This window comes from Syngnathus floridae, unplaced genomic scaffold (assembly GCF_059516105.1).
Source record: "Syngnathus floridae isolate MCC-2025c unplaced genomic scaffold, RoL_Sflo_1.0 HiC_scaffold_67, whole genome shotgun sequence".
Lineage (NCBI taxonomy): Eukaryota > Metazoa > Chordata > Actinopteri > Syngnathiformes > Syngnathidae > Syngnathus > Syngnathus floridae.
The window spans coordinates 85,252-210,815 of record NW_028284096.1 but is presented as its reverse complement, the minus strand read 5'-3'; the positions used below and the strand labels follow the sequence as shown (position 1 = coordinate 210,815).

Sequence of the window (125,564 nt, the reverse complement as noted above, 5' to 3'; positions counted from 1 at the left end):
ACTCTGTAACAGATTAGGCAGTATAATCACATATGTTAACTTGAGAGTGCCCACACTCAATCTACTTATCGTGATGTGTTAAATCAATTACTGTTAGACATTATTTGTCTGATAATCTACCAAATCTTTGAATTGAAGAATTTGTGATTTAATTAATAGCTTGTTCAGGGTAATCAGACTTGTATATAATTCTAATGGCCTTCTTTTGAAAACTATTCTGAATTACAACTTTGGATCTTATATTACTTTGCAACAATCTACTCGGTGACAGATTAGGCAGTATAATCACATATGTTAACTTCAGTGCCCACACTGTATTTATTTATGGTTATTTGTTAAATCAAGTACTGTTAGACATGAAATAGGAAGTGTTTAACATAAATGTTATGGCTACTCACCATTGTAGCTCGCTCCTGGTCAATGATATGAGCCTCTTCTTGCAGTGGAAAACTTGCAGCCAACAAACACCGTGGAACCTAAAGGAATGAAATTAAACATTAACATTTCGCCCGGACCAACATTCACACGTACAACGCAACGCGGCTACACTTCTGCTATTACAAACGTAAATCTCCTTAAACACAACGAGTGTTACTTACCGTGTACGCTCTAGGCAAAATTGGATGTGATGCAATTCCAAATCTATCTGAAACGGCAGTTAAAAGTAGAGTTACATCAAGTTTTCTTTTTTAATCAACACAATCATTTACAACCGTTGACCAGAAAGAATCGTCGAAATTCGACGTCCCCCACAAACGCCACGCTCACTCGCTTTTCAGGGCAACAAAAGTACTTCTTTTTAAAAACGATGAGTTGTACTTACCGTGTACGCTCTGGACGGTCCAGTTGCAAGCAGAAAATAAAAATATTTCTCTTGTTAGTCGTATGTTACCATCCGCCGTGTCTTTGTCAACATCGCCGCCATTTTCCTACTTCCTGCTGCGAGCCACGCCCACGGATTTAAATTTGGGCGGAAGCTCTTTCCATTGGCGTCGTTTTCGCGTATAGCAAATCCGATTGGTTGGGAAGGGTGCACGGTTATGCAGCCGAGGGGTCCTGTGATCGGTGGGATGTAAAGTAGGCGTCGACGTCACGTCCGCGTCACGTGACCACGACGTGGCAGACGTCATATAGCAACCGCTGTTTTGTTTAGTAGACTTACAGTTGTTATGCATTGACATAATGGCGCACACACCAAATAGATTTAAATAAATTAAATAATTCTTCTGCCCACTCTCTTTTAAACAAGTTAACTCTCCCCGCGGATTTGAATTCCGGCGAAAGTTACGCCCATCGACGTCACGTATGTCACGTGACCACGACGTGGCAGATGTCATATAGCAACCGCTGTTTTGTTTAGTAGATTTACAGTTGTTATGCATTGGCATAATGGTGTGCACTCAAAATAGATTTAAATAAATTAAATATTTCTTCTGCCTACTCCCTTTTAAACAAGTTAACTCTGCCCACGTCCATTGACGTCTTGTCTGCGTCACGTGACCACGACGTAGCGACGTCATATAGTAACCGCTGTTTTGACCAGTAGACTTAGTTATTATGCGTTGACATAATGGCGCACTGGTTAGCATGGCCACCTCTTAAGCATGATGATGCGGGTTCGACGCCTGATCAATGTTAGCATGGAGTGAGCTGAAGTGCATGGCGCTGAAGATTTGAATCTTTGAAATGCGCTGAGGTCTGACATATCAGGCAGAATGGTTTGCCATCACGTTCAACAAAAAATAGAAACTTTCCCACTCTGATTAAAACGTCCTGTGTTCATCTACGTATTTTCGTTTTGCTGTGCATCTTTTCCCTGCCATTTCGAGAGCCCAATTGACACTCATAGTTTAAAGAAATGTGTTTGCCCATCCTACTTTGTGGAATTTCACCACATGCGCTTTTGACCAAAATACCAAATTGAACTCAAGTGAAGCCAACACGCACAACCCCCCCCCCACACACACACACACACACACAAATGTTGATATGAACATAAAAGAGCCGCATGCGGTTCGGGAGTTGCGGCTTGGCCAAACCTGTACTATACAACTTTATTTGTATAAAATTTTCACAACAGCTGTCACACAAACAAAGCGGGAAAAACCGAAGACGTGCGTGTTCCGCCCACGCTGGATTTATTTGCACCTTTGAAAAGACACCGTATTGCCGCAGATGTGGCAAAGAGTACTTTTGGGCATCTGAGACGGAAGGATGTCCAAAGCATCACGTCACCTGCTCTGGTAGGCATGGTGGTGGGACGTTGAGGTCAACCGCTTTGGGGTTGGCTGAATCTTTGATCGCAGGATGCCACACACTTGAAGACAGAAGCAGAAAATCAGAGCTAAATGCAAAATGTACTCACCGGTGACTCCAAATTTTTTCCCCCCTGAAGAAACAGCTGGACGGGTGGCCCCGGCTGGCCAGTGGGACTCTTGTTATTCTGACCCTTTTTAGTGCGCGTTTGGGGCAACAACCGTTTTTTGTGGCGCTCTCTTCTGGTTCAAAAGTGCCCTGCATGTGAATTTGCTTTTCCTGCCTTCTGATTGGATGAGCGCCGGTGTGACGCGGTGCCTCTGTCACCGTGGCGGGGGGTATACGTTGGCATCGGAGCGTCTGCCAACGTCTGAGACCGGCTGGCAGTGTATCGGAGGTGTCGAGTGCGGTGCCGCTGGAGCTCACTCACCAGCTGGTGTTAGGGCCACAGAATGAAGGCCAAGGAGAAGAATAGAAAGAGAAACAGAAACTTCTCCTCCAATTGTTTGATTTGTCTCTTCTGAGCTTCGATGAATTCTTTCAGCTCTTTGTTCCTCTAGGACGGACAAATGGAAAGTGGCATTCAAAAGCCAGTAAGCGTGCAAGTAAGTGCCGGGCTGGCTTTGGGCCCTTACCTGTTGCGCGCTGTGCAGCAGATCCATTCTCTCTTGGAGGATGCAAGCGTCGCGCTCCCTCAACTCGCACATCAGGGCTCGCTTCCATTGGTCCACGGCGCTCCTAAGCTCTTCTCTCTGATCCGCCGTCAGCACGTCATTCACGCCAGCGTGGCTGGCTTTTTCGCCGTCCGTGGCGGGGCAGTCCCGCTGCGGTAGCGCCTCGTACAACATGGCCTCCAGCTCCAGGATCCTCTGGGCCGCAATCCTCGTCCATCAGTGGTCCGGCGGGAGATTTGAGGGCGGCTTACCTTATGAGCCTGGTCCATGGAACACTTCCTGAAGTCCAACTCTTCATCCAGGTAGCCCTTCTGCTTGCAGAACATATCCTAGCACAGCTCAAGGTCAGAATTGTTGGGGCACATTGCCGGAGTTCCCCTTGGCTGATGTCGCGTGTCTGTCTACCTTCTCACTTTCAATGTCCAACATCTTCTGTTGAAGTGCTGACTTGGTCACTTTGATGTATTCTAACCACTGAGGAAAGGCTGCTGTCACATAAGCAGAATGCGAGAGCGTGCGTGGACGTGCGCGTTACCTTCTCGGCTAGGGTGAGAAGGGTCCTGGCGTGAATCACGACCATCTGCTCCTCGTTGGTGAGATTCTGCAAGAGCCCAAAGGCACAGCGTCAACAAGCTTCTTTCAGCGCAAAGCCTTCCAAAAGTCACATTTGAGCCGCCGAGTCTCGTGGAGTGCGAACATAAGGAGTTCGACATACACTTACGGCGTTATAGCCCAGGATGTCCAGCTTCTTCATCAGATCACTGATGACGATGTCCGGGGGAAAGGCGCAAGGAGCAATGTAAGGTGTTCTGGGACCTCGGGTTAAGGTTAGGGTTGCGAGGGACGGCTTACGTACGCTCACGCCCTCGGCCTCGCAGTAGATCTGCAAAGGGCTGAGGCCGTCTGGGAAACGGACTTGCAGACACTTCAAGACGGGGGAGCGCCACTCCCTCTCCTGAAAGGCAGAGGCATGCATCCGTCCGTCCGTCCGTCCGTCCGTCACATCTCTGGCCTCAACACGCTTGTGCGAGTCTTCCCACCTCCAGCTCCAGGATGCGGAACTCAAGCAGTTCGTTTTGGTCTCGGATATCCTGGATGTGCTCTTTCAGACGCGCTTCTTCCGCCTCCATCCGCCTGACCTGAAAAGACAGTCAGACCTCATCTGCGGGGCTTCCCGACAGGTGTGACGCCAAGCGACTCCGCCCAGCGCCTTTCTTTCCGTCACCTTTTCCGCCAACTGCTGATTGCTCTGACGCAGCAGCTGCTTCTCCTCCACCCACTTGACATTCTAGAAGAGACAAACGCGTGGACAGCTTTGGAATGTTGTGTCATTTTCATCCACAAATTCTTTGGTTGACTGGAAAATGACATTTGCTTTTCTCCGCATTTTCCCAGCCACGTTCGGGGGGGGGTGGGGGGGGGGGGTTGGTCCAGTAATGCCAGACGGATGAGTGACTGAAGAATGTAGCTATTTTGTCTGAGAAAAAGGTGTGCTCATTGATGAGCTTACCTGTCCTTGTTGCTTCAGCGCTGACTCCAGATCTGCTACTCTGCTTTGATAGTGACCCATTTCTACCATCAGCTTTTCTCTGGTCTGAAAGGAGGAGGAGGGAGGCTCCTCCTCCTCCTTTCAGACCAGAGAACACCCGAGGCTGGGTGAGAACGGGGAGGCTGCGACCCGGCCGGGGGTTGCGGGAAGGGGCGCCACCTTGATCTCCTTCTCGGCGTCGTAGTCCCCTTCGCTGGTCTGGGCTAGCAGAGCGTAGGCTCGTTGCAGCGCTTGATATTCTTGCGTCAGCTGGCGGTAGCGAAGCTCCGCCTCTTCATGCACACACCAATGCAACACAGCACTAGTACCAGAATCAGTCAGACCGGCGACAAAGCACCCGCGACGCAAAGACGAGTCCGATTCCAGGCTGAAGAGGAATGTTTGGTGCCAATACGCTGGCAGAAATGGCGGGCTACCTCTTCGGGTTCCGTGTCGGGGGTTCTGTCGGTGTGAAAAGACAAGGACGATCCGTCCGAGTCCACCAACACGTCTTCGTCGTAGCCGTAAAATGTTTCGATGACCTGCGGGCGCGGAAGCAAACATCTCTCTGAACAAACTGAAGCGACACCTCACGATGAATCGACGAGAGGAACGATAGCGAGAAAAAGGCCATTTCATCTTGCGCAACACCAAGCAGCCGCAAACAAACAGACTCACCTTGCAGGACCTCACGCTTTGTTCCTCCTCAGAGATTCTCGACGTCGGTATCGTAGCAGCAAATCTCTCTCCTGTCGACACAAATAATCCGCCTTTGAGATTCTTTGGATGCAAAGGGAACGAACGGCTCCGGCGCAGAAACAAACGCGACTCACAATGACATTTCTGACATGAGCTCCTGTCTCCAGAGCCTGAAAAACACATCACCGGCGATGATTGGAGGGACGCTCGTCTTTTCCAAAAGTGACAACTACAGGGTGTGTCAGGGTTTTCCAGATTATCTTTATCGTATCATTGTGTTGCTTTGACTTTGACTGCGACCTGTAATAAATAATATTATTTATCCCCTATTTATCCCTATCGCTTATCCCTTCCTACACAAAGTTGTAAAACACCCCTTGCTATGTTTTGACTAGAGGTCAAGGGCTTCCTCTATTCAATCCACTCTTACACCCACCCTGTTTCTCTTAATTAAAATGCTCGTGCAGGAGCCGAGAGTCAGACTTCATTCGTACAACGGATGGACTCTCCACCTGCAGGTGTCCAAAAGAACTTACTTGTCTCCCGTGTGGTTCTTGCAAAATAAGTTGGAGCGAGCGCAACTCTAACAGGGTGCATTTTGCCACTAGCTGCCTACGGACAATGACGTCGCGCTCGCGGCTCATGGTTGACGGGCTGAGCAGCCGGGCAAGTCCGTCGTTTTCAGCGCACAGCGAGTGGCAAAGGCGCTGACAAAACGGGAGCTTTGAGCTGCTGAAAACGGCAAAACAAGTCTAAAGCGTGTTCAAACGCGTGCGCACAATGCTCCTGCTTGAAAGGTCGGAATTTAAGGGGCCAATTTTTTGGATGGCGGCCGCCGGCCAAGCTTTGGACGGAAAAGGTTTCCTGGCGACAGCGAGCGAGCGCGGCGCTGCCGTACGTGCACCGAGTCGCCTGCCTGAAGACCTTGGACAAGTCGTCGATGATGTGCCGCTGCTCCACAACTTGAAGGAACTCCATTTCACCGTCCTGCTGGCCGCAACCGCGGTCCAGGTCATTGAGCGAACTAGGCCTTCTCTGTGGAACACAAATGCAGTGGACTCTGTTGGCACGCCGCCGTTGTCCGCGTCGACTTACCAAGCTTGCCATCTCCTCGTTCTCCTGGGTGACAAAGCGCACTTTGTTTTCAAGGCGACACAGCACCAGCGAGAGTTCTTCATTCTTCCTGCTCAGGCGTTTGTTTTTGTACAGGAGTGGCAGAAACTGGCTTTCTGTTTCTCTCAGTCGCTTTAGCTGCAAGCATGAAGTGCGGGATGTGAAAGACGCACAACACGCGGGCCAGAACGTATCCATTCCTTTTGCATCGGTTTGAACGGAATCGTGGCTTTGGCTCCCAATAAAAGACATCTACCAGGCAACCGACTCGCCGCGCCGCTCAACTAATAAGCAAGCGCAATGGGTGCCTCGCTGGATGGCGCGCATCAAACGTAGCGCAAACCTTCAAGCGTGCCGTCAATAAATTACCAGTTCATTGCGCTCTTCAGAAAGCAGGGCGTTTCGATCCTCCAGTTTCCTGATGACTGCGCTGAGCTCAGCGATTTTCAGATGAAACCGTCGCGTGTCCCGATCCTCCTGAGACTGAAAACGCCCCGCAACACACACACACAAGCACTCGTTCAAAGTTCAAAACTGTTTTTGTGCTACCTTCCTCCAGCAACGAACTAAGTCATGCGTACTGCAAGTGTGTGATGAGGTGGCTTACGCAATAAAGAGGATTGCTAGTAGCGGCGTTGACCCCACTTCCAGGGTAGTTTAGGCCCGCCCTTTGGGAATCCCTCAGGGCAGCGATCTGCTGCTCGGCAGCCTGAGTCTGCAGCTGAAGGCGGTGGACGTGGCCGGCCCCAGGGCTTCATCCAAAACACTAACCGCTCTGTCTTTCAGCTTGATCTCATCCGTCTGGATGTACAAACGGGGAGCGCTCAGGCAGGCGGGCAAACTCATTTGCCAGAATTGTGACAAAAACAAAGAGAGCAACCGGCCAATTTTTTTCTTGAATCGACTAGAACACCTTTGCTGTGACAAAAGCGAAGCGAGCAACCGGACATTTTCTTCTTGTGAAATAGAATAGAATAGAATGCCTTAGGTGTCATTGCACTGCAGGTATACAACGAAATTGGGAACATAGCCACGCACCGCGCATCTGATCAGTCCTACCAGTCGGCGGATCTCCCTCTCGCAGTCTCTCTTGGTTCGGCTCAGCTCCTCCCGATGCTGGTGATGAGCCGATCGGAGCTCGGCCGCTCGGGACTGCCAGGCCTGCTGGGCCGCTGCCAGGGCTTCTTCCGCGCTCCTGGTGGAGGCGACACCGCTCGGTCTCCCGACACCGCCGCGTCTCCTCCACCTCCGCCAGCAAAGCGCCCCCCCTCCTCACCTGAGCAGACATTGCGCCACACCGGGCCGTTGAGACCGCAACGGAGCGCCGCGACGCTTACTGGGGACAAGCTACACAATACGGTAGCGGCCGCATCGAAGCCCGACGTGGCGTGCGGATAGTCAGACACGGATAGAGCGGATCACCTTGTCCATGGAGCCGTCCCTCAGGCTGAGGACCAAGGCATTCAGTCGCTGGATCTCTCCATCTTTGATTTTGATCACTCTCATCAGCTCCATTTCATGCTGCCGCAGTAATGTCTCCCTGGTAATGGCTAACTCTTTCTGCTTCTCCTCATGGAGTTTGCTTTTGAGTTCCGTCATGGCGGCGGTGGCACGGTGGTGCTCCGCCCGCAGGTCCTGACTTCTCTCTCTCTCCAGACAGCTGACCTGACATGACTTAGACTTAGACTTAGACAAACTTTATTGTCATCTTGTCTGCACATGGTGCATACAAAACGAAATTCCGTTGCATACGTCTTACAACAAAGTAGTGATATTGCAGTTGAATAGAAGTAACATATCCTATGAATATATATATATATACATATATACTATATATATATATATATATATATATTAAAAATAAGTGCAGCAGTGATAATTATGCAATAGTGCAAGTAGGCAAAACAGTATTCAAGAGTGTGCAGAGGAATGCTAAACCATGTATTAAACTTCTATTTAAAGGGTTTATACAAGTTCAGTAAAGTTGGTAGTGCGAGATAGTGCAAGATAGAGGTCCGTAGTGTCATAAAGTACAGTTCTGTGAATGTGTGATGCAGAGTTCAGTTTAGAGCTCAACAGTTCTAGTGTTCAACAGTCTGATGACAGCAGGGAAAAAGCTGTTGCAGAACCTGGTGGACCTGCAGCGGATGCTGCAAACCTCTTCCCAGAGGGCAGCAGGGAGAACAGTCCATGGTGGGGGTGTGATGGGTCATTGATGATGTTACGGGCACGGGACATGCAGCGCTGAGATGAAATGTCCTGAATGGAGGGAAGAGGAGCCCCTATGATCCTCTCTGCTGTCCTCACCACTCTCCTCACGTTCTTCCAATCGGAGGCGGTGCAGCCTCCACACCACACAGAGAGACAGCTTGTCAGAATGCTCTCTATGGTGCTCCTGTAGAACGTCCTCATGATGGGTGGGGGCAGGTGGGCTCTCCTCATCCTCCGCAGGAAGTACAAGCGCTTCTGTGCCCTCTTGACCAGTGCCGTAGTGTTCATAGTCCAGGTGAGGTCTTCTGTGATGTGGACCCCCAGGAATTTGGTGGTGCTGACCACCTCCACAGCTGAGCTGTTGATGATCAGTGGAGCGTGGTGAGGCTGTTTCTTCCTGAAGTCGACGATGATCTCCTTCATCTTCTCCTCATTCAGGATCAGGCTGTTTTCTCTGCACCAGCCCACCAGCTGCTCCACCTCCTCTCTGTAGTCCAGGTCGTTGTTGTCTCTGATGAGCCCCACCACCGTTGTGTCGTCTGCTGACTTCACGATGTGATTGGTGGTGAACCTGAGGACGCAGTCGTGTGTCATCAGGGTGCACAGCAGGGGGCTCAGGACGCAGCCCTGAAGGGAGCCTGTGCTGAGGGTGATGACATCAGAGGTGTTCTGTCCGACCCGGACTGACTGAGGTCTGTTGGTGAGGAAGTCTAGCAGCCAGTTGCGAAGGGGGGTGTTGAAGCCCAGGTGTTCCAATTTTCCTACCAGATGCTGTGGGATGATGGTGTTAAACGCTGAGCTGAAGTCCAGGAACAGCCTCCGCACATGGGTGTTCTTCTCCTCCAGGTGAGCCAGGCTCAGGTGAAGAACGGAGGAGATGGCGTCCTGAGTGGAGCGGTTTTGCCGGTCGGCAAACTGGAACGGGTCAAATAATAGGGGGAGTCTGGAAACGATGTGACCTTTAAGCAGCCTTTCGAAGCACTTCATCATAACCGGAGTCAGTGCAACAGGCCGGTAATCATTAAATGAGGTGATTTGAGGTTTCTTCGGCACCGGAATGATGGAGGCAGTCTTAAAGCACGCCGGCACTGTGGCTTGGCCCAGCGAGGTGTTAAAAATGTCTGTGATGACCCCAGCCAGATGACTTGCACATTCCCTGAACACACGCCCAGGAATGTTGTCGGGGCCAGGGGCCTTACAGGGGTTGACTCTCCTCAGGGTCTTCAACACATCGGCGGAGTCAAGGCAGAGTACCTCCTCTTCCTGATGGGGGACAGTTTTAACTGCTGGAGTGCCGTTTAGTGCCTCGAACCTCCCAAAGAAGTTATTTAGACCATTTAGAAAGTCAACATCAACTACACCCACCGGGGGGGGGGGGAGGGTGAGTTGTAGTCTGTAATCGCCCGTATGCCTTGCCACATACTCCTGATGTTTTTGACGTCGTGGAAACGATCCTGAAATTTTCGACTGCGGTCTCGCTTCGCTATCCTGATGGCACGGTTCAAGTTGGCTCTCGCTGTCCTCAGTGTCTCCTTGTCGCCAGACTTGAAGGCAGAGTTCCGCGCTCGTAGCGTTTGACGTACCTCCTCAGTCATCCAGGGTCGTTGGTTGCCCCGGGTGATGATATTCTTAGTGGTGCTGACGTCCTCGGTGCATTTGTTGATGTAGGCTGACACAGTCATGGCACACGCATGTCTAATCTACATCGGGAAAACTGGGAGGGAGGGAGGCAGGCAGGGAGGCAGGCAGGGAGGCAGGCAGGGAGGCAGGCAGTGTCTGTCTGTTGAGGTTTTCACCTTGTTCTTCTCCTGCTGAAGTTCTAACTGGACGTCCATCAGTTTGGTTCTCAGCTCGTCATTGGCGGCCTGAAGGGCGTCCGTTCGCTCCGCCTTGGCCCGCCCTGCCGGAGCTCGTTTGGACATCTCTTACTCGAGTCTCGCCCGGTCGTCAGTCAGAGATCACAACATTTGTACCTGGAGAGCACAAACGCAGCGCTGTTTTCCACTGGCTTCGAACTCAACTTCAATCGGTACCGTAACTTACAACATCATAAACATAGAACTAGCTTGACTTATTCATTGAATAAATGCATTTGGTTCTTCAAAACTGCATCACGCAACATAGCGTGACCGAGACGGCCGTTATCCACCTGCGTGAAGTTATTTGGTGAAATGAGATGTTTAAGACACCATCGTTCTGTCTCTATGTAGATGAAGGGAAATAATCGATTGCTGAAGGTCCAAAGGTGTTGTGATAAACAAATAAACATATTAGTGATTAGTGACATATTTGTGATAAACATATTAGGCAGGATAATCACATATGTTAACGTGACTGTCCACACTGTATTTATTTATGGTTATTTGTTAAATCGAGTACTGTTAGACATGAAATAGGAAGTGTTTAACATAAATGGAAGACGAAAGGGGTACTCACCATTGTAGCTCCTGCTGGTCAATGATACGAGCCTCTTCTTGCAGTGGAAAACATACAGCCAACAAACACCGTGGAACCTAAAGGAATGAAATTAAACATTAACATTTAGCCTCAACCAACATTCACAGATACAACGCAACGCAAACTACACAAACGTAAATCTTTTTAAACACAATGAGTTGTACTTACCGTGTACGCTCTAGACGGTCCACTTGCAAGCAGAAAATAAAGATATTTCTGTTGATAATCGTCGTGTTTGTATCCGGTGTCTCGCTCAAGGCCATTGCGCCCACAGATTTGAATTTTGGCGAGAGTTCAGCCTATTGACGTCATTTCCGCGGTGTAATACCCGCATATCTGAAACGGCAAAGTTAAGAGTAGCGTTAAATAAAGTTTTTAGTCAACGCAATAATTTACAACCGTTGACCAGTCGAAATAATCGTCGAAATTTGGCGTCTGTGGCTGGAAGCAGACGCCGAGTTCGACATTCCTCCCAAACGCCACACTCCCTCGCTTTTCAGGGCTAAAAAAAAAACAGTTGTAATTACCTTGTACGCTCTAGACGGTCAAGTTGCAAGCTGAAAACAAAAATATTTGCCTTGTTAGTCATCGTGTTACTAACCGCTGTGTCTTGTTTGCCATAATTGCCGCTTTCCTACTTCCTGTTGCAAGCCACGCCCACGGATTATAATTTTGCCGTGAGTTCCGCCTATTGACGTCATGTCCGCGTCACATGACTGCGACGTAATATTATCTAAAACTGTTTGTGCGGTATTGTGTTGTTCTGTGCGGTATTGTGTTATTCTGTGCGGCGTCGTGTTGTTCTGTGCGGCGTCGTGTTGTTCAGTGCGACGTCGTGTTGTTCAGTGCGGCATGGTGTTGTTCAGTACGGCATGGTGTTGTTCAGTGCGGCATGGTGTTGTTCAGTGCGGCATAATGTTGTTCAGTGCGGCATAATGTTGTTCAGTGCGGCATGGTGTTGTTCAGTGCGGCATGGTGTTGTTCAGTGCGGCATGGTGTTGTTCAGTGCGGCATAATGTTGTTCAGTGCGCCATAATGTTGTTCAGTGCGGCATGGTGTTGTTCAGTGCGGGATGGTGTTGTTCAGTGCAGGATGGTGTTGTTCAGTGCGGCATGGTGTTGTTCAATGCGGCATGGTGTTGTTCAGTGCGGGATGGTGTTGTTCAGTGCGGCATGGTGTTGTTCAGTGCGGCATAATGTTGTTCAGTGCGGCATGGTGTTGTTCAGTGCGGCATGGTGTTGTTCAGTGCGGCATGGTGTTGTTCAGTGCGGCATGGTGTTGTCCAGTGCGGAATGGTGTTCTTCAGTGCGGCATGGTGTTGTTCAGTCCGGGATGGTGTTGTTCAATGCGGGATCGTGTTGTTCAGTGCGGGGTGGTGTTGTTCAGTGCGGGATGGTGTTGTTCAGTGCGGCATGGTGTTGTTCAATGCGGCATGGTGTTGTTCAGTGCGGGATGGTGTTGTTCATTGCGGCATGGTGTTGTTCAGTGCGACATAATGTTGTTCAGTGCGGCATGGTGTTGTTCAGTGCGGCATAATGTTGTTCAGTGCGGCATGGTGTTGTTCAGTGCGGCATGGTGTTGTTCAGTGCGGCATGGTGTTGTTCAGTGCGGCATGGTGTTGTTCAGTGCAGGATGGTGTTGTTCAGTGCGGCATGGTGTTGTTCAATGCGGCATGGTGTTGTTCAGTGCGGGATGGTGTTGTTCAGTGCGGCATGGTGTTGTTCAGTGCGGCATAATGTTGTTCAGTGCGGCATGGTGTTGTTCAGTGCGGCATGGTGTTGTTCAGTGCGGCATGGTGTTGTTCAGTGCGGCATGGTGTTGTTCAGTGCGGCATGGTGTTGTTCAGTGCGGAATGGTGTTGTTCAGTGCGGCATGGTGTTGTTCAGTGCGGGATGGTGTTGTTCAATGCGGGATCGTGTTGTTCAGTGCGGGGTGGTGTTGTTCAGTGCGGGATGGTGTTGTTCAGTGCAGGATGGTGTTGTTCAGTCCGGCATGGTGTTGTTCAATGCAGGATCGTGTTGTTCAGTGCAGCATAATGTTGTTCAGTGCAGCATGGTGTTGTTCAGTGCGGCATGGTGTTGTTCAATGCGGCATGGTGTTGTTCAGTGCGGGATGGTGTTGTTCAGTGCGGCATGGTGTTGTTCAGTGCGGCATAATGTTGTTCAGTGCGGCATGGTGTTGTTCAGTGCGGCATGGTGTTGTTCAGTGCGGCATGGTGTTGTTCAGTGCGGCATGGTGTTGTTCAGTGCGGAATGGTGTTGTTCAGTGCGGCATGGTGTTGTTCAGTCCGGGATGGTGTTGTTCAATGCGGGATCGTGTTGTTCAGTGCGGGGTGGTGTTGTTCAGTGCGGGATGGTGTTGTTCAGTGCGGCATGGTGTTGTTCAATGCGGCATGGTGTTGTTCAGTGCGGGATGGTGTTGTTCATTGCGGCATGGTGTTGTTCAGTGCGGCATGGTGTTGTTCAGTGCGGCATGGTGTTGTTCAGTGCGGCATGGTGTTGTTCAGTGCGGCATGGTGTTGTTCAGTGCGGCATAATGTTGTTCAGTGCGGCATGGTGTTGTTCAGTGTGGAAAGGTGTTGTTCAGTGCAGGATGGTGTTGTTCAGTGCGGCATGGTGTTGTTCAATGCAGGATCGTGTTGTTCAGTGCAGCATAATGTTGTTCAGTGCAGCATGGTGTTGTTCAGTGCGGCATGGTGTTGTTCAATGCGGCATGGTGTTGTTCACTGCGGGATGGTGTTGTTCAATGCGGGATCGTGTTTTTCAGTGCGGCATAATGTTGTTCAGTGCAGCATGGTGTTGTTCAGTGCGGCATGGTGTTGTTCAGTGCGACATAATGTTGTTTAGTGCGGCATAATGTTGTTCAGTGCGGCATAATGTTGTTCAGTGCGGCATGGTGTTGTTCAGTGCGGCATGGTGTTGTTCAGTGCGGCATGGTGTTGTTCAGTGCAGGATGGTGTTGTTCAGTGCGGCATGGTGTTGTTCAATGCGGCATGGTGTTCAGTGCGGGATGGTGTTGTTCAGTGCAGGATGGTGTTGTTCAGTGCGGCATGGTGTTGTTCAGTGCGGAATGGTGTTGTTCAGTGCGGCATGGTGTTGTTCAGTGCGGCATGGTGTTGTTCAGTGCAGGATGGTGTTGTTCAATGCGGGATCGTGTTGTTCAGTGCAGCATGGTGTTGTTCAGTGCGGCATGGTGTTGTTCAGTGCAGGATGGTGTTGTTCAGTGCGGCATGGTGTTGTTCAATGCGGCATGGTGTTGTTCAGTGCGGGATGGTGTTGTTCAGTGCGGCATGGTGTTGTTCAGTGCGGCATAATGTTGTTCAGTGCGGCATGGTGTTGTTCAGTGCGGCATGGTGTTGTTCAGTGCGGCATGGTGTTGTTCAGTGCGGCATGGTGTTGTTCAGTGCGGAATGGTGTTGTTCAGTGCGGCATGGTGTTGTTCAGTGCGGGATGGTGTTGTTAGATGCGGGATCGTGTTGTTCAGTGCGGGGTGGTGTTGTTCAGTGCAGGATGGTGTTGTTCAGTGCAGGATGGTGTTGTTCAGTGCGGCATGGTGTTGTTCAATGCAGGATCGTGTTGTTCAGTACAGCATAATGTTGTTCAGTGCAGCATGGTGTTGTTCAGTGCGGCATGGTGTTGTTCAATGCGGCATGGTGTTGTTCAGTGCGGGATGGTGTTGTTCAGTGCGGCATGGTGTTTTTCAGTGCGGCATAATGTTGTTCAGTGCGGCATGGTGTTGTTCAGTGCGGCATGGTGTTGTTCAGTGCGACATAATGTTGTTCAGTGCGGCATAATGTTGTTCAGTGCGGCATGGTGTTGTTCAGTGCGGCATGGTGTTGTTCAGTGCGGCATGGTGTTGTTCAGTGCGGCATGGTGTTGTTCAGTGCAGGATGGTGTTGTTCAGTGCAGGATGGTGTTGTTCAATGCGGCATGGTGTTGTTCAGTGCGGGATGGTGTTGTTCAGTGCAGGATGGTGTTGTTCAGTGCGGCATAGTGTTGTTCAGTGCGGCATGGTGTTGTTCAGTGCGGCATGGTGTTGTTCATTGCGGCATGGTGTTGTTCAGTGCAGGATGGTGTTGTTCAATGCGGGATGGTGTTGTTCAGTGCGGGATGGTGTTGTTCAGTGCAGGATGGTGTTGTTCAGTGCGGCATGGTGTTGTTCAATGCAGGATCGTGTTGTTCAGTGCAGCATAATGTTGTTCAGTGCAGCATGGTGTTGTTCAGTGCGGCATGGTGTTGTTCAGTGCGGCATGGTGTTGTTCAGTGCAGGATGGTGTTGTTCAGTGCGGCATGGTGTTGTTCAATGCAGGATCGTGTTGTTCAGTGCAGCATAATGTTGTTCAGTGCAGCATGGTGTTGTTCAGTGCAGGATGGTGTTGTTCAATGCGGGATGGTGTTGTTCAGTGCGGGATGGTGTTGTTCAGTGCAGGATGGTGTTGTTCAGTGCGGCATGGTGTTGTTCAATGCAGGATCGTGTTGTTCAGTGCAGCATAATGTTGTTCAGTGCAGCATGGTGTTGTTCAGTGCGGCATGGTGTTGTTCAATGTGGCATGGTGTTGTTCAGTGCGGGATGGTGTTGTTCAGTGCGGCATGGTGTTTTTCAGTGCGGCATAATGTTGTTCAGTGCGGCATGGTGTTGTTCAGTGCGGCATGGTGTTGTTCAGTGCGACATAATGTTGTTCAGTGCGGCATAATGTTGTTCAGTGCGGCATGGTGTTGTTCAGTGCGGCATGGTGTTGTTCAGTGCGGCATGGTGTTGTTCAGTGCGGCATGGTGTTGTTCAGTGCAGGATGGTGTTGTTCAGTGCAGGATGGTGTTGTTCAATGCGGCATGGTGTTGTTCAGTGCGGGATGGTGTTGTTCAGTGCAGGATGGTGTTGTTCAGTGCGGCATGGTGTTGTTCAGTGCGGAATGGTGTTGTTCAGTGCGGCATGGTGTTGTTCAGTGCGGCATGGTGTTGTTCAGTGCAGGATGGTGTTGTTCAGTGCGGGATGGTGTTGTTCAGTGCAGGATGGTGTTGTTCAGTGCGGCATGGTGTTGTTCAATGCGGCATGGTGTTGTTCAGTTCGGGATGGTGTTGTTCAGTGCGGCATGGTGTTGTTCAGTGCGGCATGGTGTTGTTCAGTGCGGCATGGTGTTGTTCAGTGCGGCATGGTGTTGTTCAGTGCAGCATAATGTTGTTCAGTGCGGCATGGTGTTGTTCAGTGCGGCATGGTGTTGTTCAGTGCGGCATGGTGTTGTTCAGTGCGGCATGGTGTTGTTCAGTGCGGGATGGTGTTCAATGCGGGATCGTGTTGTTCAGTGCGGCATGGTGTTGTTCAGTGCGGCATGGTGTTGTTCAGTGCGGCATGGTGTTGTTCATTTCGGCATAATGTTGTTCAGTGCGGCATAATGTTGTTTAGTGCGGCATGGTGTTGTTCAGTGCGGGATGGTGTTGTTCAGTGCGTTATAATGTTCAGTGCGGCATGGTGTTGTTCAGTGCGGCATGGTGTTGTTCAGTGCGGCATGGTGTTGTTCAGTGCGGCATAATGTTGTTCAGTGCGGCATAATGTTGTTCAGTGCGGCATGGTGTTGTTCAGTGCGGGATGGTGTTGTTCAGTGCGGGATGGTGTTGTTCAGTGCGGCATGGTGTTCAATGCGGAATGGTGTTGTTCAGTGCAGGATGGTGTTGTTCAGTGCGGCATGGTGTTGTTCAGTGCGGCATAATGTTGTTCAGTGCGGCATGGTGTTGTTCAGTGCGGCATGGTGTTGTTCAGTGCGGCATGGTGTTGTTCAGTGCGGCATGGTGTTGTTCAGTGCGGCATAATGTTGTTCAGTGCGGCATGGTGTTGTTCAGTGCGGCATGGTGTTGTTCAGTGCGGCATAATGTTCAGTGCGGCATAATGTTGTTCAGTGCGGCATGGTGTTGTTCAGTGCGGGATGGTGTTGTTCAGTGCAGGATGGTGTTGTTCAGTGCGGCATGGTGTTCAGTGCGGGATGGTGTCTTTCAGTGCGGCATGGTGTCGTTCAGTGCGGCATGGTGTCTTTCAGTGCGGCATGGTGTCGTTCAGTGAGGCATGGTGTTGTTCAGTGCGGCATGGATTGTTTAGTGCGGCATGGTGTTGTTCAGTGCGGGATGGTGTTGTTCAGTGTGGCATGGTGTTCAGTGCGGCATGGTGTTGTTCAGTGCGGTATCGTGTTGTTCAGTGCGGTATCGTGTTTCTCAGTGCGGTATCGTGTTGTTCAGTGCAGTATCGTTGTGTTGTTCGTATTGTGTTTAACACTTAGCCTCTAACACTTAGCCTCTAACACTTAGCCTCTAGCATCTAGAAGGTAAATAAATAGGAAGGAAGGACTCACCGGTGACGCCTTCGCCCACGTCCAAGCGTTGTACTTTGTATTTTCATCCTTCTGACAGTGGAAAACATAGCCAACAAACACCGTGGAACCTAAACGAATAAAAGAAAACCTCATCATTTGGCCACAACCAACATTCACAGATACAACACAATGTGACGTGCGGGGTTGAGGTTAAAGGTTGAGTGAAGGGCCCTCGTTTTAAACTACTTTTTTGAAAAGGATTGGGAACAAGTAAGACGTATTTAATTTATTTAATGGGAAGTAGTAAGAGCTATATAATTTAATCTATGTATTATATTCTATTGTATTGTATTCTGTTGTATTCTTTTGGATTGTATTCACACTAACCCCACTAAAACTTCAGCCCACAAAAACTCGCCTCTGGCGCCTAGCCTCTGGCACTTAGCCTCTAACACTTAGCCTTTAACACTTAGCCTTTAACACTTAGCCTTTAACACTTAGCCTTTAACACTTAGCCTTTAACACTTAGCCTAGAAGGTGAATAAATAGGGTTAAAGGTTGAGTGAAGGGACCTTGTTTTAAACTACTTTTTTGAAAAGGAGTGGGAACAAGTAAGACGTATTTAATTTATTTAATGGGAAGTAGTAAGACTTATTAAATTTATTTAATCTACTTTTCTTCCCAGGCAAAATTTGATGTGCTGCAATTCCAAATTTCCAAAGTGAATGAAGGAATGAAGTCCTTTAAATTATGATTTTGTATAAATACTAGGCATTAACACAAAATCGACGGCACAAAATGGGCAGACTTTACTTGTTTGAAAAGGACTGGTTACAAGACAGACTTTTCTGATTTATTTAATGGGAAGAAGACTTATTTAGTTTATTTAATCTATTTTTGTTCCCTGGCAAAATTGGATTTGCTGAAATTGTATTTTGCCAAATCTTGCCTTGAGACCTGATAGGAAGTATTAAACGCTTAGTTAAATCAATACAAGTTGGTAATAAGAGCGAGTAATGTTGGTTGAACCGATGAATGAAGGTTGAAAGCAATTTAAATTATGACTTTGTATAAATACTAGATATTAACAGAACATCTACTGCGCGAAATGGGCAGAGTTTACTTGTTTGAGAAGGAGTGGCTTATTCAAAACTAAGATTTATTTAATCTGTTTGTTCCCAGGCAAAATTGGATGTGATGCAATTCCAAATTTCACCACATGATGGTGCCCAATTTTGACTTCATAGGACATATTAAACACTTAGCTTGTTATTATGTTCAAGGTAATCAGATTTGTTTATTATTCTAATGGCCTCTTCAAAACTATTCTGGATTACTACTTTGGATCTATTCTACATTACTTGGCAACAACATACTCTGTAACAGATTAGGCAGTATAATCATATCTGTTAACTTGAGAGTGCCCACACTCAATCTACTTATCGTGATGTGTTAAATCAATTACTGTTAGACATTATTTGTCTGATAATCTACCAAATCTTTGAATTGAAGAATTTGTGATTTAATTAATAGCTTGTTGTTATGTTAAGGGTAATCAGACTTGTATATAATTCTAATGGCCTTCTTTTGAAAACTATTCTGAATTACAACTTTGGATCTTATATTACTTTGCAACAATCTACTCCGTGACAGATTAGGCAGTATAATCACATATGTTAACTTCAGTGCCCACACTGTATTTATTTATGGTTATTTGTTAAATCAAGTACTGTTAGACATGAAATAGGAAGTGTTTAACATAAATGTTATGGCTACTCACCATTGTAGCTCGCTCCTGGTCAATGATACGAGCCTCTTCTTGCAGTGGAAAACTTGCAGCCAACAAACACCGTGGAACCTAAAGGAATGAAATTAAACATTAACATTTCGCCTCGACCAATTTTCACACGTACAACGCAACGCGGCTACACTTCTGCTATTACAAACGTAAATCTCCTTAAACACAATGAGTGTTACTTACCGTGTACGCTCTAGACGGTCCAGTTGCAAGCAGAAAATAAAGATATTTCTGTTGATAATCGTCGCTGCTCAGTGGCTCACGGCCATCGCGCCAACAGATTTGAATCGGAGGTTCGGGCAATTACGTCATATCCGCGGCACATGACTGCGACGTAATACCCGCTTATCTGAAACGGCAGTTAAAAGTAGAGTTACATCAAGTTTTCTTGGAACCTAAACGAATGAAAGAAAACTATCATTTGGCCACAACCAACATTCACAGATACAACACAACGTGCGGGGTTGAGGTTAAAGATTGAGTGAAGGGCCCTCGTTTTAAAGTACTGTTTTGAAAAGGAGTGGGAACAAGTAAGACGTATTTAATTTATTTAATGGGAAGTAGTAAGACTTATTAAATTTATTTAATCTACTTTTCTTCCCATGCAAAATTTGATGTGCTGCAATTCCAAATTTCCAAAGTGAATGAAGGAATGAAGTCCTTTAAATTATGATTTTGTATAAATACTAGGCATTAACACAAAATCGACGGCACAAAATGGGCAGACTTTACTTGTTTGAAAAGGACTGGTTACAAGACAGACTTTTTTAATTTATTTAATGGGAAGAAGACTTATTTAGTTTAATTGATCTATTTTTGTTCCCTGCCAAAATTCGATTTGCTGCAATTCCAAATTTCCAAAGTGAATGAAGGAAAGAAGTCGTTTAAATTATGATTTTGTTTAAATACTAGGCATAGACACAAAATCTACGGCACAAAATGGGCAGACTTTACTTGTTTGAAGAGGACTGGTTACAAGACAGACTTTTCTGATTTATTTAATGGGAAGAAGACTTATTTAGTTTATTTAATCTATTTTTGTTCCCTGGCAAAATTGGATTTGCTGAAATTGTATTTTGCCAAATCTTGCCTTGAGACCTGATAGGAAGTATTAAACGCTTAGTTAAATCAATACAAGTTGGTAATAAGAGCGAGTAATGTTGGTTGAACCGATGAATGAAGGTTGAAAGCAATTTAAATTATGACTTTGTATAAATACTAGATATTAACAGAACATCTACTGCGCGAAATGGGCAGAGTTTACTTGTTTGAGAAGGAGTGGCTTATTCAAAACTAAGATTTATTTAATCTGTTTGTTCCCAGGCAAAATTGGATGTGATGCAATTCCAAATTTCACCACATGATGGTGCCCAATTTTGACTTCATAGGACATATTAAACACTTAGCTTGTTATTATGTTCAAGGTAATCAGATTTGTTTATCATTCTAATGGCCTCTTCAAAACTATTCTGGATTACTACTTTGGATCTATTCTACATTACTTGGCAACAACATACTCTGTAACAGATTAGGCAGTATAATCACATATGTTAACTTGAGAGTGCCCACACTCAATCTACTTATCGTGATGTGTTAAATCAATTACTGTTAGACATTATTTGTCTGATAATCTACCAAATCTTTGAATTGAAGAATTTGTGATTCTAATGGCCTTCTTTTGAAAGCTATTCTGAATTACAACTTTGGATCTTATATTACTTTGCAACAATCTACTCCGTGACAGATTAGGCAGTATAATCACATATGTTAACTTCAGTGCCCACACTGTATTTATTTATGGTTATTTGTTAAATCAAGTACTGTTAGACATGAAATAGGAAGTGTTTAACATAAATGTTATGGCTACTCACCATTGTAGCTCGCTCCTGGTCAATGATATGAGCCTCTTCTTGCAGTGGAAAACTTGCAGCCAACAAACACCGTGGAACCTAAAGGAATGAAATTAAACATTAACATTTCGCCTCGACCAATTTTCACACGTACAACGCAACGCGGCTACACTTCTGCTATTACAAACGTAAATCTCCTTAAACACAATGAGTGTTACTTACCGTGTACGCTCTAGACGGTCCAGTTGCAAGCAGAAAATAAAGATATTTCTGTTGATAATCGTCGCTGCTCAGTGGCTCACGGCCATCGCGCCAACAGATTTGAATCGGAGGTTCGGGCAATTACGTCATATCCGCGGCACATGACTGCGACGTAATACCCGCTTATCTGAAACGGCAGTTAAAAGTAGAGTTACATCAAGTTTTCTTGGAACCTAAACGAATGAAAGAAAACTATCATTTGGCCACAACCAACATTCACAGATACAACACAACGTGCGGGGTTGAGGTTAAAGATTGAGTGAAGGGCCCTCGTTTTAAACTACTGTTTTGAAAAGGAGTGGGAACAAGTAAGACGTATTTAATTTATTTAATGGGAAGTAGTAAGACTTATTAAATTTATTTAATCTACTTTTCTTCCCAGGCAAAATTTGATGTGCTGCAATTCCAAATTTCCAAAGTGAATGAAGGAATGAAGTCCTTTAAATTATGATTTTGTATAAATACTAGGCATTAACACAAAATCGACGGCACAAAATGGGCAGACTTTACTTGTTTGAAAAGGACTGGTTACAAGACAGACTTTTTTAATTTATTTAATGGGAAGAAGACTTATTTAGTTTAATTGATCTATTTTTGTTCCCTGCCAAAATTCGATTTGCTGCAATTCCAAATTTCCAAAGTGAATGAAGGAAAGAAGTCGTTTAAATTATGATTTTGTTTAAATACTAGGCATAGACACAAAATCTACGGCACAAAATGGGCAGACTTTACTTGTTTGAAGAGGACTGGTTACAAGACAGACTTTTCTGATTTATTTAATGGGAAGAAGACTTATTTAGTTTATTTAATCTATTTTTGTTCCCTGGCAAAATTGGATTTGCTGAAATTGTATTTTGCCAAATCTTGCCTTGAGACCTGATAGGAAGTATTAAACGCTTAGTTAAATCAATACAAGTTGGTAATAAGAGCGAGTAATGTTGGTTGAACCGATGAATGAAGGTTGAAAGCAATTTAAATTATGACTTTGTATAAATACTAGATATTAACAGAACATCTACTGCGCGAAATGGGCAGAGTTTACTTGTTTGAGAAGGAGTGGCTTATTCAAAACTAAGATTTATTTAATCTGTTTGTTCCCAGGCAAAATTGGATGTGATGCAATTCCAAATTTCACCACATGATGGTGCCCAATTTTGACTTCATAGGACATATTAAACACTTAGCTTGTTATCATGTTCAAGGTAATCAGATTTGTTTATCATTCTAATGGCCTCTTCAAAACTATTCTGGATTACTACTTTGGATCTATTCTACATTACTTGGCAACAACATACTCTGTAACAGATTAGGCAGTATAATCATATCTGTTAACTTGAGAGTGCCCACACTCAATCTACTTATCGTGATGTGTTAAATCAATTACTGTTAGACATTATTTGTCTGATAATCTACCAAATCTTTGAATTGAAGAATTTGTGATTTAATTAATAGCTTGTTCAGGGTAATCAGACTTGTATATAATTCTAATGGCCTTCTTTTGAAAACTATTCTGAATTACAACTTTGGATCTTATATTACTTTGCAACAATCTACTCGGTGACAGATTAGGCAGTATAATCACATATGTTAACTTCAGTGCCCACACTGTATTTATTTATGGTTATTTGTTAAATCAAGTACTGTTAGACATGAAATAGGAAGTGTTTAACATAAATGTTATGGCTACTCACCATTGTAGCTCGCTCCTGGTCAATGATATGAGCCTCTTCTTGCAGTGGAAAACTTGCAGCCAACAAACACCGTGGAACCTAAAGGAATGAAATTAAACATTAACATTTCGCCCGGACCAACATTCACACGTACAACGCAACGCGGCTACACTTCTGCTATTACAAACGTAAATCTCCTTAAACACAACGAGTGTTACTTACCGTGTACGCTCTAGGCAAAATTGGATGTGATGCAATTCCAAATCTATCTGAAACGGCAGTTAAAAGTAGAGTTACATCAAGTTTTCTTTTTTAATCAACACAATCATTTACAACCGTTGACCAGAAAGAATCGTCGAAATTCGACGTCCCCCACAAACGCCACGCTCACTCGCTTTTCAGGGCAACAAAAGTACTTCTTTTTAAAAACGATGAGTTGTACTTACCGTGTACGCTCTGGACGGTCCAGTTGCAAGCAGAAAATAAAAATATTTCTCTTGTTAGTCGTATGTTACCATCCGCCGTGTCTTTGTCAACATCGCCGCCATTTTCCTACTTCCTGCTGCGAGCCACGCCCACGGATTTAAATTTGGGCGGAAGCTCTTTCCATTGGCGTCGTTTTCGCGTATAGCAAATCCGATTGGTTGGGAAGGGTGCACGGTTATGCAGCCGAGGGGTCCTGTGATCGGTGGGATGTAAAGTAGGCGTCGACGTCACGTCCGCGTCACGTGACCACGACGTGGCAGACGTCATATAGCAACCGCTGTTTTGTTTAGTAGACTTACAGTTGTTATGCATTGACATAATGGCGCACACACCAAATAGATTTAAATAAATTAAATAATTCTTCTGCCCACTCTCTTTTAAACAAGTTAACTCTCCCCGCGGATTTGAATTCCGGCGAAAGTTACGCCCATCGACGTCACGTATGTCACGTGACCACGACGTGGCAGATGTCATATAGCAACCGCTGTTTTGTTTAGTAGATTTACAGTTGTTATGCATTGGCATAATGGTGTGCACTCAAAATAGATTTAAATAAATTAAATATTTCTTCTGCCTACTCCCTTTTAAACAAGTTAACTCTGCCCACGTCCATTGACGTCTTGTCTGCGTCACGTGACCACGACGTAGCGACGTCATATAGTAACCGCTGTTTTGACCAGTAGACTTAGTTATTATGCGTTGACATAATGGCGCACTGGTTAGCATGGCCACCTCTTAAGCATGATGATGCGGGTTCGACGCCTGATCAATGTTAGCATGGAGTGAGCTGAAGTGCATGGCGCTGAAGATTTGAATCTTTGAAATGCGCTGAGGTCTGACATATCAGGCAGAATGGTTTGCCATCACGTTCAACAAAAAATAGAAACTTTCCCACTCTGATTAAAACGTCCTGTGTTCATCTACGTATTTTCGTTTTGCTGTGCATCTTTTCCCTGCCATTTCGAGAGCCCAATTGACACTCATAGTTTAAAGAAATGTGTTTGCCCATCCTACTTTGTGGAATTTCACCACATGCGCTTTTGACCAAAATACCAAATTGAACTCAAGTGAAGCCAACACGCACAACCCCCCCCCCACACACACACACACACACACAAATGTTGATATGAACATAAAAGAGCCGCATGCGGTTCGGGAGTTGCGGCTTGGCCAAACCTGTACTATACAACTTTATTTGTATAAAATTTTCACAACAGCTGTCACACAAACAAAGCGGGAAAAACCGAAGACGTGCGTGTTCCGCCCACGCTGGATTTATTTGCACCTTTGAAAAGACACCGTATTGCCGCAGATGTGGCAAAGAGTACTTTTGGGCATCTGAGACGGAAGGATGTCCAAAGCATCACGTCACCTGCTCTGGTAGGCATGGTGGTGGGACGTTGAGGTCAACCGCTTTGGGGTTGGCTGAATCTTTGATCGCAGGATGCCACACACTTGAAGACAGAAGCAGAAAATCAGAGCTAAATGCAAAATGTACTCACCGGTGACTCCAAATTTTTTCCCCCCTGAAGAAACAGCTGGACGGGTGGCCCCGGCTGGCCAGTGGGACTCTTGTTATTCTGACCCTTTTTAGTGCGCGTTTGGGGCAACAACCGTTTTTTGTGGCGCTCTCTTCTGGTTCAAAAGTGCCCTGCATGTGAATTTGCTTTTCCTGCCTTCTGATTGGATGAGCGCCGGTGTGACGCGGTGCCTCTGTCACCGTGGCGGGGGGTATACGTTGGCATCGGAGCGTCTGCCAACGTCTGAGACCGGCTGGCAGTGTATCGGAGGTGTCGAGTGCGGTGCCGCTGGAGCTCACTCACCAGCTGGTGTTAGGGCCACAGAATGAAGGCCAAGGAGAAGAATAGAAAGAGAAACAGAAACTTCTCCTCCAATTGTTTGATTTGTCTCTTCTGAGCTTCGATGAATTCTTTCAGCTCTTTGTTCCTCTAGGACGGACAAATGGAAAGTGGCATTCAAAAGCCAGTAAGCGTGCAAGTAAGTGCCGGGCTGGCTTTGGGCCCTTACCTGTTGCGCGCTGTGCAGCAGATCCATTCTCTCTTGGAGGATGCAAGCGTCGCGCTCCCTCAACTCGCACATCAGGGCTCGCTTCCATTGGTCCACGGCGCTCCTAAGCTCTTCTCTCTGATCCGCCGTCAGCACGTCATTCACGCCAGCGTGGCTGGCTTTTTCGCCGTCCGTGGCGGGGCAGTCCCGCTGCGGTAGCGCCTCGTACAACATGGCCTCCAGCTCCAGGATCCTCTGGGCCGCAATCCTCGTCCATCAGTGGTCCGGCGGGAGATTTGAGGGCGGCTTACCTTATGAGCCTGGTCCATGGAACACTTCCTGAAGTCCAACTCTTCATCCAGGTAGCCCTTCTGCTTGCAGAACATATCCTAGCACAGCTCAAGGTCAGAATTGTTGGGGCACATTGCCGGAGTTCCCCTTGGCTGATGTCGCGTGTCTGTCTACCTTCTCACTTTCAATGTCCAACATCTTCTGTTGAAGTGCTGACTTGGTCACTTTGATGTATTCTAACCACTGAGGAAAGGCTGCTGTCACATAAGCAGAATGCGAGAGCGTGCGTGGACGTGCGCGTTACCTTCTCGGCTAGGGTGAGAAGGGTCCTGGCGTGAATCACGACCATCTGCTCCTCGTTGGTGAGATTCTGCAAGAGCCCAAAGGCACAGCGTCAACAAGCTTCTTTCAGCGCAAAGCCTTCCAAAAGTCACATTTGAGCCGCCGAGTCTCGTGGAGTGCGAACATAAGGAGTTCGACATACACTTACGGCGTTATAGCCCAGGATGTCCAGCTTCTTCATCAGATCACTGATGACGATGTCCGGGGGAAAGGCGCAAGGAGCAATGTAAGGTGTTCTGGGACCTCGGGTTAAGGTTAGGGTTGCGAGGGACGGCTTACGTACGCTCACGCCCTCGGCCTCGCAGTAGATCTGCAAAGGGCTGAGGCCGTCTGGGAAACGGACTTGCAGACACTTCAAGACGGGGGAGCGCCACTCCCTCTCCTGAAAGGCAGAGGCATGCATCCGTCCGTCCGTCCGTCCGTCCGTCACATCTCTGGCCTCAACACGCTTGTGCGAGTCTTCCCACCTCCAGCTCCAGGATGCGGAACTCAAGCAGTTCGTTTTGGTCTCGGATATCCTGGATGTGCTCTTTCAGACGCGCTTCTTCCGCCTCCATCCGCCTGACCTGAAAAGACAGTCAGACCTCATCTGCGGGGCTTCCCGACAGGTGTGACGCCAAGCGACTCCGCCCAGCGCCTTTCTTTCCGTCACCTTTTCCGCCAACTGCTGATTGCTCTGACGCAGCAGCTGCTTCTCCTCCACCCACTTGACATTCTAGAAGAGACAAACGCGTGGACAGCTTTGGAATGTTGTGTCATTTTCATCCACAAATTCTTTGGTTGACTGGAAAATGACATTTGCTTTTCTCCGCATTTTCCCAGCCACGTTCGGGGGGGGGTGGGGGGGGGGGGGTTGGTCCAGTAATGCCAGACGGATGAGTGACTGAAGAATGTAGCTATTTTGTCTGAGAAAAAGGTGTGCTCATTGATGAGCTTACCTGTCCTTGTTGCTTCAGCGCTGACTCCAGATCTGCTACTCTGCTTTGATAGTGACCCATTTCTACCATCAGCTTTTCTCTGGTCTGAAAGGAGGAGGAGGGAGGCTCCTCCTCCTCCTTTCAGACCAGAGAACACCCGAGGCTGGGTGAGAACGGGGAGGCTGCGACCCGGCCGGGGGTTGCGGGAAGGGGCGCCACCTTGATCTCCTTCTCGGCGTCGTAGTCCCCTTCGCTGGTCTGGGCTAGCAGAGCGTAGGCTCGTTGCAGCGCTTGATATTCTTGCGTCAGCTGGCGGTAGCGAAGCTCCGCCTCTTCATGCACACACCAATGCAACACAGCACTAGTACCAGAATCAGTCAGACCGGCGACAAAGCACCCGCGACGCAAAGACGAGTCCGATTCCAGGCTGAAGAGGAATGTTTGGTGCCAATACGCTGGCAGAAATGGCGGGCTACCTCTTCGGGTTCCGTGTCGGGGGTTCTGTCGGTGTGAAAAGACAAGGACGATCCGTCCGAGTCCACCAACACGTCTTCGTCGTAGCCGTAAAATGTTTCGATGACCTGCGGGCGCGGAAGCAAACATCTCTCTGAACAAACTGAAGCGACACCTCACGATGAATCGACGAGAGGAACGATAGCGAGAAAAAGGCCATTTCATCTTGCGCAACACCAAGCAGCCGCAAACAAACAGACTCACCTTGCAGGACCTCACGCTTTGTTCCTCCTCAGAGATTCTCGACGTCGGTATCGTAGCAGCAAATCTCTCTCCTGTCGACACAAATAATCCGCCTTTGAGATTCTTTGGATGCAAAGGGAACGAACGGCTCCGGCGCAGAAACAAACGCGACTCACAATGACATTTCTGACATGAGCTCCTGTCTCCAGAGCCTGAAAAACACATCACCGGCGATGATTGGAGGGACGCTCGTCTTTTCCAAAAGTGACAACTACAGGGTGTGTCAGGGTTTTCCAGATTATCTTTATCGTATCATTGTGTTGCTTTGACTTTGACTGCGACCTGTAATAAATAATATTATTTATCCCCTATTTATCCCTATCGCTTATCCCTTCCTACACAAAGTTGTAAAACACCCCTTGCTATGTTTTGACTAGAGGTCAAGGGCTTCCTCCATTCAATCCACTCTTACACCCACCCTGTTTCTCTTAATTAAAATGCTCGTGCAGGAGCCGAGAGTCAGACTTCATTCGTACAACGGATGGACTCTCCACCTGCAGGTGTCCAAAAGAACTTACTTGTCTCCCGTGTGGTTCTTGCAAAATAAGTTGGAGCGAGCGCAACTCTAACAGGGTGCATTTTGCCACTAGCTGCCTACGGACAATGACGTCGCGCTCGCGGCTCATGGTTGACGGGCTGAGCAGCCGGGCAAGTCCGTCGTTTTCAGCGCACAGCGAGTGGCAAAGGCGCTGACAAAACGGGAGCTTTGAGCTGCTGAAAACGGCAAAACAAGTCTAAAGCGTGTTCAAACGCGTGCGCACAATGCTCCTGCTTGAAAGGTCGGAATTTAAGGGGCCAATTTTTTGGATGGCGGCCGCCGGCCAAGCTTTGGACGGAAAAGGTTTCCTGGCGACAGCGAGCGAGCGCGGCGCTGCCGTACGTGCACCGAGTCGCCTGCCTGAAGACCTTGGACAAGTCGTCGATGATGTGCCGCTGCTCCACAACTTGAAGGAACTCCATTTCACCGTCCTGCTGGCCGCAACCGCGGTCCAGGTCATTGAGCGAACTAGGCCTTCTCTGTGGAACACAAATGCAGTGGACTCTGTTGGCACGCCGCCGTTGTCCGCGTCGACTTACCAAGCTTGCCATCTCCTCGTTCTCCTGGGTGACAAAGCGCACTTTGTTTTCAAGGCGACACAGCACCAGCGAGAGTTCTTCATTCTTCCTGCTCAGGCGTTTGTTTTTGTACAGGAGTGGCAGAAACTGGCTTTCTGTTTCTCTCAGTCGCTTTAGCTGCAAGCATGAAGTGCGGGATGTGAAAGACGCACAACACGCGGGCCAGAACGTATCCATTCCTTTTGCATCGGTTTGAACGGAATCGTGGCTTTGGCTCCCAATAAAAGACATCTACCAGGCAACCGACTCGCCGCGCCGCTCAACTAATAAGCAAGCGCAATGGGTGCCTCGCTGGATGGCGCGCATCAAACGTAGCGCAAACCTTCAAGCGTGCCGTCAATAAATTACCAGTTCATTGCGCTCTTCAGAAAGCAGGGCGTTTCGATCCTCCAGTTTCCTGATGACTGCGCTGAGCTCAGCGATTTTCAGATGAAACCGTCGCGTGTCCCGATCCTCCTGAGACTGAAAACGCCCCGCAACACACACACACAAGCACTCGTTCAAAGTTCAAAACTGTTTTTGTGCTACCTTCCTCCAGCAACGAACTAAGTCATGCGTACTGCAAGTGTGTGATGAGGTGGCTTACGCAATAAAGAGGATTGCTAGTAGCGGCGTTGACCCCACTTCCAGGGTAGTTTAGGCCCGCCCTTTGGGAATCCCTCAGGGCAGCGATCTGCTGCTCGGCAGCCTGAGTCTGCAGCTGAAGGCGGTGGACGTGGCCGGCCCCAGGGCTTCATCCAAAACACTAACCGCTCTGTCTTTCAGCTTGATCTCATCCGTCTGGATGTACAAACGGGGAGCGCTCAGGCAGGCGGGCAAACTCATTTGCCAGAATTGTGACAAAAACAAAGAGAGCAACCGGCCAATTTTTTTCTTGAATCGACTAGAACACCTTTGCTGTGACAAAAGCGAAGCGAGCAACCGGACATTTTCTTCTTGTGAAATAGAATAGAATAGAATGCCTTAGGTGTCATTGCACTGCAGGTATACAACGAAATTGGGAACATAGCCACGCACCGCGCATCTGATCAGTCCTACCAGTCGGCGGATCTCCCTCTCGCAGTCTCTCTTGGTTCGGCTCAGCTCCTCCCGATGCTGGTGATGAGCCGATCGGAGCTCGGCCGCTCGGGACTGCCAGGCCTGCTGGGCCGCTGCCAGGGCTTCTTCCGCGCTCCTGGTGGAGGCGACACCGCTCGGTCTCCCGACACCGCCGCGTCTCCTCCACCTCCGCCAGCAAAGCGCCCCCCCTCCTCACCTGAGCAGACATTGCGCCACACCGGGCCGTTGAGACCGCAACGGAGCGCCGCGACGCTTACTGGGGACAAGCTACACAATACGGTAGCGGCCGCATCGAAGCCCGACGTGGCGTGCGGATAGTCAGACACGGATAGAGCGGATCACCTTGTCCATGGAGCCGTCCCTCAGGCTGAGGACCAAGGCATTCAGTCGCTGGATCTCTCCATCTTTGATTTTGATCACTCTCATCAGCTCCATTTCATGCTGCCGCAGTAATGTCTCCCTGGTAATGGCTAACTCTTTCTGCTTCTCCTCATGGAGTTTGCTTTTGAGTTCCGTCATGGCGGCGGTGGCACGGTGGTGCTCCGCCCGCAGGTCCTGACTTCTCTCTCTCTCCAGACAGCTGACCTGACATGACTTAGACTTAGACTTAGACAAACTTTATTGTCATCTTGTCTGCACATGGTGCATACAAAACGAAATTCCGTTGCATACGTCTTACAACAAAGTAGTGATATTGCAGTTGAATAGAAGTAACATATCCTATGAATATATATATATATACATATATACTATATATATATATATATATATATATTAAAAATAAGTGCAGCAGTGATAATTATGCAATAGTGCAAGTAGGCAAAACAGTATTCAAGAGTGTGCAGAGGAATGCTAAACCATGTATTAAACTTCTATTTAAAGGGTTTATACAAGTTCAGTAAAGTTGGTAGTGCGAGATAGTGCAAGATAGAGGTCCGTAGTGTCATAAAGTACAGTTCTGTGAATGTGTGATGCAGAGTTCAGTTTAGAGCTCAACAGTTCTAGTGTTCAACAGTCTGATGACAGCAGGGAAAAAGCTGTTGCAGAACCTGGTGGACCTGCAGCGGATGCTGCAAACCTCTTCCCAGAGGGCAGCAGGGAGAACAGTCCATGGTGGGGGTGTGATGGGTCATTGATGATGTTACGGGCACGGGACATGCAGCGCTGAGATGAAATGTCCTGAATGGAGGGAAGAGGAGCCCCTATGATCCTCTCTGCTGTCCTCACCACTCTCCTCACGTTCTTCCAATCGGAGGCGGTGCAGCCTCCACACCACACAGAGAGACAGCTTGTCAGAATGCTCTCTATGGTGCTCCTGTAGAACGTCCTCATGATGGGTGGGGGCAGGTGGGCTCTCCTCATCCTCCGCAGGAAGTACAAGCGCTTCTGTGCCCTCTTGACCAGTGCCGTAGTGTTCATAGTCCAGGTGAGGTCTTCTGTGATGTGGACCCCCAGGAATTTGGTGGTGCTGACCACCTCCACAGCTGAGCTGTTGATGATCAGTGGAGCGTGGTGAGGCTGTTTCTTCCTGAAGTCGACGATGATCTCCTTCATCTTCTCCTCATTCAGGATCAGGCTGTTTTCTCTGCACCAGCCCACCAGCTGCTCCACCTCCTCTCTGTAGTCCAGGTCGTTGTTGTCTCTGATGAGCCCCACCACCGTTGTGTCGTCTGCTGACTTCACGATGTGATTGGTGGTGAACCTGAGGACGCAGTCGTGTGTCATCAGGGTGCACAGCAGGGGGCTCAGGACGCAGCCCTGAAGGGAGCCTGTGCTGAGGGTGATGACATCAGAGGTGTTCTGTCCGACCCGGACTGACTGAGGTCTGTTGGTGAGGAAGTCTAGCAGCCAGTTGCGAAGGGGGGTGTTGAAGCCCAGGTGTTCCAATTTTCCTACCAGATGCTGTGGGATGATGGTGTTAAACGCTGAGCTGAAGTCCAGGAACAGCCTCCGCACATGGGTGTTCTTCTCCTCCAGGTGAGCCAGGCTCAGGTGAAGAACGGAGGAGATGGCGTCCTGAGTGGAGCGGTTTTGCCGGTCGGCAAACTGGAACGGGTCAAATAATAGGGGGAGTCTGGAAACGATGTGACCTTTAAGCAGCCTTTCGAAGCACTTCATCATAACCGGAGTCAGTGCAACAGGCCGGTAATCATTAAATGAGGTGATTTGAGGTTTCTTCGGCACCGGAATGATGGAGGCAGTCTTAAAGCACGCCGGCACTGTGGCTTGGCCCAGCGAGGTGTTAAAAATGTCTGTGATGACCCCAGCCAGATGACTTGCACATTCCCTGAACACACGCCCAGGAATGTTGTCGGGGCCAGGGGCCTTACAGGGGTTGACTCTCCTCAGGGTCTTCAACACATCGGCGGAGTCAAGGCAGAGTACCTCCTCTTCCTGATGGGGGACAGTTTTAACTGCTGGAGTGCCGTTTAGTGCCTCGAACCTCCCAAAGAAGTTATTTAGACCATTTAGAAAGTCAACATCAACTACACCCACCGGGGGGGGGGGGAGGGTGAGTTGTAGTCTGTAATCGCCCGTATGCCTTGCCACATACTCCTGATGTTTTTGACGTCGTGGAAACGATCCTGAAATTTTCGACTGCGGTCTCGCTTCGCTATCCTGATGGCACGGTTCAAGTTGGCTCTCGCTGTCCTCAGTGTCTCCTTGTCGCCAGACTTGAAGGCAGAGTTCCGCGCTCGTAGCGTTTGACGTACCTCCTCAGTCATCCAGGGTCGTTGGTTGCCCCGGGTGATGATATTCTTAGTGGTGCTGACGTCCTCGGTGCATTTGTTGATGTAGGCTGACACAGTCATGGCACACGCATGTCTAATCTACATCGGGAAAACTGGGAGGGAGGGAGGCAGGCAGGGAGGCAGGCAGGGAGGCAGGCAGGGAGGCAGGCAGTGTCTGTCTGTTGAGGTTTTCACCTTGTTCTTCTCCTGCTGAAGTTCTAACTGGACGTCCATCAGTTTGGTTCTCAGCTCGTCATTGGCGGCCTGAAGGGCGTCCGTTCGCTCCGCCTTGGCCCGCCCTGCCGGAGCTCGTTTGGACATCTCTTACTCGAGTCTCGCCCGGTCGTCAGTCAGAGATCACAACATTTGTACCTGGAGAGCACAAACGCAGCGCTGTTTTCCACTGGCTTCGAACTCAACTTCAATCGGTACCGTAACTTACAACATCATAAACATAGAACTAGCTTGACTTATTCATTGAATAAATGCATTTGGTTCTTCAAAACTGCATCACGCAACATAGCGTGACCGAGACGGCCGTTATCCACCTGCGTGAAGTTATTTGGTGAAATGAGATGTTTAAGACACCATCGTTCTGTCTCTATGTAGATGAAGGGAAATAATCGATTGCTGAAGGTCCAAAGGTGTTGTGATAAACAAATAAACATATTAGTGATTAGTGACATATTTGTGATAAACATATTAGGCAGGATAATCACATATGTTAACGTGACTGTCCACACTGTATTTATTTATGGTTATTTGTTAAATCGAGTACTGTTAGACATGAAATAGGAAGTGTTTAACATAAATGGAAGACGAAAGGGGTACTCACCATTGTAGCTCCTGCTGGTCAATGATACGAGCCTCTTCTTGCAGTGGAAAACATACAGCCAACAAACACCGTGGAACCTAAAGGAATGAAATTAAACATTAACATTTAGCCTCAACCAACATTCACAGATACAACGCAACGCAAACTACACAAACGTAAATCTTTTTAAACACAATGAGTTGTACTTACCGTGTACGCTCTAGACGGTCCACTTGCAAGCAGAAAATAAAGATATTTCTGTTGATAATCGTCGTGTTTGTATCCGGTGTCTCGCTCAAGGCCATTGCGCCCACAGATTTGAATTTTGGCGAGAGTTCAGCCTATTGACGTCATTTCCGCGGTGTAATACCCGCATATCTGAAACGGCAAAGTTAAGAGTAGCGTTAAATAAAGTTTTTAGTCAACGCAATAATTTACAACCGTTGACCAGTCGAAATAATCGTCGAAATTTGGCGTCTGTGGCTGGAAGCAGACGCCGAGTTCGACATTCCTCCCAAACGCCACACTCCCTCGCTTTTCAGGGCTAAAAAAAAAACAGTTGTAATTACCTTGTACGCTCTAGACGGTCAAGTTGCAAGCTGAAAACAAAAATATTTGCCTTGTTAGTCATCGTGTTACTAACCGCTGTGTCTTGTTTGCCATAATTGCCGCTTTCCTACTTCCTGTTGCAAGCCACGCCCACGGATTATAATTTTGCCGTGAGTTCCGCCTATTGACGTCATGTCCGCGTCACATGACTGCGACGTAATATTATCTAAAACTGTTTGTGCGGTATTGTGTTGTTCTGTGCGGTATTGTGTTATTCTGTGCGGCGTCGTGTTGTTCTGTGCGGCGTCGTGTTGTTCAGTGCGACGTCGTGTTGTTCAGTGCGGCATGGTGTTGTTCAGTACGGCATGGTGTTGTTCAGTGCGGCATGGTGTTGTTCAGTGCGGCATAATGTTGTTCAGTGCGGCATAATGTTGTTCAGTGCGGCATGGTGTTGTTCAGTGCGGCATGGTGTTGTTCAGTGCGGCATGGTGTTGTTCAGTGCGGCATAATGTTGTTCAGTGCGCCATAATGTTGTTCAGTGCGGCATGGTGTTGTTCAGTGCAGGATGGTGTTGTTCAGTGCGGCATGGTGTTGTTCAATGCGGCATGGTGTTGTTCAGTGCGGGATGGTGTTGTTCAGTGCGGCATGGTGTTGTTCAGTGCGGCATAATGTTGTTCAGTGCGGCATGGTGTTGTTCAGTGCGGCATGGTGTTGTTCAGTGCGGCATGGTGTTGTTCAGTGCGGCATGGTGTTGTCCAGTGCGGAATGGTGTTCTTCAGTGCGGCATGGTGTTGTTCAGTCCGGGATGGTGTTGTTCAATGCGGGATCGTGTTGTTCAGTGCGGGGTGGTGTTGTTCAGTGCGGGATGGTGTTGTTCAGTGCGGCATGGTGTTGTTCAATGCGGCATGGTGTTGTTCAGTGCGGGATGGTGTTGTTCATTGCGGCATGGTGTTGTTCAGTGCGACATAATGTTGTTCAGTGCGGCATGGTGTTGTTCAGTGCGGCATAATGTTGTTCAGTGCGGCATGGTGTTGTTCAGTGCGGCATGGTGTTGTTCAGTGCGGCATGGTGTTGTTCAGTGCGGCATGGTGTTGTTCAGTGCAGGATGGTGTTGTTCAGTGCGGCATGGTGTTGTTCAATGCGGCATGGTGTTGTTCAGTGCGGGATGGTGTTGTTCAGTGCGGCATGGTGTTGTTCAGTGCGGCATAATGTTGTTCAGTGCGGCATGGTGTTGTTCAGTGCGGCATGGTGTTGTTCAGTGCGGCATGGTGTTGTTCAGTGCGGCATGGTGTTGTTCAGTGCGGCATGGTGTTGTTCAGTGCGGAATGGTGTTGTTCAGTGCGGCATGGTGTTGTTCAGTGCGGGATGGTGTTGTTCAATGCGGGATCGTGTTGTTCAGTGCGGGGTGGTGTTGTTCAGTGCGGGATGGTGTTGTTCAGTGCAGGATGGTGTTGTTCAGTCCGGCATGGTGTTGTTCAATGCAGGATCGTGTTGTTCAGTGCAGCATAATGTTGTTCAGTGCAGCATGGTGTTGTTCAGTGCGGCATGGTGTTGTTCAATGCGGCATGGTGTTGTTCAGTGCGGGATGGTGTTGTTCAGTGCGGCATGGTGTTTTTCAGTGCGGCATAATGTTGTTCAGTGCGGCATGGTGTTGTTCAGTGCGGCATGGTGTTGTTCAGTGCGACATAATGTTGTTCAGTGCGGCATAATGTTGTTCAGTGCGGCATGGTGTTGTTCAGTGCGGCATGGTGTTGTTCAGTGCGGCATGGTGTTGTTCAGTGCGGCATGGTGTTGTTCAGTGCAGGATGGTGTTGTTCAGTGCAGGATGGTGTTGTTCAATGCGGCATGGTGTTGTTCAGTGCGGGATGGTGTTGTTCAGTGCAGGATGGTGTTGTTCAGTGCGGCATGGTGTTGTTCAGTGCAGGATGGTGTTGTTCAATGCGGGATGGTGTTGTTCAGTGCGGGATGGTGTTGTTCAGTGCAGGATGGTGTTGTTCAGTGCGGCATGGTGTTGTTCAATGCAGGATCGTGTTGTTCAGTGCAGCATAATGTTGTTCAGTGCAGCATGGTGTTGTTCAGTGCAGGATGGTGTTGTTCAATGCGGGATGGTGTTGTTCAGTGCGGGATGGTGTTGTTCAGTGCAGGATGGTGTTGTTCAGTGCGGCATGGTGTTGTTCAATGCAGGATCGTGTTGTTCAGTGCAGCATAATGTTGTTCAGTGCAGCATGGTGTTGTTCAGTGCGGCATGGTGTTGTTCAATGCGGCATGGTGTTGTTCAGTGCGGGATGGTGTTGTTCAGTGCGGCATGGTATTTTTCAGTGCGGCATAATGTTGTTCAGTGCGGCATGGTGTTGTTCAGTGCGGCATGGTGTTGTTCAGTGCGACATAATGTTGTTCAGTGCGGCATAATGTTGTTCAGTGCGGCATGGTGTTGTTCAGTGCGGCATGGTGTTGTTCAGTGCGGCATGGTGTTGTTCAGTGCGGCATGGTGTTGTTCAGTGCAGGATGGTGTTGTTCAGTGCAGGATGGTGTTGTTCAATGCGGCATGGTGTTGTTCAGTGCGGGATGGTGTTGTTCAGTGCAGGATGGTGTTGTTCAGTGCAGCATAATGTTGTTCAGTGCGGCATGGTGTTGTTCAGTGCGGAATGGTGTTGTTCAGTGCGGCATGGTGTTGTTCAGTGCGGCATGGTGTTGTTCAGTGCGGCATGGTGTTGTTCAGTGCGGCATGGTGTTGTTCAGTGCGGCATGGTGTTGTTCAATGCGGCATGGTGTTGTTCAGTGCGGCATGGTGTTGTTCAGTGCGGCATGGTGTTGTTCAGTGCGGCATGGTGTTGTTCATTTCGGCATAATGTTGTTCAGTGCGGCATAATGTTGTTTAGTGCGGCATGGTGTTGTTCAGTGCGGGATGGTGTTGTTCAGTGCGTTATAATGTTGTTCAGTGCGGCATGGTGTTGTTCAGTGCGGCATGGTGTTGTTCAGTGCGGCATGGTGTTGTTCAGTGCGGCATAATGTTGTTCAGTGCGGCATAATGTTGTTCAGTGCGGCATGGTGTTGTTCAGTGCGGGATGGTGTTGTTCAGTGCGGGATGGTGTTGTTCAGTGCGGCATGGTGTTCAATGCGGAATGGTGTTGTTCAGTGCAGGATGGTGTTGTTCAGTGCGGCATGGTGTTGTTCAGTGCGGCATAATGTTGTTCAGTGCGGCATGGTGTTGTTCAGTGCGGCATGGTGTTGTTCAGTGCGGCATGGTGTTGTTCAGTGCGGCATGGTGTTGTTCAGTGCGGCATAATGTTGTTCAGTGCGGCATGGTGTTGTTCAGTGCGGCATGGTGTTGTTCAGTGCGGCATAATGTTCAGTGCGGCATAATGTTGTTCAGTGCGGCATGGTGTTGTTCAGTGCGGGATGGTGTTGTTCAGTGCAGGATGGTGTTGTTCAGTGCGGCATGGTGTTCAGTGCGGGATGGTGTCTTTCAGTGCGGCATGGTGTCGTTCAGTGCGGCATGGTGTCTTTCAGTGCGGCATGGTGTCGTTCAGTGAGGCATGGTGTTGTTCAGTGCGGCATGGTGTTGTTTAGTGCGGCATGGTGTTGTTCAGTGCGGGATGGTGTTGTTCAGTGTGGCATGGTGTTCAGTGCGGCATGGTGTTGTTCAGTGCGGTATCGTGTTGTTCAGTGCGGTATCGTGTTTCTCAGTGCGGTATCGTGTTGTTCAGTGCAGTATCGTTGTGTTGTTCGTATTGTGTTTAACACTTAGCCTCTAACACTTAGCCTCTAACACTTAGCCTCTAGCATCTAGAAGGTAAATAAATAGGAAGGAAGGACTCACCGGTGACGCCTTCGCCCACGTCCAAGCGTTGTACTTTGTATTTTCATCCTTCTGACAGTGGAAAACATAGCCAACAAACACCGTGGAACCTAAACGAATAAAAGAAAACTATCATTTGGCCACAACCAACATTCACAGATACAACACAATGTGACGTGCGGGGTTGAGGTTAAAGGTTGAGTGAAGGGCCCTCGTTTTAAACTACTTTTTTGAAAAGGATTGGGAACAAGTAAGACGTATTTAATTTATTTAATGGGAAGTAGTAAGAGCTATATAATTTAATCTATGTATTATATTCTATTGTATTGTATTCTGTTGTATTCTTTTGGATTGTATTCACACTAACCCCACTAAAACTTCAGCCCACAAAAACTCGCCTCTGGCGCCTAGCCTCTGGCACTTAGCCTCTAACACTTAGCCTTTAACACTTAGCCTTTAACACTTAGCCTTTAACACTTAGCCTTTAACACTTAGCCTTTAACACTTAGCCTAGAAGGTGAATAAATAGGGTTAAAGGTTGAGTGAAGGGACCTCGTTTTAAACTACTTTTTTGAAAAGGAGTGGGAACAAGTAAGACGTATTTAATTTATTTAATGGGAAGTAGTAAGACTTATTAAATTTATTTAATCTACTTTTCTTCCCAGGCAAAATTTGATGTGCTGCAATTCCAAATTTCCAAAGTGAATGAAGGAATGAAGTCCTTTAAATTATGATTTTGTATAAATACTAGGCATTAACACAAAATCGACGGCACAAAATGGGCAGACTTTACTTGTTTGAAAAGGACTGGTTACAAGACAGACTTTTTTAATTTATTTAATGGGAAGAAGACTTATTTAGTTTAATTGATCTATTTTTGTTCCCTGGCAAAATTCGATTTGCTGCAATTCCAAATTTCCAAAGTGAATGAAGGAAAGAAGTCGTTTAAATTATGATTTTGTTTAAATACTAGGCATAGACACAAAATCTACGGCACAAAATGGGCAGACTTTACTTGTTTGAAGAGGACTGGTTACAAGACAGACTTTTCTGATTTATTTAATGGGAAGAAGACTTATTTAGTTTATTTAATCTATTTTTGTTCCCTGGCAAAATTGGATTTGCTGAAATTGTATTTTGCCAAATCTTGCCTTGAGACCTGATAGGAAGTATTAAACGCTTAGTTAAATCAATACAAGTTGGTAATAAGAGCGAGTAATGTTGGTTGAACCGATGAATGAAGGTTGAAAGCAATTTAAATTATGACTTTGTATAAATACTAGATATTAACAGAACATCTACTGCGCGAAATGGGCAGAGTTTACTTGTTTGAGAAGGAGTGGTTTATTCAAAACTAAGATTTATTTAATCTGTTTGTTCCCAGGCAAAATTGGATGTGATGCAATTCCAAACTTCACCACATGATGGTGCCCAATTTTGACTTCATAGGACATATTAAACACTTAGCTTGTTATTATGTTCAAGGTAATCAGATTTGTTTATTATTCTAATGGCCTCTTCAAAACTATTCTGGATTACTACTTTGGATCTATTCTACATTACTTGGCAACAACATACTCTGTAACAGATTAGGCAGTATAATCATATCTGTTAACTTGAGAGTGCCCACACTCAATCTACTTATCGTGATGTGTTAAATCAATTACTGTTAGACATTATTTGTCTGATAATCTACCAAATCTTTGAATTGAAGAATTTGTGATTTAATTAATAGCTTGTTGTTATGTTAAGGGCAATCAGACTTGTATATAATTCTAATGGCCTTCTTTTGAAAACTATTCTGAATTACAACTTTGGATCTTATATTACTTTGCAACAATCTACTCCGTGACAGATTAGGCAGTATAATCACATATGTTAACTTGAGAGTGCCCACACTCAATCTACTTATCGTGATGTGTTAAATCAATTACTGTTAGACATTATTTGTCTGATAATCTACCAAATCTTTGAATTGAAGAATTTGTGATTCTAATGGCCTTCTTTTGAAAGCTATTCTGAATTACAACTTTGGATCTTATATTACTTTGCAACAATCTACTCCGTGACAGATTAGGCAGTATAATCACATATGTTAACTTCAGTGCCCACACTGTATTTATTTATGGTTATTTGTTAAATCAAGTACTGTTAGACATGAAATAGGAAGTGTTTAACATAAATGTTATGGCTACTCACCATTGTAGCTCGCTCCTGGTCAATGATACGAGCCTCTTCTTGCAGTGGAAAACTTGCAGCCAACAAACACCGTGGAACCTAAAGGAATGAAATTAAACATTAACATTTCGCCTCGACCAATTTTCACACGTACAACGCAACGCGGCTACACTTCTGCTATTACAAACGTAAATCTCCTTAAACACAATGAGTGTTACTTACCGTGTACGCTCTAGACGGTCCAGTTGCAAGCAGAAAATAAAGATATTTCTGTTGATAATCGTCGCTGCTCAGTGGCTCACGGCCATCGCGCCAACAGATTTGAATCGGAGGTTCGGGCAATTACGTCATATCCGCGGCACATGACTGCGACGTAATACCCGCTTATCTGAAACGGCAGTTAAAAGTAGAGTTACATCAAGTTTTCTTGGAACCTAAACGAATGAAAGAAAACTATCATTTGGCCACAACCAACATTCACAGATACAACACAACGTGCGGGGTTGAGGTTAAAGATTGAGTGAAGGGCCCTCGTTTTAAACTACTGTTTTGAAAAGTAGTGGGAACAAGTAAGACGTATTTAATTTATTTAATGGGAAGTAGTAAGACTTATTAAATTTATTTAATCTACTTTTCTTCCCAGGCAAAATTTGATGTGCTGCAATTCCAAATTTCCAAAGTGAATGAAGGAATGAAGTCCTTTAAATTATGATTTTGTATAAATACTAGGCATTAACACAAAATCGACGGCACAAAATGGGCAGACTTTACTTGTTTGAAAAGGACTGGTTACAAGACAGACTTTTTTAATTTATTTAATGGGAAGAAGACTTATTTAGTTTAATTGATCTATTTTTGTTCCCTGCCAAAATTCGATTTGCTGCAATTCCAAATTTCCAAAGTGAATGAAGGAAAGAAGTCGTTTAAATTATGATTTTGTTTAAATACTAGGCATAGACACAAAATCTACGGCACAAAATGGGCAGACTTTACTTGTTTGAAGAGGACTGGTTACAAGACAGACTTTTCTGATTTATTTAATGGGAAGAAGACTTATTTAGTTTATTTAATCTATTTTTGTTCCCTGGCAAAATTGGATTTGCTGAAATTGTATTTTGCCAAATCTTGCCTTGAGACCTGATAGGAAGTATTAAACGCTTAGTTAAATCAATACAAGTTGGTAATAAGAGCGAGTAATGTTAGTTGAACCGATGAATAAAGGTTGAAAGCAATTTAAATTATGACTTTGTATAAATACTAGATATTAACAGAACATCTACTGCGCGAAATGGGCAGAGTTTACTTGTTTGAGAAGGAGTGGCTTATTCAAAACTAAGATTTATTTAATCTGTTTGTTCCCAGGCAAAATTGGATGTGATGCAATTCCAAATTTCACCACATGATGGTGCCCAATTTTGACTTCATAGGACATATTAAACACTTAGCTTGTTATTATGTTCAAGGTAATCAGATTTGTTTATCATTCTAATGGCCTCTTCAAAACTATTCTGGATTACTACTTTGGATCTATTCTACATTACTTGGCAACAACATACTCTGTAACAGATTAGGCAGTATAATCACATATGTTAACTTGAGAGTGCCCACACTCAATCTACTTATCGTGATGTGTTAAATCAATTACTGTTAGACATTATTTGTCTGATAATCTACCAAATCTTTGAATTGAAGAATTTGTGATTTAATTAATAGCTTGTTCAGGGTAATCAGACTTGTATATAATTCTAATGGCCTTCTTTTGAAAACTATTCTGAATTACAACTTTGGATCTTATATTACTTTGCAACAATCTACTCGGTGACAGATTAGGCAGTATAATCACATATGTTAACTTCAGTGCCCACACTGTATTTATTTATGGTTATTTGTTAAATCAAGTACTGTTAGACATGAAATAGGAAGTGTTTAACATAAATGTTATGGCTACTCACCATTGTAGCTCGCTCCTGGTCAATGATATGAGCCTCTTCTTGCAGTGGAAAACTTGCAGCCAACAAACACCGTGGAACCTAAAGGAATGAAATTAAACATTAACATTTCGCCCGGACCAACATTCACACGTACAACGCAACGCGGCTACACTTCTGCTATTACAAACGTAAATCTCCTTAAACACAACGAGTGTTACTTACCGTGTACGCTCTAGGCAAAATTGGATGTGATGCAATTCCAAATCTATCTGAAACGGCAGTTAAAAGTAGAGTTACATCAAGTTTTCTTTTTTAATCAACACAATCATTTACAACCGTTGACCAGAAAGAATCGTCGAAATTCGACGTCCCCCACAAACGCCACGCTCACTCGCTTTTCAGGGCAACAAAAGTACTTCTTTTTAAAAACGATGAGTTGTACTTACCGTGTACGCTCTGGACGGTCCAGTTGCAAGCAGAAAATAAAAATATTTCTCTTGTTAGTCGTATGTTACCATCCGCCGTGTCTTTGTCAACATCGCCGCCATTTTCCTACTTCCTGCTGCGAGCCACGCCCACGGATTTAAATTTGGGCGGAAGCTCTTTCCATTGGCGTCGTTTTCGCGTATAGCAAATCCGATTGGTTGGGAAGGGTGCACGGTTATGCAGCCGAGGGGTCCTGTGATCGGTGGGATGTAAAGTAGGCGTCGACGTCACGTCCGCGTCACGTGACCACGACGTGGCAGACGTCATATAGCAACCGCTGTTTCGTTTAGTAGACTTACAGTTGTTATGCATTGACATAATGGCGCACACACCAAATAGATTTAAATAAATTAAATAATTCTTCTGCCCACTCTCTTTTAAACAAGTTAACTCTCCCCGCGGATTTGAATTCCGGCGAAAGTTACGCCCATCGACGTCACGTATGTCACGTGACCACGACGTGGCAGATGTCATATAGCAACCGCTGTTTTGTTTAGTAGATTTACAGTTGTTATGCATTGGCATAATGGTGTGCACTCAAAATAGATTTAAATAAATTAAATATTTCTTCTGCCTACTCCCTTTTAAACAAGTTAACTCTGCCCACGTCCATTGACGTCTTGTCTGCGTCACGTGACCACGACGTAGCGACGTCATATAGTAACCGCTGTTTTGACCAGTAGACTTAGTTATTATGCGTTGACATAATGGCGCACTGGTTAGCATGGCCACCTCTTAAGCATGATGATGCGGGTTCGACGCCTGATCAATGTTAGCATGGAGTGAGCTGAAGTGCATGGCGCTGAAGATTTGAATCTTTGAAATGCGCTGAGGTCTGACATATCAGGCAGAATGGTTTGCCATCACGTTCAACAAAAAATAGAAACTTTCCCACTCTGATTAAAACGTCCTGTGTTCATCTACGTATTTTCGTTTTGCTGTGCATCTTTTCCCTGCCATTTCGAGAGCCCAATTGACACTCATAGTTTAAAGAAATGTGTTTGCCCATCCTACTTTGTGGAATTTCACCACATGCGCTTTTGACCAAAATACCAAATTGAACTCAAGTGAAGCCAACACGCACAACCCCCCCCCCCCACACACACACACACACACAAATGTTGATATGAACATAAAAGAGCCGCATGCGGTTCGGGAGTTGCGGCTTGGCCAAACCTGTACTATACAACTTTATTTGTATAAAATTTTCACAACAGCTGTCACACAAACAAAGCGGGAAAAACCGAAGACGTGCGTGTTCCGCCCACGCTGGATTTATTTGCACCTTTGAAAAGACACCGTATTGCCGCAGATGTGGCAAAGAGTACTTTTGGGCATCTGAGACGGAAGGATGTCCAAAGCATCACGTCACCTGCTCTGGTAGGCATGGTGGTGGGACGTTGAGGTCAACCGCTTTGGGGTTGGCTGAATCTTTGATCGCAGGATGCCACACACTTGAAGACAGAAGCAGAAAATCAGAGCTAAATGCAAAATGTACTCACCGGTGACTCCAAATTTTTTCCCCCCTGAAGAAACAGCTGGACGGGTGGCCCCGGCTGGCCAGTGGGACTCTTGTTATTCTGACCCTTTTTAGTGCGCGTTTGGGGCAACAACCGTTTTTTGTGGCGCTCTCTTCTGGTTCAAAAGTGCCCTGCATGTGAATTTGCTTTTCCTGCCTTCTGATTGGATGAGCGCCGGTGTGACGCGGTGCCTCTGTCACCGTGGCGGGGGGTATACGTTGGCATCGGAGCGTCTGCCAACGTCTGAGACCGGCTGGCAGTGTATCGGAGGTGTCGAGTGCGGTGCCGCTGGAGCTCACTCACCAGCTGGTGTTAGGGCCACAGAATGAAGGCCAAGGAGAAGAATAGAAAGAGAAACAGAAACTTCTCCTCCAATTGTTTGATTTGTCTCTTCTGAGCTTCGATGAATTCTTTCAGCTCTTTGTTCCTCTAGGACGGACAAATGGAAAGTGGCATTCAAAAGCCAGTAAGCGTGCAAGTAAGTGCCGGGCTGGCTTTGGGCCCTTACCTGTTGCGCGCTGTGCAGCAGATCCATTCTCTCTTGGAGGATGCAAGCGTCGCGCTCCCTCAACTCGCACATCAGGGCTCGCTTCCATTGGTCCACGGCGCTCCTAAGCTCTTCTCTCTGATCCGCCGTCAGCACGTCATTCACGCCAGCGTGGCTGGCTTTTTCGCCGTCCGTGGCGGGGCAGTCCCGCTGCGGTAGCGCCTCGTACAACATGGCCTCCAGCTCCAGGATCCTCTGGGCCGCAATCCTCGTCCATCAGTGGTCCGGCGGGAGATTTGAGGGCGGCTTACCTTATGAGCCTGGTCCATGGAACACTTCCTGAAGTCCAACTCTTCATCCAGGTAGCCCTTCTGCTTGCAGAACATATCCTAGCACAGCTCAAGGTCAGAATTGTTGGGGCACATTGCCGGAGTTCCCCTTGGCTGATGTCGCGTGTCTGTCTACCTTCTCACTTTCAATGTCCAACATCTTCTGTTGAAGTGCTGACTTGGTCACTTTGATGTATTCTAACCACTGAGGAAAGGCTGCTGTCACATAAGCAGAATGCGAGAGCGTGCGTGGACGTGCGCGTTACCTTCTCGGCTAGGGTGAGAAGGGTCCTGGCGTGAATCACGACCATCTGCTCCTCGTTGGTGAGATTCTGCAAGAGCCCAAAGGCACAGCGTCAACAAGCTTCTTTCAGCGCAAAGCCTTCCAAAAGTCACATTTGAGCCGCCGAGTCTCGTGGAGTGCGAACATAAGGAGTTCGACATACACTTACGGCGTTATAGCCCAGGATGTCCAGCTTCTTCATCAGATCACTGATGACGATGTCCGGGGGAAAGGCGCAAGGAGCAATGTAAGGTGTTCTGGGACCTCGGGTTAAGGTTAGGGTTGCGAGGGACGGCTTACGTACGCTCACGCCCTCGGCCTCGCAGTAGATCTGCAAAGGGCTGAGGCCGTCTGGGAAACGGACTTGCAGACACTTCAAGACGGGGGAGCGCCACTCCCTCTCCTGAAAGGCAGAGGCATGCATCCGTCCGTCCGTCCGTCCGTCCGTCACATCTCTGGCCTCAACACGCTTGTGCGAGTCTTCCCACCTCCAGCTCCAGGATGCGGAACTCAAGCAGTTCGTTTTGGTCTCGGATATCCTGGATGTGCTCTTTCAGACGCGCTTCTTCCGCCTCCATCCGCCTGACCTGAAAAGACAGTCAGACCTCATCTGCGGGGCTTCCCGACAGGTGTGACGCCAAGCGACTCCGCCCAGCGCCTTTCTTTCCGTCACCTTTTCCGCCAACTGCTGATTGCTCTGACGCAGCAGCTGCTTCTCCTCCACCCACTTGACATTCTAGAAGAGACAAACGCGTGGACAGCTTTGGAATGTTGTGTCATTTTCATCCACAAATTCTTTGGTTGACTGGAAAATGACATTTGCTTTTCTCCGCATTTTCCCAGCCACGTTCGGGGGGGGGTGGGGGGGGGGGGTTGGTCCAGTAATGCCAGACGGATGAGTGACTGAAGAATGTAGCTATTTTGTCTGAGAAAAAGGTGTGCTCATTGATGAGCTTACCTGTCCTTGTTGCTTCAGCGCTGACTCCAGATCTGCTACTCTGCTTTGATAGTGACCCATTTCTACCATCAGCTTTTCTCTGGTCTGAAAGGAGGAGGAGGGAGGCTCCTCCTCCTCCTTTCAGACCAGAGAACACCCGAGGCTGGGTGAGAACGGGGAGGCTGCGACCCGGCCGGGGGTTGCGGGAAGGGGCGCCACCTTGATCTCCTTCTCGGCGTCGTAGTCCCCTTCGCTGGTCTGGGCTAGCAGAGCGTAGGCTCGTTGCAGCGCTTGATATTCTTGCGTCAGCTGGCGGTAGCGAAGCTCCGCCTCTTCATGCACACACCAATGCAACACAGCACTAGTACCAGAATCAGTCAGACCGGCGACAAAGCACCCGCGACGCAAAGACGAGTCCGATTCCAGGCTGAAGAGGAATGTTTGGTGCCAATACGCTGGCAGAAATGGCGGGCTACCTCTTCGGGTTCCGTGTCGGGGGTTCTGTCGGTGTGAAAAGACAAGGACGATCCGTCCGAGTCCACCAACACGTCTTCGTCGTAGCCGTAAAATGTTTCGATGACCTGCGGGCGCGGAAGCAAACATCTCTCTGAACAAACTGAAGCGACACCTCACGATGAATCGACGAGAGGAACGATAGCGAGAAAAAGGCCATTTCATCTTGCGCAACACCAAGCAGCCGCAAACAAACAGACTCACCTTGCAGGACCTCACGCTTTGTTCCTCCTCAGAGATTCTCGACGTCGGTATCGTAGCAGCAAATCTCTCTCCTGTCGACACAAATAATCCGCCTTTGAGATTCTTTGGATGCAAAGGGAACGAACGGCTCCGGCGCAGAAACAAACGCGACTCACAATGACATTTCTGACATGAGCTCCTGTCTCCAGAGCCTGAAAAACACATCACCGGCGATGATTGGAGGGACGCTCGTCTTTTCCAAAAGTGACAACTACAGGGTGTGTCAGGGTTTTCCAGATTATCTTTATCGTATCATTGTGTTGCTTTGACTTTGACTGCGACCTGTAATAAATAATATTATTTATCCCCTATTTATCCCTATCGCTTATCCCTTCCTACACAAAGTTGTAAAACACCCCTTGCTATGTTTTGACTAGAGGTCAAGGGCTTCCTCTATTCAATCCACTCTTACACCCACCCTGTTTCTCTTAATTAAAATGCTCGTGCAGGAGCCGAGAGTCAGACTTCATTCGTACAACGGATGGACTCTCCACCTGCAGGTGTCCAAAAGAACTTACTTGTCTCCCGTGTGGTTCTTGCAAAATAAGTTGGAGCGAGCGCAACTCTAACAGGGTGCATTTTGCCACTAGCTGCCTACGGACAATGACGTCGCGCTCGCGGCTCATGGTTGACGGGCTGAGCAGCCGGGCAAGTCCGTCGTTTTCAGCGCACAGCGAGTGGCAAAGGCGCTGACAAAACGGGAGCTTTGAGCTGCTGAAAACGGCAAAACAAGTCTAAAGCGTGTTCAAACGCGTGCGCACAATGCTCCTGCTTGAAAGGTCGGAATTTAAGGGGCCAATTTTTTGGATGGCGGCCGCCGGCCAAGCTTTGGACGGAAAAGGTTTCCTGGCGACAGCGAGCGAGCGCGGCGCTGCCGTACGTGCACCGAGTCGCCTGCCTGAAGACCTTGGACAAGTCGTCGATGATGTGCCGCTGCTCCACAACTTGAAGGAACTCCATTTCACCGTCCTGCTGGCCGCAACCGCGGTCCAGGTCATTGAGCGAACTAGGCCTTCTCTGTGGAACACAAATGCAGTGGACTCTGTTGGCACGCCGCCGTTGTCCGCGTCGACTTACCAAGCTTGCCATCTCCTCGTTCTCCTGGGTGACAAAGCGCACTTTGTTTTCAAGGCGACACAGCACCAGCGAGAGTTCTTCATTCTTCCTGCTCAGGCGTTTGTTTTTGTACAGGAGTGGCAGAAACTGGCTTTCTGTTTCTCTCAGTCGCTTTAGCTGCAAGCATGAAGTGCGGGATGTGAAAGACGCACAACACGCGGGCCAGAACGTATCCATTCCTTTTGCATCGGTTTGAACGGAATCGTGGCTTTGGCTCCCAATAAAAGACATCTACCAGGCAACCGACTCGCCGCGCCGCTCAACTAATAAGCAAGCGCAATGGGTGCCTCGCTGGATGGCGCGCATCAAACGTAGCGCAAACCTTCAAGCGTGCCGTCAATAAATTACCAGTTCATTGCGCTCTTCAGAAAGCAGGGCGTTTCGATCCTCCAGTTTCCTGATGACTGCGCTGAGCTCAGCGATTTTCAGATGAAACCGTCGCGTGTCCCGATCCTCCTGAGACTGAAAACGCCCCGCAACACACACACACAAGCACTCGTTCAAAGTTCAAAACTGTTTTTGTGCTACCTTCCTCCAGCAACGAACTAAGTCATGCGTACTGCAAGTGTGTGATGAGGTGGCTTACGCAATAAAGAGGATTGCTAGTAGCGGCGTTGACCCCACTTCCAGGGTAGTTTAGGCCCGCCCTTTGGGAATCCCTCAGGGCAGCGATCTGCTGCTCGGCAGCCTGAGTCTGCAGCTGAAGGCGGTGGACGTGGCCGGCCCCAGGGCTTCATCCAAAACACTAACCGCTCTGTCTTTCAGCTTGATCTCATCCGTCTGGATGTACAAACGGGGAGCGCTCAGGCAGGCGGGCAAACTCATTTGCCAGAATTGTGACAAAAACAAAGAGAGCAACCGGCCAATTTTTTTCTTGAATCGACTAGAACACCTTTGCTGTGACAAAAGCGAAGCGAGCAACCGGACATTTTCTTCTTGTGAAATAGAATAGAATAGAATGCCTTAGGTGTCATTGCACTGCAGGTATACAACGAAATTGGGAACATAGCCACGCACCGCGCATCTGATCAGTCCTACCAGTCGGCGGATCTCCCTCTCGCAGTCTCTCTTGGTTCGGCTCAGCTCCTCCCGATGCTGGTGATGAGCCGATCGGAGCTCGGCCGCTCGGGACTGCCAGGCCTGCTGGGCCGCTGCCAGGGCTTCTTCCGCGCTCCTGGTGGAGGCGACACCGCTCGGTCTCCCGACACCGCCGCGTCTCCTCCACCTCCGCCAGCAAAGCGCCCCCCCTCCTCACCTGAGCAGACATTGCGCCACACCGGGCCGTTGAGACCGCAACGGAGCGCCGCGACGCTTACTGGGGACAAGCTACACAATACGGTAGCGGCCGCATCGAAGCCCGACGTGGCGTGCGGATAGTCAGACACGGATAGAGCGGATCACCTTGTCCATGGAGCCGTCCCTCAGGCTGAGGACCAAGGCATTCAGTCGCTGGATCTCTCCATCTTTGATTTTGATCACTCTCATCAGCTCCATTTCATGCTGCCGCAGTAATGTCTCCCTGGTAATGGCTAACTCTTTCTGCTTCTCCTCATGGAGTTTGCTTTTGAGTTCCGTCATGGCGGCGGTGGCACGGTGGTGCTCCGCCCGCAGGTCCTGACTTCTCTCTCTCTCCAGACAGCTGACCTGACATGACTTAGACTTAGACTTAGACAAACTTTATTGTCATCTTGTCTGCACATGGTGCATACAAAACGAAATTCCGTTGCATACGTCTTACAACAAAGTAGTGATATTGCAGTTGAATAGAAGTAACATATCCTATGAATATATATATATATACATATATACTATATATATATATATATATATATATTAAAAATAAGTGCAGCAGTGATAATTATGCAATAGTGCAAGTAGGCAAAACAGTATTCAAGAGTGTGCAGAGGAATGCTAAACCATGTATTAAACTTCTATTTAAAGGGTTTATACAAGTTCAGTAAAGTTGGTAGTGCGAGATAGTGCAAGATAGAGGTCCGTAGTGTCATAAAGTACAGTTCTGTGAATGTGTGATGCAGAGTTCAGTTTAGAGCTCAACAGTTCTAGTGTTCAACAGTCTGATGACAGCAGGGAAAAAGCTGTTGCAGAACCTGGTGGACCTGCAGCGGATGCTGCAAACCTCTTCCCAGAGGGCAGCAGGGAGAACAGTCCATGGTGGGGGTGTGATGGGTCATTGATGATGTTACGGGCACGGGACATGCAGCGCTGAGATGAAATGTCCTGAATGGAGGGAAGAGGAGCCCCTATGATCCTCTCTGCTGTCCTCACCACTCTCCTCACGTTCTTCCAATCGGAGGCGGTGCAGCCTCCACACCACACAGAGAGACAGCTTGTCAGAATGCTCTCTATGGTGCTCCTGTAGAACGTCCTCATGATGGGTGGGGGCAGGTGGGCTCTCCTCATCCTCCGCAGGAAGTACAAGCGCTTCTGTGCCCTCTTGACCAGTGCCGTAGTGTTCATAGTCCAGGTGAGGTCTTCTGTGATGTGGACCCCCAGGAATTTGGTGGTGCTGACCACCTCCACAGCTGAGCTGTTGATGATCAGTGGAGCGTGGTGAGGCTGTTTTTTCCTGAAGTCGACGATGATCTCCTTCATCTTCTCCTCATTCAGGATCAGGCTGTTTTCTCTGCACCAGCCCACCAGCTGCTCCACCTCCTCTCTGTAGTCCAGGTCGTTGTTGTCTCTGATGAGCCCCACCACCGTTGTGTCGTCTGCTGACTTCACGATGTGATTGGTGGTGAACCTGAGGACGCAGTCGTGTGTCATCAGGGTGCACAGCAGGGGGCTCAGGACGCAGCCCTGAAGGGAGCCTGTGCTGAGGGTGATGACATCAGAGGTGTTCTGTCCGACCCGGACTGACTGAGGTCTGTTGGTGAGGAAGTCTAGCAGCCAGTTGCGAAGGGGGGTGTTGAAGCCCAGGTGTTCCAATTTTCCTACCAGATGCTGTGGGATGATGGTGTTAAACGCTGAGCTGAAGTCCAGGAACAGCCTCCGCACATGGGTGTTCTTCTCCTCCAGGTGAGCCAGGCTCAGGTGAAGAACGGAGGAGATGGCGTCCTGAGTGGAGCGGTTTTGCCGGTCGGCAAACTGGAACGGGTCAAATAATAGGGGGAGTCTGGAAACGATGTGACCTTTAAGCAGCCTTTCGAAGCACTTCATCATAACCGGAGTCAGTGCAACAGGCCGGTAATCATTAAATGAGGTGATTTGAGGTTTCTTCGGCACCGGAATGATGGAGGCAGTCTTAAAGCACGCCGGCACTGTGGCTTGGCCCAGCGAGGTGTTAAAAATGTCTGTGATGACCCCAGCCAGATGACTTGCACATTCCCTGAACACACGCCCAGGAATGTTGTCGGGGCCAGGGGCCTTACAGGGGTTGACTCTCCTCAGGGTCTTCAACACATCGGCGGAGTCAAGGCAGAGTACCTCCTCTTCCTGATGGGGGACAGTTTTAACTGCTGGAGTGCCGTTTAGTGCCTCGAACCTCCCAAAGAAGTTATTTAGACCATTTAGAAAGTCAACATCAACTACACCCACCGGGGGGGGGGGAGGGTGAGTTGTAGTCTGTAATCGCCCGTATGCCTTGCCACATACTCCTGATGTTTTTGACGTCGTGGAAACGATCCTGAAATTTTCGACTGCGGTCTCGCTTCGCTATCCTGATGGCACGGTTCAAGTTGGCTCTCGCTGTCCTCAGTGTCTCCTTGTCGCCAGACTTGAAGGCAGAGTTCCGCGCTCGTAGCGTTTGACGTACCTCCTCAGTCATCCAGGGTCGTTGGTTGCCCCGGGTGATGATATTCTTAGTGGTGCTGACGTCCTCGGTGCATTTGTTGATGTAGGCTGACACAGTCATGGCACACGCATGTCTAATCTACATCGGGAAAACTGGGAGGGAGGGAGGCAGGCAGGGAGGCAGGCAGGGAGGCAGGCAGGGAGGCAGGCAGTGTCTGTCTGTTGAGGTTTTCACCTTGTTCTTCTCCTGCTGAAGTTCTAACTGGACGTCCATCAGTTTGGTTCTCAGCTCGTCATTGGCGGCCTGAAGGGCGTCCGTTCGCTCCGCCTTGGCCCGCCCTGCCGGAGCTCGTTTGGACATCTCTTACTCGAGTCTCGCCCGGTCGTCAGTCAGAGATCACAACATTTGTACCTGGAGAGCACAAACGCAGCGCTGTTTTCCACTGGCTTCGAACTCAACTTCAATCGGTACCGTAACTTACAACATCATAAACCTAGAACTAGCTTGACTTATTCATTGAATAAATGCATTTGGTTCTTCAAAACTGCATCACGCAACATAGCGTGACCGAGACGGCCGTTATCCACCTGCGTGAAGTTATTTGGTGAAATGAATGAGATGTTTAAGACACCATCGTTCTGTCTCTATGTAGATGAAGGGAAATAATCGATTGCTGAAGGTCCAAAGGTGTTGTGATAAACAAATAAACATATTAGTGATTAGTGACATATTTGTGATAAACATATTAGGCAGGATAATCACATATGTTAACGTGACTGCCCACACTGTATTTATTTATGGTTATTTGTTAAATCGAGTACTGTTAGACATGAAATAGGAAGTGTTTAACATAAATGGAAGACGAAAGGGGTACTCACCATTGTAGCTCCTGCTGGTCAATGATACGAGCCTCTTCTTGCAGTGGAAAACATACAGCCAACAAACACCGTGGAACCTAAAGGAATGAAATTAAACATTAACATTTAGCCTCAACCAACATTCACAGATACAACGCAACGCAAACTACACAAACGTAAATCTTTTTAAACACAATGAGTTGTACTTACCGTGTACGCTCTAGACGGTCCACTTGCAAGCAGAAAATAAAGATATTTCTGTTGATAATCGTCGTGTTTGTATCCGGTGTCTCGCTCAAGGCCATTGCGCCCACAGATTTGAATTTTGGCGAGAGTTCAGCCTATTGACGTCATTTCCGCGGTGTAATACCCGCATATCTGAAACGGCAAAGTTAAGAGTAGAGTTAAATAAAGTTTTTAGTCAACGCAATAATTTACAACCGTTGACCAGTCGAAATAATCGTCGAAATTTGGCGTCTGTGGCTGGAAGCAGACGCCGAGTTCGACATTCCTCCCAAACGCCACACTCCCTCGCTTTTCAGGGCTAAAAAAAAAACAGTTGTAATTACCTTGTACGCTCTAGACGGTCAAGTTGCAAGCTGAAAACAAAAATATTTGCCTTGTTAGTCATCGTGTTACTAACCGCTGTGTCTTGTTTGCCATAATTGCCGCTTTCCTACTTCCTGTTGCAAGCCACGCCCACGGATTATAATTTTGCCGTGAGTTCCGCCTATTGACGTCATGTCCGCGTCACATGACTGCGACGTAATATTATCTAAAACTGTTTGTGCGGTATTGTGTTGTTCTGTGCGGTATTGTGTTATTCTGTGCGGCGTCGTGTTGTTCTGTGCGGCGTCGTGTTGTTCAGTGCGACGTCGTGTTGTTCAGTGCGGCATGGTGTTGTTCAGTGCGGCATGGTGTTGTTCAGTGCGGCATGGTGTTGTTCAGTGCGGCATGGTGTTGTTCAGTGCGGCATAATGTTGTTCAGTGCGCCATAATGTTGTTCAGTGCGGCATGGTGTTGTTCAGTGCGGGATGGTGTTGTTCAGTGCAGGATGGTGTTGTTCAGTGCGGCATGGTGTTGTTCAATGCGGCATGGTGTTGTTCAGTGCGGGATGGTGTTGTTCAGTGCAGGATGGTGTTGTTCAGTGCGGCATGGTGTTGTTCAATGCGGCATGGTGTTGTTCAGTGCGGGATGGTGTTGTTCAGTGCGGCATGGTGTTGTTCAGTGCGGCATAATGTTGTTCAGTGCGGCATGGTGTTGTTCAGTGCGGCATGGTGTTGTTCAGTGCGGCATGGTGTTGTTCAGTGCGGCATGGTGTTGTCCAGTGCGGAATGGTGTTGTTCAGTGCGGCATGGTGTTGTTCAGTCCGGGATGGTGTTGTTCAATGCGGGATCGTGTTGTTCAGTGCGGGGTGGTGTTGTTCAGTGCGGGATGGTGTTGTTCAGTGCGGCATGGTGTTGTTCAATGCGGCATGGTGTTGTTCAGTGCGGGATGGTGTTGTTCATTGCGGCATGGTGTTGTTCAGTGCGACATAATGTTGTTCAGTGCGGCATGGTGTTGTTCAGTGCGGCATAATGTTGTTCAGTGCGGCATGGTGTTGTTCAGTGCGGCATGGTGTTGTTCAGTGCGGCATGGTGTTGTTCAGTGCGGCATGGTGTTGTTCAGTGCAGGATGGTGTTGTTCAGTGCGGCATGGTGTTGTTCAATGCGGCATGGTGTTGTTCAGTGCGGGATGGTGTTGTTCAGTGCGGCATGGTGTTGTTCAGTGCGGCATAATGTTGTTCAGTGCGGCATGGTGTTGTTCAGTGCGGCATGGTGTTGTTCAGTGCGGCATGGTGTTGTTCAGTGCGGCATGGTGTTGTTCAGTGCGGAATGGTGTTGTTCAGTGCGGCATGGTGTTGTTCAGTGCGGGATGGTGTTGTTCAATGCGGGATCGTGTTGTTCAGTGCGGGGTGGTGTTGTTCAGTGCGGGATGGTGTTGTTCAGTGCAGGATGGTGTTGTTCAGTCCGGCATGGTGTTGTTCAATGCAGGATCGTGTTGTTCAGTGCAGCATAATGTTGTTCAGTGCAGCATGGTGTTGTTCAGTGCGGCATGGTGTTGTTCAATGCGGCATGGTGTTGTTCAGTGCGGGATGGTGTTGTTCAGTGCGGCATGGTGTTTTTCAGTGCGGCATAATGTTGTTCAGTGCGGCATGGTGTTGTTCAGTGCGGCATGGTGTTGTTCAGTGCGGCATGGTGTTGTTCAGTGCGGCATAATGTTGTTCAGTGCGGCATGGTGTTGTTCAGTGCGGCATGGTGTTGTTCAGTGCGGCATGGTGTTGTTCAGTGCGGCATGGTGTTGTTCAGTGCAGGATGGTGTTGTTCAGTGCAGGATGGTGTTGTTCAATGCGGCATGGTGTTGTTCAGTGCGGGATGGTGTTGTTCAGTGCAGGATGGTGTTGTTCAGTGCGGCATGGTGTTGTTCAGTGCAGGATGGTGTTGTTCAATGCGGGATGGTGTTGTTCAGTGCGGGATGGTGTTGTTCAGTGCAGGATGGTGTTGTTCAGTGCGGCATGGTGTTGTTCAATGCAGGATCGTGTTGTTCAGTGCAGCATAATGTTGTTCAGTGCAGCATGGTGTTGTTCAGTGCAGGATGGTGTTGTTCAATGCGGGATGGTGTTGTTCAGTGCGGGATGGTGTTGTTCAGTGCAGGATGGTGTTGTTCAGTGCGGCATGGTGTTGTTCAATGCAGGATCGTGTTGTTCAGTGCAGCATAATGTTGTTCAGTGCAGCATGGTGTTGTTCAGTGCGGCATGGTGTTGTTCAATGCGGCATGGTGTTGTTCAGTGCGGGATGGTGTTGTTCAGTGCGGCATGGTGTTTTTCAGTGCGGCATAATGTTGTTCAGTGCGGCATGGTGTTGTTCAGTGCGGCATGGTGTTGTTCAGTGCGACATAATGTTGTTCAGTGCGGCATAATGTTGTTCAGTGCGGCATGGTGTTGTTCAGTGCGGCATGGTGTTGTTCAGTGCGGCATGGTGTTGTTCAGTGCGGCATGGTGTTGTTCAGTGCAGGATGGTGTTGTTCAGTGCAGGATGGTGTTGTTCAATGCGGCATGGTGTTGTTCAGTGCGGGATGGTGTTGTTCAGTGCAGGATGGTGTTGTTCAGTGCAGCATAATGTTGTTCAGTGCGGCATGGTGTTGTTCAGTGCGGAATGGTGTTGTTCAGTGCGGCATGGTGTTGTTCAGTGCGGCATGGTGTTGTTCAGTGCGGCATGGTGTTGTTCAGTGCGGCATGGTGTTGTTCAGTGCGGCATGGTGTTGTTCAATGCGGCATGGTGTTGTTCAGTGCGGCATGGTGTTGTTCAGTGCGGCATGGTGTTGTTCAGTGCGGCATGGTGTTGTTCATTTCGGCATAATGTTGTTCAGTGCGGCATAATGTTGTTTAGTGCGGCATGGTGTTGTTCAGTGCGGGATGGTGTTGTTCAGTGCGTTATAATGTTGTTCAGTGCGGCATGGTGTTGTTCAGTGCGGCATGGTGTTGTTCAGTGCGGCATGGTGTTGTTCAGTGCGGCATAATGTTGTTCAGTGCGGCATAATGTTGTTCAGTGCGGCATGGTGTTGTTCAGTGCGGGATGGTGTTGTTCAGTGCGGGATGGTGTTGTTCAGTGCGGCATGGTGTTCAATGCGGAATGGTGTTGTTCAGTGCAGGATGGTGTTGTTCAGTGCGGCATGGTGTTGTTCAGTGCGGCATAATGTTGTTCAGTGCGGCATGGTGTTGTTCAGTGCGGCATGGTGTTGTTCAGTGCGGCATGGTGTTGTTCAGTGCGGCATGGTGTTGTTCAGTGCGGCATAATGTTGTTCAGTGCGGCATGGTGTTGTTCAGTGCAGCATGGTGTTGTTCAGTGCGGCATAATGTTCAGTGCGGCATAATGTTGTTCAGTGCGGCATGGTGTTGTTCAGTGCGGGATGGTGTTGTTCAGTGCAGGATGGTGTTGTTCAGTGCGGCATGGTGTTCAGTGCGGGATGGTGTCTTTCAGTGCGGCATGGTGTCGTTCAGTGCGGCATGGTGTCTTTCAGTGCGGCATGGTGTCGTTCAGTGAGGCATGGTGTTGTTCAGTGCGGCATGGTGTTGTTTAGTGCGGCATGGTGTTGTTCAGTGCGGGATGGTGTTGTTCAGTGTGGCATGGTGTTCAGTGCGGCATGGTGTTGTTCAGTGCGGTATCGTGTTGTTCAGTGCGGTATCGTGTTTCTCAGTGCGGTATCGTGTTGTTCAGTGCAGTATCGTTGTGTTGTTCGTATTGTGTTTAACACTTAGCCTCTAACACTTAGCCTCTAACACTTAGCCTCTAGCATCTAGAAGGTAAATAAATAGGAAGGAAGGACTCACCGGTGACGCCTTCGCCCACGTCCAAGCGTTGTACTTTGTATTTTCATCCTTCTGACAGTGGAAAACATAGCCAACAAACACCGTGGAACCTAAACGAATAAAAGAAAACTATCATTTGGCCACAACCAACATTCACAGATACAACACAATGTGACGTGCGGGGTTGAGGTTAAAGGTTGAGTGAAGGGCCCTCGTTTTAAACTACTTTTTTGAAAAGGATTGGGAACAAGTAAGACGTATTTAATTTATTTAATGGGAAGTAGTAAGAGCTATATAATTTAATCTATGTATTATATTCTATTGTATTGTATTCTGTTGTATTCTTTTGGATTGTATTCACACTAACCCCACTAAAACTTCAGCCCACAAAAACTCGCCTCTGGCGCCTAGCCTCTGGCACTTAGCCTCTAACACTTAGCCTTTAACACTTAGCCTTTAACACTTAGCCTTTAACACTTAGCCTTTAACACTTAGCCTAGAAGGTGAATAAATAGGGTTAAAGGTTGAGTGAAGGGACCTCGTTTTAAACTACTTTTTTGAAAAGGAGTGGGAACAAGTAAGACGTATTTAATTTATTTAATGGGAAGTAGTAAGACTTATTAAATTTATTTAATCTACTTTTCTTCCCAGGCAAAATTTGATGTGCTGCAATTCCAAATTTCCAAAGTGAATGAAGGAATGAAGTCCTTTAAATTATGATTTTGTATAAATACTAGGCATTAACACAAAATCGACGGCACAAAATGGGCAGACTTTACTTGTTTGAAAAGGACTGGTTACAAGACAGACTTTTTTAATTTATTTAATGGGAAGAAGACTTATTTAGTTTAATTGATCTATTTTTGTTCCCTGGCAAAATTCGATTTGCTGCAATTCCAAATTTCCAAAGTGAATGAAGGAAAGAAGTCGTTTAAATTATGATTTTGTTTAAATACTAGGCATAGACACAAAATCTACGGCACAAAATGGGCAGACTTTACTTGTTTGAAGAGGACTGGTTACAAGACAGACTTTTCTGATTTATTTAATGGGAAGAAGACTTATTTAGTTTATTTAATCTATTTTTGTTCCCTGGCAAAATTGGATTTGCTGAAATTGTATTTTGCCAAATCTTGCCTTGAGACCTGATAGGAAGTATTAAACGCTTAGTTAAATCAATACAAGTTGGTAATAAGAGCGAGTAATGTTGGTTGAACCGATGAATGAAGGTTGAAAGCAATTTAAATTATGACTTTGTATAAATACTAGATATTAACAGAACATCTACTGCGCGAAATGGGCAGAGTTTACTTGTTTGAGAAGGAGTGGCTTATTCAAAACTAAGATTTATTTAATCTGTTTGTTCCCAGGCAAAATTGGATGTGATGCAATTCCAAACTTCACCACATGATGGTGCCCAATTTTGACTTCATAGGACATATTAAACACTTAGCTTGTTATTATGTTCAAGGTAATCAGATTTGTTTATTATTCTAATGGCCTCTTCAAAACTATTCTGGATTACTACTTTGGATCTATTCTACATTACTTGGCAACAACATACTCTGTAACAGATTAGGCAGTATAATCATATCTGTTAACTTGAGAGTGCCCACACTCAATCTACTTATCGTGATGTGTTAAATCAATTACTGTTAGACATTATTTGTCTGATAATCTACCAAATCTTTGAATTGAAGAATTTGTGATTTAATTAATAGCTTGTTGTTATGTTAAGGGTAATCAGACTTGTATATAATTCTAATGGCCTTCTTTTGAAAACTATTCTGAATTACAACTTTGGATCTTATATTACTTTGCAACAATCTACTCCGTGACAGATTAGGCAGTATAATCACATATGTTAACTTCAGTGCCCACACTGTATTTATTTATGGTTATTTGTTAAATCAAGTACTGTTAGACATGAAATAGGAAGTGTTTAACATAAATGTTATGGCTACTCACCATTGTAGCTCGCTCCTGGTCAATGATACGAGCCTCTTCTTGCAGTGGAAAACTTGCAGCCAACAAACACCGTGGAACCTAAAGGAATGAAATTAAACATTAACATTTCGCCTCGACCAATTTTCACACGTACAACGCAACGCGGCTACACTTCTGCTATTACAAACGTAAATCTCCTTAAACACAATGAGTGTTACTTACCGTGTACGCTCTAGACGGTCCAGTTGCAAGCAGAAAATAAAGATATTTCTGTTGATAATCGTCGCTGCTCAGTGGCTCACGGCCATCGCGCCAACAGATTTGAATCGGAGGTTCGGGCAATTACGTCATATCCGCGGCACATGACTGCGACGTAATACCCGCTTATCTGAAACGGCAGTTAAAAGTAGAGTTACATCAAGTTTTCTTGGAACCTAAACGAATGAAAGAAAACTATCATTTGGCCACAACCAACATTCACAGATACAACACAACGTGCGGGGTTGAGGTTAAAGATTGAGTGAAGGGCCCTCGTTTTAAACTACTGTTTTGAAAAGTAGTGGGAACAAGTAAGACGTATTTAATTTATTTAATGGGAAGTAGTAAGACTTATTAAATTTATTTAATCTACTTTTCTTCCCAGGCAAAATTTGATGTGCTGCAATTCCAAATTTCCAAAGTGAATGAAGGAATGAAGTCCTTTAAATTATGATTTTGTATAAATACTAGGCATTAACACAAAATCGACGGCACAAAATGGGCAGACTTTACTTGTTTGAAAAGGACTGGTTACAAGACAGACTTTTTTAATTTATTTAATGGGAAGAAGACTTATTTAGTTTAATTGATCTATTTTTGTTCCCTGCCAAAATTCGATTTGCTGCAATTCCAAATTTCCAAAGTGAATGAAGGAAAGAAGTCGTTTAAATTATGATTTTGTTTAAATACTAGGCATAGACACAAAATCTACGGCACAAAATGGGCAGACTTTACTTGTTTGAAGAGGACTGGTTACAAGACAGACTTTTCTGATTTATTTAATGGGAAGAAGACTTATTTAGTTTATTTAATCTATTTTTGTTCCCTGGCAAAATTGGATTTGCTGAAATTGTATTTTGCCAAATCTTGCCTTGAGACCTGATAGGAAGTATTAAACGCTTAGTTAAATCAATACAAGTTGGTAATAAGAGCGAGTAATGTTAGTTGAACCGATGAATAAAGGTTGAAAGCAATTTAAATTATGACTTTGTATAAATACTAGATATTAACAGAACATCTACTGCGCGAAATGGGCAGAGTTTACTTGTTTGAGAAGGAGTGGCTTATTCAAAACTAAGATTTATTTAATCTGTTTGTTCCCAGGCAAAATTGGATGTGATGCAATTCCAAATTTCACCACATGATGGTGCCCAATTTTGACTTCATAGGACATATTAAACACTTAGCTTGTTATTATGTTCAAGGTAATCAGATTTGTTTATCATTCTAATGGCCTCTTCAAAACTATTCTGGATTACTACTTTGGATCTATTCTACATTACTTGGCAACAACATACTCTGTAACAGATTAGGCAGTATAATCACATATGTTAACTTGAGAGTGCCCACACTCAATCTACTTATCGTGATGTGTTAAATCAATTACTGTTAGACATTATTTGTCTGATAATCTACCAAATCTTTGAATTGAAGAATTTGTGATTCTAATGGCCTTCTTTTGAAAGCTATTCTGAATTACAACTTTGGATCTTATATTACTTTGCAACAATCTACTCCGTGACAGATTAGGCAGTATAATCACATATGTTAACTTCAGTGCCCACACTGTATTTATTTATGGTTATTTGTTAAATCAAGTACTGTTAGACATGAAATAGGAAGTGTTTAACATAAATGTTATGGCTACTCACCATTGTAGCTCGCTCCTGGTCAATGATACGAGCCTCTTCTTGCAGTGGAAAACTTGCAGCCAACAAACACCGTGGAACCTAAAGGAATGAAATTAAACATTAACATTTCGCCTCGACCAATTTTCACACGTACAACGCAACGCGGCTACACTTCTGCTATTACAAACGTAAATCTCCTTAAACACAATGAGTGTTACTTACCGTGTACGCTCTAGACGGTCCAGTTGCAAGCAGAAAATAAAGATATTTCTGTTGATAATCGTCGCTGCTCAGTGGCTCACGGCCATCGCGCCAACAGATTTGAATCGGAGGTTCGGGCAATTACGTCATATCCGCGGCACATGACTGCGACGTAATACCCGCTTATCTGAAACGGCAGTTAAAAGTAGAGTTACATCAAGTTTTCTTGGAACCTAAACGAATGAAAGAAAACTATCATTTGGCCACAACCAACATTCACAGATACAACACAACGTGCGGGGTTGAGGTTAAAGATTGAGTGAAGGGCCCTCGTTTTAAACTACTGTTTTGAAAAGGAGTGGGAACAAGTAAGACGTATTTAATTTATTTAATGGGAAGTAGTAAGACTTATTAAATTTATTTAATCTACTTTTCTTCCCAGGCAAAATTTGATGTGCTGCAATTCCAAATTTCCAAAGTGAATGAAGGAATGAAGTCCTTTAAATTATGATTTTGTATAAATACTAGGCATTAACACAAAATCGACGGCACAAAACGGGCAGACTTTACTTGTTTGAAAAGGACTGGTTACAAGACAGACTTTTTTAATTTATTTAATGGGAAGAAGACTTATTTAGTTTAATTGATCTATTTTTGTTCCCTGCCAAAATTCGATTTGCTGCAATTCCAAATTTCCAAAGTGAATGAAGGAAAGAAGTCGTTTAAATTATGATTTTGTTTAAATACTAGGCATAGACACAAAATCTACGGCACAAAATGGGCAGACTTTACTTGTTTGAAGAGGACTGGTTACAAGACAGACTTTTCTGATTTATTTAATGGGAAGAAGACTTATTTAGTTTATTTAATCTATTTTTGTTCCCTGGCAAAATTGGATTTGCTGAAATTGTATTTTGCCAAATCTTGCCTTGAGACCTGATAGGAAGTATTAAACGCTTAGTTAAATCAATACAAGTTGGTAATAAGAGCGAGTAATGTTGGTTGAACCGATGAATGAAGGTTGAAAGCAATTTAAATTATGACTTTGTATAAATACTAGATATTAACAGAACATCTACTGCGCGAAATGGGCAGAGTTTACTTGTTTGAGAAGGAGTGGCTTATTCAAAACTAAGATTTATTTAATCTGTTTGTTCCCAGGCAAAATTGGATGTGATGCAATTCCAAATTTCACCACATGATGGTGCCCAATTTTGACTTCATAGGACATATTAAACACTTAGCTTGTTATCATGTTCAAGGTAATCAGATTTGTTTATCATTCTAATGGCCTCTTCAAAACTATTCTGGATTACTACTTTGGATCTATTCTACATTACTTGGCAACAACATACTCTGTAACAGATTAGGCAGTATAATCACATATGTTAACTTGAGAGTGCCCACACTCAATCTACTTATCGTGATGTGTTAAATCAATTACTGTTAGACATTATTTGTCTGATAATCTACCAAATCTTTGAATTGAAGAATTTGTGATTTAATTAATAGCTTGTTCAGGGTAATCAGACTTGTATATAATTCTAATGGCCTTCTTTTGAAAACTATTCTGAATTACAACTTTGGATCTTATATTACTTTGCAACAATCTACTCGGTGACAGATTAGGCAGTATAATCACATATGTTAACTTCAGTGCCCACACTGTATTTATTTATGGTTATTTGTTAAATCAAGTACTGTTAGACATGAAATAGGAAGTGTTTAACATAAATGTTATGGCTACTCACCATTGTAGCTCGCTCCTGGTCAATGATATGAGCCTCTTCTTGCAGTGGAAAACTTGCAGCCAACAAACACCGTGGAACCTAAAGGAATGAAATTAAACATTAACATTTCGCCCGGACCAACATTCACACGTACAACGCAACGCGGCTACACTTCTGCTATTACAAACGTAAATCTCCTTAAACACAACGAGTGTTACTTACCGTGTACGCTCTAGGCAAAATTGGATGTGATGCAATTCCAAATCTATCTGAAACGGCAGTTAAAAGTAGAGTTACATCAAGTTTTCTTTTTTAATCAACACAATCATTTACAACCGTTGACCAGAAAGAATCGTCGAAATTCGACGTCCCCCACAAACGCCACGCTCACTCGCTTTTCAGGGCAACAAAAGTACTTCTTTTTAAAAACGATGAGTTGTACTTACCGTGTACGCTCTGGACGGTCCAGTTGCAAGCAGAAAATAAAAATATTTCTCTTGTTAGTCGTATGTTACCATCCGCCGTGTCTTTGTCAACATCGCCGCCATTTTCCTACTTCCTGCTGCGAGCCACGCCCACGGATTTAAATTTGGGCGGAAGCTCTTTCCATTGGCGTCGTTTTCGCGTATAGCAAATCCGATTGGTTGGGAAGGGTGCACGGTTATGCAGCCGAGGGGTCCTGTGATCGGTGGGATGTAAAGTAGGCGTCGACGTCACGTCCGCGTCACGTGACCACGACGTGGCAGACGTCATATAGCAACCGCTGTTTTGTTTAGTAGACTTACAGTTGTTATGCATTGACATAATGGCGCACACACCAAATAGATTTAAATAAATTAAATAATTCTTCTGCCCACTCTCTTTTAAACAAGTTAACTCTCCCCGCGGATTTGAATTCCGGCGAAAGTTACGCCCATCGACGTCACGTATGTCACGTGACCACGACGTGGCAGATGTCATATAGCAACCGCTGTTTTGTTTAGTAGATTTACAGTTGTTATGCATTGGCATAATGGTGTGCACTCAAAATAGATTTAAATAAATTAAATATTTCTTCTGCCTACTCCCTTTTAAACAAGTTAACTCTGCCCACGTCCATTGACGTCTTGTCTGCGTCACGTGACCACGACGTAGCGACGTCATATAGTAACCGCTGTTTTGACCAGTAGACTTAGTTATTATGCGTTGACATAATGGCGCACTGGTTAGCATGGCCACCTCTTAAGCATGATGATGCGGGTTCGACGCCTGATCAATGTTAGCATGGAGTGAGCTGAAGTGCATGGCGCTGAAGATTTGAATCTTTGAAATGCGCTGAGGTCTGACATATCAGGCAGAATGGTTTGCCATCACGTTCAACAAAAAATAGAAACTTTCCCACTCTGATTAAAACGTCCTGTGTTCATCTACGTATTTTCGTTTTGCTGTGCATCTTTTCCCTGCCATTTCGAGAGCCCAATTGACACTCATAGTTTAAAGAAATGTGTTTGCCCATCCTACTTTGTGGAATTTCACCACATGCGCTTTTGACCAAAATACCAAATTGAACTCAAGTGAAGCCAACACGCACAACCCCCCCCCCCCACACACACACACACACACAAATGTTGATATGAACATAAAAGAGCCGCATGCGGTTCGGGAGTTGCGGCTTGGCCAAACCTGTACTATACAACTTTATTTGTATAAAATTTTCACAACAGCTGTCACACAAACAAAGCGGGAAAAACCGAAGACGTGCGTGTTCCGCCCACGCTGGATTTATTTGCACCTTTGAAAAGACACCGTATTGCCGCAGATGTGGCAAAGAGTACTTTTGGGCATCTGAGACGGAAGGATGTCCAAAGCATCACGTCACCTGCTCTGGTAGGCATGGTGGTGGGACGTTGAGGTCAACCGCTTTGGGGTTGGCTGAATCTTTGATCGCAGGATGCCACACACTTGAAGACAGAAGCAGAAAATCAGAGCTAAATGCAAAATGTACTCACCGGTGACTCCAATTTTTTTCCCCCCTGAAGAAACAGCTGGACGGGTGGCCCCGGCTGGCCAGTGGGACTCTTGTTATTCTGACCCTTTTTAGTGCGCGTTTGGGGCAACAACCGTTTTTTGTGGCGCTCTCTTCTGGTTCAAAAGTGCCCTGCATGTGAATTTGCTTTTCCTGCCTTCTGATTGGATGAGCGCCGGTGTGACGCGGTGCCTCTGTCACCGTGGCGGGGGGTATACGTTGGCATCGGAGCGTCTGCCAACGTCTGAGACCGGCTGGCAGTGTATCGGAGGTGTCGAGTGCGGTGCCGCTGGAGCTCACTCACCAGCTGGTGTTAGGGCCACAGAATGAAGGCCAAGGAGAAGAATAGAAAGAGAAACAGAAACTTCTCCTCCAATTGTTTGATTTGTCTCTTCTGAGCTTCGATGAATTCTTTCAGCTCTTTGTTCCTCTAGGACGGACAAATGGAAAGTGGCATTCAAAAGCCAGTAAGCGTGCAAGTAAGTGCCGGGCTGGCTTTGGGCCCTTACCTGTTGCGCGCTGTGCAGCAGATCCATTCTCTCTTGGAGGATGCAAGCGTCGCGCTCCCTCAACTCGCACATCAGGGCTCGCTTCCATTGGTCCACGGCGCTCCTAAGCTCTTCTCTCTGATCCGCCGTCAGCACGTCATTCACGCCAGCGTGGCTGGCTTTTTCGCCGTCCGTGGCGGGGCAGTCCCGCTGCGGTAGCGCCTCGTACAACATGGCCTCCAGCTCCAGGATCCTCTGGGCCGCAATCCTCGTCCATCAGTGGTCCGGCGGGAGATTTGAGGGCGGCTTACCTTATGAGCCTGGTCCATGGAACACTTCCTGAAGTCCAACTCTTCATCCAGGTAGCCCTTCTGCTTGCAGAACATATCCTAGCACAGCTCAAGGTCAGAATTGTTGGGGCACATTGCCGGAGTTCCCCTTGGCTGATGTCGCGTGTCTGTCTACCTTCTCACTTTCAATGTCCAACATCTTCTGTTGAAGTGCTGACTTGGTCACTTTGATGTATTCTAACCACTGAGGAAAGGCTGCTGTCACATAAGCAGAATGCGAGAGCGTGCGTGGACGTGCGCGTTACCTTCTCGGCTAGGGTGAGAAGGGTCCTGGCGTGAATCACGACCACCTGCTCCTCGTTGGTGAGATTCTGCAAGAGCCCAAAGGCACAGCGTCAACAAGCTTCTTTCAGCGCAAAGCCTTCCAAAAGTCACATTTGAGCCGCCGAGTCTCGTGGAGTGCGAACATAAGGAGTTCGACATACACTTACGGCGTTATAGCCCAGGATGTCCAGCTTCTTCATCAGATCACTGATGACGATGTCCGGGGGAAAGGCGCAAGGAGCAATGTAAGGTGTTCTGGGACCTCGGGTTAAGGTTAGGGTTGCGAGGGACGCCTTACGTACGCTCACGCCCTCGGCCTCGCAGTAGATCTGCAAAGGGCTGAGGCCGTCTGGGAAACGGACTTGCAGAAACTTCAAGACGGGGGAGCGCCACTCCCTCTCCTGAAAGGCAGAGGCATGCATCCGTCCGTCCGTCCGTCCGTCCGTCACATCTCTGGCCTCAACACGCTTGTGCGAGTCTTCCCACCTCCAGCTCCAGGATGCGGAACTCAAGCAGTTCGTTTTGGTCTCGGATATCCTGGATGTGCTCTTTCAGACGCGCTTCTTCCGCCTCCATCCGCCTGACCTGAAAAGACAGTCAGACCTCATCTGCGGGGCTTCCCGACAGGTGTGACGCCAAGCGACTCCGCCCAGCGCCTTTCTTTCCGTCACCTTTTCCGCCAACTGCTGATTGCTCTGACGCAGCAGCTGCTTCTCCTCCACCCACTTGACATTCTAGAAGAGACAAACGCGTGGACAGCTTTGGAATGTTGTGTCATTTTCATCCACAAATTCTTTGGTTGACTGGAAAATGACATTTGCTTTTCTCCGCATTTTCCCAGCCACGTTCGGGGGGGGGTGGGGGGGGGGGGGGTTGGTCCAGTAATGCCAGACGGATGAGTGACTGAAGAATGTAGCTATTTTGTCTGAGAAAAAGGTGTGCTCATTGATGAGCTTACCTGTCCTTGTTGCTTCAGCGCTGACTCCAGATCTGCTACTCTGCTTTGATAGTGACCCATTTCTACCATCAGCTTTTCTCTGGTCTGAAAGGAGGAGGAGGGAGGCTCCTCCTCCTCCTTTCAGACCAGAGAACACCCGAGGCTGGGTGAGAACGGGGAGGCTGCGACCCGGCCGGGGGTTGCGGGAAGGGGCGCCACCTTGATCTCCTTCTCGGCGTCGTAGTCCCCTTCGCTGGTCTGGGCTAGCAGAGCGTAGGCTCGTTGCAGCGCTTGATATTCTTGCGTCAGCTGGCGGTAGCGAAGCTCCGCCTCTTCATGCACACACCAATGCAACACAGCACTAGTACCAGAATCAGTCAGACCGGCGACAAAGCACCCGCGACGCAAAGACGAGTCCGATTCCAGGCTGAAGAGGAATGTTTGGTGCCAATACGCTGGCAGAAATGGCGGGCTACCTCTTCGGGTTCCGTGTCGGGGGTTCTGTCGGTGTGAAAAGACAAGGACGATCCGTCCGAGTCCACCAACACGTCTTCGTCGTAGCCGTAAAATGTTTCGATGACCTGCGGGCGCGGAAGCAAACATCTCTCTGAACAAACTGAAGCGACACCTCACGATGAATCGACGAGAGGAACGATAGCGAGAAAAAGGCCATTTCATCTTGCGCAACACCAAGCAGCCGCAAACAAACAGACTCACCTTGCAGGACCTCACGCTTTGTTCCTCCTCAGAGATTCTCGACGTCGGTATCGTAGCAGCAAATCTCTCTCCTGTCGACACAAATAATCCGCCTTTGAGATTCTTTGGATGCAAAGGGAACGAACGGCTCCGGCGCAGAAACAAACGCGACTCACAATGACATTTCTGACATGAGCTCCTGTCTCCAGAGCCTGAAAAACACGTCACCGGCGATGATTGGAGGGACGCTCGTCTTTTCCAAAAGTGACAACTACAGGGTGTGTCAGGGTTTTCCAGATTATCTTTATCGTATCATTGTGTTGCTTTGACTTTGACTGCGACCTGTAATAAATAATATTATTTATCCCCTATTTATCCCTATCGCTTATCCCTTCCTACACAAAGTTGTAAAACACCCCTTGCTATGTTTTGACTAGAGGTCAAGGGCTTCCTCTATTCAATCCACTCTTACACCCACCCTGTTTCTCTTAATTAAAATGCTCGTGCAGGAGCCGAGAGTCAGACTTCATTCGTACAACGGATGGACTCTCCACCTGCAGGTGTCCAAAAGAACTTACTTGTCTCCCGTGTGGTTCTTGCAAAATAAGTTGGAGCGAGCGCAACTCTAACAGGGTGCATTTTGCCACTAGCTGCCTACGGACAATGACGTCGCGCTCGCGGCTCATGGTTGACGGGCTGAGCAGCCGGGCAAGTCCGTCGTTTTCAGCGCACAGCGAGTGGCAAAGGCGCTGACAAAACGGGAGCTTTGAGCTGCTGAAAACGGCAAAACAAGTCTAAAGCGTGTTCAAACGCGTGCGCACAATGCTCCTGCTTGAAAGGTCGGAATTTAAGGGGCCAATTTTTTGGATGGCGGCCGCCGGCCAAGCTTTGGACGGAAAAGGTTTCCTGGCGACAGCGAGCGAGCGCGGCGCTGCCGTACGTGCACCGAGTCGCCTGCCTGAAGACCTTGGACAAGTCGTCGATGATGTGCCGCTGCTCCACAACTTGAAGGAACTCCATTTCACCGTCCTGCTGGCCGCAACCGCGGTCCAGGTCATTGAGCGAACTAGGCCTTCTCTGTGGAACACAAATGCAGTGGACTCTGTTGGCACGCCGCCGTTGTCCGCGTCGACTTACCAAGCTTGCCATCTCCTCGTTCTCCTGGGTGACAAAGCGCACTTTGTTTTCAAGGCGACACAGCACCAGCGAGAGTTCTTCATTCTTCCTGCTCAGGCGTTTGTTTTTGTACAGGAGTGGCAGAAACTGGCTTTCTGTTTCTCTCAGTCGCTTTAGCTGCAAGCATGAAGTGCGGGATGTGAAAGACGCACAACACGCGGGCCAGAACGTATCCATTCCTTTTGCATCGGTTTGAACGGAATCGTGGCTTTGGCTCCCAATAAAAGACATCTACCAGGCAACCGACTCGCCGCGCCGCTCAACTAATAAGCAAGCGCAATGGGTGCCTCGCTGGATGGCGCGCATCAAACGTAGCGCAAACCTTCAAGCGTGCCGTCAATAAATTACCAGTTCATTGCGCTCTTCAGAAAGCAGGGCGTTTCGATCCTCCAGTTTCCTGATGACTGCGCTGAGCTCAGCGATTTTCAGATGAAACCGTCGCGTGTCCCGATCCTCCTGAGACTGAAAACGCCCCGCAACACACACACACAAGCACTCGTTCAAAGTTCAAAACTGTTTTTGTGCTACCTTCCTCCAGCAACGAACTAAGTCATGCGTACTGCAAGTGTGTGATGAGGTGGCTTACGCAATAAAGAGGATTGCTAGTAGCGGCGTTGACCCCACTTCCAGGGTAGTTTAGGCCCGCCCTTTGGGAATCCCTCAGGGCAGCGATCTGCTGCTCGGCAGCCTGAGTCTGCAGCTGAAGGCGGTGGACGTGGCCGGCCCCAGGGCTTCATCCAAAACACTAACCGCTCTGTCTTTCAGCTTGATCTCATCCGTCTGGATGTACAAACGGGGAGCGCTCAGGCAGGCGGGCAAACTCATTTGCCAGAATTGTGACAAAAACAAAGAGAGCAACCGGCCAATTTTTTTCTTGAATCGACTAGAACACCTTTGCTGTGACAAAAGCGAAGCGAGCAACCGGACATTTTCTTCTTGTGAAATAGAATAGAATAGAATGCCTTAGGTGTCATTGCACTGCAGGTATACAACGAAATTGGGAACATAGCCACGCACCGCGCATCTGATCAGTCCTACCAGTCGGCGGATCTCCCTCTCGCAGTCTCTCTTGGTTCGGCTCAGCTCCTCCCGATGCTGGTGATGAGCCGATCGGAGCTCGGCCGCTCGGGACTGCCAGGCCTGCTGGGCCGCTGCCAGGGCTTCTTCCGCGCTCCTGGTGGAGGCGACACCGCTCGGTCTCCCGACACCGCCGCGTCTCCTCCACCTCCGCCAGCAAAGCGCCCCCCCTCCTCACCTGAGCAGACATTGCGCCACACCGGGCCGTTGAGACCGCAACGGAGCGCCGCGACGCTTACTGGGGACAAGCTACACAATACGGTAGCGGCCGCATCGAAGCCCGACGTGGCGTGCGGATAGTCAGACACGGATAGAGCGGATCACCTTGTCCATGGAGCCGTCCCTCAGGCTGAGGACCAAGGCATTCAGTCGCTGGATCTCTCCATCTTTGATTTTGATCACTCTCATCAGCTCCATTTCATGCTGCCGCAGTAATGTCTCCCTGGTAATGGCTAACTCTTTCTGCTTCTCCTCATGGAGTTTGCTTTTGAGTTCCGTCATGGCGGCGGTGGCACGGTGGTGCTCCGCCCGCAGGTCCTGACTTCTCTCTCTCTCCAGACAGCTGACCTGACATGACTTAGACTTAGACTTAGACAAACTTTATTGTCATCTTGTCTGCACATGGTGCATACAAAACGAAATTCCGTTGCATACGTCTTACAACAAAGTAGTGATATTGCAGTTGAATAGAAGTAACATATCCTATGAATATATATATATATACATATATACTATATATATATATATATATATATATTAAAAATAAGTGCAGCAGTGATAATTATGCAATAGTGCAAGTAGGCAAAACAGTATTCAAGAGTGTGCAGAGGAATGCTAAACCATGTATTAAACTTCTATTTAAAGGGTTTATACAAGTTCAGTAAAGTTGGTAGTGCGAGATAGTGCAAGATAGAGGTCCGTAGTGTCATAAAGTACAGTTCTGTGAATGTGTGATGCAGAGTTCAGTTTAGAGCTCAACAGTTCTAGTGTTCAACAGTCTGATGACAGCAGGGAAAAAGCTGTTGCAGAACCTGGTGGACCTGCAGCGGATGCTGCAAACCTCTTCCCAGAGGGCAGCAGGGAGAACAGTCCATGGTGGGGGTGTGATGGGTCATTGATGATGTTACGGGCACGGGACATGCAGCGCTGAGATGAAATGTCCTGAATGGAGGGAAGAGGAGCCCCTATGATCCTCTCTGCTGTCCTCACCACTCTCCTCACGTTCTTCCAATCGGAGGCGGTGCAGCCTCCACACCACACAGAGAGACAGCTTGTCAGAATGCTCTCTATGGTGCTCCTGTAGAACGTCCTCATGATGGGTGGGGGCAGGTGGGCTCTCCTCATCCTCCGCAGGAAGTACAAGCGCTTCTGTGCCCTCTTGACCAGTGCCGTAGTGTTCATAGTCCAGGTGAGGTCTTCTGTGATGTGGACCCCCAGGAATTTGGTGGTGCTGACCACCTCCACAGCTGAGCTGTTGATGATCAGTGGAGCGTGGTGAGGCTGTTTTTTCCTGAAGTCGACGATGATCTCCTTCATCTTCTCCTCATTCAGGATCAGGCTGTTTTCTCTGCACCAGCCCACCAGCTGCTCCACCTCCTCTCTGTAGTCCAGGTCGTTGTTGTCTCTGATGAGCCCCACCACCGTTGTGTCGTCTGCTGACTTCACGATGTGATTGGTGGTGAACCTGAGGACGCAGTCGTGTGTCATCAGGGTGCACAGCAGGGGGCTCAGGACGCAGCCCTGAAGGGAGCCTGTGCTGAGGGTGATGACATCAGAGGTGTTCTGTCCGACCCGGACTGACTGAGGTCTGTTGGTGAGGAAGTCTAGCAGCCAGTTGCGAAGGGGGGTGTTGAAGCCCAGGTGTTCCAATTTTCCTACCAGATGCTGTGGGATGATGGTGTTAAACGCTGAGCTGAAGTCCAGGAACAGCCTCCGCACATGGGTGTTCTTCTCCTCCAGGTGAGCCAGGCTCAGGTGAAGAACGGAGGAGATGGCGTCCTGAGTGGAGCGGTTTTGCCGGTCGGCAAACTGGAACGGGTCAAATAATAGGGGGAGTCTGGAAACGATGTGACCTTTAAGCAGCCTTTCGAAGCACTTCATCATAACCGGAGTCAGTGCAACAGGCCGGTAATCATTAAATGAGGTGATTTGAGGTTTCTTCGGCACCGGAATGATGGAGGCAGTCTTAAAGCACGCCGGCACTGTGGCTTGGCCCAGCGAGGTGTTAAAAATGTCTGTGATGACCCCAGCCAGATGACTTGCACATTCCCTGAACACACGCCCAGGAATGTTGTCGGGGCCAGGGGCCTTACAGGGGTTGACTCTCCTCAGGGTCTTCAACACATCGGCGGAGTCAAGGCAGAGTACCTCCTCTTCCTGATGGGGGACAGTTTTAACTGCTGGAGTGCCGTTTAGTGCCTCGAACCTCCCAAAGAAGTTATTTAGACCATTTAGAAAGTCAACATCAACTACACCCACCGGGGGGGGGGGAGGGTGAGTTGTAGTCTGTAATCGCCCGTATGCCTTGCCACATACTCCTGATGTTTTTGACGTCGTGGAAACGATCCTGAAATTTTCGACTGCGGTCTCGCTTCGCTATCCTGATGGCACGGTTCAAGTTGGCTCTCGCTGTCCTCAGTGTCTCCTTGTCGCCAGACTTGAAGGCAGAGTTCCGCGCTCGTAGCGTTTGACGTACCTCCTCAGTCATCCAGGGTCGTTGGTTGCCCCGGGTGATGATATTCTTAGTGGTGCTGACGTCCTCGGTGCATTTGTTGATGTAGGCTGACACAGTCATGGCACACGCATGTCTAATCTACATCGGGAAAACTGGGAGGGAGGGAGGCAGGCAGGGAGGCAGGCAGGGAGGCAGGCAGGGAGGCAGGCAGTGTCTGTCTGTTGAGGTTTTCACCTTGTTCTTCTCCTGCTGAAGTTCTAACTGGACGTCCATCAGTTTGGTTCTCAGCTCGTCATTGGCGGCCTGAAGGGCGTCCGTTCGCTCCGCCTTGGCCCGCCCTGCCGGAGCTCGTTTGGACATCTCTTACTCGAGTCTCGCCCGGTCGTCAGTCAGAGATCACAACATTTGTACCTGGAGAGCACAAACGCAGCGCTGTTTTCCACTGGCTTCGAACTCAACTTCAATCGGTACCGTAACTTACAACATCATAAACCTAGAACTAGCTTGACTTATTCATTGAATAAATGCATTTGGTTCTTCAAAACTGCATCACGCAACATAGCGTGACCGAGACGGCCGTTATCCACCTGCGTGAAGTTATTTGGTGAAATGAATGAGATGTTTAAGACACCATCGTTCTGTCTCTATGTAGATGAAGGGAAATAATCGATTGCTGAAGGTCCAAAGGTGTTGTGATAAACAAATAAACATATTAGTGATTAGTGACATATTTGTGATAAACATATTAGGCAGGATAATCACATATGTTAACGTGACTGCCCACACTGTATTTATTTATGGTTATTTGTTAAATCGAGTACTGTTAGACATGAAATAGGAAGTGTTTAACATAAATGGAAGACGAAAGGGGTACTCACCATTGTAGCTCCTGCTGGTCAATGATACGAGCCTCTTCTTGCAGTGGAAAACATACAGCCAACAAACACCGTGGAACCTAAAGGAATGAAATTAAACATTAACATTTAGCCTCAACCAACATTCACAGATACAACGCAACGCAAACTACACAAACGTAAATCTTTTTAAACACAATGAGTTGTACTTACCGTGTACGCTCTAGACGGTCCACTTGCAAGCAGAAAATAAAGATATTTCTGTTGATAATCGTCGTGTTTGTATCCGGTGTCTCGCTCAAGGCCATTGCGCCCACAGATTTGAATTTTGGCGAGAGTTCAGCCTATTGACGTCATTTCCGCGGTGTAATACCCGCATATCTGAAACGGCAAAGTTAAGAGTAGAGTTAAATAAAGTTTTTAGTCAACGCAATAATTTACAACCGTTGACCAGTCGAAATAATCGTCGAAATTTGGCGTCTGTGGCTGGAAGCAGACGCCGAGTTCGACATTCCTCCCAAACGCCACACTCCCTCGCTTTTCAGGGCTAAAAAAAAAACAGTTGTAATTACCTTGTACGCTCTAGACGGTCAAGTTGCAAGCTGAAAACAAAAATATTTGCCTTGTTAGTCATCGTGTTACTAACCGCTGTGTCTTGTTTGCCATAATTGCCGCTTTCCTACTTCCTGTTGCAAGCCACGCCCACGGATTATAATTTTGCCGTGAGTTCCGCCTATTGACGTCATGTCCGCGTCACATGACTGCGACGTAATATTATCTAAAACTGTTTGTGCGGTATTGTGTTGTTCTGTGCGGTATTGTGTTATTCTGTGCGGCGTCGTGTTGTTCTGTGCGGCGTCGTGTTGTTCAGTGCGACGTCGTGTTGTTCAGTGCGGCATGGTGTTGTTCAGTGCGGCATGGTGTTGTTCAGTGCGGCATGGTGTTGTTCAGTGCGGCATGGTGTTGTTCAGTGCGGCATAATGTTGTTCAGTGCGCCATAATGTTGTTCAGTGCGGCATGGTGTTGTTCAGTGCGGGATGGTGTTGTTCAGTGCAGGATGGTGTTGTTCAGTGCGGCATGGTGTTGTTCAATGCGGCATGGTGTTGTTCAGTGCGGGATGGTGTTGTTCAGTGCAGGATGGTGTTGTTCAGTGCGGCATGGTGTTGTTCAATGCGGCATGGTGTTGTTCAGTGCGGGATGGTGTTGTTCAGTGCGGCATGGTGTTGTTCAGTGCGGCATAATGTTGTTCAGTGCGGCATGGTGTTGTTCAGTGCGGCATGGTGTTGTTCAGTGCGGCATGGTGTTGTTCAGTGCGGCATGGTGTTGTCCAGTGCGGAATGGTGTTGTTCAGTGCGGCATGGTGTTGTTCAGTCCGGGATGGTGTTGTTCAATGCGGGATCGTGTTGTTCAGTGCGGGGTGGTGTTGTTCAGTGCGGGATGGTGTTGTTCAGTGCGGCATGGTGTTGTTCAATGCGGCATGGTGTTGTTCAGTGCGGGATGGTGTTGTTCATTGCGGCATGGTGTTGTTCAGTGCGACATAATGTTGTTCAGTGCGGCATGGTGTTGTTCAGTGCGGCATAATGTTGTTCAGTGCGGCATGGTGTTGTTCAGTGCGGCATGGTGTTGTTCAGTGCGGCATGGTGTTGTTCAGTGCGGCATGGTGTTGTTCAGTGCAGGATGGTGTTGTTCAGTGCGGCATGGTGTTGTTCAATGCGGCATGGTGTTGTTCAGTGCGGGATGGTGTTGTTCAGTGCGGCATGGTGTTGTTCAGTGCGGCATAATGTTGTTCAGTGCGGCATGGTGTTGTTCAGTGCGGCATGGTGTTGTTCAGTGCGGCATGGTGTTGTTCAGTGCGGCATGGTGTTGTTCAGTGCGGAATGGTGTTGTTCAGTGCGGCATGGTGTTGTTCAGTGCGGGATGGTGTTGTTCAATGCGGGATCGTGTTGTTCAGTGCGGGGTGGTGTTGTTCAGTGCGGGATGGTGTTGTTCAGTGCAGGATGGTGTTGTTCAGTCCGGCATGGTGTTGTTCAATGCAGGATCGTGTTGTTCAGTGCAGCATAATGTTGTTCAGTGCAGCATGGTGTTGTTCAGTGCGGCATGGTGTTGTTCAATGCGGCATGGTGTTGTTCAGTGCGGGATGGTGTTGTTCAGTGCGGCATGGTGTTTTTCAGTGCGGCATAATGTTGTTCAGTGCGGCATGGTGTTGTTCAGTGCGGCATGGTGTTGTTCAGTGCGGCATGGTGTTGTTCAGTGCGGCATAATGTTGTTCAGTGCGGCATGGTGTTGTTCAGTGCGGCATGGTGTTGTTCAGTGCGGCATGGTGTTGTTCAGTGCGGCATGGTGTTGTTCAGTGCAGGATGGTGTTGTTCAGTGCAGGATGGTGTTGTTCAATGCGGCATGGTGTTGTTCAGTGCGGGATGGTGTTGTTCAGTGCAGGATGGTGTTGTTCAGTGCGGCATGGTGTTGTTCAGTGCAGGATGGTGTTGTTCAATGCGGGATGGTGTTGTTCAGTGCGGGATGGTGTTGTTCAGTGCAGGATGGTGTTGTTCAGTGCGGCATGGTGTTGTTCAATGCAGGATCGTGTTGTTCAGTGCAGCATAATGTTGTTCAGTGCAGCATGGTGTTGTTCAGTGCAGGATGGTGTTGTTCAATGCGGGATGGTGTTGTTCAGTGCGGGATGGTGTTGTTCAGTGCAGGATGGTGTTGTTCAGTGCGGCATGGTGTTGTTCAATGCAGGATCGTGTTGTTCAGTGCAGCATAATGTTGTTCAGTGCAGCATGGTGTTGTTCAGTGCGGCATGGTGTTGTTCAATGCGGCATGGTGTTGTTCAGTGCGGGATGGTGTTGTTCAGTGCGGCATGGTGTTTTTCAGTGCGGCATAATGTTGTTCAGTGCGGCATGGTGTTGTTCAGTGCGGCATGGTGTTGTTCAGTGCGACATAATGTTGTTCAGTGCGGCATAATGTTGTTCAGTGCGGCATGGTGTTGTTCAGTGCGGCATGGTGTTGTTCAGTGCGGCATGGTGTTGTTCAGTGCGGCATGGTGTTGTTCAGTGCAGGATGGTGTTGTTCAGTGCAGGATGGTGTTGTTCAATGCGGCATGGTGTTGTTCAGTGCGGGATGGTGTTGTTCAGTGCAGGATGGTGTTGTTCAGTGCAGCATAATGTTGTTCAGTGCGGCATGGTGTTGTTCAGTGCGGAATGGTGTTGTTCAGTGCGGCATGGTGTTGTTCAGTGCGGCATGGTGTTGTTCAGTGCGGCATGGTGTTGTTCAGTGCGGCATGGTGTTGTTCAGTGCGGCATGGTGTTGTTCAATGCGGCATGGTGTTGTTCAGTGCGGCATGGTGTTGTTCAGTGCGGCATGGTGTTGTTCAGTGCGGCATGGTGTTGTTCATTTCGGCATAATGTTGTTCAGTGCGGCATAATGTTGTTTAGTGCGGCATGGTGTTGTTCAGTGCGGGATGGTGTTGTTCAGTGCGTTATAATGTTGTTCAGTGCGGCATGGTGTTGTTCAGTGCGGCATGGTGTTGTTCAGTGCGGCATGGTGTTGTTCAGTGCGGCATAATGTTGTTCAGTGCGGCATAATGTTGTTCAGTGCGGCATGGTGTTGTTCAGTGCGGGATGGTGTTGTTCAGTGCGGGATGGTGTTGTTCAGTGCGGCATGGTGTTCAATGCGGAATGGTGTTGTTCAGTGCAGGATGGTGTTGTTCAGTGCGGCATGGTGTTGTTCAGTGCGGCATAATGTTGTTCAGTGCGGCATGGTGTTGTTCAGTGCGGCATGGTGTTGTTCAGTGCGGCATGGTGTTGTTCAGTGCGGCATGGTGTTGTTCAGTGCGGCATAATGTTGTTCAGTGCGGCATGGTGTTGTTCAGTGCAGCATGGTGTTGTTCAGTGCGGCATAATGTTCAGTGCGGCATAATGTTGTTCAGTGCGGCATGGTGTTGTTCAGTGCGGGATGGTGTTGTTCAGTGCAGGATGGTGTTGTTCAGTGCGGCATGGTGTTCAGTGCGGGATGGTGTCTTTCAGTGCGGCATGGTGTCGTTCAGTGCGGCATGGTGTCTTTCAGTGCGGCATGGTGTCGTTCAGTGAGGCATGGTGTTGTTCAGTGCGGCATGGTGTTGTTTAGTGCGGCATGGTGTTGTTCAGTGCGGGATGGTGTTGTTCAGTGTGGCATGGTGTTCAGTGCGGCATGGTGTTGTTCAGTGCGGTATCGTGTTGTTCAGTGCGGTATCGTGTTTCTCAGTGCGGTATCGTGTTGTTCAGTGCAGTATCGTTGTGTTGTTCGTATTGTGTTTAACACTTAGCCTCTAACACTTAGCCTCTAACACTTAGCCTCTAGCATCTAGAAGGTAAATAAATAGGAAGGAAGGACTCACCGGTGACGCCTTCGCCCACGTCCAAGCGTTGTACTTTGTATTTTCATCCTTCTGACAGTGGAAAACATAGCCAACAAACACCGTGGAACCTAAACGAATAAAAGAAAACTATCATTTGGCCACAACCAACATTCACAGATACAACACAATGTGACGTGCGGGGTTGAGGTTAAAGGTTGAGTGAAGGGCCCTCGTTTTAAACTACTTTTTTGAAAAGGATTGGGAACAAGTAAGACGTATTTAATTTATTTAATGGGAAGTAGTAAGAGCTATATAATTTAATCTATGTATTATATTCTATTGTATTGTATTCTGTTGTATTCTTTTGGATTGTATTCACACTAACCCCACTAAAACTTCAGCCCACAAAAACTCGCCTCTGGCGCCTAGCCTCTGGCACTTAGCCTCTAACACTTAGCCTTTAACACTTAGCCTTTAACACTTAGCCTTTAACACTTAGCCTTTAACACTTAGCCTAGAAGGTGAATAAATAGGGTTAAAGGTTGAGTGAAGGGACCTCGTTTTAAACTACTTTTTTGAAAAGGAGTGGGAACAAGTAAGACGTATTTAATTTATTTAATGGGAAGTAGTAAGACTTATTAAATTTATTTAATCTACTTTTCTTCCCAGGCAAAATTTGATGTGCTGCAATTCCAAATTTCCAAAGTGAATGAAGGAATGAAGTCCTTTAAATTATGATTTTGTATAAATACTAGGCATTAACACAAAATCGACGGCACAAAATGGGCAGACTTTACTTGTTTGAAAAGGACTGGTTACAAGACAGACTTTTTTAATTTATTTAATGGGAAGAAGACTTATTTAGTTTAATTGATCTATTTTTGTTCCCTGGCAAAATTCGATTTGCTGCAATTCCAAATTTCCAAAGTGAATGAAGGAAAGAAGTCGTTTAAATTATGATTTTGTTTAAATACTAGGCATAGACACAAAATCTACGGCACAAAATGGGCAGACTTTACTTGTTTGAAGAGGACTGGTTACAAGACAGACTTTTCTGATTTATTTAATGGGAAGAAGACTTATTTAGTTTATTTAATCTATTTTTGTTCCCTGGCAAAATTGGATTTGCTGAAATTGTATTTTGCCAAATCTTGCCTTGAGACCTGATAGGAAGTATTAAACGCTTAGTTAAATCAATACAAGTTGGTAATAAGAGCGAGTAATGTTGGTTGAACCGATGAATGAAGGTTGAAAGCAATTTAAATTATGACTTTGTATAAATACTAGATATTAACAGAACATCTACTGCGCGAAATGGGCAGAGTTTACTTGTTTGAGAAGGAGTGGCTTATTCAAAACTAAGATTTATTTAATCTGTTTGTTCCCAGGCAAAATTGGATGTGATGCAATTCCAAACTTCACCACATGATGGTGCCCAATTTTGACTTCATAGGACATATTAAACACTTAGCTTGTTATTATGTTCAAGGTAATCAGATTTGTTTATTATTCTAATGGCCTCTTCAAAACTATTCTGGATTACTACTTTGGATCTATTCTACATTACTTGGCAACAACATACTCTGTAACAGATTAGGCAGTATAATCATATCTGTTAACTTGAGAGTGCCCACACTCAATCTACTTATCGTGATGTGTTAAATCAATTACTGTTAGACATTATTTGTCTGATAATCTACCAAATCTTTGAATTGAAGAATTTGTGATTTAATTAATAGCTTGTTGTTATGTTAAGGGTAATCAGACTTGTATATAATTCTAATGGCCTTCTTTTGAAAACTATTCTGAATTACAACTTTGGATCTTATATTACTTTGCAACAATCTACTCCGTGACAGATTAGGCAGTATAATCACATATGTTAACTTCAGTGCCCACACTGTATTTATTTATGGTTATTTGTTAAATCAAGTACTGTTAGACATGAAATAGGAAGTGTTTAACATAAATGTTATGGCTACTCACCATTGTAGCTCGCTCCTGGTCAATGATACGAGCCTCTTCTTGCAGTGGAAAACTTGCAGCCAACAAACACCGTGGAACCTAAAGGAATGAAATTAAACATTAACATTTCGCCTCGACCAATTTTCACACGTACAACGCAACGCGGCTACACTTCTGCTATTACAAACGTAAATCTCCTTAAACACAATGAGTGTTACTTACCGTGTACGCTCTAGACGGTCCAGTTGCAAGCAGAAAATAAAGATATTTCTGTTGATAATCGTCGCTGCTCAGTGGCTCACGGCCATCGCGCCAACAGATTTGAATCGGAGGTTCGGGCAATTACGTCATATCCGCGGCACATGACTGCGACGTAATACCCGCTTATCTGAAACGGCAGTTAAAAGTAGAGTTACATCAAGTTTTCTTGGAACCTAAACGAATGAAAGAAAACTATCATTTGGCCACAACCAACATTCACAGATACAACACAACGTGCGGGGTTGAGGTTAAAGATTGAGTGAAGGGCCCTCGTTTTAAACTACTGTTTTGAAAAGTAGTGGGAACAAGTAAGACGTATTTAATTTATTTAATGGGAAGTAGTAAGACTTATTAAATTTATTTAATCTACTTTTCTTCCCAGGCAAAATTTGATGTGCTGCAATTCCAAATTTCCAAAGTGAATGAAGGAATGAAGTCCTTTAAATTATGATTTTGTATAAATACTAGGCATTAACACAAAATCGACGGCACAAAATGGGCAGACTTTACTTGTTTGAAAAGGACTGGTTACAAGACAGACTTTTTTAATTTATTTAATGGGAAGAAGACTTATTTAGTTTAATTGATCTATTTTTGTTCCCTGCCAAAATTCGATTTGCTGCAATTCCAAATTTCCAAAGTGAATGAAGGAAAGAAGTCGTTTAAATTATGATTTTGTTTAAATACTAGGCATAGACACAAAATCTACGGCACAAAATGGGCAGACTTTACTTGTTTGAAGAGGACTGGTTACAAGACAGACTTTTCTGATTTATTTAATGGGAAGAAGACTTATTTAGTTTATTTAATCTATTTTTGTTCCCTGGCAAAATTGGATTTGCTGAAATTGTATTTTGCCAAATCTTGCCTTGAGACCTGATAGGAAGTATTAAACGCTTAGTTAAATCAATACAAGTTGGTAATAAGAGCGAGTAATGTTAGTTGAACCGATGAATAAAGGTTGAAAGCAATTTAAATTATGACTTTGTATAAATACTAGATATTAACAGAACATCTACTGCGCGAAATGGGCAGAGTTTACTTGTTTGAGAAGGAGTGGCTTATTCAAAACTAAGATTTATTTAATCTGTTTGTTCCCAGGCAAAATTGGATGTGATGCAATTCCAAATTTCACCACATGATGGTGCCCAATTTTGACTTCATAGGACATATTAAACACTTAGCTTGTTATTATGTTCAAGGTAATCAGATTTGTTTATCATTCTAATGGCCTCTTCAAAACTATTCTGGATTACTACTTTGGATCTATTCTACATTACTTGGCAACAACATACTCTGTAACAGATTAGGCAGTATAATCACATATGTTAACTTGAGAGTGCCCACACTCAATCTACTTATCGTGATGTGTTAAATCAATTACTGTTAGACATTATTTGTCTGATAATCTACCAAATCTTTGAATTGAAGAATTTGTGATTCTAATGGCCTTCTTTTGAAAGCTATTCTGAATTACAACTTTGGATCTTATATTACTTTGCAACAATCTACTCCGTGACAGATTAGGCAGTATAATCACATATGTTAACTTCAGTGCCCACACTGTATTTATTTATGGTTATTTGTTAAATCAAGTACTGTTAGACATGAAATAGGAAGTGTTTAACATAAATGTTATGGCTACTCACCATTGTAGCTCGCTCCTGGTCAATGATACGAGCCTCTTCTTGCAGTGGAAAACTTGCAGCCAACAAACACCGTGGAACCTAAAGGAATGAAATTAAACATTAACATTTCGCCTCGACCAATTTTCACACGTACAACGCAACGCGGCTACACTTCTGCTATTACAAACGTAAATCTCCTTAAACACAATGAGTGTTACTTACCGTGTACGCTCTAGACGGTCCAGTTGCAAGCAGAAAATAAAGATATTTCTGTTGATAATCGTCGCTGCTCAGTGGCTCACGGCCATCGCGCCAACAGATTTGAATCGGAGGTTCGGGCAATTACGTCATATCCGCGGCACATGACTGCGACGTAATACCCGCTTATCTGAAACGGCAGTTAAAAGTAGAGTTACATCAAGTTTTCTTGGAACCTAAACGAATGAAAGAAAACTATCATTTGGCCACAACCAACATTCACAGATACAACACAACGTGCGGGGTTGAGGTTAAAGATTGAGTGAAGGGCCCTCGTTTTAAACTACTGTTTTGAAAAGGAGTGGGAACAAGTAAGACGTATTTAATTTATTTAATGGGAAGTAGTAAGACTTATTAAATTTATTTAATCTACTTTTCTTCCCAGGCAAAATTTGATGTGCTGCAATTCCAAATTTCCAAAGTGAATGAAGGAATGAAGTCCTTTAAATTATGATTTTGTATAAATACTAGGCATTAACACAAAATCGACGGCACAAAACGGGCAGACTTTACTTGTTTGAAAAGGACTGGTTACAAGACAGACTTTTTTAATTTATTTAATGGGAAGAAGACTTATTTAGTTTAATTGATCTATTTTTGTTCCCTGCCAAAATTCGATTTGCTGCAATTCCAAATTTCCAAAGTGAATGAAGGAAAGAAGTCGTTTAAATTATGATTTTGTTTAAATACTAGGCATAGACACAAAATCTACGGCACAAAATGGGCAGACTTTACTTGTTTGAAGAGGACTGGTTACAAGACAGACTTTTCTGATTTATTTAATGGGAAGAAGACTTATTTAGTTTATTTAATCTATTTTTGTTCCCTGGCAAAATTGGATTTGCTGAAATTGTATTTTGCCAAATCTTGCCTTGAGACCTGATAGGAAGTATTAAACGCTTAGTTAAATCAATACAAGTTGGTAATAAGAGCGAGTAATGTTGGTTGAACCGATGAATGAAGGTTGAAAGCAATTTAAATTATGACTTTGTATAAATACTAGATATTAACAGAACATCTACTGCGCGAAATGGGCAGAGTTTACTTGTTTGAGAAGGAGTGGCTTATTCAAAACTAAGATTTATTTAATCTGTTTGTTCCCAGGCAAAATTGGATGTGATGCAATTCCAAATTTCACCACATGATGGTGCCCAATTTTGACTTCATAGGACATATTAAACACTTAGCTTGTTATCATGTTCAAGGTAATCAGATTTGTTTATCATTCTAATGGCCTCTTCAAAACTATTCTGGATTACTACTTTGGATCTATTCTACATTACTTGGCAACAACATACTCTGTAACAGATTAGGCAGTATAATCACATATGTTAACTTGAGAGTGCCCACACTCAATCTACTTATCGTGATGTGTTAAATCAATTACTGTTAGACATTATTTGTCTGATAATCTACCAAATCTTTGAATTGAAGAATTTGTGATTTAATTAATAGCTTGTTCAGGGTAATCAGACTTGTATATAATTCTAATGGCCTTCTTTTGAAAACTATTCTGAATTACAACTTTGGATCTTATATTACTTTGCAACAATCTACTCGGTGACAGATTAGGCAGTATAATCACATATGTTAACTTCAGTGCCCACACTGTATTTATTTATGGTTATTTGTTAAATCAAGTACTGTTAGACATGAAATAGGAAGTGTTTAACATAAATGTTATGGCTACTCACCATTGTAGCTCGCTCCTGGTCAATGATATGAGCCTCTTCTTGCAGTGGAAAACTTGCAGCCAACAAACACCGTGGAACCTAAAGGAATGAAATTAAACATTAACATTTCGCCCGGACCAACATTCACACGTACAACGCAACGCGGCTACACTTCTGCTATTACAAACGTAAATCTCCTTAAACACAACGAGTGTTACTTACCGTGTACGCTCTAGGCAAAATTGGATGTGATGCAATTCCAAATCTATCTGAAACGGCAGTTAAAAGTAGAGTTACATCAAGTTTTCTTTTTTAATCAACACAATCATTTACAACCGTTGACCAGAAAGAATCGTCGAAATTCGACGTCCCCCACAAACGCCACGCTCACTCGCTTTTCAGGGCAACAAAAGTACTTCTTTTTAAAAACGATGAGTTGTACTTACCGTGTACGCTCTGGACGGTCCAGTTGCAAGCAGAAAATAAAAATATTTCTCTTGTTAGTCGTATGTTACCATCCGCCGTGTCTTTGTCAACATCGCCGCCATTTTCCTACTTCCTGCTGCGAGCCACGCCCACGGATTTAAATTTGGGCGGAAGCTCTTTCCATTGGCGTCGTTTTCGCGTATAGCAAATCCGATTGGTTGGGAAGGGTGCACGGTTATGCAGCCGAGGGGTCCTGTGATCGGTGGGATGTAAAGTAGGCGTCGACGTCACGTCCGCGTCACGTGACCACGACGTGGCAGACGTCATATAGCAACCGCTGTTTCGTTTAGTAGACTTACAGTTGTTATGCATTGACATAATGGCGCACACACCAAATAGATTTAAATAAATTAAATAATTCTTCTGCCCACTCTCTTTTAAACAAGTTAACTCTCCCCGCGGATTTGAATTCCGGCGAAAGTTACGCCCATCGACGTCACGTATGTCACGTGACCACGACGTGGCAGATGTCATATAGCAACCGCTGTTTTGTTTAGTAGATTTACAGTTGTTATGCATTGGCATAATGGTGTGCACTCAAAATAGATTTAAATAAATTAAATATTTCTTCTGCCTACTCCCTTTTAAACAAGTTAACTCTGCCCACGTCCATTGACGTCTTGTCTGCGTCACGTGACCACGACGTAGCGACGTCATATAGTAACCGCTGTTTTGACCAGTAGACTTAGTTATTATGCGTTGACATAATGGCGCACTGGTTAGCATGGCCACCTCTTAAGCATGATGATGCGGGTTCGACGCCTGATCAATGTTAGCATGGAGTGAGCTGAAGTGCATGGCGCTGAAGATTTGAATCTTTGAAATGCGCTGAGGTCTGACATATCAGGCAGAATGGTTTGCCATCACGTTCAACAAAAAATAGAAACTTTCCCACTCTGATTAAAACGTCCTGTGTTCATCTACGTATTTTCGTTTTGCTGTGCATCTTTTCCCTGCCATTTCGAGAGCCCAATTGACACTCATAGTTTAAAGAAATGTGTTTGCCCATCCTACTTTGTGGAATTTCACCACATGCGCTTTTGACCAAAATACCAAATTGAACTCAAGTGAAGCCAACACGCACAACCCCCCCCCCCCACACACACACACACACACAAATGTTGATATGAACATAAAAGAGCCGCATGCGGTTCGGGAGTTGCGGCTTGGCCAAACCTGTACTATACAACTTTATTTGTATAAAATTTTCACAACAGCTGTCACACAAACAAAGCGGGAAAAACCGAAGACGTGCGTGTTCCGCCCACGCTGGATTTATTTGCACCTTTGAAAAGACACCGTATTGCCGCAGATGTGGCAAAGAGTACTTTTGGGCATCTGAGACGGAAGGATGTCCAAAGCATCACGTCACCTGCTCTGGTAGGCATGGTGGTGGGACGTTGAGGTCAACCGCTTTGGGGTTGGCTGAATCTTTGATCGCAGGATGCCACACACTTGAAGACAGAAGCAGAAAATCAGAGCTAAATGCAAAATGTACTCACCGGTGACTCCAAATTTTTTCCCCCCTGAAGAAACAGCTGGACGGGTGGCCCCGGCTGGCCAGTGGGACTCTTGTTATTCTGACCCTTTTTAGTGCGCGTTTGGGGCAACAACCGTTTTTTGTGGCGCTCTCTTCTGGTTCAAAAGTGCCCTGCATGTGAATTTGCTTTTCCTGCCTTCTGATTGGATGAGCGCCGGTGTGACGCGGTGCCTCTGTCACCGTGGCGGGGGGTATACGTTGGCATCGGAGCGTCTGCCAACGTCTGAGACCGGCTGGCAGTGTATCGGAGGTGTCGAGTGCGGTGCCGCTGGAGCTCACTCACCAGCTGGTGTTAGGGCCACAGAATGAAGGCCAAGGAGAAGAATAGAAAGAGAAACAGAAACTTCTCCTCCAATTGTTTGATTTGTCTCTTCTGAGCTTCGATGAATTCTTTCAGCTCTTTGTTCCTCTAGGACGGACAAATGGAAAGTGGCATTCAAAAGCCAGTAAGCGTGCAAGTAAGTGCCGGGCTGGCTTTGGGCCCTTACCTGTTGCGCGCTGTGCAGCAGATCCATTCTCTCTTGGAGGATGCAAGCGTCGCGCTCCCTCAACTCGCACATCAGGGCTCGCTTCCATTGGTCCACGGCGCTCCTAAGCTCTTCTCTCTGATCCGCCGTCAGCACGTCATTCACGCCAGCGTGGCTGGCTTTTTCGCCGTCCGTGGCGGGGCAGTCCCGCTGCGGTAGCGCCTCGTACAACATGGCCTCCAGCTCCAGGATCCTCTGGGCCGCAATCCTCGTCCATCAGTGGTCCGGCGGGAGATTTGAGGGCGGCTTACCTTATGAGCCTGGTCCATGGAACACTTCCTGAAGTCCAACTCTTCATCCAGGTAGCCCTTCTGCTTGCAGAACATATCCTAGCACAGCTCAAGGTCAGAATTGTTGGGGCACATTGCCGGAGTTCCCCTTGGCTGATGTCGCGTGTCTGTCTACCTTCTCACTTTCAATGTCCAACATCTTCTGTTGAAGTGCTGACTTGGTCACTTTGATGTATTCTAACCACTGAGGAAAGGCTGCTGTCACATAAGCAGAATGCGAGAGCGTGCGTGGACGTGCGCGTTACCTTCTCGGCTAGGGTGAGAAGGGTCCTGGCGTGAATCACGACCACCTGCTCCTCGTTGGTGAGATTCTGCAAGAGCCCAAAGGCACAGCGTCAACAAGCTTCTTTCAGCGCAAAGCCTTCCAAAAGTCACATTTGAGCCGCCGAGTCTCGTGGAGTGCGAACATAAGGAGTTCGACATACACTTACGGCGTTATAGCCCAGGATGTCCAGCTTCTTCATCAGATCACTGATGACGATGTCCGGGGGAAAGGCGCAAGGAGCAATGTAAGGTGTTCTGGGACCTCGGGTTAAGGTTAGGGTTGCGAGGGACGCCTTACGTACGCTCACGCCCTCGGCCTCGCAGTAGATCTGCAAAGGGCTGAGGCCGTCTGGGAAACGGACTTGCAGAAACTTCAAGACGGGGGAGCGCCACTCCCTCTCCTGAAAGGCAGAGGCATGCATCCGTCCGTCCGTCCGTCCGTCCGTCACATCTCTGGCCTCAACACGCTTGTGCGAGTCTTCCCACCTCCAGCTCCAGGATGCGGAACTCAAGCAGTTCGTTTTGGTCTCGGATATCCTGGATGTGCTCTTTCAGACGCGCTTCTTCCGCCTCCATCCGCCTGACCTGAAAAGACAGTCAGACCTCATCTGCGGGGCTTCCCGACAGGTGTGACGCCAAGCGACTCCGCCCAGCGCCTTTCTTTCCGTCACCTTTTCCGCCAACTGCTGATTGCTCTGACGCAGCAGCTGCTTCTCCTCCACCCACTTGACATTCTAGAAGAGACAAACGCGTGGACAGCTTTGGAATGTTGTGTCATTTTCATCCACAAATTCTTTGGTTGACTGGAAAATGACATTTGCTTTTCTCCGCATTTTCCCAGCCACGTTCGGGGGGGGGTGGGGGGGGGGGGGGTTGGTCCAGTAATGCCAGACGGATGAGTGACTGAAGAATGTAGCTATTTTGTCTGAGAAAAAGGTGTGCTCATTGATGAGCTTACCTGTCCTTGTTGCTTCAGCGCTGACTCCAGATCTGCTACTCTGCTTTGATAGTGACCCATTTCTACCATCAGCTTTTCTCTGGTCTGAAAGGAGGAGGAGGGAGGCTCCTCCTCCTCCTTTCAGACCAGAGAACACCCGAGGCTGGGTGAGAACGGGGAGGCTGCGACCCGGCCGGGGGTTGCGGGAAGGGGCGCCACCTTGATCTCCTTCTCGGCGTCGTAGTCCCCTTCGCTGGTCTGGGCTAGCAGAGCGTAGGCTCGTTGCAGCGCTTGATATTCTTGCGTCAGCTGGCGGTAGCGAAGCTCCGCCTCTTCATGCACACACCAATGCAACACAGCACTAGTACCAGAATCAGTCAGACCGGCGACAAAGCACCCGCGACGCAAAGACGAGTCCGATTCCAGGCTGAAGAGGAATGTTTGGTGCCAATACGCTGGCAGAAATGGCGGGCTACCTCTTCGGGTTCCGTGTCGGGGGTTCTGTCGGTGTGAAAAGACAAGGACGATCCGTCCGAGTCCACCAACACGTCTTCGTCGTAGCCGTAAAATGTTTCGATGACCTGCGGGCGCGGAAGCAAACATCTCTCTGAACAAACTGAAGCGACACCTCACGATGAATCGACGAGAGGAACGATAGCGAGAAAAAGGCCATTTCATCTTGCGCAACACCAAGCAGCCGCAAACAAACAGACTCACCTTGCAGGACCTCACGCTTTGTTCCTCCTCAGAGATTCTCGACGTCGGTATCGTAGCAGCAAATCTCTCTCCTGTCGACACAAATAATCCGCCTTTGAGATTCTTTGGATGCAAAGGGAACGAACGGCTCCGGCGCAGAAACAAACGCGACTCACAATGACATTTCTGACATGAGCTCCTGTCTCCAGAGCCTGAAAAACACGTCACCGGCGATGATTGGAGGGACGCTCGTCTTTTCCAAAAGTGACAACTACAGGGTGTGTCAGGGTTTTCCAGATTATCTTTATCGTATCATTGTGTTGCTTTGACTTTGACTGCGACCTGTAATAAATAATATTATTTATCCCCTATTTATCCCTATCGCTTATCCCTTCCTACACAAAGTTGTAAAACACCCCTTGCTATGTTTTGACTAGAGGTCAAGGGCTTCCTCTATTCAATCCACTCTTACACCCACCCTGTTTCTCTTAATTAAAATGCTCGTGCAGGAGCCGAGAGTCAGACTTCATTCGTACAACGGATGGACTCTCCACCTGCAGGTGTCCAAAAGAACTTACTTGTCTCCCGTGTGGTTCTTGCAAAATAAGTTGGAGCGAGCGCAACTCTAACAGGGTGCATTTTGCCACTAGCTGCCTACGGACAATGACGTCGCGCTCGCGGCTCATGGTTGACGGGCTGAGCAGCCGGGCAAGTCCGTCGTTTTCAGCGCACAGCGAGTGGCAAAGGCGCTGACAAAACGGGAGCTTTGAGCTGCTGAAAACGGCAAAACAAGTCTAAAGCGTGTTCAAACGCGTGCGCACAATGCTCCTGCTTGAAAGGTCGGAATTTAAGGGGCCAATTTTTTGGATGGCGGCCGCCGGCCAAGCTTTGGACGGAAAAGGTTTCCTGGCGACAGCGAGCGAGCGCGGCGCTGCCGTACGTGCACCGAGTCGCCTGCCTGAAGACCTTGGACAAGTCGTCGATGATGTGCCGCTGCTCCACAACTTGAAGGAACTCCATTTCACCGTCCTGCTGGCCGCAACCGCGGTCCAGGTCATTGAGCGAACTAGGCCTTCTCTGTGGAACACAAATGCAGTGGACTCTGTTGGCACGCCGCCGTTGTCCGCGTCGACTTACCAAGCTTGCCATCTCCTCGTTCTCCTGGGTGACAAAGCGCACTTTGTTTTCAAGGCGACACAGCACCAGCGAGAGTTCTTCATTCTTCCTGCTCAGGCGTTTGTTTTTGTACAGGAGTGGCAGAAACTGGCTTTCTGTTTCTCTCAGTCGCTTTAGCTGCAAGCATGAAGTGCGGGATGTGAAAGACGCACAACACGCGGGCCAGAACGTATCCATTCCTTTTGCATCGGTTTGAACGGAATCGTGGCTTTGGCTCCCAATAAAAGACATCTACCAGGCAACCGACTCGCCGCGCCGCTCAACTAATAAGCAAGCGCAATGGGTGCCTCGCTGGATGGCGCGCATCAAACGTAGCGCAAACCTTCAAGCGTGCCGTCAATAAATTACCAGTTCATTGCGCTCTTCAGAAAGCAGGGCGTTTCGATCCTCCAGTTTCCTGATGACTGCGCTGAGCTCAGCGATTTTCAGATGAAACCGTCGCGTGTCCCGATCCTCCTGAGACTGAAAACGCCCCGCAACACACACACACAAGCACTCGTTCAAAGTTCAAAACTGTTTTTGTGCTACCTTCCTCCAGCAACGAACTAAGTCATGCGTACTGCAAGTGTGTGATGAGGTGGCTTACGCAATAAAGAGGATTGCTAGTAGCGGCGTTGACCCCACTTCCAGGGTAGTTTAGGCCCGCCCTTTGGGAATCCCTCAGGGCAGCGATCTGCTGCTCGGCAGCCTGAGTCTGCAGCTGAAGGCGGTGGACGTGGCCGGCCCCAGGGCTTCATCCAAAACACTAACCGCTCTGTCTTTCAGCTTGATCTCATCCGTCTGGATGTACAAACGGGGAGCGCTCAGGCAGGCGGGCAAACTCATTTGCCAGAATTGTGACAAAAACAAAGAGAGCAACCGGCCAATTTTTTTCTTGAATCGACTAGAACACCTTTGCTGTGACAAAAGCGAAGCGAGCAACCGGACATTTTCTTCTTGTGAAATAGAATAGAATAGAATGCCTTAGGTGTCATTGCACTGCAGGTATACAACGAAATTGGGAACATAGCCACGCACCGCGCATCTGATCAGTCCTACCAGTCGGCGGATCTCCCTCTCGCAGTCTCTCTTGGTTCGGCTCAGCTCCTCCCGATGCTGGTGATGAGCCGATCGGAGCTCGGCCGCTCGGGACTGCCAGGCCTGCTGGGCCGCTGCCAGGGCTTCTTCCGCGCTCCTGGTGGAGGCGACACCGCTCGGTCTCCCGACACCGCCGCGTCTCCTCCACCTCCGCCAGCAAAGCGCCCCCCCTCCTCACCTGAGCAGACATTGCGCCACACCGGGCCGTTGAGACCGCAACGGAGCGCCGCGACGCTTACTGGGGACAAGCTACACAATACGGTAGCGGCCGCATCGAAGCCCGACGTGGCGTGCGGATAGTCAGACACGGATAGAGCGGATCACCTTGTCCATGGAGCCGTCCCTCAGGCTGAGGACCAAGGCATTCAGTCGCTGGATCTCTCCATCTTTGATTTTGATCACTCTCATCAGCTCCATTTCATGCTGCCGCAGTAATGTCTCCCTGGTAATGGCTAACTCTTTCTGCTTCTCCTCATGGAGTTTGCTTTTGAGTTCCGTCATGGCGGCGGTGGCACGGTGGTGCTCCGCCCGCAGGTCCTGACTTCTCTCTCTCTCCAGACAGCTGACCTGACATGACTTAGACTTAGACTTAGACAAACTTTATTGTCATCTTGTCTGCACATGGTGCATACAAAACGAAATTCCGTTGCATACGTCTTACAACAAAGTAGTGATATTGCAGTTGAATAGAAGTAACATATCCTATGAATATATATATATATACATATATACTATATATATATATATATATATATATTAAAAATAAGTGCAGCAGTGATAATTATGCAATAGTGCAAGTAGGCAAAACAGTATTCAAGAGTGTGCAGAGGAATGCTAAACCATGTATTAAACTTCTATTTAAAGGGTTTATACAAGTTCAGTAAAGTTGGTAGTGCGAGATAGTGCAAGATAGAGGTCCGTAGTGTCATAAAGTACAGTTCTGTGAATGTGTGATGCAGAGTTCAGTTTAGAGCTCAACAGTTCTAGTGTTCAACAGTCTGATGACAGCAGGGAAAAAGCTGTTGCAGAACCTGGTGGACCTGCAGCGGATGCTGCAAACCTCTTCCCAGAGGGCAGCAGGGAGAACAGTCCATGGTGGGGGTGTGATGGGTCATTGATGATGTTACGGGCACGGGACATGCAGCGCTGAGATGAAATGTCCTGAATGGAGGGAAGAGGAGCCCCTATGATCCTCTCTGCTGTCCTCACCACTCTCCTCACGTTCTTCCAATCGGAGGCGGTGCAGCCTCCACACCACACAGAGAGACAGCTTGTCAGAATGCTCTCTATGGTGCTCCTGTAGAACGTCCTCATGATGGGTGGGGGCAGGTGGGCTCTCCTCATCCTCCGCAGGAAGTACAAGCGCTTCTGTGCCCTCTTGACCAGTGCCGTAGTGTTCATAGTCCAGGTGAGGTCTTCTGTGATGTGGACCCCCAGGAATTTGGTGGTGCTGACCACCTCCACAGCTGAGCTGTTGATGATCAGTGGAGCGTGGTGAGGCTGTTTTTTCCTGAAGTCGACGATGATCTCCTTCATCTTCTCCTCATTCAGGATCAGGCTGTTTTCTCTGCACCAGCCCACCAGCTGCTCCACCTCCTCTCTGTAGTCCAGGTCGTTGTTGTCTCTGATGAGCCCCACCACCGTTGTGTCGTCTGCTGACTTCACGATGTGATTGGTGGTGAACCTGAGGACGCAGTCGTGTGTCATCAGGGTGCACAGCAGGGGGCTCAGGACGCAGCCCTGAAGGGAGCCTGTGCTGAGGGTGATGACATCAGAGGTGTTCTGTCCGACCCGGACTGACTGAGGTCTGTTGGTGAGGAAGTCTAGCAGCCAGTTGCGAAGGGGGGTGTTGAAGCCCAGGTGTTCCAATTTTCCTACCAGATGCTGTGGGATGATGGTGTTAAACGCTGAGCTGAAGTCCAGGAACAGCCTCCGCACATGGGTGTTCTTCTCCTCCAGGTGAGCCAGGCTCAGGTGAAGAACGGAGGAGATGGCGTCCTGAGTGGAGCGGTTTTGCCGGTCGGCAAACTGGAACGGGTCAAATAATAGGGGGAGTCTGGAAACGATGTGACCTTTAAGCAGCCTTTCGAAGCACTTCATCATAACCGGAGTCAGTGCAACAGGCCGGTAATCATTAAATGAGGTGATTTGAGGTTTCTTCGGCACCGGAATGATGGAGGCAGTCTTAAAGCACGCCGGCACTGTGGCTTGGCCCAGCGAGGTGTTAAAAATGTCTGTGATGACCCCAGCCAGATGACTTGCACATTCCCTGAACACACGCCCAGGAATGTTGTCGGGGCCAGGGGCCTTACAGGGGTTGACTCTCCTCAGGGTCTTCAACACATCGGCGGAGTCAAGGCAGAGTACCTCCTCTTCCTGATGGGGGACAGTTTTAACTGCTGGAGTGCCGTTTAGTGCCTCGAACCTCCCAAAGAAGTTATTTAGACCATTTAGAAAGTCAACATCAACTACACCCACCGGGGGGGGGGGGAGGGTGAGTTGTAGTCTGTAATCGCCCGTATGCCTTGCCACATACTCCTGATGTTTTTGACGTCGTGGAAACGATCCTGAAATTTTCGACTGCGGTCTCGCTTCGCTATCCTGATGGCACGGTTCAAGTTGGCTCTCGCTGTCCTCAGTGTCTCCTTGTCGCCAGACTTGAAGGCAGAGTTCCGCGCTCGTAGCGTTTGACGTACCTCCTCAGTCATCCAGGGTCGTTGGTTGCCCCGGGTGATGATATTCTTAGTGGTGCTGACGTCCTCGGTGCATTTGTTGATGTAGGCTGACACAGTCATGGCACACGCATGTCTAATCTACATCGGGAAAACTGGGAGGGAGGGAGGCAGGCAGGGAGGCAGGCAGGGAGGCAGGCAGGGAGGCAGGCAGTGTCTGTCTGTTGAGGTTTTCACCTTGTTCTTCTCCTGCTGAAGTTCTAACTGGACGTCCATCAGTTTGGTTCTCAGCTCGTCATTGGCGGCCTGAAGGGCGTCCGTTCGCTCCGCCTTGGCCCGCCCTGCCGGAGCTCGTTTGGACATCTCTTACTCGAGTCTCGCCCGGTCGTCAGTCAGAGATCACAACATTTGTACCTGGAGAGCACAAACGCAGCGCTGTTTTCCACTGGCTTCGAACTCAACTTCAATCGGTACCGTAACTTACAACATCATAAACCTAGAACTAGCTTGACTTATTCATTGAATAAATGCATTTGGTTCTTCAAAACTGCATCACGCAACATAGCGTGACCGAGACGGCCGTTATCCACCTGCGTGAAGTTATTTGGTGAAATGAATGAGATGTTTAAGACACCATCGTTCTGTCTCTATGTAGATGAAGGGAAATAATCGATTGCTGAAGGTCCAAAGGTGTTGTGATAAACAAATAAACATATTAGTGATTAGTGACATATTTGTGATAAACATATTAGGCAGGATAATCACATATGTTAACGTGACTGCCCACACTGTATTTATTTATGGTTATTTGTTAAATCGAGTACTGTTAGACATGAAATAGGAAGTGTTTAACATAAATGGAAGACGAAAGGGGTACTCACCATTGTAGCTCCTGCTGGTCAATGATACGAGCCTCTTCTTGCAGTGGAAAACATACAGCCAACAAACACCGTGGAACCTAAAGGAATGAAATTAAACATTAACATTTAGCCTCAACCAACATTCACAGATACAACGCAACGCAAACTACACAAACGTAAATCTTTTTAAACACAATGAGTTGTACTTACCGTGTACGCTCTAGACGGTCCACTTGCAAGCAGAAAATAAAGATATTTCTGTTGATAATCGTCGTGTTTGTATCCGGTGTCTCGCTCAAGGCCATTGCGCCCACAGATTTGAATTTTGGCGAGAGTTCAGCCTATTGACGTCATTTCCGCGGTGTAATACCCGCATATCTGAAACGGCAAAGTTAAGAGTAGAGTTAAATAAAGTTTTTAGTCAACGCAATAATTTACAACCGTTGACCAGTCGAAATAATCGTCGAAATTTGGCGTCTGTGGCTGGAAGCAGACGCCGAGTTCGACATTCCTCCCAAACGCCACACTCCCTCGCTTTTCAGGGCTAAAAAAAAAACAGTTGTAATTACCTTGTACGCTCTAGACGGTCAAGTTGCAAGCTGAAAACAAAAATATTTGCCTTGTTAGTCATCGTGTTACTAACCGCTGTGTCTTGTTTGCCATAATTGCCGCTTTCCTACTTCCTGTTGCAAGCCACGCCCACGGATTATAATTTTGCCGTGAGTTCCGCCTATTGACGTCATGTCCGCGTCACATGACTGCGACGTAATATTATCTAAAACTGTTTGTGCGGTATTGTGTTGTTCTGTGCGGTATTGTGTTATTCTGTGCGGCGTCGTGTTGTTCTGTGCGGCGTCGTGTTGTTCAGTGCGACGTCGTGTTGTTCAGTGCGGCATGGTGTTGTTCAGTGCGGCATGGTGTTGTTCAGTGCGGCATGGTGTTGTTCAGTGCGGCATGGTGTTGTTCAGTGCGGCATAATGTTGTTCAGTGCGCCATAATGTTGTTCAGTGCGGCATGGTGTTGTTCAGTGCGGGATGGTGTTGTTCAGTGCAGGATGGTGTTGTTCAGTGCGGCATGGTGTTGTTCAATGCGGCATGGTGTTGTTCAGTGCGGGATGGTGTTGTTCAGTGCAGGATGGTGTTGTTCAGTGCGGCATGGTGTTGTTCAATGCGGCATGGTGTTGTTCAGTGCGGGATGGTGTTGTTCAGTGCGGCATGGTGTTGTTCAGTGCGGCATAATGTTGTTCAGTGCGGCATGGTGTTGTTCAGTGCGGCATGGTGTTGTTCAGTGCGGCATGGTGTTGTTCAGTGCGGCATGGTGTTGTCCAGTGCGGAATGGTGTTGTTCAGTGCGGCATGGTGTTGTTCAGTCCGGGATGGTGTTGTTCAATGCGGGATCGTGTTGTTCAGTGCGGGGTGGTGTTGTTCAGTGCGGGATGGTGTTGTTCAGTGCGGCATGGTGTTGTTCAATGCGGCATGGTGTTGTTCAGTGCGGGATGGTGTTGTTCATTGCGGCATGGTGTTGTTCAGTGCGACATAATGTTGTTCAGTGCGGCATGGTGTTGTTCAGTGCGGCATAATGTTGTTCAGTGCGGCATGGTGTTGTTCAGTGCGGCATGGTGTTGTTCAGTGCGGCATGGTGTTGTTCAGTGCGGCATGGTGTTGTTCAGTGCAGGATGGTGTTGTTCAGTGCGGCATGGTGTTGTTCAATGCGGCATGGTGTTGTTCAGTGCGGGATGGTGTTGTTCAGTGCGGCATGGTGTTGTTCAGTGCGGCATAATGTTGTTCAGTGCGGCATGGTGTTGTTCAGTGCGGCATGGTGTTGTTCAGTGCGGCATGGTGTTGTTCAGTGCGGCATGGTGTTGTTCAGTGCGGAATGGTGTTGTTCAGTGCGGCATGGTGTTGTTCAGTGCGGGATGGTGTTGTTCAATGCGGGATCGTGTTGTTCAGTGCGGGGTGGTGTTGTTCAGTGCGGGATGGTGTTGTTCAGTGCAGGATGGTGTTGTTCAGTCCGGCATGGTGTTGTTCAATGCAGGATCGTGTTGTTCAGTGCAGCATAATGTTGTTCAGTGCAGCATGGTGTTGTTCAGTGCGGCATGGTGTTGTTCAATGCGGCATGGTGTTGTTCAGTGCGGGATGGTGTTGTTCAGTGCGGCATGGTGTTTTTCAGTGCGGCATAATGTTGTTCAGTGCGGCATGGTGTTGTTCAGTGCGGCATGGTGTTGTTCAGTGCGGCAAGGTGTTGTTCAGTGCGGCATAATGTTGTTCAGTGCGGCATGGTGTTGTTCAGTGCGGCATGGTGTTGTTCAGTGCGGCATGGTGTTGTTCAGTGCGGCATGGTGTTGTTCAGTGCAGGATGGTGTTGTTCAGTGCAGGATGGTGTTGTTCAATGCGGCATGGTGTTGTTCAGTGCGGGATGGTGTTGTTCAGTGCAGGATGGTGTTGTTCAGTGCGGCATGGTGTTGTTCAGTGCAGGATGGTGTTGTTCAATGCGGGATGGTGTTGTTCAGTGCGGGATGGTGTTGTTCAGTGCAGGATGGTGTTGTTCAGTGCGGCATGGTGTTGTTCAATGCAGGATCGTGTTGTTCAGTGCAGCATAATGTTGTTCAGTGCAGCATGGTGTTGTTCAGTGCAGGATGGTGTTGTTCAATGCGGGATGGTGTTGTTCAGTGCGGGATGGTGTTGTTCAGTGCAGGATGGTGTTGTTCAGTGCGGCATGGTGTTGTTCAATGCAGGATCGTGTTGTTCAGTGCAGCATAATGTTGTTCAGTGCAGCATGGTGTTGTTCAGTGCGGCATGGTGTTGTTCAATGCGGCATGGTGTTGTTCAGTGCGGGATGGTGTTGTTCAGTGCGGCATGGTGTTTTTCAGTGCGGCATAATGTTGTTCAGTGCGGCATGGTGTTGTTCAGTGCGGCATGGTGTTGTTCAGTGCGACATAATGTTGTTCAGTGCGGCATAATGTTGTTCAGTGCGGCATGGTGTTGTTCAGTGCGGCATGGTGTTGTTCAGTGCGGCATGGTGTTGTTCAGTGCGGCATGGTGTTGTTCAGTGCAGGATGGTGTTGTTCAGTGCAGGATGGTGTTGTTCAATGCGGCATGGTGTTGTTCAGTGCGGGATGGTGTTGTTCAGTGCAGGATGGTGTTGTTCAGTGCAGCATAATGTTGTTCAGTGCGGCATGGTGTTGTTCAGTGCGGAATGGTGTTGTTCAGTGCGGCATGGTGTTGTTCAGTGCGGCATGGTGTTGTTCAGTGCGGCATGGTGTTGTTCAGTGCGGCATGGTGTTGTTCAGTGCGGCATGGTGTTGTTCAATGCGGCATGGTGTTGTTCAGTGCGGCATGGTGTTGTTCAGTGCGGCATGGTGTTGTTCAGTGCGGCATGGTGTTGTTCATTTCGGCATAATGTTGTTCAGTGCGGCATAATGTTGTTTAGTGCGGCATGGTGTTGTTCAGTGCGGGATGGTGTTGTTCAGTGCGTTATAATGTTGTTCAGTGCGGCATGGTGTTGTTCAGTGCGGCATGGTGTTGTTCAGTGCGGCATGGTGTTGTTCAGTGCGGCATAATGTTGTTCAGTGCGGCATAATGTTGTTCAGTGCGGCATGGTGTTGTTCAGTGCGGGATGGTGTTGTTCAGTGCGGGATGGTGTTGTTCAGTGCGGCATGGTGTTCAATGCGGAATGGTGTTGTTCAGTGCAGGATGGTGTTGTTCAGTGCGGCATGGTGTTGTTCAGTGCGGCATAATGTTGTTCAGTGCGGCATGGTGTTGTTCAGTGCGGCATGGTGTTGTTCAGTGCGGCATGGTGTTGTTCAGTGCGGCATGGTGTTGTTCAGTGCGGCATAATGTTGTTCAGTGCGGCATGGTGTTGTTCAGTGCGGCATGGTGTTGTTCAGTGCGGCATAATGTTCAGTGCGGCATAATGTTGTTCAGTGCGGCATGGTGTTGTTCAGTGCGGGATGGTGTTGTTCAGTGCAGGATGGTGTTGTTCAGTGCGGCATGGTGTTCAGTGCGGGATGGTGTCTTTCAGTGCGGCATGGTGTCGTTCAGTGCGGCATGGTGTCTTTCAGTGCGGCATGGTGTCGTTCAGTGAGGCATGGTGTTGTTCAGTGCGGCATGGTGTTGTTTAGTGCGGCATGGTGTTGTTCAGTGCGGGATGGTGTTGTTCAGTGTGGCATGGTGTTCAGTGCGGCATGGTGTTGTTCAGTGCGGTATCGTGTTGTTCAGTGCGGTATCGTGTTTCTCAGTGCGGTATCGTGTTGTTCAGTGCAGTATCGTTGTGTTGTTCGTATTGTGTTTAACACTTAGCCTCTAACACTTAGCCTCTAACACTTAGCCTCTAGCATCTAGAAGGTAAATAAATAGGAAGGAAGGACTCACCGGTGACGCCTTCGCCCACGTCCAAGCGTTGTACTTTGTATTTTCATCCTTCTGACAGTGGAAAACATAGCCAACAAACACCGTGGAACCTAAACGAATAAAAGAAAACTATCATTTGGCCACAACCAACATTCACAGATACAACACAATGTGACGTGCGGGGTTGAGGTTAAAGGTTGAGTGAAGGGCCCTCGTTTTAAACTACTTTTTTGAAAAGGATTGGGAACAAGTAAGACGTATTTAATTTATTTAATGGGAAGTAGTAAGAGCTATATAATTTAATCTATGTATTATATTCTATTGTATTGTATTCTGTTGTATTCTTTTGGATTGTATTCACACTAACCCCACTAAAACTTCAGCCCACAAAAACTCGCCTCTGGCGCCTAGCCTCTGGCACTTAGCCTCTAACACTTCGCCTTTAACACTTAGCCTTTAACACTTAGCCTTTAACACTTAGCCTTTAACACTTAGCCTAGAAGGTGAATAAATAGGGTTAAAGGTTGAGTGAAGGGACCTCGTTTTAAACTACTTTTTTGAAAAGGAGTGGGAACAAGTAAGACGTATTTAATTTATTTAATGGGAAGTAGTAAGACTTATTAAATTTATTTAATCTACTTTTCTTCCCAGGCAAAATTTGATGTGCTGCAATTCCAAATTTCCAAAGTGAATGAAGGAATGAAGTCCTTTAAATTATGATTTTGTATAAATACTAGGCATTAACACAAAATCGACGGCACAAAATGGGCAGACTTTACTTGTTTGAAAAGGACTGGTTACAAGACAGACTTTTTTAATTTATTTAATGGGAAGAAGACTTATTTAGTTTAATTGATCTATTTTTGTTCCCTGGCAAAATTCGATTTGCTGCAATTCCAAATTTCCAAAGTGAATGAAGGAAAGAAGTCGTTTAAATTATGATTTTGTTTAAATACTAGGCATAGACACAAAATCTACGGCACAAAATGGGCAGACTTTACTTGTTTGAAGAGGACTGGTTACAAGACAGACTTTTCTGATTTATTTAATGGGAAGAAGACTTATTTAGTTTATTTAATCTATTTTTGTTCCCTGGCAAAATTGGATTTGCTGAAATTGTATTTTGCCAAATCTTGCCTTGAGACCTGATAGGAAGTATTAAACGCTTAGTTAAATCAATACAAGTTGGTAATAAGAGCGAGTAATGTTGGTTGAACCGATGAATGAAGGTTGAAAGCAATTTAAATTATGACTTTGTATAAATACTAGATATTAACAGAACATCTACTGCGCGAAATGGGCAGAGTTTACTTGTTTGAGAAGGAGTGGCTTATTCAAAACTAAGATTTATTTAATCTGTTTGTTCCCAGGCAAAATTGGATGTGATGCAATTCCAAACTTCACCACATGATGGTGCCCAATTTTGACTTCATAGGACATATTAAACACTTAGCTTGTTATTATGTTCAAGGTAATCAGATTTGTTTATTATTCTAATGGCCTCTTCAAAACTATTCTGGATTACTACTTTGGATCTATTCTACATTACTTGGCAACAACATACTCTGTAACAGATTAGGCAGTATAATCATATCTGTTAACTTGAGAGTGCCCACACTCAATCTACTTATCGTGATGTGTTAAATCAATTACTGTTAGACATTATTTGTCTGATAATCTACCAAATCTTTGAATTGAAGAATTTGTGATTTAATTAATAGCTTGTTGTTATGTTAAGGGTAATCAGACTTGTATATAATTCTAATGGCCTTCTTTTGAAAACTATTCTGAATTACAACTTTGGATCTTATATTACTTTGCAACAATCTACTCCGTGACAGATTAGGCAGTATAATCACATATGTTAACTTCAGTGCCCACACTGTATTTATTTATGGTTATTTGTTAAATCAAGTACTGTTAGACATGAAATAGGAAGTGTTTAACATAAATGTTATGGCTACTCACCATTGTAGCTCGCTCCTGGTCAATGATACGAGCCTCTTCTTGCAGTGGAAAACTTGCAGCCAACAAACACCGTGGAACCTAAAGGAATGAAATTAAACATTAACATTTCGCCTCGACCAATTTTCACACGTACAACGCAACGCGGCTACACTTCTGCTATTACAAACGTAAATCTCCTTAAACACAATGAGTGTTACTTACCGTGTACGCTCTAGACGGTCCAGTTGCAAGCAGAAAATAAAGATATTTCTGTTGATAATCGTCGCTGCTCAGTGGCTCACGGCCATCGCGCCAACAGATTTGAATCGGAGGTTCGGGCAATTACGTCATATCCGCGGCACATGACTGCGACGTAATACCCGCTTATCTGAAACGGCAGTTAAAAGTAGAGTTACATCAAGTTTTCTTGGAACCTAAACGAATGAAAGAAAACTATCATTTGGCCACAACCAACATTCACAGATACAACACAACGTGCGGGGTTGAGGTTAAAGATTGAGTGAAGGGCCCTCGTTTTAAACTACTGTTTTGAAAAGTAGTGGGAACAAGTAAGACGTATTTAATTTATTTAATGGGAAGTAGTAAGACTTATTAAATTTATTTAATCTACTTTTCTTCCCAGGCAAAATTTGATGTGCTGCAATTCCAAATTTCCAAAGTGAATGAAGGAATGAAGTCCTTTAAATTATGATTTTGTATAAATACTAGGCATTAACACAAAATCGACGGCACAAAATGGGCAGACTTTACTTGTTTGAAAAGGACTGGTTACAAGACAGACTTTTTTAATTTATTTAATGGGAAGAAGACTTATTTAGTTTAATTGATCTATTTTTGTTCCCTGCCAAAATTCGATTTGCTGCAATTCCAAATTTCCAAAGTGAATGAAGGAAAGAAGTCGTTTAAATTATGATTTTGTTTAAATACTAGGCATAGACACAAAATCTACGGCACAAAATGGGCAGACTTTACTTGTTTGAAGAGGACTGGTTACAAGACAGACTTTTCTGATTTATTTAATGGGAAGAAGACTTATTTAGTTTATTTAATCTATTTTTGTTCCCTGGCAAAATTGGATTTGCTGAAATTGTATTTTGCCAAATCTTGCCTTGAGACCTGATAGGAAGTATTAAACGCTTAGTTAAATCAATACAAGTTGGTAATAAGAGCGAGTAATGTTAGTTGAACCGATGAATAAAGGTTGAAAGCAATTTAAATTATGACTTTGTATAAATACTAGATATTAACAGAACATCTACTGCGCGAAATGGGCAGAGTTTACTTGTTTGAGAAGGAGTGGCTTATTCAAAACTAAGATTTATTTAATCTGTTTGTTCCCAGGCAAAATTGGATGTGATGCAATTCCAAATTTCACCACATGATGGTGCCCAATTTTGACTTCATAGGACATATTAAACACTTAGCTTGTTATTATGTTCAAGGTAATCAGATTTGTTTATCATTCTAATGGCCTCTTCAAAACTATTCTGGATTACTACTTTGGATCTATTCTACATTACTTGGCAACAACATACTCTGTAACAGATTAGGCAGTATAATCACATATGTTAACTTGAGAGTGCCCACACTCAATCTACTTATCGTGATGTGTTAAATCAATTACTGTTAGACATTATTTGTCTGATAATCTACCAAATCTTTGAATTGAAGAATTTGTGATTCTAATGGCCTTCTTTTGAAAGCTATTCTGAATTACAACTTTGGATCTTATATTACTTTGCAACAATCTACTCCGTGACAGATTAGGCAGTATAATCACATATGTTAACTTCAGTGCCCACACTGTATTTATTTATGGTTATTTGTTAAATCAAGTACTGTTAGACATGAAATAGGAAGTGTTTAACATAAATGTTATGGCTACTCACCATTGTAGCTCGCTCCTGGTCAATGATACGAGCCTCTTCTTGCAGTGGAAAACTTGCAGCCAACAAACACCGTGGAACCTAAAGGAATGAAATTAAACATTAACATTTCGCCTCGACCAATTTTCACACGTACAACGCAACGCGGCTACACTTCTGCTATTACAAACGTAAATCTCCTTAAACACAATGAGTGTTACTTACCGTGTACGCTCTAGACGGTCCAGTTGCAAGCAGAAAATAAAGATATTTCTGTTGATAATCGTCGCTGCTCAGTGGCTCACGGCCATCGCGCCAACAGATTTGAATCGGAGGTTCGGGCAATTACGTCATATCCGCGGCACATGACTGCGACGTAATACCCGCTTATCTGAAACGGCAGTTAAAAGTAGAGTTACATCAAGTTTTCTTGGAACCTAAACGAATGAAAGAAAACTATCATTTGGCCACAACCAACATTCACAGATACAACACAACGTGCGGGGTTGAGGTTAAAGATTGAGTGAAGGGCCCTCGTTTTAAACTACTGTTTTGAAAAGGAGTGGGAACAAGTAAGACGTATTTAATTTATTTAATGGGAAGTAGTAAGACTTATTAAATTTATTTAATCTACTTTTCTTCCCAGGCAAAATTTGATGTGCTGCAATTCCAAATTTCCAAAGTGAATGAAGGAATGAAGTCCTTTAAATTATGATTTTGTATAAATACTAGGCATTAACACAAAATCGACGGCACAAAACGGGCAGACTTTACTTGTTTGAAAAGGACTGGTTACAAGACAGACTTTTTTAATTTATTTAATGGGAAGAAGACTTATTTAGTTTAATTGATCTATTTTTGTTCCCTGCCAAAATTCGATTTGCTGCAATTCCAAATTTCCAAAGTGAATGAAGGAAAGAAGTCGTTTAAATTATGATTTTGTTTAAATACTAGGCATAGACACAAAATCTACGGCACAAAATGGGCAGACTTTACTTGTTTGAAGAGGACTGGTTACAAGACAGACTTTTCTGATTTATTTAATGGGAAGAAGACTTATTTAGTTTATTTAATCTATTTTTGTTCCCTGGCAAAATTGGATTTGCTGAAATTGTATTTTGCCAAATCTTGCCTTGAGACCTGATAGGAAGTATTAAACGCTTAGTTAAATCAATACAAGTTGGTAATAAGAGCGAGTAATGTTGGTTGAACCGATGAATGAAGGTTGAAAGCAATTTAAATTATGACTTTGTATAAATACTAGATATTAACAGAACATCTACTGCGCGAAATGGGCAGAGTTTACTTGTTTGAGAAGGAGTGGCTTATTCAAAACTAAGATTTATTTAATCTGTTTGTTCCCAGGCAAAATTGGATGTGATGCAATTCCAAATTTCACCACATGATGGTGCCCAATTTTGACTTCATAGGACATATTAAACACTTAGCTTGTTATCATGTTCAAGGTAATCAGATTTGTTTATCATTCTAATGGCCTCTTCAAAACTATTCTGGATTACTACTTTGGATCTATTCTACATTACTTGGCAACAACATACTCTGTAACAGATTAGGCAGTATAATCACATATGTTAACTTGAGAGTGCCCACACTCAATCTACTTATCGTGATGTGTTAAATCAATTACTGTTAGACATTATTTGTCTGATAATCTACCAAATCTTTGAATTGAAGAATTTGTGATTTAATTAATAGCTTGTTCAGGGTAATCAGACTTGTATATAATTCTAATGGCCTTCTTTTGAAAACTATTCTGAATTACAACTTTGGATCTTATATTACTTTGCAACAATCTACTCGGTGACAGATTAGGCAGTATAATCACATATGTTAACTTCAGTGCCCACACTGTATTTATTTATGGTTATTTGTTAAATCAAGTACTGTTAGACATGAAATAGGAAGTGTTTAACATAAATGTTATGGCTACTCACCATTGTAGCTCGCTCCTGGTCAATGATATGAGCCTCTTCTTGCAGTGGAAAACTTGCAGCCAACAAACACCGTGGAACCTAAAGGAATGAAATTAAACATTAACATTTCGCCCGGACCAACATTCACACGTACAACGCAACGCGGCTACACTTCTGCTATTACAAACGTAAATCTCCTTAAACACAACGAGTGTTACTTACCGTGTACGCTCTAGGCAAAATTGGATGTGATGCAATTCCAAATCTATCTGAAACGGCAGTTAAAAGTAGAGTTACATCAAGTTTTCTTTTTTAATCAACACAATCATTTACAACCGTTGACCAGAAAGAATCGTCGAAATTCGACGTCCCCCACAAACGCCACGCTCACTCGCTTTTCAGGGCAACAAAAGTACTTCTTTTTAAAAACGATGAGTTGTACTTACCGTGTACGCTCTGGACGGTCCAGTTGCAAGCAGAAAATAAAAATATTTCTCTTGTTAGTCGTATGTTACCATCCGCCGTGTCTTTGTCAACATCGCCGCCATTTTCCTACTTCCTGCTGCGAGCCACGCCCACGGATTTAAATTTGGGCGGAAGCTCTTTCCATTGGCGTCGTTTTCGCGTATAGCAAATCCGATTGGTTGGGAAGGGTGCACGGTTATGCAGCCGAGGGGTCCTGTGATCGGTGGGATGTAAAGTAGGCGTCGACGTCACGTCCGCGTCACGTGACCACGACGTGGCAGACGTCATATAGCAACCGCTGTTTTGTTTAGTAGACTTACAGTTGTTATGCATTGACATAATGGCGCACACACCAAATAGATTTAAATAAATTAAATAATTCTTCTGCCCACTCTCTTTTAAACAAGTTAACTCTCCCCGCGGATTTGAATTCCGGCGAAAGTTACGCCCATCGACGTCACGTATGTCACGTGACCACGACGTGGCAGATGTCATATAGCAACCGCTGTTTTGTTTAGTAGATTTACAGTTGTTATGCATTGGCATAATGGTGTGCACTCAAAATAGATTTAAATAAATTAAATATTTCTTCTGCCTACTCCCTTTTAAACAAGTTAACTCTGCCCACGTCCATTGACGTCTTGTCTGCGTCACGTGACCACGACGTAGCGACGTCATATAGTAACCGCTGTTTTGACCAGTAGACTTAGTTATTATGCGTTGACATAATGGCGCACTGGTTAGCATGGCCACCTCTTAAGCATGATGATGCGGGTTCGACGCCTGATCAATGTTAGCATGGAGTGAGCTGAAGTGCATGGCGCTGAAGATTTGAATCTTTGAAATGCGCTGAGGTCTGACATATCAGGCAGAATGGTTTGCCATCACGTTCAACAAAAAATAGAAACTTTCCCACTCTGATTAAAACGTCCTGTGTTCATCTACGTATTTTCGTTTTGCTGTGCATCTTTTCCCTGCCATTTCGAGAGCCCAATTGACACTCATAGTTTAAAGAAATGTGTTTGCCCATCCTACTTTGTGGAATTTCACCACATGCGCTTTTGACCAAAATACCAAATTGAACTCAAGTGAAGCCAACACGCACAACCCCCCCCCCACACACACACACACACACACAAATGTTGATATGAACATAAAAGAGCCGCATGCGGTTCGGGAGTTGCGGCTTGGCCAAACCTGTACTATACAACTTTATTTGTATAAAATTTTCACAACAGCTGTCACACAAACAAAGCGGGAAAAACCGAAGACGTGCGTGTTCCGCCCACGCTGGATTTATTTGCACCTTTGAAAAGACACCGTATTGCCGCAGATGTGGCAAAGAGTACTTTTGGGCATCTGAGACGGAAGGATGTCCAAAGCATCACGTCACCTGCTCTGGTAGGCATGGTGGTGGGACGTTGAGGTCAACCGCTTTGGGGTTGGCTGAATCTTTGATCGCAGGATGCCACACACTTGAAGACAGAAGCAGAAAATCAGAGCTAAATGCAAAATGTACTCACCGGTGACTCCAATTTTTTTCCCCCCTGAAGAAACAGCTGGACGGGTGGCCCCGGCTGGCCAGTGGGACTCTTGTTATTCTGACCCTTTTTAGTGCGCGTTTGGGGCAACAACCGTTTTTTGTGGCGCTCTCTTCTGGTTCAAAAGTGCCCTGCATGTGAATTTGCTTTTCCTGCCTTCTGATTGGATGAGCGCCGGTGTGACGCGGTGCCTCTGTCACCGTGGCGGGGGGTATACGTTGGCATCGGAGCGTCTGCCAACGTCTGAGACCGGCTGGCAGTGTATCGGAGGTGTCGAGTGCGGTGCCGCTGGAGCTCACTCACCAGCTGGTGTTAGGGCCACAGAATGAAGGCCAAGGAGAAGAATAGAAAGAGAAACAGAAACTTCTCCTCCAATTGTTTGATTTGTCTCTTCTGAGCTTCGATGAATTCTTTCAGCTCTTTGTTCCTCTAGGACGGACAAATGGAAAGTGGCATTCAAAAGCCAGTAAGCGTGCAAGTAAGTGCCGGGCTGGCTTTGGGCCCTTACCTGTTGCGCGCTGTGCAGCAGATCCATTCTCTCTTGGAGGATGCAAGCGTCGCGCTCCCTCAACTCGCACATCAGGGCTCGCTTCCATTGGTCCACGGCGCTCCTAAGCTCTTCTCTCTGATCCGCCGTCAGCACGTCATTCACGCCAGCGTGGCTGGCTTTTTCGCCGTCCGTGGCGGGGCAGTCCCGCTGCGGTAGCGCCTCGTACAACATGGCCTCCAGCTCCAGGATCCTCTGGGCCGCAATCCTCGTCCATCAGTGGTCCGGCGGGAGATTTGAGGGCGGCTTACCTTATGAGCCTGGTCCATGGAACACTTCCTGAAGTCCAACTCTTCATCCAGGTAGCCCTTCTGCTTGCAGAACATATCCTAGCACAGCTCAAGGTCAGAATTGTTGGGGCACATTGCCGGAGTTCCCCTTGGCTGATGTCGCGTGTCTGTCTACCTTCTCACTTTCAATGTCCAACATCTTCTGTTGAAGTGCTGACTTGGTCACTTTGATGTATTCTAACCACTGAGGAAAGGCTGCTGTCACATAAGCAGAATGCGAGAGCGTGCGTGGACGTGCGCGTTACCTTCTCGGCTAGGGTGAGAAGGGTCCTGGCGTGAATCACGACCACCTGCTCCTCGTTGGTGAGATTCTGCAAGAGCCCAAAGGCACAGCGTCAACAAGCTTCTTTCAGCGCAAAGCCTTCCAAAAGTCACATTTGAGCCGCCGAGTCTCGTGGAGTGCGAACATAAGGAGTTCGACATACACTTACGGCGTTATAGCCCAGGATGTCCAGCTTCTTCATCAGATCACTGATGACGATGTCCGGGGGAAAGGCGCAAGGAGCAATGTAAGGTGTTCTGGGACCTCGGGTTAAGGTTAGGGTTGCGAGGGACGCCTTACGTACGCTCACGCCCTCGGCCTCGCAGTAGATCTGCAAAGGGCTGAGGCCGTCTGGGAAACGGACTTGCAGAAACTTCAAGACGGGGGAGCGCCACTCCCTCTCCTGAAAGGCAGAGGCATGCATCCGTCCGTCCGTCCGTCCGTCCGTCACATCTCTGGCCTCAACACGCTTGTGCGAGTCTTCCCACCTCCAGCTCCAGGATGCGGAACTCAAGCAGTTCGTTTTGGTCTCGGATATCCTGGATGTGCTCTTTCAGACGCGCTTCTTCCGCCTCCATCCGCCTGACCTGAAAAGACAGTCAGACCTCATCTGCGGGGCTTCCCGACAGGTGTGACGCCAAGCGACTCCGCCCAGCGCCTTTCTTTCCGTCACCTTTTCCGCCAACTGCTGATTGCTCTGACGCAGCAGCTGCTTCTCCTCCACCCACTTGACATTCTAGAAGAGACAAACGCGTGGACAGCTTTGGAATGTTGTGTCATTTTCATCCACAAATTCTTTGGTTGACTGGAAAATGACATTTGCTTTTCTCCGCATTTTCCCAGCCACGTTCGGGGGGGGGTGGGGGGGGGGGGGGTTGGTCCAGTAATGCCAGACGGATGAGTGACTGAAGAATGTAGCTATTTTGTCTGAGAAAAAGGTGTGCTCATTGATGAGCTTACCTGTCCTTGTTGCTTCAGCGCTGACTCCAGATCTGCTACTCTGCTTTGATAGTGACCCATTTCTACCATCAGCTTTTCTCTGGTCTGAAAGGAGGAGGAGGGAGGCTCCTCCTCCTCCTTTCAGACCAGAGAACACCCGAGGCTGGGTGAGAACGGGGAGGCTGCGACCCGGCCGGGGGTTGCGGGAAGGGGCGCCACCTTGATCTCCTTCTCGGCGTCGTAGTCCCCTTCGCTGGTCTGGGCTAGCAGAGCGTAGGCTCGTTGCAGCGCTTGATATTCTTGCGTCAGCTGGCGGTAGCGAAGCTCCGCCTCTTCATGCACACACCAATGCAACACAGCACTAGTACCAGAATCAGTCAGACCGGCGACAAAGCACCCGCGACGCAAAGACGAGTCCGATTCCAGGCTGAAGAGGAATGTTTGGTGCCAATACGCTGGCAGAAATGGCGGGCTACCTCTTCGGGTTCCGTGTCGGGGGTTCTGTCGGTGTGAAAAGACAAGGACGATCCGTCCGAGTCCACCAACACGTCTTCGTCGTAGCCGTAAAATGTTTCGATGACCTGCGGGCGCGGAAGCAAACATCTCTCTGAACAAACTGAAGCGACACCTCACGATGAATCGACGAGAGGAACGATAGCGAGAAAAAGGCCATTTCATCTTGCGCAACACCAAGCAGCCGCAAACAAACAGACTCACCTTGCAGGACCTCACGCTTTGTTCCTCCTCAGAGATTCTCGACGTCGGTATCGTAGCAGCAAATCTCTCTCCTGTCGACACAAATAATCCGCCTTTGAGATTCTTTGGATGCAAAGGGAACGAACGGCTCCGGCGCAGAAACAAACGCGACTCACAATGACATTTCTGACATGAGCTCCTGTCTCCAGAGCCTGAAAAACACGTCACCGGCGATGATTGGAGGGACGCTCGTCTTTTCCAAAAGTGACAACTACAGGGTGTGTCAGGGTTTTCCAGATTATCTTTATCGTATCATTGTGTTGCTTTGACTTTGACTGCGACCTGTAATAAATAATATTATTTATCCCCTATTTATCCCTATCGCTTATCCCTTCCTACACAAAGTTGTAAAACACCCCTTGCTATGTTTTGACTAGAGGTCAAGGGCTTCCTCTATTCAATCCACTCTTACACCCACCCTGTTTCTCTTAATTAAAATGCTCGTGCAGGAGCCGAGAGTCAGACTTCATTCGTACAACGGATGGACTCTCCACCTGCAGGTGTCCAAAAGAACTTACTTGTCTCCCGTGTGGTTCTTGCAAAATAAGTTGGAGCGAGCGCAACTCTAACAGGGTGCATTTTGCCACTAGCTGCCTACGGACAATGACGTCGCGCTCGCGGCTCATGGTTGACGGGCTGAGCAGCCGGGCAAGTCCGTCGTTTTCAGCGCACAGCGAGTGGCAAAGGCGCTGACAAAACGGGAGCTTTGAGCTGCTGAAAACGGCAAAACAAGTCTAAAGCGTGTTCAAACGCGTGCGCACAATGCTCCTGCTTGAAAGGTCGGAATTTAAGGGGCCAATTTTTTGGATGGCGGCCGCCGGCCAAGCTTTGGACGGAAAAGGTTTCCTGGCGACAGCGAGCGAGCGCGGCGCTGCCGTACGTGCACCGAGTCGCCTGCCTGAAGACCTTGGACAAGTCGTCGATGATGTGCCGCTGCTCCACAACTTGAAGGAACTCCATTTCACCGTCCTGCTGGCCGCAACCGCGGTCCAGGTCATTGAGCGAACTAGGCCTTCTCTGTGGAACACAAATGCAGTGGACTCTGTTGGCACGCCGCCGTTGTCCGCGTCGACTTACCAAGCTTGCCATCTCCTCGTTCTCCTGGGTGACAAAGCGCACTTTGTTTTCAAGGCGACACAGCACCAGCGAGAGTTCTTCATTCTTCCTGCTCAGGCGTTTGTTTTTGTACAGGAGTGGCAGAAACTGGCTTTCTGTTTCTCTCAGTCGCTTTAGCTGCAAGCATGAAGTGCGGGATGTGAAAGACGCACAACACGCGGGCCAGAACGTATCCATTCCTTTTGCATCGGTTTGAACGGAATCGTGGCTTTGGCTCCCAATAAAAGACATCTACCAGGCAACCGACTCGCCGCGCCGCTCAACTAATAAGCAAGCGCAATGGGTGCCTCGCTGGATGGCGCGCATCAAACGTAGCGCAAACCTTCAAGCGTGCCGTCAATAAATTACCAGTTCATTGCGCTCTTCAGAAAGCAGGGCGTTTCGATCCTCCAGTTTCCTGATGACTGCGCTGAGCTCAGCGATTTTCAGATGAAACCGTCGCGTGTCCCGATCCTCCTGAGACTGAAAACGCCCCGCAACACACACACACAAGCACTCGTTCAAAGTTCAAAACTGTTTTTGTGCTACCTTCCTCCAGCAACGAACTAAGTCATGCGTACTGCAAGTGTGTGATGAGGTGGCTTACGCAATAAAGAGGATTGCTAGTAGCGGCGTTGACCCCACTTCCAGGGTAGTTTAGGCCCGCCCTTTGGGAATCCCTCAGGGCAGCGATCTGCTGCTCGGCAGCCTGAGTCTGCAGCTGAAGGCGGTGGACGTGGCCGGCCCCAGGGCTTCATCCAAAACACTAACCGCTCTGTCTTTCAGCTTGATCTCATCCGTCTGGATGTACAAACGGGGAGCGCTCAGGCAGGCGGGCAAACTCATTTGCCAGAATTGTGACAAAAACAAAGAGAGCAACCGGCCAATTTTTTTCTTGAATCGACTAGAACACCTTTGCTGTGACAAAAGCGAAGCGAGCAACCGGACATTTTCTTCTTGTGAAATAGAATAGAATAGAATGCCTTAGGTGTCATTGCACTGCAGGTATACAACGAAATTGGGAACATAGCCACGCACCGCGCATCTGATCAGTCCTACCAGTCGGCGGATCTCCCTCTCGCAGTCTCTCTTGGTTCGGCTCAGCTCCTCCCGATGCTGGTGATGAGCCGATCGGAGCTCGGCCGCTCGGGACTGCCAGGCCTGCTGGGCCGCTGCCAGGGCTTCTTCCGCGCTCCTGGTGGAGGCGACACCGCTCGGTCTCCCGACACCGCCGCGTCTCCTCCACCTCCGCCAGCAAAGCGCCCCCCCTCCTCACCTGAGCAGACATTGCGCCACACCGGGCCGTTGAGACCGCAACGGAGCGCCGCGACGCTTACTGGGGACAAGCTACACAATACGGTAGCGGCCGCATCGAAGCCCGACGTGGCGTGCGGATAGTCAGACACGGATAGAGCGGATCACCTTGTCCATGGAGCCGTCCCTCAGGCTGAGGACCAAGGCATTCAGTCGCTGGATCTCTCCATCTTTGATTTTGATCACTCTCATCAGCTCCATTTCATGCTGCCGCAGTAATGTCTCCCTGGTAATGGCTAACTCTTTCTGCTTCTCCTCATGGAGTTTGCTTTTGAGTTCCGTCATGGCGGCGGTGGCACGGTGGTGCTCCGCCCGCAGGTCCTGACTTCTCTCTCTCTCCAGACAGCTGACCTGACATGACTTAGACTTAGACTTAGACAAACTTTATTGTCATCTTGTCTGCACATGGTGCATACAAAACGAAATTCCGTTGCATACGTCTTACAACAAAGTAGTGATATTGCAGTTGAATAGAAGTAACATATCCTATGAATATATATATATATACATATATACTATATATATATATATATATATATATTAAAAATAAGTGCAGCAGTGATAATTATGCAATAGTGCAAGTAGGCAAAACAGTATTCAAGAGTGTGCAGAGGAATGCTAAACCATGTATTAAACTTCTATTTAAAGGGTTTATACAAGTTCAGTAAAGTTGGTAGTGCGAGATAGTGCAAGATAGAGGTCCGTAGTGTCATAAAGTACAGTTCTGTGAATGTGTGATGCAGAGTTCAGTTTAGAGCTCAACAGTTCTAGTGTTCAACAGTCTGATGACAGCAGGGAAAAAGCTGTTGCAGAACCTGGTGGACCTGCAGCGGATGCTGCAAACCTCTTCCCAGAGGGCAGCAGGGAGAACAGTCCATGGTGGGGGTGTGATGGGTCATTGATGATGTTACGGGCACGGGACATGCAGCGCTGAGATGAAATGTCCTGAATGGAGGGAAGAGGAGCCCCTATGATCCTCTCTGCTGTCCTCACCACTCTCCTCACGTTCTTCCAATCGGAGGCGGTGCAGCCTCCACACCACACAGAGAGACAGCTTGTCAGAATGCTCTCTATGGTGCTCCTGTAGAACGTCCTCATGATGGGTGGGGGCAGGTGGGCTCTCCTCATCCTCCGCAGGAAGTACAAGCGCTTCTGTGCCCTCTTGACCAGTGCCGTAGTGTTCATAGTCCAGGTGAGGTCTTCTGTGATGTGGACCCCCAGGAATTTGGTGGTGCTGACCACCTCCACAGCTGAGCTGTTGATGATCAGTGGAGCGTGGTGAGGCTGTTTTTTCCTGAAGTCGACGATGATCTCCTTCATCTTCTCCTCATTCAGGATCAGGCTGTTTTCTCTGCACCAGCCCACCAGCTGCTCCACCTCCTCTCTGTAGTCCAGGTCGTTGTTGTCTCTGATGAGCCCCACCACCGTTGTGTCGTCTGCTGACTTCACGATGTGATTGGTGGTGAACCTGAGGACGCAGTCGTGTGTCATCAGGGTGCACAGCAGGGGGCTCAGGACGCAGCCCTGAAGGGAGCCTGTGCTGAGGGTGATGACATCAGAGGTGTTCTGTCCGACCCGGACTGACTGAGGTCTGTTGGTGAGGAAGTCTAGCAGCCAGTTGCGAAGGGGGGTGTTGAAGCCCAGGTGTTCCAATTTTCCTACCAGATGCTGTGGGATGATGGTGTTAAACGCTGAGCTGAAGTCCAGGAACAGCCTCCGCACATGGGTGTTCTTCTCCTCCAGGTGAGCCAGGCTCAGGTGAAGAACGGAGGAGATGGCGTCCTGAGTGGAGCGGTTTTGCCGGTCGGCAAACTGGAACGGGTCAAATAATAGGGGGAGTCTGGAAACGATGTGACCTTTAAGCAGCCTTTCGAAGCACTTCATCATAACCGGAGTCAGTGCAACAGGCCGGTAATCATTAAATGAGGTGATTTGAGGTTTCTTCGGCACCGGAATGATGGAGGCAGTCTTAAAGCACGCCGGCACTGTGGCTTGGCCCAGCGAGGTGTTAAAAATGTCTGTGATGACCCCAGCCAGATGACTTGCACATTCCCTGAACACACGCCCAGGAATGTTGTCGGGGCCAGGGGCCTTACAGGGGTTGACTCTCCTCAGGGTCTTCAACACATCGGCGGAGTCAAGGCAGAGTACCTCCTCTTCCTGATGGGGGACAGTTTTAACTGCTGGAGTGCCGTTTAGTGCCTCGAACCTCCCAAAGAAGTTATTTAGACCATTTAGAAAGTCAACATCAACTACACCCACCGGGGGGGGGGGGAGGGTGAGTTGTAGTCTGTAATCGCCCGTATGCCTTGCCACATACTCCTGATGTTTTTGACGTCGTGGAAACGATCCTGAAATTTTCGACTGCGGTCTCGCTTCGCTATCCTGATGGCACGGTTCAAGTTGGCTCTCGCTGTCCTCAGTGTCTCCTTGTCGCCAGACTTGAAGGCAGAGTTCCGCGCTCGTAGCGTTTGACGTACCTCCTCAGTCATCCAGGGTCGTTGGTTGCCCCGGGTGATGATATTCTTAGTGGTGCTGACGTCCTCGGTGCATTTGTTGATGTAGGCTGACACAGTCATGGCACACGCATGTCTAATCTACATCGGGAAAACTGGGAGGGAGGGAGGCAGGCAGGGAGGCAGGCAGGGAGGCAGGCAGGGAGGCAGGCAGTGTCTGTCTGTTGAGGTTTTCACCTTGTTCTTCTCCTGCTGAAGTTCTAACTGGACGTCCATCAGTTTGGTTCTCAGCTCGTCATTGGCGGCCTGAAGGGCGTCCGTTCGCTCCGCCTTGGCCCGCCCTGCCGGAGCTCGTTTGGACATCTCTTACTCGAGTCTCGCCCGGTCGTCAGTCAGAGATCACAACATTTGTACCTGGAGAGCACAAACGCAGCGCTGTTTTCCACTGGCTTCGAACTCAACTTCAATCGGTACCGTAACTTACAACATCATAAACCTAGAACTAGCTTGACTTATTCATTGAATAAATGCATTTGGTTCTTCAAAACTGCATCACGCAACATAGCGTGACCGAGACGGCCGTTATCCACCTGCGTGAAGTTATTTGGTGAAATGAATGAGATGTTTAAGACACCATCGTTCTGTCTCTATGTAGATGAAGGGAAATAATCGATTGCTGAAGGTCCAAAGGTGTTGTGATAAACAAATAAACATATTAGTGATTAGTGACATATTTGTGATAAACATATTAGGCAGGATAATCACATATGTTAACGTGACTGCCCACACTGTATTTATTTATGGTTATTTGTTAAATCGAGTACTGTTAGACATGAAATAGGAAGTGTTTAACATAAATGGAAGACGAAAGGGGTACTCACCATTGTAGCTCCTGCTGGTCAATGATACGAGCCTCTTCTTGCAGTGGAAAACATACAGCCAACAAACACCGTGGAACCTAAAGGAATGAAATTAAACATTAACATTTAGCCTCAACCAACATTCACAGATACAACGCAACGCAAACTACACAAACGTAAATCTTTTTAAACACAATGAGTTGTACTTACCGTGTACGCTCTAGACGGTCCACTTGCAAGCAGAAAATAAAGATATTTCTGTTGATAATCGTCGTGTTTGTATCCGGTGTCTCGCTCAAGGCCATTGCGCCCACAGATTTGAATTTTGGCGAGAGTTCAGCCTATTGACGTCATTTCCGCGGTGTAATACCCGCATATCTGAAACGGCAAAGTTAAGAGTAGAGTTAAATAAAGTTTTTAGTCAACGCAATAATTTACAACCGTTGACCAGTCGAAATAATCGTCGAAATTTGGCGTCTGTGGCTGGAAGCAGACGCCGAGTTCGACATTCCTCCCAAACGCCACACTCCCTCGCTTTTCAGGGCTAAAAAAAAAACAGTTGTAATTACCTTGTACGCTCTAGACGGTCAAGTTGCAAGCTGAAAACAAAAATATTTGCCTTGTTAGTCATCGTGTTACTAACCGCTGTGTCTTGTTTGCCATAATTGCCGCTTTCCTACTTCCTGTTGCAAGCCACGCCCACGGATTATAATTTTGCCGTGAGTTCCGCCTATTGACGTCATGTCCGCGTCACATGACTGCGACGTAATATTATCTAAAACTGTTTGTGCGGTATTGTGTTGTTCTGTGCGGTATTGTGTTATTCTGTGCGGCGTCGTGTTGTTCTGTGCGGCGTCGTGTTGTTCAGTGCGACGTCGTGTTGTTCAGTGCGGCATGGTGTTGTTCAGTGCGGCATGGTGTTGTTCAGTGCGGCATGGTGTTGTTCAGTGCGGCATGGTGTTGTTCAGTGCGGCATAATGTTGTTCAGTGCGCCATAATGTTGTTCAGTGCGGCATGGTGTTGTTCAGTGCGGGATGGTGTTGTTCAGTGCAGGATGGTGTTGTTCAGTGCGGCATGGTGTTGTTCAATGCGGCATGGTGTTGTTCAGTGCGGGATGGTGTTGTTCAGTGCAGGATGGTGTTGTTCAGTGCGGCATGGTGTTGTTCAATGCGGCATGGTGTTGTTCAGTGCGGGATGGTGTTGTTCAGTGCGGCATGGTGTTGTTCAGTGCGGCATAATGTTGTTCAGTGCGGCATGGTGTTGTTCAGTGCGGCATGGTGTTGTTCAGTGCGGCATGGTGTTGTTCAGTGCGGCATGGTGTTGTCCAGTGCGGAATGGTGTTGTTCAGTGCGGCATGGTGTTGTTCAGTCCGGGATGGTGTTGTTCAATGCGGGATCGTGTTGTTCAGTGCGGGGTGGTGTTGTTCAGTGCGGGATGGTGTTGTTCAGTGCGGCATGGTGTTGTTCAATGCGGCATGGTGTTGTTCAGTGCGGGATGGTGTTGTTCATTGCGGCATGGTGTTGTTCAGTGCGACATAATGTTGTTCAGTGCGGCATGGTGTTGTTCAGTGCGGCATAATGTTGTTCAGTGCGGCATGGTGTTGTTCAGTGCGGCATGGTGTTGTTCAGTGCGGCATGGTGTTGTTCAGTGCGGCATGGTGTTGTTCAGTGCAGGATGGTGTTGTTCAGTGCGGCATGGTGTTGTTCAATGCGGCATGGTGTTGTTCAGTGCGGGATGGTGTTGTTCAGTGCGGCATGGTGTTGTTCAGTGCGGCATAATGTTGTTCAGTGCGGCATGGTGTTGTTCAGTGCGGCATGGTGTTGTTCAGTGCGGCATGGTGTTGTTCAGTGCGGCATGGTGTTGTTCAGTGCGGAATGGTGTTGTTCAGTGCGGCATGGTGTTGTTCAGTGCGGGATGGTGTTGTTCAATGCGGGATCGTGTTGTTCAGTGCGGGGTGGTGTTGTTCAGTGCGGGATGGTGTTGTTCAGTGCAGGATGGTGTTGTTCAGTCCGGCATGGTGTTGTTCAATGCAGGATCGTGTTGTTCAGTGCAGCATAATGTTGTTCAGTGCAGCATGGTGTTGTTCAGTGCGGCATGGTGTTGTTCAATGCGGCATGGTGTTGTTCAGTGCGGGATGGTGTTGTTCAGTGCGGCATGGTGTTTTTCAGTGCGGCATAATGTTGTTCAGTGCGGCATGGTGTTGTTCAGTGCGGCATGGTGTTGTTCAGTGCGGCAAGGTGTTGTTCAGTGCGGCATAATGTTGTTCAGTGCGGCATGGTGTTGTTCAGTGCGGCATGGTGTTGTTCAGTGCGGCATGGTGTTGTTCAGTGCGGCATGGTGTTGTTCAGTGCAGGATGGTGTTGTTCAGTGCAGGATGGTGTTGTTCAATGCGGCATGGTGTTGTTCAGTGCGGGATGGTGTTGTTCAGTGCAGGATGGTGTTGTTCAGTGCGGCATGGTGTTGTTCAGTGCAGGATGGTGTTGTTCAATGCGGGATGGTGTTGTTCAGTGCGGGATGGTGTTGTTCAGTGCAGGATGGTGTTGTTCAGTGCGGCATGGTGTTGTTCAATGCAGGATCGTGTTGTTCAGTGCAGCATAATGTTGTTCAGTGCAGCATGGTGTTGTTCAGTGCAGGATGGTGTTGTTCAATGCGGGATGGTGTTGTTCAGTGCGGGATGGTGTTGTTCAGTGCAGGATGGTGTTGTTCAGTGCGGCATGGTGTTGTTCAATGCAGGATCGTGTTGTTCAGTGCAGCATAATGTTGTTCAGTGCAGCATGGTGTTGTTCAGTGCGGCATGGTGTTGTTCAATGCGGCATGGTGTTGTTCAGTGCGGGATGGTGTTGTTCAGTGCGGCATGGTGTTTTTCAGTGCGGCATAATGTTGTTCAGTGCGGCATGGTGTTGTTCAGTGCGGCATGGTGTTGTTCAGTGCGACATAATGTTGTTCAGTGCGGCATAATGTTGTTCAGTGCGGCATGGTGTTGTTCAGTGCGGCATGGTGTTGTTCAGTGCGGCATGGTGTTGTTCAGTGCGGCATGGTGTTGTTCAGTGCAGGATGGTGTTGTTCAGTGCAGGATGGTGTTGTTCAATGCGGCATGGTGTTGTTCAGTGCGGGATGGTGTTGTTCAGTGCAGGATGGTGTTGTTCAGTGCAGCATAATGTTGTTCAGTGCGGCATGGTGTTGTTCAGTGCGGAATGGTGTTGTTCAGTGCGGCATGGTGTTGTTCAGTGCGGCATGGTGTTGTTCAGTGCGGCATGGTGTTGTTCAGTGCGGCATGGTGTTGTTCAGTGCGGCATGGTGTTGTTCAATGCGGCATGGTGTTGTTCAGTGCGGCATGGTGTTGTTCAGTGCGGCATGGTGTTGTTCAGTGCGGCATGGTGTTGTTCATTTCGGCATAATGTTGTTCAGTGCGGCATAATGTTGTTTAGTGCGGCATGGTGTTGTTCAGTGCGGGATGGTGTTGTTCAGTGCGTTATAATGTTGTTCAGTGCGGCATGGTGTTGTTCAGTGCGGCATGGTGTTGTTCAGTGCGGCATGGTGTTGTTCAGTGCGGCATAATGTTGTTCAGTGCGGCATAATGTTGTTCAGTGCGGCATGGTGTTGTTCAGTGCGGGATGGTGTTGTTCAGTGCGGGATGGTGTTGTTCAGTGCGGCATGGTGTTCAATGCGGAATGGTGTTGTTCAGTGCAGGATGGTGTTGTTCAGTGCGGCATGGTGTTGTTCAGTGCGGCATAATGTTGTTCAGTGCGGCATGGTGTTGTTCAGTGCGGCATGGTGTTGTTCAGTGCGGCATGGTGTTGTTCAGTGCGGCATGGTGTTGTTCAGTGCGGCATAATGTTGTTCAGTGCGGCATGGTGTTGTTCAGTGCGGCATGGTGTTGTTCAGTGCGGCATAATGTTCAGTGCGGCATAATGTTGTTCAGTGCGGCATGGTGTTGTTCAGTGCGGGATGGTGTTGTTCAGTGCAGGATGGTGTTGTTCAGTGCGGCATGGTGTTCAGTGCGGGATGGTGTCTTTCAGTGCGGCATGGTGTCGTTCAGTGCGGCATGGTGTCTTTCAGTGCGGCATGGTGTCGTTCAGTGAGGCATGGTGTTGTTCAGTGCGGCATGGTGTTGTTTAGTGCGGCATGGTGTTGTTCAGTGCGGGATGGTGTTGTTCAGTGTGGCATGGTGTTCAGTGCGGCATGGTGTTGTTCAGTGCGGTATCGTGTTGTTCAGTGCGGTATCGTGTTTCTCAGTGCGGTATCGTGTTGTTCAGTGCAGTATCGTTGTGTTGTTCGTATTGTGTTTAACACTTAGCCTCTAACACTTAGCCTCTAACACTTAGCCTCTAGCATCTAGAAGGTAAATAAATAGGAAGGAAGGACTCACCGGTGACGCCTTCGCCCACGTCCAAGCGTTGTACTTTGTATTTTCATCCTTCTGACAGTGGAAAACATAGCCAACAAACACCGTGGAACCTAAACGAATAAAAGAAAACTATCATTTGGCCACAACCAACATTCACAGATACAACACAATGTGACGTGCGGGGTTGAGGTTAAAGGTTGAGTGAAGGGCCCTCGTTTTAAACTACTTTTTTGAAAAGGATTGGGAACAAGTAAGACGTATTTAATTTATTTAATGGGAAGTAGTAAGAGCTATATAATTTAATCTATGTATTATATTCTATTGTATTGTATTCTGTTGTATTCTTTTGGATTGTATTCACACTAACCCCACTAAAACTTCAGCCCACAAAAACTCGCCTCTGGCGCCTAGCCTCTGGCACTTAGCCTCTAACACTTCGCCTTTAACACTTAGCCTTTAACACTTAGCCTTTAACACTTAGCCTTTAACACTTAGCCTAGAAGGTGAATAAATAGGGTTAAAGGTTGAGTGAAGGGACCTCGTTTTAAACTACTTTTTTGAAAAGGAGTGGGAACAAGTAAGACGTATTTAATTTATTTAATGGGAAGTAGTAAGACTTATTAAATTTATTTAATCTACTTTTCTTCCCAGGCAAAATTTGATGTGCTGCAATTCCAAATTTCCAAAGTGAATGAAGGAATGAAGTCCTTTAAATTATGATTTTGTATAAATACTAGGCATTAACACAAAATCGACGGCACAAAATGGGCAGACTTTACTTGTTTGAAAAGGACTGGTTACAAGACAGACTTTTTTAATTTATTTAATGGGAAGAAGACTTATTTAGTTTAATTGATCTATTTTTGTTCCCTGGCAAAATTCGATTTGCTGCAATTCCAAATTTCCAAAGTGAATGAAGGAAAGAAGTCGTTTAAATTATGATTTTGTTTAAATACTAGGCATAGACACAAAATCTACGGCACAAAATGGGCAGACTTTACTTGTTTGAAGAGGACTGGTTACAAGACAGACTTTTCTGATTTATTTAATGGGAAGAAGACTTATTTAGTTTATTTAATCTATTTTTGTTCCCTGGCAAAATTGGATTTGCTGAAATTGTATTTTGCCAAATCTTGCCTTGAGACCTGATAGGAAGTATTAAACGCTTAGTTAAATCAATACAAGTTGGTAATAAGAGCGAGTAATGTTGGTTGAACCGATGAATGAAGGTTGAAAGCAATTTAAATTATGACTTTGTATAAATACTAGATATTAACAGAACATCTACTGCGCGAAATGGGCAGAGTTTACTTGTTTGAGAAGGAGTGGCTTATTCAAAACTAAGATTTATTTAATCTGTTTGTTCCCAGGCAAAATTGGATGTGATGCAATTCCAAACTTCACCACATGATGGTGCCCAATTTTGACTTCATAGGACATATTAAACACTTAGCTTGTTATTATGTTCAAGGTAATCAGATTTGTTTATTATTCTAATGGCCTCTTCAAAACTATTCTGGATTACTACTTTGGATCTATTCTACATTACTTGGCAACAACATACTCTGTAACAGATTAGGCAGTATAATCATATCTGTTAACTTGAGAGTGCCCACACTCAATCTACTTATCGTGATGTGTTAAATCAATTACTGTTAGACATTATTTGTCTGATAATCTACCAAATCTTTGAATTGAAGAATTTGTGATTTAATTAATAGCTTGTTGTTATGTTAAGGGTAATCAGACTTGTATATAATTCTAATGGCCTTCTTTTGAAAACTATTCTGAATTACAACTTTGGATCTTATATTACTTTGCAACAATCTACTCCGTGACAGATTAGGCAGTATAATCACATATGTTAACTTGAGAGTGCCCACACTCAATCTACTTATCGTGATGTGTTAAATCAATTACTGTTAGACATTATTTGTCTGATAATCTACCAAATCTTTGAATTGAAGAATTTGTGATTCTAATGGCCTTCTTTTGAAAGCTATTCTGAATTACAACTTTGGATCTTATATTACTTTGCAACAATCTACTCCGTGACAGATTAGGCAGTATAATCACATATGTTAACTTCAGTGCCCACACTGTATTTATTTATGGTTATTTGTTAAATCAAGTACTGTTAGACATGAAATAGGAAGTGTTTAACATAAATGTTATGGCTACTCACCATTGTAGCTCGCTCCTGGTCAATGATACGAGCCTCTTCTTGCAGTGGAAAACTTGCAGCCAACAAACACCGTGGAACCTAAAGGAATGAAATTAAACATTAACATTTCGCCTCGACCAATTTTCACACGTACAACGCAACGCGGCTACACTTCTGCTATTACAAACGTAAATCTCCTTAAACACAATGAGTGTTACTTACCGTGTACGCTCTAGACGGTCCAGTTGCAAGCAGAAAATAAAGATATTTCTGTTGATAATCGTCGCTGCTCAGTGGCTCACGGCCATCGCGCCAACAGATTTGAATCGGAGGTTCGGGCAATTACGTCATATCCGCGGCACATGACTGCGACGTAATACCCGCTTATCTGAAACGGCAGTTAAAAGTAGAGTTACATCAAGTTTTCTTGGAACCTAAACGAATGAAAGAAAACTATCATTTGGCCACAACCAACATTCACAGATACAACACAACGTGCGGGGTTGAGGTTAAAGATTGAGTGAAGGGCCCTCGTTTTAAACTACTGTTTTGAAAAGTAGTGGGAACAAGTAAGACGTATTTAATTTATTTAATGGGAAGTAGTAAGACTTATTAAATTTATTTAATCTACTTTTCTTCCCAGGCAAAATTTGATGTGCTGCAATTCCAAATTTCCAAAGTGAATGAAGGAATGAAGTCCTTTAAATTATGATTTTGTATAAATACTAGGCATTAACACAAAATCGACGGCACAAAATGGGCAGACTTTACTTGTTTGAAAAGGACTGGTTACAAGACAGACTTTTTTAATTTATTTAATGGGAAGAAGACTTATTTAGTTTAATTGATCTATTTTTGTTCCCTGCCAAAATTCGATTTGCTGCAATTCCAAATTTCCAAAGTGAATGAAGGAAAGAAGTCGTTTAAATTATGATTTTGTTTAAATACTAGGCATAGACACAAAATCTACGGCACAAAATGGGCAGACTTTACTTGTTTGAAGAGGACTGGTTACAAGACAGACTTTTCTGATTTATTTAATGGGAAGAAGACTTATTTAGTTTATTTAATCTATTTTTGTTCCCTGGCAAAATTGGATTTGCTGAAATTGTATTTTGCCAAATCTTGCCTTGAGACCTGATAGGAAGTATTAAACGCTTAGTTAAATCAATACAAGTTGGTAATAAGAGCGAGTAATGTTAGTTGAACCGATGAATAAAGGTTGAAAGCAATTTAAATTATGACTTTGTATAAATACTAGATATTAACAGAACATCTACTGCGCGAAATGGGCAGAGTTTACTTGTTTGAGAAGGAGTGGCTTATTCAAAACTAAGATTTATTTAATCTGTTTGTTCCCAGGCAAAATTGGATGTGATGCAATTCCAAATTTCACCACATGATGGTGCCCAATTTTGACTTCATAGGACATATTAAACACTTAGCTTGTTATTATGTTCAAGGTAATCAGATTTGTTTATCATTCTAATGGCCTCTTCAAAACTATTCTGGATTACTACTTTGGATCTATTCTACATTACTTGGCAACAACATACTCTGTAACAGATTAGGCAGTATAATCACATATGTTAACTTGAGAGTGCCCACACTCAATCTACTTATCGTGATGTGTTAAATCAATTACTGTTAGACATTATTTGTCTGATAATCTACCAAATCTTTGAATTGAAGAATTTGTGATTCTAATGGCCTTCTTTTGAAAGCTATTCTGAATTACAACTTTGGATCTTATATTACTTTGCAACAATCTACTCCGTGACAGATTAGGCAGTATAATCACATATGTTAACTTCAGTGCCCACACTGTATTTATTTATGGTTATTTGTTAAATCAAGTACTGTTAGACATGAAATAGGAAGTGTTTAACATAAATGTTATGGCTACTCACCATTGTAGCTCGCTCCTGGTCAATGATACGAGCCTCTTCTTGCAGTGGAAAACTTGCAGCCAACAAACACCGTGGAACCTAAAGGAATGAAATTAAACATTAACATTTCGCCTCGACCAATTTTCACACGTACAACGCAACGCGGCTACACTTCTGCTATTACAAACGTAAATCTCCTTAAACACAATGAGTGTTACTTACCGTGTACGCTCTAGACGGTCCAGTTGCAAGCAGAAAATAAAGATATTTCTGTTGATAATCGTCGCTGCTCAGTGGCTCACGGCCATCGCGCCAACAGATTTGAATCGGAGGTTCGGGCAATTACGTCATATCCGCGGCACATGACTGCGACGTAATACCCGCTTATCTGAAACGGCAGTTAAAAGTAGAGTTACATCAAGTTTTCTTGGAACCTAAACGAATGAAAGAAAACTATCATTTGGCCACAACCAACATTCACAGATACAACACAACGTGCGGGGTTGAGGTTAAAGATTGAGTGAAGGGCCCTCGTTTTAAACTACTGTTTTGAAAAGGAGTGGGAACAAGTAAGACGTATTTAATTTATTTAATGGGAAGTAGTAAGACTTATTAAATTTATTTAATCTACTTTTCTTCCCAGGCAAAATTTGATGTGCTGCAATTCCAAATTTCCAAAGTGAATGAAGGAATGAAGTCCTTTAAATTATGATTTTGTATAAATACTAGGCATTAACACAAAATCGACGGCACAAAACGGGCAGACTTTACTTGTTTGAAAAGGACTGGTTACAAGACAGACTTTTTTAATTTATTTAATGGGAAGAAGACTTATTTAGTTTAATTGATCTATTTTTGTTCCCTGCCAAAATTCGATTTGCTGCAATTCCAAATTTCCAAAGTGAATGAAGGAAAGAAGTCGTTTAAATTATGATTTTGTTTAAATACTAGGCATAGACACAAAATCTACGGCACAAAATGGGCAGACTTTACTTGTTTGAAGAGGACTGGTTACAAGACAGACTTTTCTGATTTATTTAATGGGAAGAAGACTTATTTAGTTTATTTAATCTATTTTTGTTCCCTGGCAAAATTGGATTTGCTGAAATTGTATTTTGCCAAATCTTGCCTTGAGACCTGATAGGAAGTATTAAACGCTTAGTTAAATCAATACAAGTTGGTAATAAGAGCGAGTAATGTTGGTTGAACCGATGAATGAAGGTTGAAAGCAATTTAAATTATGACTTTGTATAAATACTAGATATTAACAGAACATCTACTGCGCGAAATGGGCAGAGTTTACTTGTTTGAGAAGGAGTGGCTTATTCAAAACTAAGATTTATTTAATCTGTTTGTTCCCAGGCAAAATTGGATGTGATGCAATTCCAAATTTCACCACATGATGGTGCCCAATTTTGACTTCATAGGACATATTAAACACTTAGCTTGTTATCATGTTCAAGGTAATCAGATTTGTTTATCATTCTAATGGCCTCTTCAAAACTATTCTGGATTACTACTTTGGATCTATTCTACATTACTTGGCAACAACATACTCTGTAACAGATTAGGCAGTATAATCACATATGTTAACTTGAGAGTGCCCACACTCAATCTACTTATCGTGATGTGTTAAATCAATTACTGTTAGACATTATTTGTCTGATAATCTACCAAATCTTTGAATTGAAGAATTTGTGATTTAATTAATAGCTTGTTCAGGGTAATCAGACTTGTATATAATTCTAATGGCCTTCTTTTGAAAACTATTCTGAATTACAACTTTGGATCTTATATTACTTTGCAACAATCTACTCGGTGACAGATTAGGCAGTATAATCACATATGTTAACTTCAGTGCCCACACTGTATTTATTTATGGTTATTTGTTAAATCAAGTACTGTTAGACATGAAATAGGAAGTGTTTAACATAAATGTTATGGCTACTCACCATTGTAGCTCGCTCCTGGTCAATGATATGAGCCTCTTCTTGCAGTGGAAAACTTGCAGCCAACAAACACCGTGGAACCTAAAGGAATGAAATTAAACATTAACATTTCGCCCGGACCAACATTCACACGTACAACGCAACGCGGCTACACTTCTGCTATTACAAACGTAAATCTCCTTAAACACAACGAGTGTTACTTACCGTGTACGCTCTAGGCAAAATTGGATGTGATGCAATTCCAAATCTATCTGAAACGGCAGTTAAAAGTAGAGTTACATCAAGTTTTCTTTTTTAATCAACACAATCATTTACAACCGTTGACCAGAAAGAATCGTCGAAATTCGACGTCCCCCACAAACGCCACGCTCACTCGCTTTTCAGGGCAACAAAAGTACTTCTTTTTAAAAACGATGAGTTGTACTTACCGTGTACGCTCTGGACGGTCCAGTTGCAAGCAGAAAATAAAAATATTTCTCTTGTTAGTCGTATGTTACCATCCGCCGTGTCTTTGTCAACATCGCCGCCATTTTCCTACTTCCTGCTGCGAGCCACGCCCACGGATTTAAATTTGGGCGGAAGCTCTTTCCATTGGCGTCGTTTTCGCGTATAGCAAATCCGATTGGTTGGGAAGGGTGCACGGTTATGCAGCCGAGGGGTCCTGTGATCGGTGGGATGTAAAGTAGGCGTCGACGTCACGTCCGCGTCACGTGACCACGACGTGGCAGACGTCATATAGCAACCGCTGTTTTGTTTAGTAGACTTACAGTTGTTATGCATTGACATAATGGCGCACACACCAAATAGATTTAAATAAATTAAATAATTCTTCTGCCCACTCTCTTTTAAACAAGTTAACTCTCCCCGCGGATTTGAATTCCGGCGAAAGTTACGCCCATCGACGTCACGTATGTCACGTGACCACGACGTGACAGATGTCATATAGCAACCGCTGTTTTGTTTAGTAGATTTACAGTTGTT

General features: G+C 46.5%; 6 protein-coding genes and 10 long non-coding RNA genes across 16 annotated transcripts; all 16 read right to left on the bottom strand.

Moving 5' to 3' along the window:
- Positions 1–2,891: 2,891 nt before the first annotated feature.
- LOC148378058 (janus kinase and microtubule-interacting protein 3-like) lies at positions 2,892–4,554 on the bottom strand (the record flags this gene model as incomplete). Its single annotated transcript, XM_088368045.1, has 8 exons — positions 4,441–4,554; positions 4,156–4,218; positions 3,971–4,069; positions 3,652–3,885; positions 3,466–3,531; positions 3,336–3,404; positions 3,182–3,259; positions 2,892–3,125 (listed from the first exon to the last, which is right to left on the bottom strand). Coding segments are annotated over exons 1-8 (912 nt in total), but the record flags the coding sequence as incomplete, so codon positions are not given.
- Positions 4,555–6,329: 1,775 nt separating this feature from the next.
- Positions 6,330–7,007, bottom strand: LOC148378057 (uncharacterized). The gene is made up of 3 exons (XR_015856220.1): positions 6,878–7,007; positions 6,640–6,753; positions 6,330–6,408 (listed from the first exon to the last, which is right to left on the bottom strand). It is a non-coding gene; the product is annotated as an uncharacterized LOC148378057 (long non-coding RNA).
- Positions 7,008–25,325: 18,318 nt separating this feature from the next.
- Positions 25,326–26,993, bottom strand: LOC148378056 (janus kinase and microtubule-interacting protein 3-like). The gene is made up of 9 exons (XM_088368044.1): positions 26,880–26,993; positions 26,594–26,656; positions 26,409–26,507; positions 26,090–26,323; positions 25,904–25,969; positions 25,774–25,842; positions 25,620–25,697; positions 25,383–25,563; positions 25,326–25,339 (listed from the first exon to the last, which is right to left on the bottom strand). Exons 1-9 carry the CDS (start codon positions 26,946–26,948, stop codon positions 25,326–25,328), a joined length of 873 nt encoding a protein of 290 aa, XP_088224170.1. The 5' UTR covers positions 26,949–26,993.
- Positions 26,994–28,768: 1,775 nt separating this feature from the next.
- On the bottom strand, positions 28,769–29,446 carry LOC148378055 (uncharacterized). Its single transcript, XR_015856221.1, has 3 exons — positions 29,317–29,446; positions 29,079–29,192; positions 28,769–28,847 (listed from the first exon to the last, which is right to left on the bottom strand). It is a non-coding gene; the product is annotated as an uncharacterized LOC148378055 (long non-coding RNA).
- A 14,856-nt stretch (positions 29,447–44,302) lies between these two features.
- On the bottom strand, positions 44,303–45,969 carry LOC148378054 (janus kinase and microtubule-interacting protein 3-like). Its single transcript, XM_088368043.1, has 9 exons — positions 45,856–45,969; positions 45,571–45,633; positions 45,386–45,484; positions 45,067–45,300; positions 44,881–44,946; positions 44,751–44,819; positions 44,597–44,674; positions 44,360–44,540; positions 44,303–44,316 (listed from the first exon to the last, which is right to left on the bottom strand). Exons 1-9 carry the CDS (start codon positions 45,922–45,924, stop codon positions 44,303–44,305), a joined length of 873 nt encoding a protein of 290 aa, XP_088224169.1. The 5' UTR covers positions 45,925–45,969.
- A 1,775-nt stretch (positions 45,970–47,744) lies between these two features.
- LOC148378053 (uncharacterized) lies at positions 47,745–48,422 on the bottom strand. Its single transcript, XR_015856222.1, has 3 exons — positions 48,293–48,422; positions 48,055–48,168; positions 47,745–47,823 (listed from the first exon to the last, which is right to left on the bottom strand). It is a non-coding gene; the product is annotated as an uncharacterized LOC148378053 (long non-coding RNA).
- A 2,682-nt stretch (positions 48,423–51,104) lies between these two features.
- On the bottom strand, positions 51,105–52,619 carry LOC148378052 (uncharacterized). The gene is made up of 3 exons (XR_015856231.1): positions 52,525–52,619; positions 52,336–52,412; positions 51,105–51,868 (listed from the first exon to the last, which is right to left on the bottom strand). It is a non-coding gene; the product is annotated as an uncharacterized LOC148378052 (long non-coding RNA).
- Positions 52,620–64,190: 11,571 nt separating this feature from the next.
- Positions 64,191–66,608, bottom strand: LOC148378051 (janus kinase and microtubule-interacting protein 3-like). The gene is made up of 8 exons (XM_088368042.1): positions 66,495–66,608; positions 66,208–66,270; positions 66,023–66,121; positions 65,704–65,937; positions 65,518–65,583; positions 65,388–65,456; positions 65,160–65,311; positions 64,191–64,200 (listed from the first exon to the last, which is right to left on the bottom strand). Exons 1-8 carry the CDS (start codon positions 66,561–66,563, stop codon positions 64,191–64,193), a joined length of 762 nt encoding a protein of 253 aa, XP_088224168.1. The 5' UTR covers positions 66,564–66,608.
- A 1,775-nt stretch (positions 66,609–68,383) lies between these two features.
- Positions 68,384–69,061, bottom strand: LOC148378050 (uncharacterized). Its single transcript, XR_015856223.1, has 3 exons — positions 68,932–69,061; positions 68,694–68,807; positions 68,384–68,462 (listed from the first exon to the last, which is right to left on the bottom strand). It is a non-coding gene; the product is annotated as an uncharacterized LOC148378050 (long non-coding RNA).
- Positions 69,062–71,743: 2,682 nt separating this feature from the next.
- On the bottom strand, positions 71,744–73,258 carry LOC148378049 (uncharacterized). Its single transcript, XR_015856232.1, has 3 exons — positions 73,164–73,258; positions 72,975–73,051; positions 71,744–72,507 (listed from the first exon to the last, which is right to left on the bottom strand). It is a non-coding gene; the product is annotated as an uncharacterized LOC148378049 (long non-coding RNA).
- Positions 73,259–84,829: 11,571 nt separating this feature from the next.
- On the bottom strand, positions 84,830–87,247 carry LOC148378048 (janus kinase and microtubule-interacting protein 3-like). Its single transcript, XM_088368040.1, has 8 exons — positions 87,134–87,247; positions 86,847–86,909; positions 86,662–86,760; positions 86,343–86,576; positions 86,157–86,222; positions 86,027–86,095; positions 85,799–85,950; positions 84,830–84,839 (listed from the first exon to the last, which is right to left on the bottom strand). Exons 1-8 carry the CDS (start codon positions 87,200–87,202, stop codon positions 84,830–84,832), a joined length of 762 nt encoding a protein of 253 aa, XP_088224166.1. The 5' UTR covers positions 87,203–87,247.
- A 1,775-nt stretch (positions 87,248–89,022) lies between these two features.
- Positions 89,023–89,700, bottom strand: LOC148378047 (uncharacterized). The gene is made up of 3 exons (XR_015856224.1): positions 89,571–89,700; positions 89,333–89,446; positions 89,023–89,101 (listed from the first exon to the last, which is right to left on the bottom strand). It is a non-coding gene; the product is annotated as an uncharacterized LOC148378047 (long non-coding RNA).
- Positions 89,701–92,388: 2,688 nt separating this feature from the next.
- Positions 92,389–93,898, bottom strand: LOC148378046 (uncharacterized). The gene is made up of 3 exons (XR_015856233.1): positions 93,804–93,898; positions 93,615–93,691; positions 92,389–93,147 (listed from the first exon to the last, which is right to left on the bottom strand). It is a non-coding gene; the product is annotated as an uncharacterized LOC148378046 (long non-coding RNA).
- Positions 93,899–105,469: 11,571 nt separating this feature from the next.
- LOC148378045 (janus kinase and microtubule-interacting protein 3-like) lies at positions 105,470–107,887 on the bottom strand. The gene is made up of 8 exons (XM_088368039.1): positions 107,774–107,887; positions 107,487–107,549; positions 107,302–107,400; positions 106,983–107,216; positions 106,797–106,862; positions 106,667–106,735; positions 106,439–106,590; positions 105,470–105,479 (listed from the first exon to the last, which is right to left on the bottom strand). Exons 1-8 carry the CDS (start codon positions 107,840–107,842, stop codon positions 105,470–105,472), a joined length of 762 nt encoding a protein of 253 aa, XP_088224165.1. The 5' UTR covers positions 107,843–107,887.
- Positions 107,888–109,662: 1,775 nt separating this feature from the next.
- Positions 109,663–110,340, bottom strand: LOC148378044 (uncharacterized). The gene is made up of 3 exons (XR_015856225.1): positions 110,211–110,340; positions 109,973–110,086; positions 109,663–109,741 (listed from the first exon to the last, which is right to left on the bottom strand). It is a non-coding gene; the product is annotated as an uncharacterized LOC148378044 (long non-coding RNA).
- Positions 110,341–113,028: 2,688 nt separating this feature from the next.
- On the bottom strand, positions 113,029–114,538 carry LOC148378043 (uncharacterized). Its single transcript, XR_015856234.1, has 3 exons — positions 114,444–114,538; positions 114,255–114,331; positions 113,029–113,787 (listed from the first exon to the last, which is right to left on the bottom strand). It is a non-coding gene; the product is annotated as an uncharacterized LOC148378043 (long non-coding RNA).
- Between the last annotated feature and the right edge of the window lie 11,026 nt (positions 114,539–125,564).

Bases quoted from the DNA above. Each gene is read 5' to 3' on its own strand.
- LOC148378056 (XM_088368044.1), bottom strand. From the start codon at position 26,948: ATGGTAGAAATGGGTCACTATCAAAGCAGAGTAGCAGATCTGGAGTCA. The intron at 25,698-25,773 runs GTAGACAGACAC...GAGCTGTGCTAG, and splicing joins TGGACATTGAAAGTGAGAAG to GATATGTTCTGCAAGCAGAA. The intron at 25,564-25,619 runs GTAAGCCGCCCT...ATTGCGGCCCAG, and splicing joins CCATGGACCAGGCTCATAAG to AGGATCCTGGAGCTGGAGGC.
- LOC148378054 (XM_088368043.1), bottom strand. From the start codon at position 45,924: ATGGTAGAAATGGGTCACTATCAAAGCAGAGTAGCAGATCTGGAGTCA. The intron at 45,634-45,855 runs GTAAGCTCATCA...TGTCTCTTCTAG, and splicing joins CGCTGAAGCAACAAGGACAG to AATGTCAAGTGGGTGGAGGA. The intron at 44,947-45,066 runs GTAAGTGTATGT...GGGCTCTTGCAG, and splicing joins ACATCCTGGGCTATAACGCC to AATCTCACCAACGAGGAGCA.
- LOC148378051 (XM_088368042.1), bottom strand. From the start codon at position 66,563: ATGGTAGAAATGGGTCACTATCAAAGCAGAGTAGCAGATCTGGAGTCA. The intron at 66,122-66,207 runs GTGACGGAAAGA...CTGTCTTTTCAG, and splicing joins ATCAGCAGTTGGCGGAAAAG to GTCAGGCGGATGGAGGCGGA. The intron at 65,938-66,022 runs GTGGGAAGACTC...TCTGCCTTTCAG, and splicing joins TCCGCATCCTGGAGCTGGAG to GAGAGGGAGTGGCGCTCCCC.
- LOC148378048 (XM_088368040.1), bottom strand. From the start codon at position 87,202: ATGGTAGAAATGGGTCACTATCAAAGCAGAGTAGCAGATCTGGAGTCA. The intron at 86,096-86,156 runs GTAACGCGCACG...GCCTTTCCTCAG, and splicing joins TTCTCACCCTAGCCGAGAAG to TGGTTAGAATACATCAAAGT. The intron at 85,951-86,026 runs GTAGACAGACAC...GAGCTGTGCTAG, and splicing joins TGGACATTGAAAGTGAGAAG to GATATGTTCTGCAAGCAGAA.
- LOC148378045 (XM_088368039.1), bottom strand. From the start codon at position 107,842: ATGGTAGAAATGGGTCACTATCAAAGCAGAGTAGCAGATCTGGAGTCA. The intron at 107,217-107,301 runs GTGGGAAGACTC...TCTGCCTTTCAG, and splicing joins TCCGCATCCTGGAGCTGGAG to GAGAGGGAGTGGCGCTCCCC. The intron at 106,591-106,666 runs GTAGACAGACAC...GAGCTGTGCTAG, and splicing joins TGGACATTGAAAGTGAGAAG to GATATGTTCTGCAAGCAGAA.